Source organism: Antechinus flavipes, chromosome 2, assembly GCF_016432865.1.
Source record: "Antechinus flavipes isolate AdamAnt ecotype Samford, QLD, Australia chromosome 2, AdamAnt_v2, whole genome shotgun sequence".
Classification (NCBI taxonomy): domain Eukaryota; kingdom Metazoa; phylum Chordata; class Mammalia; order Dasyuromorphia; family Dasyuridae; genus Antechinus; species Antechinus flavipes.
Genome location: NC_067399.1, coordinates 651,401,122 through 651,510,944, shown reverse-complemented (window position 1 = coordinate 651,510,944; position 109,823 = coordinate 651,401,122). Strand labels below are relative to the sequence as shown.

The window sequence follows — 109,823 nt, the reverse complement described above, 5'->3', positions numbered from 1 at the left end:
TATCCATGCCTATGTTTTGAAAATAAAAAGCTTTAATAAAAATTTTTCAAAAAGAAAGAAAAGAAAGTCAAAACCCTGGTAACAAATATGTATAGTCGAGCAAAACCAATTCCCACAGTGGCCATGTCTAAAACCGTCTGCCTCGGTCTGCAGCTTGAGTCCATCTGCTCTGCGTCAGAGGTTGGGTAACAGGTTGGGTATCGGTCCTCTGGAATCACACCAATCCCCACCTCATTTTACTGAGAAGGAAACTGAGGGCTCTGGAGGCTTGGGCCACACAAACAGGGAGTAGTGACTCAGTCAACAAACATTTGGAAATGTGAAAAGGGGAGAAGGTTCTCGTCAATCTGTCCTCCGGTCAAGGGGACAGAAGGCACTGGTGACTCCAAGGCTGAGGAGATCTTGCAGATGGATGGTGTCCTGACAAAGTAGCACATCGAAATCCCACGTTCTTAACCCTGAGATTCACCGTCACCGCTCTCCCGCACCCTAATTGTCGGCTTCGTGAGTTATGACCACGAGGAAGCGTACTGAGCGGCTTTCATGGCCAACCTTTGGGTGGAAAGTCCTTACTTGGATTGGTGGCTGTACGACTGACTCAGCCTTGGATCTGAACTCAGAGACCTCCCCTCAATGGTTCTTTCCCTGCCTTTCTATCTATCCCACCTCTGTCTTTTCCATTGTTGGTGCTCTCTCTTCCCAAGTCCCCAACATGGACCGTCCCTCTGGGTCTGTTTTGCCCTTCTCTCCCATGTCATGATTGATGAGTGAATGAGCAAAAACTCCCTATCTGGCCTGTCCTCGATCATATCCAATTGCCTCCCCCCCCATCTTGCCAGTTGTCTTTCTATCACAATTTCCTCCCTCTGTTCCCACCTCTCCCTGCCCACTCCCGTTGCCCACCCTTGCTACTGGAAAGGACATCAATAAACAAGTAACCGATATTCAAGATACTCTACATCCATACACCTGAAACTATAGCTGACAAGACCCCACTAGTGTATTTGCTTTTACACTATTTATGCAGAAGATACAATTAACTCAAAGCAAAGACATTTACTGAAAAAACAAAATAAGTAAGAACAGTAGCAGCACAGGATCCCCCTCATAAATTGGGAAGTGGGGAGGAAACTTCCATAAATACATATGCATCAGTGGGAAGAGCAGATACCCATATACTTTACAAGCATGAAGGCACCCATGTGGCAAAAAATATATGGCCTCAAAATACGAGAATAGGGAAAATTCATGTCTCTTGGAGGGCCGTTGATATCCTTGCACTGATCAAGCTGAGCAAGGTCTCTTAGTCTCTGCAGAATACTGTTTTATTACTTGGTTGTAGTCATTAATTCCCCTGACTTCAATCCTAGCAGACATCGTGGCCAAACATACTGCTTCTTTTTCAGGAAGAATGGGATCCCACACGCTAGGACCAGTGGGAATCTTGGTTCCGGGGTCTGCTGCCTCTTCATCAGGCAAGAATTCATCTAGAAGTCTACCAACTGCACATATGCTTAGTAAGTATCTATTACACTGACTTGGATCTATAAAGAATACCTCTTCTTTTTGTTCGATTGAAATAAAAAGTTTGAATCCTGCTTCAAGTATTTATTGTATGACCCTGGACTCTGTGACTCTGGTCATTTCATTTCTGTATCCTTCAGTTTTCTTACCTGTAAAACTGGGGTAGCACCTACTTCACAGGATTGTGAAGATCAAATGTAAAGTGTTTTGCAAACTCTAAAATGCTATATAAATAATAATAAATATAATAATAATAATAATAATAATTATTATTATTATTATTATTATTATTATTATAGGTTATCTCATCTAGCCCCTTCATTTACAGAAAAAGAACAGATTTAAGTGACCTGTTCACTGTCCCAGGTAAGTATGTAACAATTGTAGGATTTGAACGTTAGTGTTTTCATTCTGATTTTCACATACACAAAATTGTTCCTTTTTTGATAAACTACGTCTTAATTGCTTAAATAAATCAACTTGTTCCTTTTTCTGCGACCTACTCTATGCCTTAATTGTTAAGTAAAGCATGGCTGGAGATGGGTAGAATCCACGTCTCTTCAGATGATACTACTTGTGGTCTGAATATCAGGTTTACTGCTAAGGTTCCTTTGATTATCCAGAGCCAGAACTAGAGAAGGAGCAACCGGGATTTTTTCTCCATGGCACTGAAATTTCTGAGGGGTACTGACTACTTTCAGTTTTTCAGTAATAGAAATAGCTGAGCTCAACACAGAGGTTATTGTTTGTTTGGGTTTTTTTAGGGAGAGTGTTTGTTTATACCTATGATTTTAATGGTCTAGTTCCCAGTTTCTTAAAACTGTGGTTTGAGATCCCATATGGAATCTCTTAACTGAATGTAGGGGGGGTCACAAAATTATGATTTATTATCAGTAAATGTCTGATTTGCATACCTCTTTTAAATGTTTATATATCCAAGATTATGTAAAAATTTGTTGGGTGAGAAGGGATCATGGGTAGAAAAAGTTTAAAGAAGCTCTGGTCTAGTTAACTCCCTCTACCAATGTAGATTGGTTACTCATGGGTTGATTAGAGTCTTAGAAAGTCACCTAGGACTTTGACAGGTTGAGATATAAACTCCCAGCCAGCATATGAAGGGGGCAGGGTGTGTGACGTGAATCCCAGCTGTCCCAGTTCTGAGCCCAGCCCTCCATCCATCATACACAGTACTTCTCAGCATCACTTAGCAAAAAATGATGGGTTAAAATAGAATGCAACTGAACAGCAGCTTCCTCCGGCCCTCCCCCTCCAGGGAAATGAAGTGAAGTCCCATTTATGTTTCTTGCTTAGGGCTAAAAAAAATTGGCTGATTATGGTTTTGCTGCTGAAGAATGTATGATAGTAAGGGGAAAAACAGTCCTAAAGTAAAGGTGTTCCCCACTTAAAAAACAATTTTCTCATCTGCAAAACGATCATAATAAGGATGACCTCTGCTTTGCAGAGCTGTTATAGGGAAAGTGTTTTAAAACCTTGCAGCCTTCTAGAAATGTGAGATTGTTTCAAACCCTGGGCAAATAAATCCAAGCTCTTCATGCCTTCGGTTCCTCAAAAAGGAGTGAGTTGTTCTAGCAGGTCTCTGAAATTCCTTCAGTTTCTGAAAAGATGCCCCCATGATCGTTGAGAAAGGTGATGTCCACCAGCCACACTTTCCAGTACATGATTGGTCTGAGTGCAGGCAGGGAGGACCTGCAGCCTCTGCCTCCTTTCTAAGGGGAAGGAGCAGGGAAGAATGAACAAAGGACCCTCAGGTCTCTCTTTGTTAAACGTGCATTTGGGGAAATTCTGGCTGTGGATTCTCTCCAGAGAGGAAAGTTTTGATAGTCCAAGGGAGGAGGACAGCCTCTTGTTTGATTCTTATGTCTTCCATAACCCAGTACCCGCCCTGTTATTAAAGTTTTTAGTTTCTCCTTTAGAGGCCGCGTTTGGCTTTATTCCCAGTCATTACTCCTCAAATCATAGGATTTAGAGCTGGGAGGGGAATGGAGAGATCAGATGTTCCAATCCCTTCATTTTATGGATGAAGAAACTGATAGTCCATAGGACTTAAGTGGCTTATCCAAGGTCACACAGTCAGTAGTAAAATCAGAACTGTTCTTTCTTGTGCCTGTCTTCCATTCAGAGACAGAACTAGGGTGAAGCCAGCAGGGCTGGGTCCCAGGGGGCTGCCATGGGGGAGGGCAAGATGATCAGTATTACTGCATCTTTTAAGTGCTCTTTCTTCCACCCCCTTTTCCAGAGTCCTCTCCCATGGCAACTTTCTTCCAAGGAGGGTCGGACTTAGGCAGGACCACTGGTGTGACTGAATTATCCACCAGACTGTTCTTTGTCTTCACCTGGGCTGACCCCATTACTACCACCATTTCCTCTGCCATTGCATTGTCTTTTGTGTTGTCGTCTCTGACTGTTTTTGCTCCCAAATGAAAGGATTCCTATTTATGGTTCTGCTCCTAGAATTCACATAATGAGAACCAGAAGCTAAGATCATGGATCTCATACTTAACAGACCTCAGAAATCTGAAGTAGGGTGTCAGAAGACTGGACTTTGACAGAGGACCTAGGATCAAATTCCAGCTCAGCTCACCCTTGTGGTTCTGGGTCAGTCATCTAACCTCTATAAGAGGAGGGGGTTAGGCTGCTGTTGTTTGGTCATTAAATCATCCCCAACTCTTCATGACTCTATATGGGGTTTTCTTTGCAAAGATGCTGAAGTGGTTTGCTATTTCCCTCTCCAGCTCATTTTACAGATGAGATAACTGAGGCAAAGAGGGTTAAGCGACTTGTCCAGGGACACACAGCTGGTAAGGGTCTCAAGCTGGATCTGAACTCAGAGCTTCCTGATTTCAGAACTAGGACTTTAGCCAATGAGTCACCAGAGTTTAGACTGTTTGTCCTCCAAAGTCTCTGAATCCATGATCATTCTAACCTTAACTCTTTGTTCCTTTGAGGAGTACAGCGGAAAAAACCTGAGATTGGATTCAAATCTTACCCTTGATGTCCCCTACCTGGGTGATGCTGGGCAAATTATTTAACTTTTCTGAGCTGCAATTTCCTCCTGCCTAATGAAAAGATTGGATTCAATGGCTTTTAGAGTTCCTTCCAGCTAGATCAAGACTTCAGAATCTTGTTATCTTACATCTGGCAAAGACCTTAGCTTTGTCGTGCGGGGGACTGTCCCCCTCTGAGCCCCTGGCTCAGCTTTCTGGAGGGTCTCAGTCAGGAAAGAAGGCTAAATAAACAGCGAGTGTAGACATAAACAAACTCTAGTGGGCCCTTCCTGAATTGATGTACATCAGCCATTTTACTAGGTTGGTGTTAAGATGGTTCAGATTAAGACCCACCTTTTATTTGGTGGTTCAGTCTTGGACCCCATTAACCTGGAGGCAAGCCAGCTCTGCTTCCCCAATGCCTTTCGACCTCCCCCATCATTGTCCCCTCCAGCGGTCCTAGCCTTCCTGGAATTGTTTTATTTACCTGAATTCCCTAAGGCAGAGCTCTTCTTGCAGATGGACCTAATTAATCTTCCCAAAAGTGCCCCAAAGACAAAAGCGAATAATATATGTGCAGATGGGGCCAGGGTACTCCATCATCCATCCAAATAAGTGACCACTAATGTGACTAGAACTATTCCCTTGTGCCTATTGATTGGCCACTGGGAAGTTGCAAAGGTCTCCCTGGAAACAATAAAATTGTATTTCCGAAGGTGGCACCGGAAACAAAAGAAAAAAGCAAAAGCAAAAGCATCACTAAGAGTGAGCACTCGGCAAAAGAATCCAATAAATTATTTCTGACGTGAATAAATTATACATCTGGAAGGCAAATTGCAGCAGTAAATTTAGCTGCCAAATTAATTTACAGTGGACCCACAGAGTGAGGATAAGTGAAATGTGAAACAAATGGATTTAGTGCAAATCCCAATGTGTCCTCTCTGAAACCCTTCAAAGGCTGTGGCTTTCTCCAATTCTGAGAGAACAGAATGGTTCCTTCCAAAATCAGCGGCTCCCATTTCTCTTGGGCTCAGAGATGACTTCACTGATACCTAAGTAGAAGTACCATTAAAGAGTTTGGTCTTATGCCTCGAAAACAATGTTTTGTTTTTTCCTTTTTTATAGGAAGGCTCTGGAGAACTATCAAATGTGTTTTTAAGGTTAAAACACATGAACTCAATCACTGACAGTCTTTATGTGTCAACTCTGTTCTATGACGGTAGAGACATTTGATGGTGGTTGGTGAACTCCCTTACCAAGAGATTTGGAAGAGGGAGGGGGCATTGTGTAAATCCAAAACACGTATAAAAAAATAACTCTGTGGAAATATTCAATGATTTGTCTTGGACTGGGATGGAGGAGGAGAAGGAAGAAGAGGAGGAGGAGAGGAAATGGAAGGAGGAAGAAGAGGAGCAGGAAAGGGAGAAGAAAAAGGAGGACAGGATAGAGAAGGAGAAGAGGAGGAAGAAGAGAAGGAAAAAGAAGAGAAGGATGTGGGATAAAGGGGTGGAGGAGAAGGAGGAAGAGAAAGAAGGGGAGGAAGAAGAGGAGCTTGTATTATGTAGAATGTACATTCTGTCTACTAGCTTATTAGATCCTGAATTAGATTCAACGTTATCCTGGCTCTCTATATAAGGAAATTGAGTCTCATTTTGCTCAGAACCAAGTCTCTCTGTCACTTCCCAAACATCTTCATTCCTTTTCTGCTTTGTTTCCCCATCATGTCAGCTTCTTAAGGACAGGGACTGCTTGCTGATATTTTTATCCTAGGCTTATAACACAATGCCTGCATACAGTAAGTATTTAATAAACTCTTTACCTATTTTTCTGTCTATGACTGTATTACCAGAGGCAGGTAGGCAACTGAACCTGGAGTCAGGAAAATCTGAGTTCGACTCCAGCCTCAGACACTTACTAGCTGTGTGACCTTGAATGGGTCACTTTACCCCGTTTGCTTTCGTCCACTGGAGAAGGAAATGGCCCTCCAGTATCTTTGCTCCATTTGGACGTAGCTGAATAAGAATGTAGCTCTAGTAGGCTTTTGCAAAAGACTTTAAAACTTGCTAAGCTCTTTGGCAGAATTACTTTATTTGATCCTCAGTATTGAACCCTATATTATCATCTCTATTTTATAGATAAGGAAACTGAGGCTTAGAGAGAGTCAGTGACCTCCCCATGGTCCCTCAGTTGGTGAGCCTCAGAGGCAGGATCCACAGCTCCGTCACCTCCTACTATGAAGCTTTCCTCTTTTTCTCCATTCCGCCCCAGGCTGTGTCTCGGACGCCATTCTATGTCCAGCGCCCAACTCTGGATCTCACTCGCAGTTGGAATTCGGCACATGAGGGAAAATGAACAAGCGTGGGGTAAAGGCAGAGGGCTGGGGTTTGGACTTGAATTCAAATCCTGCTTCTGCCACTTGCCAGCTGTGTGACCATGTTCAGAATTATTGACTGGGTGACCCTCCCTCGCCTCTCAGCACCCCATTGTTCTATAACCAATGATGGAGTTAGACTCATTGCCCTTGAGGGACCTTCCAGTTCTAAAAAACTATAATCCTGTTATGCTGCATGTATGAATTCATGTTACTTAACAGAACTGAGTCTCTGTTTATTCATCTATAAATTGAGATTAATAAGATGGGAACTGTGAGCAGAACAGGAGACATGTTACATGACAACATGATAAGATACATGACAACAACAAAATTATATCATGATCAATTTGGATGGACGGAGCTCTTTTCAACAGCGAGGTGATTCAGGCCAGTTCCATGGTCTTGTGATGGAGAGAGCCATCCACACCCAGAGAGGACTGTGGGGGCTGAATATGGATCATTTTTTGTTGTTTGTTTGCATTTTGTTTTTTTTTTCCTTTTTTCTTTCTCTCCCCCCCCCTTTTTGATCTGGTTTTTCTTGTGCAGCATAATAATTGTGGAAATGTGTATAGAAGAACTGCCCATGTTTAACCTATATTAGGTTACTTGCTGTCTAGAGGAGGGGAAAGAGACAAAGGGAGGGAGAAGTGGAATACAAGGTTTTGCAAGGGTGAATGTTGAAAACATGTTTTGAAAATAAGAAGTTTTGAAAAAATAAAAAAATAAAATGGGAACTATTGCTGTTGTTGTTGGTCCTTCTTCATTTCCTCCTCTTCCTCCTTCTCCTCCTTTTCCCTTTGTTCTTGTTCTCTTGCTCCTTCTCTTCCTCTTCCTCCTCTAGAGTCATTAAAAAGGCCACAAGATGGCCTAGAGTCAGAAAGCCTCTTCTCTTCAGACACTAGCTGGGTGACCCTAGACAAATCACTTAACCCTGTGTGCCTCAGTTTCCTCATCTATAAAATGGGCTGCAGAAGTTAATGGCAAACCGCTTCAATCTCTCTGCCAAGAAAACCCCAAATGGGCTCATGAAGAGTCAGACACGACTGGAAAAAACTGAACAACAAAAGAATCATCAATGATAAAAGAAATTTGAAGAAGTATAAATTAAGATATTTAAAAACTTTTAAAATCAGGCAGGTGGCCCAGTGGACAGACTACTGGGCCTAGAGTCAGGAAGACTTCTGATCCTTACTGACTAGGTGATCCTAAACGGTTATCAGTTACCCTCTGCTTGCCTCAGTTATATCAACTGTAAACTGGGGATAATTGTACAGGTTCATGTGCAATCCCCTTTTTTATATCATGTTATAGAAATGCTTGTTTAATTTCATTAACTAAAAAAATAACAAGTATCCATCTCCCAAAGTTGTTATGAGGACTGTGAGATCATATTTGCAAAGCACTTAATCCAGTGTCTGGCACACAGTAGGTGCTCAATAAATGCTTGTTTCCTTTCTTCCTCCCTCCTTTTTTTCTTCCCGCCTGGGCTGTCTGGACTGCCTGATTCTGTCTGAGTCAAATGACTCAGCTCACGCTCTCATTTCCAACCCAGTTGGCACACTTGCTATTTCTATTACAGGACAGTCCATTTCACTCACTTAAGCTTTTTTTGAGTGATTAACTCCCTGATTTCATTTCCTGTCTTTGTGCAAGCTGTCTCCTCTGCCTGGAATGTTCTCTTTCCTCATTTCCATCTCCCAAAATCACTCACTCCTTTCAGAGCTTTGAAAGGCTTCCTTGATTACGGTGTCAAAGATTGCCTTTAGTTAATTTTGTTTCCTTGTCTCTGCACATATTGCTTTCCTCCTATAGAATGAAAACTCCTCGATAGTTAGGAATATTTTCTTTTTGTCTTTGCAGATTCAGGACCTAGCATAGGGCCTGGCACACAATTCACTAATAAACTCTTTTGGATTAAATTGTCTTTATTTGGATTGATTTTAATTGAATTAAGGAGGGGAGAGATCAGTAAGGGTCAAGACTAGAAAAGGAGGAAGAGAGACTTGAGCTGAAGAGAGGGAATAAACTTCTCTTCAGGAAGGAATAAATCTAAAACAAATCTGGCAGCAAGAGGAAGCCCACTTTAGGAAGTGAAGGAACCTAAGACAGGGAAGGATAATTGGGGTTAGATTAAGGATGGCCTTGGATAGAAGTTTGAGTAGTTTAGACTTTATACTGTAAATAAAGGGAAGTCATCCACATAGAACAGTGATGGAGGGGTCAGGATGCTTGGGTTCAGGCTGAGTTGGGAATAAAGATTGTGGGGTTCTTGCCAGCAAGGAGAGATCGTATTTTTTAAAAAACTAAATATCAAAGAAAACTTCTCTCCAGAAAAAGAATGGTGATCCTTGGGGAACTCCACTGAACTGAGGCTAAAGCATATGGATCCTGGAAACCCCAGAGGCTGCTGAGCAGCTTTAGTACCATGTTCTCTTGGATTCACCCCCAACCTTTCCACTTTCTCCCCACTCCCATGCCCTGGCCACTGGTACATTCATATGACCTCTTGTTTCACTTACTGTATTGGAGAAGAGGGTGAGAGAAGGAATCCATTTAAAGTCTTATCAGTTCTTCTAGAAACCCAGACTCCTAGGGGGTGGAGAATAATGGCAGAATGATGGAGAATAAAGATGGGCTCACAATATAGCAGAACCTCATGTTCTTTCCCATAATATTTCATCCTTCTTTAAATGAGAGGTTCTGAGCCTGGATTCTGAGCTGATGTTCTGAGTGGCTTATTTATTTTTAAGAGTTGGATAACTTTCAGTATAATTGTCTTCCTTTGTAATCCCATCCATTATATTTTATGTGTTTATAAACATTGTCTGAGAATGAATCCACAGTTTTCACCAGCTTGTCCCAAGAGTCCAGGACACGCAAAAGGGGACGATTCTGAGACAGGTTCTGCTGGCTGATCTTGTGCCCATCAGCTGTGACCTTCGAGGAGGACCACAGGCTGGGGGCCAACACTTGCATCGGATGCACTGAAGGTGCCTGATTTATCATTCCTAAAATTCTCATGAAAGTATGTCCACCCATTTATTGTTGTTCAGTCATTTCGGTCGTGTTCACCCTAGTGACCCCATTTGGGTTTTTCTTGGCAAAGAGAGTGGCGTGGTTTGCCATTTCCTTCTCCAGCTCATTTTACAGAAGAGGAATCTGAGGGAAACAGGACTAAGTGACTTGCCCAGAGTCACCCAGCTAGTGTCTGAGACTAGATTTGAACTCAGGTGTGTATTCATGTATACTTATCTCTTGATAACTATATTTGAATTTTATTGGGTTTTTTATAATTCTATGTAGCTTAATTTATGCATTTAAAAATTTGTGGAAAGTGTATAAGACTGCTAAGGAAATATGGGTAAGAATCCTGGTAAAAACACAAAGTATTGCCCCCTCTGGTGTTAAGAACTATATATAACAGTTGAGAGGGATGAGTTTTAATGAAACATACATACCTAGGACTTTCTTCCTCTTTCTTCTCTTTTCCTCCCTCCCTCCCTCCCTCTCTTCCTCCCTTTCTCCCTCCCTTCCTTCCTCCCTCTCTTCCTCCCTCTCTCTCTCCATTCCTTCCTCCCTTCCTCCCTCACTCCCTTCCTTCCTTCTTTCCTTCCTCCCTCCCTTCCTTCCTTCTTCCCTTCCTCCCTTCCTTCTTTCCTTCCTCCCTCACTCCCTTCCTTCATTCCTTCCTCCCTTCCTCCCTTCCTTCCTCCTTCCCTCCCTCCCTCCCTCCTTCCTTCCTTCCTTCCTTCCTTCCTTCCTTCCTTCCTTCCTTCCTTCCTTCCTTCTTTCTTTCCTTCCTTCCTAACTTCCTAACTTCCTTCCTTGAAAGTATCTGGAACATTTTTTTGAAACTATTTCCCTATTTCAATCAGGCTATATTTGCCACAGTTACTTATGGATTTCATCCATGAATTCTACCTAACCAGCCAGCTGATAGTTAACTTTTCAGTGTGAATGTCTACAATCACTACAAATCAGGGCTTAGTTTGTTGTTTTGTTGATTGCTCAGATTTAAGGAACTGTAGTAATACAACAGATTAAACTTTAAAATGTGTATGTGTGCATTTCTTCACTGATAAGCGTGTTTGAGTAAAGGCTAAGAATTCTTAAAGCAGGGAAAGATGGAAAATTAGGACATACTATCAGTTGATAGGATTGCTTCTGGAGAGCAATTTGGAACTATTCCCTAAGTGCTAGAAGATTGTGCATACCCTTTGATCCAAAAGCATCTCTACTGAGTCTGTATCTCAGAGATCATAAAAGAGGGAAATGGACCCACATGTGCAGAAATGTTTGTAGCAGCCCTTTTGGTACTGGGAAGGAACTGGAAATTGAGTGGATTCTCCCATCAGTGGGAGAATGGCTGAATAAGTTATGGTATATGAATGTAATGGAATATTATTGTTCTATAAAAATATGATAAGCAGATTGATTTCAGTAAAGCCGGGGGAAATTTTATATGAACTGATGCTGAGTGAAATGAGCAAAGCCAAAAGAACACTACACAGCAACAACATGAGTTGTTGGCACTGTAAAAGTGTTTTTCTTCATGCTGATTTTTTGGGTTTTGCTTCTTATGAGCATTATGAGACAAAGTGATCAAGTATTCCAGTAAATTTTGTGTATTATCTTTGAGATACTGACTTCATTGTGCCTTCATTTGTTCATCAAGGAGAACGTAGGTATTGCAACTTCATACTTTCCAGCTTAATTTATAATCAGACTGTCATTATTGACATGGCTAATTTCCCTAGGATCACATCAAACACTTTGGAAACAGAAATTTCACATTGAGATCACCATCAATTAATGTTTGTAGATAATCTAGCAGTCATTACTTCATTTGACCCTCACAATACTTCTGGTCCAATATCACAACTGATCCACATGGAGCTTGAAGACTGACTTGCTCAATTTCTGACAGTGGTCCATTCACCCTTCCTTGAGCTCCCCTGAAGCTTACCTTATTGGTGTTGATTTTGGTGTAATAACCCAATGGGCTTAGTTCAGTACAGCTTAGAACTCTCCATGGACCAATCTCAGCCATCTTGGAAACAGATTACAGGTGTTCCCCCACGCCAGAAGTGCCTCCCTCTTACTGATGACTAAAGTCAGGGTGATGTGCCATCTGACTTGCACCAGACTAGGGGAACTGTGATGTGAGAGTACAAATCACAATGGATTCACTATCATGAAGAAGAAAAGTTCCTTTGCTAAAACTCATAAGGAAGTGAGGCTGTCCAACAATGGTAATAAAGATACCAAAAAAGGGGATTTTTTTAAAATTTGAAAATAAGAGAATAATACAACAAAGTATGAGAGCTACTAGGAGTGAATTGGATAGTGCAACTACTCAGTTCTTATTTTGTTTCTATTTTCTTATATCTCGTTTCTCAAATGAAGGAGAGAAGATAGAACTAATGATTTTTTTATCTTGATCCCATTTTCTCTGCCAATAGGAATGATCTTTACACTAGGGAGAATAGATCACAAATGGTTATTAGTTCATTGAAAGCCTATAGAAAGAGTAAGCAAGCACCTAGTAGCCCTTCACTAACTCAATGGGGACTGAAATTTGCTATTTCAGTTTGCAATGAATCAACAATGTTTGAAAGATGGGCAGAATGAGTGAGGAGCAGTTGGAATAGAGGTGAGAAAATGTTTAGATTTTTTTAATAGGATGCAAAGTCTTAAAATTTTATGTTTATTATTATTTATTATAAAATTTGTTTATGTACATTTATGTTTACTAAAATTTATGTTTAAATTATTGTGTTTATTACTATCATAATAATTGGCAATATTCAATTCCTGGCAAAATTTTAGACTATATTATTAAAAGGATGGTTACTGAACTTTTAGAAATGAATCCAGAGTCACAAAAGCCTACATAGCTTCAACAAGAACAGAAAATTCCAGACTAACCTTGCTTCTTTTTTTATTATTTTTTGGTCCATCAATATACTATTAGATCAGGAGAATGCCGTAGACATAGTAAACCTGAATTTCAAGCAAGGCATTTGCTGAGTCTGTTAGGCCACTATTGAGTACTATAGGCCAGGATGTTCAGTGGTTAAAGGGTAAGTAGATTCAGAGCTAGTTGAATGGTCATTAAGGGATCTTGTGGGGAAATCTCTAGTTGCGTGTCCCAGAGATCTATACTTGGTTTTGTGCTATTTAAGACTTTCATCAATGGCTTAATAAAATCATATAAATCATGTCCATCAGATGGAGAAACTGTGTCTGTAACATAATATAAAATATAGACCTTCCTATTGATGAATGTTCTTCCTATTGGATCACCATCTCTTCAGGAATTCTCAGTCAACCTCTGGATCCCCAAAGCCCATAAGCAGATGTTAGGTCGGCCAGTCCAACTGAGGCTGAGAGGAGAGTTCTTGCAATCCTCATCACTTGTTCTGTTTCCTAAGGAATGCCCTGTATCCCATAACCCCTGTGCTGCATTGGTAGTGTGCGTGTGTGTGTGTGTGTGTGTGTGTGTGTGTGTTGTTATATGTTGTTATATGCTGTTTTAGGTTTCAGTTTAGTCTATTTTGGGGAGGAGTGATAAGCAAAATAAAATTCCATTCATTCATTTGTGTGTGCATACATAAATCAGATCTTTAATAACCACCTATTTTGTGTTCAATTCCATTTTAGAAATAGCAGAGGAAAAGGGGAAAAAAGAAATGATTCCTGGTTCCAGAGAAAGACCAATTGACTTGAAGTGAGAAAATTTGTGTTCAAATCTCTGCTCTGCCACATACTCCCTGTATGACAAAGGCCAAGTCACTTTACTGCCTCAGTTTCCTGATTTGTAAAATGAACGTATTAGACTAGCTGACCTCTATGGCCCCTTCCAATTAAAAATCTATGGTACTGTGATCTTAAGGAGGCTGGGAAGACAGGACACACACAAGAGTGGGATTTGATAACAAAATGTGGAGGGAAGATAAAAAAATTAATGGATTATAATTGGATAAAGAGATTTCAGATTTCCTGAACACGGAGGTGATACATTAGAGGGCGTTAGGAAAATCCATAAACTTTTGTTGACTAACTGGAAAATCATCTTTGATCACCCTGTTAATGAATCCTTCAGGACACCATAAAGGTTATTCCTGTTTTAGATAGAAGAGTTTTAGAGACACATATAGCCTTTTGGGCTTTGAAAGTCAGGGTGGTGAGCTACTAGAAGCTCAGGAACTAAATGTCAGTTGGGTTTTATGGAAAGCCTAGAAAATGAGTAATTCAGTCTTCAGTGACCTATTTGATTAATCATAATCGAAGGGAGCCAAGAGTGAATTACAGATACTCATTTTTGAAAACAAACTTTCTGGTGTGAATGCTAGACAGGAAGCCTACTCATCTCGAGATCAAGGTTTTAGAGGGCAGAGGGCAAATATTATATTGCTATTCTTAATTTATCTTTGACATAAAAACTAAGTGATATCAATTAGTTAAATGGAATTGAGGTGATCATCACTAGCAGTTTTGAATGGCAAGAGCTAACAGCAGGAGAAAATCACCCCTGCCTTCTCAGAGGTACTTCTAGAACTCTGAAGGACGCATGGAGCCTTGGACTGAGATCTGAGACTTATCTGTTGAACGTGCGGTTGGGATAAGGATCTTTGGAGCCCATAAAAGCTCTAAGACAAACAAAAATGCAAAAGAACCCTCCGTCCCGGATGGTCCCTTTCAGCTTTCTATGATCTAGGGTCCCTTGATGGTGGAGGGAGGGTTGAAGAAGAAGACAGTGCCAAGAATCACGTAATTTTGAGACAAGTTTTTTCACGATCCATCTGTGAAACTGGTATTGTGAACATTATCATCTCCATTTAACAGATGGAGAAAGTGAGGCTCAGAGAAGTGCTTTATCAAGGTCATACTGCGAGTGAATGTCTGGGCCGTCTAAAACGTGAGATCTCTGTTTTACACCCAATAAATCACATCCTGATGGAAGGACTGAAACACAGCCACAGTGATGTTCCCAAACTAAATGAAACCAGAAGACAAAAGGAAAGGATGGTTTATAGGTTCTCCCTGCAGAAATAGACGAGGAGGCTGATGGAGTTCATTTCATCCTGTGCCCAAAGGATGGGAGAAGCATTATTTCGTGGGATACGTGGTTATTTGCTCCTACAGCGCTCGATGATGAGCATGAGCAAAACATCCCAATAAAGATAATTGCAGTTTATGTGCTAACATCTGTTGCAGAGAATGGAGCGGGGAATCACGTTCCAGGAGGAATTTAATAAGATCTGGGATCCCAGATCTGCAGAGACTGTTACAAGACCTTGTGCTTTTATCAGGGAACTCAGCAGAGTTCCCCAAGTTTCCAAGGTGTTTGAACTTTGGAAGGAGCTTCTTTCTGCCAAGATGTCCCCGGATTTCGATGCAGAGAAGCTGCTGAGGAGGGGGTTCTTGCATCAGCTTGGGCTGGGCCGATCCCCTTGCTTCTCAGGCTGTGGCTGCAGGAAATGGAGGAGCTGGACAACGTCTCTGTCACAGAGAGGAAGGGAGAGGGAGAGGGGAGGAGAGGAGAAAAAAGGCCAGAAGAGGAGCAAGGAGAGGAGATGCGTGCAAATAGGTCAGCAGAACAAGGGGAATGAGACTTCTGCAATTCTTCCCTTGGTTTCCTAGGATGTTGTCCAGGAAACTGCCCTCTGCTTATCCCACTATTTAGTTCCTATTCCTTCCCCCTGCCATGCAGGAACACAGATTCAAACCTGGTCCCTTGTAGCCATCACAGCCATAAGGGCAAGCTTATTCCTCTAAGTGCTCATTGGAATCATGTTAATAATAATAATAACAGGAATGACAATAGCTAGCATTAATATAGCGAGCTCTAAGGTTTGCCAAGTGCACCACGTATATTATCTCTTTTGAGCTTCATAACAACCGTGTGAGGTTTGTTATAGCGGTCATGGAGGTTGTTATTCTTGAGCTCTTTCAGTTGAGTCTTCGTGACCCCGTTTGGGATTTTCTTGGTAAAAATACTAGAGTGGTTTACCATTTCCTTCTTCAGCTCATTTTACAGATGAAAAAACTGAGGTAGCAGGGTTAAGTCCAATTCTTCATGACCCCATTTGGGGTTTTCTTGCCATTTCCTTCTTCAGATCATTTTACAGGTAATATAACTGAGACTGAGAGGTTAAATGACTTCCTATAAGGCAACAGGGTTAAGTCCAACTCTTCATGACCCCATTTGGGATTTTCTTGGCAAAGATAATGGAGTGGTTTGCCATTTTCTTCTTTAGCCATTTTACAGATGAGGAAACTGAGGCAACAGGATTAAACATAAAGGGATTCTATAATTTTAAAAATATTCAACTCTTTTCTTAGACAAGGGGTTCTTCTTTGTATCATGGACCAATTTGTTGGTCTGGTGAAGCCCATGGACCCTTCCCAGAATAATATTTTATGTGGCTAAAATAAGTACATAGTATTATAAAGACAATTAATTATAGCGAAAGAAAGATGTGGGGGTTTTTTGTCTTCCAAATTAAGAACCTTGGCATAGATTGCCTTTTGGCCTTAGAGGGAAAGCTAACCAAGGCTCAAATGCAAACCTTTGCAAAAACCCTTGTTATTGGAGATAAATTGTCCTATGTCCTCTCCAATCCAGAAGCCAGAAGAACAATCTTTCCTCAGGTTCTTAACAATTCCATGAAGTCTCTGTGCCTGCAAGAGAGGTGGAATTGATGAGAACTTGGGGGAAGGACAATAAACAGATAAAAATAGACCAGATTTGCCAACATTTTTACAACCATTTATTTTCATTATGTAGAACCACCACAGTAGACCTCAACCCCTCTGCCCTTAATGTGCTCTATATGTAAATAGAAATGAGATTTAGGAATATGACATGAGAAAAAAGCAGCGGGACTGCGATAAATACACACTGTAGGAATCTCTGCTGGATTATATTTTGTTTCTCAATATAGCACATGGAGAAAAAGATATAAGGAACCCAATGAAGTCATCTTAGTGATTTTCAGTGTCCAAAAATAACAAATCACTCTGTAAGTGACTTGATGATGAGTCTCCCCACAACCTTAGGTAGGCTGATGCTTAGAAAACTTAAAGCTTTTCCAGTTTGGGAGGGGCTGCAAGAGCTTACGTTCTTTGGGAAACCAGGGTCACCTCTAAGCCAAGATGAAGCATCCGAGCAGGGCATAAATATAAAAGCAGCATAAAGGAACCCTAAAGATATATCAGAAGGCCCTAAATGGGTGGAACAGACCAGTCAGAAGAGGGAAAGGTTAATCCCTTGAAGTCTTCATGGAAGAAATGGGATTTGAAATCAGGTGAAGATGAATTCATTGGTATTCTAAACAGTCAAGCTTTATTGGAAGAGGATTGTGTTGGGTTTAGTTAAGGGAGGTTGGAGAGTGGGATGGGATACTGCTGACAAGGAGGAGGGAAGTTTCAAACCTATTTTTGAAACTGATCTTGGCTTTATTAACTTTGCACTTAAGAAAAAGTCAGGTTTCTTTCTCCGTTAATTAGTTACCTAGCCAATAAATCAATATTGATAAAATGTATTTGTTGTTGTTGAGCTGTGTCTGACTCTTTTTGATCCCACTTGCCATTTTCCTGGCAATGATACTGCAGCTGATGCCATTTCCATCTCCAGCTCATTTTATAGATCAGAAAAGTGAGTCAAATGGAGTTTACTGCCTTGCCCAGGGTCACACAACTAGGAAAGGTTTGAGCTGGATTTGACATTAGGTCTTCCTCATGCCAGGCCTGGCACTTTATCCACTGTACCACCTAGCTGCCCTAATAAAATATCTATTCTTAGCTTTAAAATAGGGGAATGGTTGGGCAAGAAAAAGATTTCCTTAGTGATATTAGAGACATCCCTCTTTTCTCATTGGGCCTTGGTGTCTTCCTTTATAAAAATGAAAGGAATTTAATAGTGTACTTAGAAAACTCGGTAAATTAGGAAAAAATGGAGAAAATTACTTCAGTAAAGAACAAAATAGAACCATAGAAATTATTATCATTATGTAGTAATATCAAAACCAATACACAAAGAAGGAAAAAAATTCCATTCAGTACAACTAAAAATAAAAAAAATAATAATAACTGGGAATTAACCTTAACAAGACACACTCAGGTGTTATATAGTTATAAGCAGGGGTCCTCAAACTACGGCCCGGGCCAGATGCGGCACCTGAGGATGATTATCTCCCTCACCCAGGGCTATGAAGTTTCTTTATTTAAAGGCCCACAAAACCAAGTTTTTGTTTTTACTATAGTCCGGCCCTCCAACATTCTGAGGGACAGTGAACTGGCCCCCTATTTAAAAAGTTTGAGGACCCCTGGAAGTATAAAACAAAAATAAAAGAAGCTTTAAGTCATTGGAGAGATTTGGTGTTCGTGGCTAGGTGGCATCAATATAATATAAATTAATATATTACCTAAAATAACTTAGAAAATATCAACTAAACTGCTAAATATTATATAGAACTAAATAAGATTAGAGCAAAATTTGCTTGAAGGAACAAAGAACAAAGGCTTATAGAACAAATGCTCTAGAATTCCTAGGAAATTAATTTTAAAAAGCAGGATTAAGGGGCAGCTAAGTGGCACAGTAGATAGAACACCAGCCCTGAAGAAAGGAGGACCTGAGTTCAAATCTGACCTCAGACACTTAACATTGCCTAGCTGTGTGACCCTGGGCAAGTCACTTAATCACAATTGCCTCACCAAAACAAAACAAAAAAGCAGGATTAAAAGAGTATGGCATTATTGGATTACAAACTATATTTTAATATGACACCACTTAAAAAGTAAAAAAGAAGGTTGATAAAAAAGACTAGGTTGGCAAGTCCCCAAAGTAATTAAATAAAATAGGCCAATATTTATTAAACTCAAGAACCTAAACTTCTTTGATAAGGACCCTCTATTTCTCAAGAACTGGAAAAGGCAAAGGCAGTTTGACAGAAATCAGATTTAGCCCAAATTTGCATATCATGTGGCACAAGATACTGAAGATGAATATGTAACCTACACATAAGAAAATCCCTTATCAGTAAAAAAAAATAATAATAATTAAAGAATAGAAGAAATTGCCTTTAATGACCGACTGGGGGAAAGTACAACTATACAGTGTCAATAAAAGCATTCAAAAGTCAAACAATAGATGGTAAAACTTGTGAAATACAAAAGTGGAAAACTTTGATGATGTAAAATTAAAGTTTTTGCACAAACAAAATCAATGCACCTAAAATAAGAATAGAAACTGTCAAACAGGGGCACCTGTGAGGGGAGTTTGAAAATCAAGATATATAGGAAATAGGCACAAATATATGATTAAGATTTATTACTGAACTGATAAATGATCAAAGAATTTCAAAAGAATTATTGGAAATTATCCAACACCATAATAAAGTTTACTCCAGATCACTAATCATAAGGTACACATTATCATGAGTTTTCATTTACATACCCATCAAATCAAAGGTAATAAAAGATAGAAAAAGTAGATATTAGAAAAGCCATGGGAAGATACAAGTGTTAATACATTGGTAGAGATATCTATCTCTCTCTGTATGTCTGTCTCTCTCTCTTTCTCTCTCTGTATTATACTATTAATTTCAATGTTTAATCCTGATCTTGGAGAACTGAGATGGGAGGTAAGGATTATGTCTTTTAGATGGGAGGTAAGAATTATAAAGAATAGGGTATGTGCTATTAAACTCAGTAATTGATTTGTTTAGATGCATATGTGTGTGTGAGAGAGAGAGAGAAAGAGAGAGAGACAGAGAGATAGAGATACAGAGAGAGAGAGAGAGGGAGAGAGAGAGAGAGACGAGAGAGAGACAGAGAGATAGAGATACAGAGAGAGAGAGAGAGAGAGAGAGAGAGAGAGAGAGAGAGAGAGAGAGAGAGAGAGAGAGAGAGAAGGGAGAAAGAATAGTTCACTTGGGGATTAATAAAAAAATATTTTGGCCTAAAAATTAAACTCAATAATAAATTTTTTTGAAAATTCTATTAAAAATAAAACTAGGGGATTAATCTAAGTGAGCTCAATTGTCCCTTTCTACTGCTAATAATCTATGTTCTTTGTTCAAATGCTCTAGATCTCTTTCAGCTTTAACATCCTATGATTCCTTTTGTTCCCTCTTGAAAGGGTCCTTATCCAATTCATGTCTTACCTTCACACCAAGTGTGATCTCAGCATTCCATATACAATTACACAGACATCTGTTCTTTGTGCTCACTGGGACCTCCAGGTCCTTAGAGATAGTAACAGTTGGGTATGAAGAAGAAACCAAATGATTAGTTATCAACATGACTGGCTAGAAGGCATTAGTGGCGGTAACACCTGTTTGATTTTCTCTCCCAACCTCTCTCCCAAAACAAAACAAAACCCTAAAACAAATTCTTTGATGAACAGTAATGAACTTCTCTATCCTTTATCTGGTCCTCAGGCTAAAGTCTTGTCTTCTCGCAGAAACTCACTCTCTTGCAGCTCCCTTTCCCTGCTAGATCTTCAGAAGATCTGGCATTTAGTTCAAATTTGGTTATGAGCTTGCTCTGTGATCCTTACTCTGTGACTCTGAAGTCAGGAGGATTTGAATTCAGATTCTGCCTCTAACACATAGTAGCTGTGTGACCCTGGGCAAATCACTTAACCCTGCGTGCCTCAGTTTCCTCATATGTAAAATAAGCTGGAGAAGAAAGTGGCCAACCCCTCCAATATCTTTGTCAAGAAAACCCCAAGTGGGGTCATGAAGAATTAGACACAACTGAAGAACACAACACTATATCTACACGAACATTAAAAAGTCATTTGACTATATGAGGATCAACACTGGTTGATTGAAATCAGATGTTAAAACAGATCTTTGATGTCACCTGGACCACCTGCCCCTTGTCAGGACAAAAGGAAGGGATTATCCAACTTCACACCCAATCCCAAGGGGCCAATATGGACCTTGAGAAAGCCAGGCATTATGAAAACTGAATATAAACAGAATTATCATAAATCAGCCTTCCCTTCTCAATTAATCCAACGAAATTGATGGAATATTGGAAGGTCAAGCCCAGGCATTTTAGTCTGGCATTCAAGGCCCTCCACAAAATTATTCATTGCTTCTTTTCCATCCTATTGTTTCTAGACCTGGGACTCAAATCTTTCTTATACCAGAGCCCAGAATTCTTTCCTTGCACTATTGGGCCAGAGCTGTTCTTTACTATTAGGTCAAAGAGTCCTGACATTGTCCCCAGGAATCCCTCACCCAGGCCTTCGTGGGTCCTTCTAATCTCTGGGGTCCCTCTCTTGGATCCTTGAGTGTTCCAGGAACTCCAGCTACTTTCTGTGCTATGCTTTGGCCACGGGATCCTAGGGGATTGGGAGGAGGAAGGACCATGCTGAATTATAGGGGAAAACTGGGCAAACTTTCCTGTGGCCTTGAGCTGGGATTTGTTTTGTTTGGTTAATTTAGTAACATCTGCCTTTTCCTGACCCACTTTGGGGTTTTCTTGATCAAGATACTAAAGTGGTTTGCCATTTCCTTCTCCAGCTCATTTTACAGATGAGAAAACTGAGGTAAACATTGTGAATTAACTTGCCTCTAGTCACATAGCTAGTAGTCTGGAGATCAAATTTGAACTTAGGCAGATGAGTCCTCCTGACTACAAGTTCAACGCTCTAACCACTGAGAAACCTAGTTGTCCTAAATCTTACTAGTTATGTGATTCAGGGCAAATCACTTAAAATCTCTCTGAGCCTCAAGTAATTTCTTAAAAATCTGGGCAGAGAGGAGGGAGTTTCCATGGTGGGAGTTCTCTACAGGATCAAACCACAGATTTTTGTATGTCGTGTTTCATCTCTCTCAGAATTGTATCTGAGAGGATTCCTTCCTAGATTTGGGGGGATTCAGCTTTGAGAGGAACTGTACTGCTCTGTAAAGGGTTCCATTGCTACTCATTTCCCCTCAAGGAGTTGAAGGGCTTCTTACTCGATGCTTCCAGTAACTTGATAGTCTTTTTTGGGTTGTTATTGTTATTCTCCATGGTGTTGTGTAAACAGCAGCAAAATCCCCTCATCTTCCAGACAGAGGTTGCAGCTGGAGTCCCCACCCCCGAAGCCCATCAGCATCTGTCCAGATTTATGACCACTCCCTCCTATCCCACAGCTGCATGGCTTGTCACATCCACTTGTATTACCGGACCAAGAGGCGGGTGTGACTCAGTTCCTCAGCATGAGGTGACCCCATTCCAAATCCTAAGCCCTCGATCTGCTCCACAGATGTTCTCCAGGATTCACACAAGAGTTCTGAGGGGGGCAGAGAGCAAGGGAAAGCAATGAATCATCCCTTAGATTAGCTTAAATTATTTTTCAAAGAGCATATGCAACATAGAAATGGCTTGGACTCTAACTCTCCAGAGAGATGGCATGAGATTCTTATAATAAGAACCAACATTTACACAGAACTTGAAAGTTTGGAAGACATTTTACATCTCTGATTTCATTTGAGTCCCAACAGGGCTGTATAAGGTAGATAGTACAGCTGTAATTATTCCCATTTACAGAAGAGGAAACTCAGTTTCAGAGAGGTCAAGCAACTTGTCCATTCTCCAAATGGGGAAACCGAGGCAAGCAGAGATTTTTTTTTTAAGTAACTTACCTAGGGTCACATGGCCAGAAAATATTTATGGTTGGATTTGAATTATTGTCCATAAAATAGGAACGATGAGATTCAGACTGCCTTCCTCACAATATTGTTGTGAAGAGAGCTTTTTATGAATTGTAAAGTATCACAAAGAGAAGAATTGAATGACTCAGTGCTTCCCATTTCCCACTTCTAGGGAAAACAATGGAAAGCACTCATCCGGCCAGCTAGGAGTTTGGGAGTCATCATTGTAGGACTCTTAGCCATTTCTGGGCAGAATCTTTGAAAAGCTACAGGAAAATATCTCTAATGATGCAGCATGAAGTATTGGAGACAAGTTGGCGAAGGGAGGGGTGACCCTCACAAAACTATTGCCATTTAAAAGATATTGAAAGGTGAGAATGGAGAAGACCCACTCCAGACCATACAGAGCAGGACCAAGACTAGGAGCCAGGTGTCCTGACTCCCAGTTCAGAAGGTATGTCTGTGGGTCTTACTCTCTGCCCAGACCTTCTCCCACCTCTGTAGATCAGCATATTATCTGTAAATAAAATGGCTCATCAGGTATTAGGGACGAGACTCAGAATTTGAACTCGGACCCACCTGCTTTCAGGTCTTATCCTCAATAGCACTTCTTTTCTCAGCATCCTTTCTGCTCTGCCTTCTCCCCATTCGGTTCAGAGCTACAGCTGCCAAAACAGATGTGAATGCACGGAAGAAAACAGGAGAAAGTTGAGAAGGAAGCACAGACAAGTGGGTAAGTTTTGAAAGTAATCGCACTTATAACATACTCGTGAATATATTATATATTATATACTTAAGTGTTGGATTTACTATATACTTAAAATTTTTATAGATGTATTGATTTTACATGATCTAAATTTCTCCATGCTCTCCCTTGCCCATCCCCCTGACAGAAAGACATTCTGTTCTAAAGATGTAAGAAACCAAATTGTGGTTCATCCTTCATTCTCAAAGGGGACCAGTGATATCCCCAGGGTGATGACTTAAGTGTGAATTTAAGTGAGGCAGTCGTCAGCCTCACCTTGCTCTCTCCTCCAGAATCATTCAAGTCCAGTGGCAAAATGAAGGCTAAGACAACTGGCAATGACCCCAAAAATCAGTGTATGAAAAGGAGATTCACCGTTCATGCAATTTCTTCTTGTATTTTATAAAAATCCTCTTTTTCTGGTGTTTAGTCAAACATTGTAAATTATATACATTTTACTAAATATTTATAAATGAGATGTTATATTTATAAATTATATACAACAGAATAACCCTCCCAAAGTCTGAAGCTAGGTTTGCTTTTTCTTTGCAAGTTTTTTTTTTGTTTTCATGAAATGCTTGAGCCTGTGAGGGTGAAGTTTGGGTCCGAGTGAGGTGTGAGATGTGAGAAGGAGAAGGAGGGATGGTAGAGGAGCAGATACATCCTTGGCTGCATTTCGGTGGGTTTTGAGGTGCTGAGCCCGGTCCATTGCCTGGAGCAGACTGCCTCCCCCTGGGCAGCTGGTGGAAGTTCCTCCCGAGCCTACTGTCTTAGGAGCAGATGCTCAGGCTCCAGACTCCAGGAGCCTGGCTTGCTGGGATGCTTGTCTGGGAACCCTTTTTCTCATGAAGGCGAGGATGTTTGAACTTCATTCTAGGAAATATAGTGGAGGAGACAAGAAAACAAGAAAGGAATGAGAATGTGAAGGAGCAAAGAGGGGACGGGAGCGGCGTATAAGCTTTTTAGTGTCTTTGGCTATTGGGAAAACTTGGCTAAGCTGAATGACTTATTCGTTCCCTGAAGGTTCGGGCGGGGAGAGGTTTTATTTTTACATCGTGACAAGCCTTTTCTGCCTTTCACAGGAGCTGCTGCCCAGGACAGATAATAGAACTCTTCCCTAATGTGACTTATTATTATTGGACAAAGATTTCTTAAATCTCTGGTACCAAAGGAGAGTCCTGGGCTCAGTCCTGGCTTTACATGTCAGTTTTACTGACTGGATTATTGACTTTAGGCACACCACTTAACTCCTCAGATTCCCTTCTGTCAAAAGAGGAGGAGGGACAAAATTACCTCTAGGGTTTCTTCCCACTCCAAGGATCTGTGAATTTATACGGCAGCTGTGTCAGAAACTAATAGTACCTTGTACATAGTAGGTGCTTAAGTAAAAGTCTATTATTTGTCCTGCGCCACATCCTCCTCCCTAACCGCTGTTCTCAGCCAGTTTCCAAGAAGGGCCAGTTCTACTTCTGCAGTACCTCTTATCCATCTGTCCAACTCCACTGACACGACTTTAATTCGGGGCCTCCTCCCCTATTTTAATAGTCTTCTAACTTGTTTCCTTTCCTTTTCCAAATTCATTCCTCATCAATCTTGGCTCAATATTTTCTCCAAGGCACAGTTAAAACAATGTCATTCTTGTTGGGAAAAAAATCCCTCAGTGCCTACCTCTCCTTGGCTTGGCATTCAGTCCTCTCCACAATCGGAGTTCCAAAAGAGCTCTCACCTTATTTCCACATTATTTCTGCTGGCCAACAGGATCATTTCAGGGATATTTTATCCACATATGGGAGTGATCTTCCCAGAACAGTACCTCCTGATACTGTAAGTGGCTGAAAATTGTCCGACTCCGGTAAGATTCCTTCCAGCTGGGAGATTCTGTGATTTGGGGGTCATAAATCATCGATTCAGAGTTGGAAGGGGTCTTTAATGTTACCTAGTCCACTCACTTTATTTTACAGATAAGGAAACCGAGGCCCAGACATATAAGGGGATGTCTCAAGATCAGCTATAGAGATAAGTAGCAGTCAGGATTAGAATCCAGAGCTTCTGTCTTCAAATCCATGACTCTTTCCACTATAGAATGCAGTTCCTAGACAGTTCCTAGAAGCTATCCAGGAAGACTTCTTTACTATATAGAAGAGGAAAACAAGGTCTAGAGAGGAAAATAAAATTAATTTCGAGCTTTAAACTTTACAAAGTCATTTACATATATTAAACACGTTTTGTTCTTGAAATCCTATGAAATAGTCGATTATATTATCATCCCCACTTTATAGATGGGGAAACTGAGGCTGATTCAGGGGAGTTCCCCAGAGTCACAGAACTGTTAGATGTGCAAGACCAGATTATAAATTCTTCTTGACTCTGTCCAGATCTAGGTCTATTGTGCCACCTAGCTTCTCATTCAGGAAATGCCTAAAGCAGCCTTAAAACCTGCCAAGCTCCTCACTACCATTTTGGGGTCTTTCTATCAAGTCAAGTTAAACCAAAAAAAAGGCATTTATTAAGCACCTATTGTGTGCCAGCACTGTGCAAAGTGTTGGGGATAGAGAGAAAGGCAAAGACAGTCCTGCTCTCCAGGAGCTCACAGGATAAGGGGGGAGAAAACAACCAACAATATGATAATAGTACACACAAATACACATGTATGTATGTGAGCATTATATAGTGCCTCTAGGTCAAGCCCAATGCTTAATTTATATATATATATAAATGGTCACGGTCACCCTGCTAGTCAGTATCCGAGCCTCTAAGGGTCACCCTCCAACCACCGAACCCCGTCGATGCTCCACGCAGGCTGCCTGCTAGTGTGCAAACAAGATGAATGAAGGATGGTGTGGGGATAATGGGGAGCGGGGAGGTGCTAGAATAAAGGGGGCCTTTATTAGTCACCCCCTGCCAGATCTTGGATCCCTCTCCCTAGCCAGGAGAACCTTCTCATGGGGTGGGGAGGGGTGTTGGGGTCGGGGAGGGGGTGTGAAATGGACTTTTCTTTAATCACAACTAAAAACGGGCCCACAGGATTCCCTCTTCTCTGCCTTCGGGTCCCGCGAGAAACATTTCCTGTAGAAAACGGGACCTGAAGGAAGCCAGGAGGCAGAGGCCGGGGGAGAGCGTGTCATCGGTGAGAGGGAGAGATGGGCTCTCTTGTTGGGGGAACAGCAAAGCCAGGGTTGCTGATCACCTGGAACAGGATGTGAGGAGCAGAAGGCGGGAAAGGTGGACGGAGCGGGTCTCGGAGGGCTTTGAATGTCAAACAGAATTTGTAATTGCTTCCGCAGGCAGTCGGGAGCCACGGGGGTTTATGGAGTAGGAGAGTGACAGAGACAGGCTAACGCACTGATGCGGGTGAGAGGCGAGGAGAGGTTGGTTCGAGGAGAGACGGGGGCGGGTACAAGGGAAGCTGCAAAGGTGAAACTGATATCAAGAAGGTGAAATTGACCGAAATGGAAGTAGCGGAGGTGAAATGGACAACTCTGCTTGGGGACACTAAACCTTGCCGCCGGAGCCGGACGCCTCGCGGGGGCTGAAGCCCCTCCCACCGGGAGGCAGCCCCGTGCCCATTGGTCGCGCTCGGTGGGGAATTCTCAGCGTAGAAGCTTCCTGCACACATGCGGACACTCGGCTGCTTCAGTCGGACGTCACGGCCTAGGGCTCCCAGAAGCTGAGTCGACCGCCCGGTGCGTGGGGAGAAGTCAGGGCCTTGCCCACCCTTTTTCAGGTGGAACCCGAGAGCAGACCCCGGGACTCTTACCCGGCCGCCCCGCACTTCGCGGTGATTGTTGTGGCTGTGTTCACGCTCTCGCCCCTCCCATTGCCCCAGCTGGGTTTGTTTCCCCACTTCCATGTGGTTTGGAGAGAGGGGCGGGGCCCTAAAAGTGGGGGCGGAGTCAGGACAAATGGGCGCGGCCTGAAAGCCGTTCCAGCCTTTCCTTCCCTTTCGCTAGCTCTTCGCCTCTTGAGTCCAAAGAAAGAGGCGGGGCCTGGCCGCAGTGGGTGGGGCCTGGGCCGCTCCCTCTTTGACTCTTTTACTTTAGAGCCCCGGGGCAGGGGGGGCGGGGAGGAGGGCGGGCACTTCTCCTTAATCTAAGAGGCGTGGCCTGAGGGCGTCTCATCTTTGTTTCCTTTCCTCCAGAGCCCATTCCGGAGCGAACGGACTCCACAGTGCCGCGTGGCGCGCATTCGGAAGCTTGTCGTCATCTCTGCGCGCGCGCCGCCGTCCTCAGGTCGACGTCATAAACCGGCGCCGCTGTCGCTAAGGAAGAGGTTGAACCGAGCACCACTGCAAGAAATCCCGGAGCTGGTGAGTCAGGGGTCGGGGGAGCCTGGGGGGCGCGATGGAGGGGCGACTTGCTCCCCTTGGGGGGGGCGTCTGCCAGGGAAAGGGTAGAGCGGGAAGTCCGCCTCGGACCCTACTCCCCGCCCGCCGGAGGGTGCTCCATGCCCAGGGAATGGGGGGGTAGAACCAAGGAAGGGGTTTGGCCGGGGGATAGAGGGGCAGCTTCTGGGCGCGGGCTCCCTTCCACCGAGGCTGCCCCTAAAACGCCTCCTTTTCACAGAACATTCCACCCTGTGCTGATTCTCCTGGCCTGAAGAAATGAGCGTCCAGGTAAGGGGATGTGTGACCCCGCACCCGAAGCCCGGCCCCCTCCTCAGCTGCAGTGACACCCCCGCTCCCCGGGAGGCTCCATGTGTGCAAAGTAATCTTGGCCGTGGGGGTCGGAGTCAGGACAAATGGGCGCTTGAGTGCCGGGCAAGGCACTCAACTCAGTTTGCCCGCTCTGTAAAGTGGCTTGGAGGAGGAAGTAGCAGCTCCTTTCAGGACCTCCGCCAGGAAGGCCCCAAAGGGGGTCGCGGAGTTGGACCCGAAAAGGCTGAACGAGTCCTGCAAAGGCCCTTTCCAGGCCAGTAACAGGTGACATAAGGGTGGCCCTAGAAGTTACGTCCCTGAGATATAAACATGCCCGAAGATGCTCTCTTCCCTTCTGGCACCACCTTGTATTGGGGGCATCCTCTTCGGACTTCCCAAACTGGGCTTCAGGACCCCAACTTAGGATTTACTGTCAGGAAATGTTTGCTTTGTATATCTGTCATATATTCCTGCATACCCTGGGTTTCTTAAAAATTTCTTGGGCAAAAGGGGAGTAAGCGGAAAAAAAATTGAAGAAGCCCTGTCCCGCTGGCCTCTGAGGTTCCTCTCGGTCCAGAGCTTTGTTCCTTTGGCCCCAGAAAGCCTAAACAGGGGTCCTCAAACTTCTTAAATAGGGGCCAGTTCACTGTCCCTCATACTGTTGGAGGCCGGACTACAGTAAAAACAAAACCTTTGTTCTGTGGGCCTTTAAATAAAGAAGCTTCGTAGCCCTGGGTGAGGGGGATAATCGTCCTCAGCTGCCGCATTTGGCCCGCGGCCGTAGTTTAAGGACCCCTGCTAAAATATTGTTAGGAGAGTGTTGGCTGGATAAGGAACAGGTGAGGAGAGTTTTGTCTTTGGCCTCTGGTTCTCTGTGTAATGGCATTCCTCTTCTTTTTTCAGTACAGCATCCTCTTCAAGCAAGAACAAGGTATGAAAGCTCTGTTCCAACCTTCATTTCTCACCAGAAAGCAGCATAATGTAGATATGCAGTGGTAAAAGAAATTCTTCACTAGATCCTCTCTATAATACTGAAATCACAGGATTGGTCTGAAAAGATAGCTCTGGGCAGATAGTATTTTAATCCACCAAGGATCTGTAATATGACTTTGGGCCAGTGGACTGCATTTCATGGTTCTTCGGAAACTTTCCAGCTACCACCTCCTTTTTAAAAACCGTGTTCTCTTGTACAGTTTATAGCTATTTTAATCTTTTGGGCTTTGTTTGAATAGAAAGGTAATATATCTGCTCCAAACTCCTCCATTAATGGAGGCATGGAACTAGATAGGTAAATTTTATAAATACATGATTGAAACAGATTTCAATATCTCAAGGACCTCCAATTTCATTATTGTGGAAATTCATTCCGTCTGCAAACTCCCTGCCATAGCATGCATTTTTTGAGTTCTTGTGCTTGAAATATTTTATCACCTAGTAACTAACTCTTATGAATAATCATTTTTCCTTATCCTAGCTCATGATGATGCCATCTGGTCAGTTGCTTGGGGGTTGAATCAAAAAGATAACTCTGAAATGATTGTCTCTGGATCCCTGGATGATCTAGTCAAAGTGTGGAAATGGTGAGTTGATTTTTCTGAGAATAATAGACTTAAATAAAGTTTCTGAATTTTCATCAGGTTACACCATCTTTTTTTTTTTTTTTTTTTTTTGGCTTCAACAGTGGTGAATTTAAATTGTAAAGAGATATAACATTTTTTGACATGGCTAATGTGGGACATTGTTTTTACCAAACTACTTAAATAGAAAAAATATCATCAAATTAAAAAAAAAAAACCCTCAAATATAAAAAGTTACCTTGGAAATCAAAGAAAAAGCAAAATTGCAAACAAAAAATGACTAGAGTTGATTTTTTAAAAAATGATCTATTTTTCTAAAATGATTAATAGAGAAGAGTAAATTACCAAAATCAAGAATAAAAAAAAGGAATTCACAATAAATGAAGAAGAAATCAAGGAAATTGCCAATGCTAAATATATATATTAATTTGTAAAGGACAAAGCTGGGGGGAAGGAAGCCAAGATAGGCTCATAGGCGAATTCTATCAAATATTAGTTTCTTTATTACATATGCTGTTTGAAAAGATAACATTGCATCTTACTAAATTCCTTCTGTGAAACAAATGTGAGCCTGATACCCAAAGTGGAGAGAGATAAAATTATAAAATAATAGTTCTCAGTCTAATGAATATTGATACAAAAATATTAAGTAAATTGTTTCTAAGGGTTGGATCTATTCCAGAAATGTAAAGAAGGTTCAACATTTGAAAGACTTTAGTCATAAAATACTATGTTAAAAACAAAAATCATCTTTAGATGAGGAAAAGACCTTTGATGAGATTATGTTAAAAACAACAACAAAAAATCATAGGAATAACTGAACCTTTTCTTAATATGATAGATATTAAATGTTTAAAACCAAGAGCTAGTATTATTTGCAAGTGGAAGCTTTTCTAGTAAGATGACCAGTAAAGTAGAGGATCTTTGTCACTTTTACTCTTTGACTTAGTTTTAGAAATGCTTGCTATATCAGTAAATCAAGGAAAACAAATTAAAGGAATAAGCAGAAGAAAATTATCTCGTGTCACCAAAGAGCACCAGAGGTGAAATCAGGAAAGCATGAATTCAGATCTCATCTTGAGAAACTTATTGTGACCTTATGCGAATCACTTAACCTCTGTCTGCCTCATCTTCCCCACCTGAAAAGGGATAATAGTAGCACCTACCTCCCAGGGTTATTTTCAGGACAAAAATCAGATGATATTGGTAAAAAAAATTTTGCCAAACTTAAAAAGCTCCCAAAATGACACCTGTCATTGTTAGTGAGAGGATAGACTAGTTAAAGAAGCTTAGACATTGAAAGAAAAAATGGAAACATTTGTAATTTGAATCAAGTAAGACATAAGCAAGATCCAAAGTAATCAAGTCTTATAGTCTCATTTTCTGTATATCCAAGGAGAGTAACTGCTAAAAACAGGACATTCTGTTCATGATAAACTGTTTAAAAAACTGGAAAGCAATTGGACAGAATTGAGGCTTCTGCTACTTAGCTTATACCGTTTACCCTGAAAACCTTTGAATAGATAAATAACCTAAATATAAAGGGTGACTTTATTTAAAAAAAAAAAATAGGGAATAATAGAGAAAGGTACCTTGTAAAACTAGGTAGGGAGAGGATTCTTTAACTAAACCAGGGAGAGTGGTACTAAATACTAAAGTACTATTTTAATGCCCACTAGCTAATACTAAAGAAAATCAAACAATTTTGATTATATAAAATAGCAAAGCCTTTGCATGAACAAAATAACCTAGCTAGACTTAGAAGCAGTTTGTTCAAAAAAAAAAAAAAAGTCTTGAAATATATGTGCTTTGACGCCTATATCACAGACTTGGTTTACGTTACCTATAAAGTGAAGAGGTTGCACTCTGGTTTCTGACCCTTTTGGCAGCACAGTGAGGATGTGCTGGAGTGGCTCTTGTTCTTGTGAAAGTCCAGTGCTTCAGTTACTGCGAAAATTTGATACACACAAAGAACAAGAGGCCTATGACGCTGCTGCTCTTTACATAATTTCATGTTACTGCTTGTCCAACTTAGCTTCTTCCTGTAATTGATTGTGTCTCATAGAAATGATTAGCAATGCAAAACAGCATCCAAAATTTTTGTGTTCTGTCAGTGTAATTCAGGAGAAGTAATAAATGATCATTTTACTTTGTTGCTTTCCCCTTGTTAAAGGAAAAGTGAGAAGCTAGAGTTACAGTGGAGTTTGGAGGGCCATCAGTTGGGTGTGGTTTCTGTGGACATCAGTCAGTCTGGTGCCATTGCCGCATCTAGTTCACTTGATGCCCACATTCGTCTGTGGGATTTGGAGAATGGCAAACAGATGAAGTCTATCGACGCTGGCCCCGGTAAGACACTTCATTTTTTGTCTTGCACAAGATAGAGTAAGGCTGTTGCCTTTACTTGCTGAAGAGAGTTTCATAGAAACTCTGATAGGGCAAATCTATGGCCTTATATAGCAGATGTTTTATGTGATTTTTTTTTTTTAACTCTCTGCAATATTTTCTTTAGTTACATATACGTGTGTCACATAATAGATGACTCATTAGAGAGGACACCAAAAGTGCACCAAAGTAATCTATTTTTTAATGTATTTTAATTTTCCAAATCCATGTACAGATAGTCTCCAACATTAACCTTTGTAAAACCCCAGGTTCCACATTTTTTCCTCCTTCCTTCCTTGTTACCTCTCCTCTCCCCAAGCTAGGTTAAACATGTGTAGTTCTTCTACACATATTAAAATATTTGTCATGCTGTGCCAGAAAAATCATATCATAGGGAAAAAAAAAATCAAGAAGGGAAAAAAGCAAACAAGAAGAAAAAGATGAAAATACCGTACTTTGATCCACATTCAGTCTTCATAGTTCTCTTTCTGGAGTCTATTGTCATCGTCTTGAATCAGCTCATTGTTGAACAGAGCCGCATCCATTACAGTTGACATCACATAATCTTGTTGCTGTGTACAGTATTCTCTTGGTTCTACTCACTTCATTTAGCATCAGTTCATGTAAGTCTGGAAAGATTTAGACCTGGAGAGGTTTTTCTGAAATCAGCCTGCTGATCATTTCTTATGGAACAATAATATTCCATGACATTCATATGTTGTATCTTATTCAGCTATTTCCCAAATAATGAGCATCCACTCAGCTTCCTGCCACTTCAAAAAGAGCTGCTACAAACATTTTTGCACATGTGATCCTTTTCCCTTTTTTATGATCTTTTTGGGATACAGACCTAGTAGAGACATTTCTAGATGAAAGGGTATGCACAGTTTGATAGTCCTTTGGACAGAATTCCAAACTGCTTTCCAGAAGTAATCTATTTTGTGTATAGACTGACAGTGTCCTAATCTCCCATCTTTATCTACTTTAGGATTCTTAGCCCTTGCTCAGACACTTCAGTCAGTGAAGTTTTGAGTGACCATCTGTGTTTCACACAAAAAAAGCAGACTTTGTTCAGTCACTAATACCACTGCTACTTGAGTCCCTTGTGTGCATAGAGTAGGCACATCAATGCTTGTTGAGCCAAATAGCCCCCCCCCCCTTTTGTGGTTTTTATTTGATAAAACAGTAAGATAAAAAAGGAAAACAAAAAAAAAGAAATACAAAACAAACGAGAATGTTGTATGCCCAGCAGAATATTAGGAAGGATTCAAAATATATGATAATGAATTACCAGATAAAAAAAGTATATATATTAGTAGCAGAAATTATATTCATGAATGACCTTTACATCTTTGTAAATTGTCCTTTGGTTCTCTGCTGCTCATCTTATTTACTTAATTCTTTTTTCCCCCTTTTCACCGCCTCCCCCCACCTCTCCCAAGCAAGCTAGTTAGGAAAAGGTATATTGGTGTGTGTGACACACACACACACACACACACACACACACACACACATACACACACACGTACGTCTTTCCTATCCTTGTTGCCTCGTTAAATTAATTCTGCTCCCTAATTTGCCTTGCTATTGCTTAACTTCCCCCCACCCAAGGATCCCTTCCTTGTCTTCTTCCCTCACCCTTTGCATCTCCATCTGCCTACCTTTCTGTCCTTATTTCTTTGTAGATTTTGGCGGGTGCTATATTCTTCATGTTATATGTAGTGTTACCTATTGAACCCATTCCCAATGTGAGTAGGTTTTCAGAACTATGAGCCTGCCACCTCCCCCCTCTAATGCCTCTGTTTATTCTTCCTCTGCATCTCATTTGTATAACATGATTGTTATTTTTACCTTAACGCTGCCTTTTTTTTTTTTTTTTTTTGAGCTACCCTATTGTTAAATTTTCTGTTAAGTTCAGGTTTGCTTAATAGAAAATCTGAAAATCTGCAGGTTCATTCAGTGTCTATTTTTTTTTTCTTATTCAGGATTATAATTTTGCTAAATATAATATTTTTGGCTGCAGACCTAGTTCTTTTGATTGTCAGTAGATATGATTCCAGGACCTGTGGTCTTTTATTGTGGCTGCTGATAAGTCTAGTACAATTCTAATTGTAGCTCCAGCATATTTGAAATTTAATAATTAAGTTTCATATTTAATAATTCAAATATTTTTTTCTTGTTTCTTGCAAAATTTTCTCTGATCTGGGGATTTCGAAATATGGCAATGATGTTCTTGTGTGTTTTCTACACAGAATCTCTTTGTAATGGTGATTGTTGGATTTTTTCTAATTCTACTTTCTCCCGCATGTTCTGTCACTCCACGGCAATTTTCTTGGATTATTTCTTGCTTTATTGTGTCAAGGTTTTCTTTGTGCCAGAACTAATTATGTCAGTCTAATTATTCTTATAATTTAAGTTCTTGGTCTGTTGTCAAGATCTGTCATTTTTCTTGTTTCATATTCTGTTCTATTTTCGCATTCTTTATCATCTGTTTTGTTATTTCATGATCTCTCATAGCTTCACTAGCTTCCCCTTGCCCAATTTTAATTTTCAAAGCATTATTTTTATCTTTGAGACTCTTTTTCTGGTTGGTTAATTTTTTTTTTTTAAATAAGTTTGTTTTTCTTGGATGGTTTTAATTTTTTTTCTTTAGTTTTTCCTCAATGTCTCTCATTTGATTTTTGAATTCTTTTTTTTTTTTTTTTTTTTTTTTTTTTAGTTCTTCTATAAATTCTCCTGGGCAGGAAGCCATTTCACATTATTCTTTGGAGTAGAAGCTTTTTTTTTTTTTTTCTCACAAAAGTGTCCTCTGAAGATGAACTCTGGTCTTCCCTGTTCCCATGGTATTTTTCAGTGATGGGGTTCTTTTTTATTTATTTTTTAAAGAAGAGGTATTAGTGTAAACACCTCTAATCATGAGATGGGGGGATGGTGCCTCTGGCTTCCCTTCAGCTCTCCCCTCTGACCAGGAACCCCAAACCGAAAGCTCTCCGTTCCTGCAAATGCCCGCAGCCGCCAATGTCCCTGCCCTGCTGCTCCTGCACTCCCGGTTTGCTGGCTCCTCTCACCCAGGGCTGCCTCTCAGCAGCACAGCCAGGCCTGGCGTTCCCAATAAGCCAGGTTTCTCTCGGTCTTCCTGGACTCAAACCTTGATTCCACAAACAGTCCAGGAGGTGGGTGAAAGTGTCTGTGATTCCTGCTGAGGCTCCAACCCCACCCAGGCAGCCCCAGGGATCCCCACTTGGTGTTTCTGGGGAGCTGGCCCGGAGCTGTTTGCACTTCAGGCAAGTTTATCCCCAGCCCAGGGTTGTCTTTTGATCTTCTTGCATCAAGGTGCATCAGGAGGATCCCTGTTCTGCCCCAAACCTTATGGATTTTTCCCCAGTCTGTGCTCTCCCTGAGGCACAAATTTGTTCTATTTGTGGAGGAAATCGGGAGAGCTTGAAATTTACTGACCTCCGCCATCTTCCCAGAATCCTCCTCCTCTCAAATAAGCTTTTAAAAAGTTGACCAAGCAAATCTGCCCTGGGGAGTGGACAGTATAAAGCATGACCATTATGGGACAGTGAGATTGGAGTGTGAAATTCTCTGCTACTTAATAACTTTCATTTAGAGTTTTTACAAAAGCAGATGGGTTAGTTTTGCCTTTGTTAGCCTTTTTATTAGGAAATTTGCTGGCATCTTGGGCACAGCTGCCTAGGGCTGTTCCTGTGGCCTTGTCTTTTCAAAGAGATTCTTTGAGTATTCTGGTGACTTAGCTCCTTGAAGACAGAGACGTTGGAATTTCAGTGCTCAGCACGGGATCTGCATAAGGTGGGCCTGTGATAAATGTTCTGAGTTCCATTAAGAGCTCCAGCAGACTGGTCTTGTGGACTGTAGACTCTGTTGAGTAATGTTATGAGGTATGAAAGTTTGCTTAAACTCGAAGCAGTAATACCATTCCAAGTCCCAAGCCAAAAGCTGGAGAAGTCAGTGTTTTTATCCAGACTACGCCGAGGTTTAGGATTGTTAAATTGTATCCACAGTTAAATTTGTGAGGTACATGGAAAGAAAAGATGATGAGAATTGAAAGCTCAACTGTGGAATTTATAAAATGCATCCAACAGTGACTTCTATTAAACAACAAATGGGTGGACAGTCTGTTAAATTTTATAATGCAAAAATGTCTAATTTAGTGGGGGGAAAAAAAGAAAAAACTAGTAAAAGAACAGGCTGGATGACCATGGAGCGATCCCAGTAATTGTTGTCTTTTCCCTTTCCAGTGGATGCCTGGTCCTTGGCTTTCTCACCCGATTCCCAGTTTTTGGCTACAGGAAGCCATGTAGGGAAAGTAAACATTTTTGGTGTTGAGACTGGCAAGAAGGAATACTCTCTGGATACAAGAGGAAAATTCATCCTTAGCATTGCCTATGTAAGTGATCCTTTCAATGCTGTGCTCTCACCTCATCTTGGCTGTTTTTCTTCCAGCTTTCTCATCTTCCTTTTTTCTGTAACACAGCAGCATATACAGTGGATGAGATTTGTTCTCTGGGTCTATTTAGGTGCAGATCTAGCCACACCACATCAGACCCGGGCCAAAAGTCAGCAAGAGGTCTGAAAGGACAGTGTGGTTGGTAGTAGGTCTGTAGGGTGGCCCTCTTTGAATGACCAATATTTATTTTGTTTTTCTGCTACTTTCACTAACATTTTTCATTCTTGTGGATTGCTTTATTTTCATTCTTCCCTTTTTGAGGCAGAATTTGAACCTTCCCTTAATTCCACTGATATATATTCTATCATTTTGGGTGCCTATTAAGCTTGTGTTTCTGTATTTAATTTTGTTTCTTGGTTCCTTTCTTATTGCAGAATTTTTTTTTAAATCAAAGTTTTGGTTTTTTTTACTTGTTATATCAGGTAAGTTTGTGCCATTTACTGTTTTTTTTAATGGACTTTTTCCTTTTAATACAGAATCAGATAGTTCTAAATTTAAAATGAGTCATCCTCACTCCACTCCCCCTCCCCGTCCAAGTTCACTGATTTATATTCTTCTGGTTTTGTTAGGGGGTGGATTTGTAGTAGTGATTGTTATCAGATGCTCCTAGCTTCTTAACTAGGAGAGTGTAGTAGGAATAAAGCTTTAGTGATTTTTTTTTCTTGCTGTTTGGAGCTTTTATTTCAGAGTATCTACAGATTTCCTCCAACTGTCCCTACCTCCTTGCTAATTCTCTTAAAATTCAGGACAGGTGGGGCAGTAACAATAAGCATCAGTTCTCTCTTCCCTTTTGGTTCCAGGGTTGGGGATAAGATGGCTGTAACTCCTCAGCTCTGGTAATATCTGGAGCAGCTCAAACCTCCTTCCCTCCTCTCCCCTCTCTCCAGCTTGCATAGTGCTGGATAGGTGCTGGCTGCTTTTGGATCTGTCCCTGCCCTTTCTTCCCTTTCTCCCACTGACCTTTCCCCTTGCTTTCTGCTCCCCTGCTTTTTCCCTTCACTGTTCCTCTACCAACTTATTCTAATTTTGTTTTGAAAATGTTTGGGAATTGCCGTTATTTACTAATTGAAGCTATAGAGTATTTAACTTTTTTCATTTTAGGTTCAGTAAAAGACCGTTCCAGCAATGTTCAGATGAAATTTTATATGTATATCCATATGCTTGTGTCTGTGTATATGCCCCTGCATATCTATCTCTGTATCCATATATCTATATATATCTGTATGTTGCGTGCCTCTGCCTCTCTCATGTTCCCACAAGTCAGCTGTTGTTACTGTGTCCATGTCCTCTTGCAGAGTCCTGATGGGAAATATCTGGCCAGTGGAGCCATAGATGGAATCATTAATATTTTTGATATTGCAACTGGAAAACTTCTCCACACGCTCGAAGGTACGTGTCTTCTTCGCACATTCACACAAGACGCACCGGGTGATCGAGACATCTTTTTAGCCACTGGTCTCATTAAATGGTAAATGAGTTTTGCCTTTGGAGACTCAGGAGATCATGATCCCAGTGATCTCCAGATGAAGTCCGGTGGCGTGTCATGTCTGATCACTGATTGTCTTGGCTTAAACATGGCAGTGCTCATATAAAAGTGAGAATAAGCCATTGAGGCAGAAGAGGTTGGGGTGAAAAGGGCTCGTGAATCAAAGGTCCTGTGTGTCGCATGGCCCTTGGAGGACCCTCCCAAGCAGCAGTAGGGTCTAGGTCAGTGGACTCGTTCCCCCCAGATTAATAGTATCTCTTCTGAATTTCAGGCCATGCAATGCCCATCCGCTCTTTGACCTTCTCCCCAGATTCCCAGCTACTTGTCACGGCTTCAGATGATGGCTACATTAAGATTTATGATGTGTAAGTTGCCGTTTCCAATGAAAGCGTTATGGTGAACACTTGTAGTGCCCGGGCCAGTCAGCCAGGTTTTGGACTGTTGGGGTCACCTCACGCTGTCTGTCTGAGCAGGACGGCTTCTGAATCCCGACCTGGCCTCAGGCTTTGGGGATAGGCTCTGTGGGCAGGGTTAATTCATAAGCAGCGTCCTTCTCCTTCTTTTAAAGTAAATACCCAGACAGCTCTGGGAACTTCTTGACAGGGATGTTCTCACGTGTCTGCCCATGGTGTGCCGTTCTTGGCCTTCAGCACTCACATGAGAGATGAGACCTTCCTTCTTTTTCGATATGGCAGAGATTTCCTTGAAATAGTTTCCTTTTGCTCTCAACATATGAGTAACTCATCTTTTTCATTTACACATTTCTTTTTAAAAACTCTTTCACTCTGGTCCCTACATAATTCCTTGTTAGTAATTTGTTGCAGCTTCTCACGCTCACTCTCCACTGCATTCCTCTGGTGTAGGAGGCAGTATTAATAAAGGCTAACATTATAGGACTCTTTAGGATTTGCAGAGCTTTTAACAAATCTTGTCTCATTTTGCCCTCAAAACAACTCTGGGAGTTAAGTTTTATCATCCCTATTATCCCTTGCATAGGATCATACAGCTAGTAAGTATCTGGTTGAATTTAAACTCAGATATTCTGTATTCCCAGTCCAGCATTTCACCCACTATGCCTTTTAGCTGCTTTCAAATGGATTTATTTTTATAAATATTTGTTATTATTGTTTTTATTTTTCTTCTTAGTTGTGATTAGCCAGGTAAATCAAAAATGACTCCCATGTTGGTGATAGTAAGTTGTATCAGACTTTGAAATGAATAGAATGTAGAGTCAGAATGTGAAGATTCAAAGAATCTTCAGCCAGCCAGTAACAGATAGTAGGATTATTCAGTGCTTTTACATCTGATATTGAAGCCATTTCCGAAAAGCCCCCCTTTTTTTCCTCCTTTGAGGAATAGCAATTTTCTCATCCCATTCTGAAAATGTCCCAGAGTCTCAGGAGTCCTGTCGTCCACCTGGCCCGCACAGAAGTCTCCTTAACTAGCCCCTCATAGACGTTTTGGATTGTGTGGATGGTAAGAAATTAAGTTCAGTTTACCAAGAAGTCGTGGACTTCAGAGATCTCTGAACACAGATCTTTTTATCGACAGTTAAGCAAATTGAGGTTAAGGTCCAGAGAGGAAATGTGATGTGCCCTGGAGCCAGGGCTGTAACCCAGATCTCCTTGTTCTTGTCCTGAGCTCTTTCTGTCACACCACACTGCCTCTAGCTGCAAAGTGAGAAGGTTGGAATAAAGGGCCAACCAGAGCCATTGCCACTTTGAGCCATGGGGGCGTCGGGTTTCCCCATGATGATTCAGCTGGCACCAAAAGGGCCGGAAGCCTGACACTGTACTCATGCTTCCCTCAAAACTTGTTTCTTTCTGTTGACTGTAGCACAGCCTTCCTAGACCCAGAGTCTTCCTTCAGAGCCTTCTTTTCTTCTCTCATGGTCTGTGCCATAGCTCATTCTTCCCCAACCAGTCAGTGATCAAGTCCTTGCCAGATGAAGTCCCCACACAAGGAGTGAAGCATTCCTCCCTGACACTGGTGCATTGTCATGGCAGGGAGCCAGGGGAGGCCCACAGATGGACGGAAGCAGCCCCAGAATTTCAGTGTCTTTGGGTCATTGTCCTGAACTAAGCTCCCAGCTTTAGCCGAGACAGGCCCAGGCCATTGTACCACGCTAATGTCCTCTGTCCTGCCCTCAGCTCTGGCCAAAGGGAGCTTTTTCTCTCGCATTTTTCCTGCTCTTTTGTCTGGATCTGGCTTTGGATCCTGCTTACCTTGTTTCAGATTTACTTCCAGCCCTCCTTCCCCCATTTGATTAAAAGCTACTTGAAAGCAGGGTGATACATGTCATCCCCAGTGTGACCTTGGTGCTTTGCACACAGTGGGTGAGTGAATGTTCTGTTGCCAGGCCAAGGTGGATGTGGAAGCCAAATCAGAAAAATGAGTTGGTATTGACTGGTTCATGTTGTATATTTGGGCTCTTGCCTTTTTATCACCAATTCCTTTTCTTTGATGCTTAAAAAAGCAGTGATGGTAGCCTTCATTTTACAGTTAAAACAGTCGCCTAACTTGTCTTGTTCAAAATTGAATACAATATCCTTCCACATGTGCTTTTTTGGCACATTCCCATTCAGATATGAATCGGACTGGGAGGAATAGAAAGGGCCTCAGACTTAGAATCCAGTCCTGGCTTAGTTACCACTTGCTGGCAGCAAGTCACATCCCTAGGCTCTAGTTTTCTCACTGGCACAGTTCTAGATCATTGGGATTAAATCATCTCTAAAGTCCTTTCCAGCTCTTATGTTTTGTAATTATAACAACTGACAATTCACATAGTGCTTTACTATTTACAAAACCCCCAAGCTACTATTGCCCTTTTATAGAGGTCAGACAAGCTAGTGAGTGTTGCAGGTAGTATTTGAACTCAGTTCTTTCGGATTACAAGTTCAACACTTATCTACTCTCCTGATGTAAGAGCTCTCATTTTTTACCTATGGTTTTATGTACTATTTCACTAGCTTTATGGCCTGATTCATGTGGATATTCCCTCCCCCAGTACAGAGTAGAGCCCATCCACCACCCATGCCATGCTTGTCGGTGTCATTGCACAAACACTCATAGATGAACTGTGCACATTGGAGACCTCTGAATGTTCTGGAGGTCTCAGGATGACCAGCTGTTTCCCCTCTCACTGCATGGCATCTCCTCTGTTTTCTAGCCATCCCCTTTCCTGACGAACATCTCTAGACCACATCATTGCTCAAGTTACATCAACCTGCTCTCCTGTCTTTGCCCTTCAGATAATCTTCTCTTTGGATTCTTTGGAGTCTGTTCCATGACTCACAGCCAGCTATTATCACTGGAAGAATATAGATCTTAAGACTTTTTACATCATAGATATTCCCTACCTCCTCATCCTTCTCAATTGAATTTTATTCCTCCCCTCTTCCCTTCCTTGAAAGGATAAGAATTGAAGGCATCCTTATTGTGTCCCAGTTCCAGGTCATTGAGTCTCATCTAGAGCCAGCAGTGGTTTGTTCATTACTCTTCTTTTCCTGTTTCCTTCTGTGTTTGTCATAGAAATCTTCTCAATGCCTCATCTTTGTCATTTTCTGCAGCATAGTAAGATTCCATCATATTCATGTTCTGGGGTTCTTCAGCCATAACCCAGTTAATACCAACTTGTTTCTCATTTTGTTTTGTTTTGTCTTGTTTCACTCTAAAAAGCACCACCATGTCAATTTTGTTACATGTTGAATCTTTGTGTTTTTTATTTCCTCAGGGTAGATACCTAGAAGTAAGAATTCTGGGAGTTCAGTCACTTTCTTGAATAATGACAACTTGACATCTAGAATGGGTTACACCACATTGCAACTCATTCATGTTTCATGAATCCAGCTTCCAAAGTTCCTTGAACACATACTGTTTCCATCTTTAGTTCATCTTTACCAGTTTATATGCAGCAAACTGAAACTTCAGAGTAATTTTAACTTTAAATTTTGCTTAATATTGATGATTTTTGGAGTAGACTTTCATGTGGATATGGATCAATTTGAAAATCTTTTAAGAAAGATCTTCATTCCTATCTTTTGACCACTTGGGAAATATTTCTTGTGGTTTTATGTTTTGTTATTTTAGATGTCAGATTTACATTGGTGATAATCTGATGCAAATATTTTCTCACTTCTATTTCTATTTTAATCTTTTATGATCTTCTTTGCTCCTTATTTGGTTGGGAATTGTCCCTAACTTGTAGTACTTAGTTGTCTAAGGATCACTAGAATCATTGGAAACAGAGTGCAGTTTAACTTAGTGCCTTTCTGCACTGTTTCTTGAAGATCTATGTACTGATAGAAAAACTCTTCGGGCTATCCTCCAGTTACACCTCCATGTCTGTGCAATAGACATTCTGCATCTCTTTGGTTTTCCCTGTGTAGATTGTCGGCCTTGTCTCTTTGGAATCTCTCTGGATCTTCCCGAAAAGGCCCTGTTGTATTCTGGTCCTTGATGCAATTATAGCATGATGTCATATACAAACAGGAGCAGCTGGATTACCTTACTTTGGAGAGAGGCCCCTTCCTCTGTTATGTGCCATAGACCCCCTTGGCAGACTGTGAAGCCTATGGACTCCTTTTCAGAAAAACTTTTAAAAATTCATAATTGAAAGAAATGTTAAATTAAATTTAGTTAGAGGTTAATGAAATTAAAGATGTGATTTTCTCCCCCACCCCCATCCAAATTCACTTGACATACCTGAAACCTGTTCTAGATCTAAGGTTAAGAACTCTAGCTCTCTAGGAAATTCTTCTTCCATATCTTTCATGACAGTGAAGAACACCATGAGGGACCATAGAGAGAACTACAGTTTATTTTTCATTTGATGTTTATCTTCAAGATTACTGAACAGATTTTTTTGTTGTTCGGTATCATGGAGTCACATAATTTTAACATCTTCATGAGAAATATCTTTTGGGAGAATTTTGTAAGCCTTCTTCCTTCCTCTCTCCACTCCCCCATGTCAAATGTGTTCTATAATCTATAAGTAAACACAGTGGGATCATGTATTCTCTATAGCTTTTAGTCATTTGTATGATATCTACTATCAAAATTCATAATGCTTTTATAAAGCTTTTGAATATATGTAAAAATAAATATGTTTTGGTAGTAATGTTCTTTCAGGTACATTTTTTGAAATAATGCCATTTATGTTTTTTTCTCTACTTCTTGGATATCTTTTCCATTCAACTATGTTGGAAATCAATCCCTCCAGTGTTCCCACAATTTTGTTAACTCTTAAAAGATTTTTTTTTTCCTGGGTTTGTTTAGTCTGGCCAATCTCTTCCCATCTTCATCTCCTTTGGTGTGACGACTCTTTTTCTAGAACATATTAGGAAGTGTGAGCCCGGATGTGGAAATTCTAGTATCATCAATGACAAAAGGTTTGTTACAGCAAACAGTGTTAGCAGATCTCTTTTTGTCTCTTTTTCATCTTTCCAATTTTACCTATAAGTGGTTTTCTGCTTGCTCTGGGCTCAGTTGAGGCCTTTTCTCCTCACTCTCCTTTGCTGTTTTGGGAACAATATTATTTGTAATCTTCTAAGATTGTTATCCTTTCACTGTTGTGAAGGAAGTTATTTCTAAGCCAGTGACTACCATCTTTTCCCAATCACTTACCAAGGAAATCAAGTGTTTGTTAGTTAAAAAGGTTTCTATTCTTGGCTTCCTCGTTGTGAGAATTGCACTTTGATTTTTGTATAAAATTTCTATACCTCTTGGGCTTTTGCAACATGATTGTTGGCATTGTAAAAGTATTTATCTTCATGCTGATCTTTTGTTTTTTGCTTATTATGAGCATTATGAGACAAGATGATCAAGTATTCCAGTAAATTTTGTATATTGCCTTTGAAATACTGACTTCACTGTGCCTTTATTTATTCATCAAGGAGAACCTACGTATTACAACTTCCTCATATTTTCCAGTTTAATTTATAATCAGACTCCTTATTAATATGGTTAATTTCCCCTAGTATTACGTCAAACACTTTGGACACAGAGATTTCACATTGAGATTATCATCAATTCATGTTTGTAGATAATCCAGCCACAGTGGTCACCTTATTTTCTATGATGCTGCCACAGTTATTCCAGAGGCAGGAGGGACCTGCATGAGACCAGATAACTCATGGCTTGTGATGGGACCCCAAATTACCCAAGTGATCCCCAGCGTATTGATGAGGAATTTCCCCATAAGGAGGATGGTCCTTGGTTGTCAGGACTGTATTTGAAGCCCTTCCAGCTTGGCAGACCCTGCCTCTGGTTGCCTCAGAAACCAAGAGTTACCGTCCCACTAACCAGAGGCACCTGAGCAGCAGGGTTTCCACAGTGTACCATGTGGGCAGTGTTTTATCTGATCCTTAACCAGCCCTGTAAAGCAGAGAGCGCTCGTATTATCTGGTAAATGAGAGAAGAGACGCCCAGAGAGGTGCAAGTACATTTCCTGAATAGCTCTCTGGGTCTTAGATGGCTCCGGCAGAACCAGAGAGGGACCACACAAGCGGAGATGGTCCTCGCGTACTCTCTTATCATGGAAAGGAGAAAGCAGAGCCCCAGAGTGACCTCACAAGGAGCGGCTCTGGACTATGTCAGTGTGTAATTGACCTTGCACTTGAACTTGGGGGCTTCTGGCTCAATTCCAACATGTCCTCCCATACACCATCCAGATTGTTTAATCTGGGAGAATCTTAGGTGCTGTGGGGTCGCAAGTATTGATTTTTTTTTTTTTTTTTGGCTATAGTGTAATAGTTTTATAGAAAAGTTAATTTGGGTAGTTTCCAAAGTCTTTTTAAGGTTGTCAGGTCAATCAATTGTACTTACAGTCTTTACTTGAAACAAATATATTTTCATTTTCTTTCAATTTGTTTCCCTTCTAACAGGCAGCATGCAAATTTGGCAGGTACACTGAGCGGCCACGCATCCTGGGTGTTGAATGTTGCATTTTGTCCGGATGACATTCACTTTGTATCCAGGTATGAAGAGTTCTTTTTAGTTTTATCTTCAGGTGTGTTTGCCTCTTCGTAAGCCCATTTGAAGTGGTTGGTGGTTTTGTTTTTTTTTTTTTTACACAAAGACACTGAAGTGGTTGCCACTCTCTTCTCCAACTCATTTTAGAGATGAGAAACTGAAATAAACCGGTTAAGTGATTTGTCCAGGGTAACACAGCTAGTGTCTCAGGCTGGATTTGAACTCAAGTCCTCCTGACTTCAGTGCTGTAATTACTGTGCAATTTAGATGCCTGTCAGAATTCTTAATTCTTCCTGGAAATGAAGATTAATTATCTCCACCTACTTTTCCGTAAATGTGATTCTTACTCATGAGGTGTGGTGTTTTATTGCAAAACACTGTGTTTATATTCTTGAAAACTTTTGTGGTTTAAACACATTTTTAATGCTGTTTATAAAGATCATTTCCTGGGCTCTTTGGAGTTATTGTTCCCTCCTTTATCTTTAGGGTCGCTTAGTCTCAGAATTAGATAACCTTGTTTCAATGTCAAGCCTTCTTGGTTAAGCATTTTAAACAGTGCTTTCTTATTGAAGTGGAATGTAGTTCACTAAATATCACTTTGTTGTTTTCTAGTTCATCAGATAAAAGTGTCAAAGTTTGGGATGCCGGAACAAGAACTTGTGTCCATACGTTTTTTGACCACCAGGATCAGGTATTGTGCATGTTCTTGGGTCTTGAGGTTCTGTTTTGCTTTTTCTTCTCACTGAATAGTATTTTATTTTTTCCAGTCATATGGAAAAAAGTCTTCAACATTCACCCTTTTAAGATTTGGAGTTCCAAATTTTTTTCTCCTTTCCCCCTCCCCAAGACAGCAAGCCATCTGATATAGGCTATGCATGTACAGTCACAAACACACCTCCACATGAGTCATGTTGTGAAAGAAGAATCAGAACAAAAGGGAAAAAGCCCAGATAGAAAAGACAAAACAAAAAGTGAAAATAGTTTTACTTCTGTGTCTGCATTCAGACTCAGTAGACTTTGTGGATCGCATCTTTCATCATTAAATCTTTTGGAATTGCATTACTGAGAAGAGCTAAGACTCCTAAAGTCTTACATCAAAGCTGACCATCTCACTGTGTGGTGTTCTGTGTGCCATGTTCTCTTGCTTCTGCTCACTTCACCCAGCACTGGATCTTGTTTCATGTGCCTGTGCATTTTTGGAGCCCTAAGGGCCCCATGGTCCCTTGGCCTTCCCCAGCTGGCCATGAATCGACCTGATTCAGTCTTGTCTATACTTTTTGATCATGGAACAGCAGATAAAACAGCCATGCCTTCTCGAAGCATTCATGTACATCTTTCATCTCTATTTTCTTTACTGGCATTTCTACCACCCTAATCTGGGCCTTTGCCCCTGATTGCCCAGCCCTTTTCAAAAGCTTCTAGCCTGTCCTCTAAGCTGTCTTTAACACACCAGCCCAACAGCAGTCCTCTTCTGCTCACAATTCTTCACCTAGCACTGTCTTATGTAAAGTCCAGTCTCTGTCTGGTATTCTCCAACAGCCTCTTCTGGCACCTGGAACCACAGCTCTCTCTGCTTTCTCCCATGTACATCACACTCAAGGCAAACTGGACCCTGCAGATTTCCTAGAACAAGCCCTGGATGCCTTTGTGAAGGTCTTCCCTTTTTCCCTGAAACGTGGGCTCTGGCTTTTCTTCCCTCCCCTCCCCAAATCCCTGCCGGCTGCCCTTTCTCAGAGTCTTCTCCTTTGAATGCTGGGTAGCCCTGCTTTTGTTGCTGCCCCAGGGTTTTCCTTTCTGATCATTTCTGCAACGTGTTTTTCCCCTTGCTGCATCTTGTGCAGTGAGGATGTGCTTAATAAATGAGAATAGAATTGGGTGAGTTTTGAGGTCCACTGCCAGCTGTGGCCCCTGTTCACCCGGAGGGCCCCATGAGTTCAAAGGCTGGGATCCATCTGCCGTTCATTTCACACGGGCTTACTGAGCGTGCATTATGTTCAGGCTTTTTTTTTTCACTCCAAGGAAGATACAGAAATAAAGACACAGTGTCTGCCTGCCCTTGGAGAACCTAGGGTCCAAGGGGAAGGACAAGGCTATTCCTAAAATGGTTAGTGGGGCTGATTATCTGAAGGGGTATCCTTGGAGGCTGTGTCTTGCCTCACCAGTTCTGTGGCTGGAGACGGGTTCCGTCAATCCCTAGGGCTTCCACTTCTCATCTCTGCAGCGGGCTTGATGAGGCATCCCGGAAACCAGTTCCATAAACTCTGCCAACGGGTCAGAATGTGGTTAGGCCCTGAGAGAGGGAGCAGATGCTCAGGACTGCCATCATCACTGGGGGAGCCCTCTGAAGCAGGCCCAGATGGGAGCAAGGTGGAAGTCCAGAAATTACAGAAAGAGGGTCAGAGATTATAGGGCAGTTTTCCTGAAGAAAGTGTGAGAAGTACGGGCCAGAGCAAAGAAGTCCTTCAGAGCTGACTAGACTTTGGCTGTAGCTTAGTGGGCAAGAACATGTGTGAAGCAGGAGGGAGGGGACTAGAGCTTGGCAGTAGGAAGCCAGAGGGACATTGGGTCAATGTAGATGAGGAAAATTACCTCCTCACAAAAAGGAAATCCCTCATCAATTCCCTAGGACGTGTCTGATGGTCCACATCTGGGTAGTACAGGACTTGCAGATAGCCACATTTGACCATAGTCAAGCTGTGAGAGAGTTCAACTCTCCTGAACATATGTGGCTAATAAGCAAACACCTAGGAGTTTTGCTACATTTTGGACATGAAGTGATATAATTTCTCTTAGTGGTTCCTAGTTTTATTTCATTTAACCCAGTTAAAATGGAGCTAGGAATACTTTCACTGACAATTTCTCTGCTTACCTCTTAAACTGGTGGAGAAGTGAAACCCTTATATATCCATTCATTTGCTGGCTGGTAAAGTGCTTTCAATTCAAAGTATGGTATAAATATGAAGTTTTAAATTTTCTTAGTAAACATTAAATTAAAAAAGATTCTATTATGGAACTACTTTTAATAAACCATCTCTTTATGAGAAAATGATTTTATGGGTTTTTCTCATTTTGATAAAGATTGAAAATATTTCTCTCACCTTTTCCTTCCCCCCTCCCCCCCAACTCCCCACTTAGGGACAGCTGTAAGTATATATATTTGGGTTTGAATTTTAATCTTCAGTTAAGTTGTTCCTAACAGTATGACCCAGATCTTAGTTTTGACAAAAGTATGAAAACTACTGAACATGCATATTTTATTTGAGAGTTATAAATCATGTAGACAGCTGCTCATATCGTATTACCTGTCAGAGGTCGCTGCTCTTCGATCGGGTGCTGTGTTTCATTCCAAACAGCTTGGCTTGGAGTAGACCCTTGAATGGGCCATGTTGCTTAATGGGACCATAATCCAGCTTGCTTAAACTCATTCACAAAAGCATGAAAGTGATGGCTAGAACTTTTGGAGGACTTTCATCATTTTCTTCTCTGGTGACTGACTCCACTTTAGGTGGAATTCTTGTTCCTGGACAATTGGCTCTCTTTCCATCCAGATAGAAAAAGTTATTCCCTGGAAGAAGAAAGAAATTCCTCATTTGGGGACTGGGAAGAGGTGAAGAAAATGCATTTGATCCCTCTGTAGGGGAAGAACTTCCACTTATTGGCCTTTTCCCCAATTAGCTTAATGAATGTGGGGTTCCAGTGACTGCCAGCTGATTGGAGTAACTGGAGGGAAACTTATTTTTAGAACAGTCTCAAAGTTCCCAGAGTCCTTTGAGGATTCATTCCCCTCCTAGAATTAAGCTTGGGATTTGAGAGATCTCTGAGTGTAAATCTTGAGCTCTCCCATCTCAAGGCCATGGCTGAATCTTGTGCTGGCCACACGAGCAGCTGGAGACGGAGCTCCCTCGCTTTAGATCTGCAGGGAGGCTGCTTGCCAATGACCCTGGTCATAACAGGGGTGAAGCTGGGATGTGAACTTGGTTTCTCTGACTGAAAATCTAGTCTTTTGTTCAATACCTTCAGTCTTGGTGTGTGGGTAGCCTAGTCTACCACAGATCCTGGCTCCTCTGGGCTTCATCCGTCAGAGATTTAAGATTTGGAAAAGCCCCTAGAGACACCCAGGTAGCAGGGGCAGGATCTGAACCAAGATTTCCTGATCTCAAATTTGGTGCTTTCCCTCTTGCCAAACATGCCCTTTGACCTTTGCTGTGGGTGAGGGAGGGACTGAGACAGACACATGTGTCCTGAAGTGCTAGTAAATTATAGAAATGCTCAGGAAGAGCATTCTTTGTATAGCCATCGGCCATGTGCCAGACAGCACTATAGGAACACCCAAGTTCCAGTCTGGCCTCAGACCCTTATCTAGTGGAGTCATCCTAGGCAAGTCAATTAACCTGTGTCTACCTGAGTTCTCATCTACAAAATGGAGATGATAAAGTTACCTACCTCCCATAGTTGTGAGGAATCAGTGAGATGACATTTGTTCACATGCTTTGCTAATCTTAAAACCTTGAGCTGCTGCTGACTGCCTGGTTCATTCTTGTTCTGGAATGAGAAATGAAGGTTGTCACGTGCTGCTTCATGAACATTTTCTTCCATCTTCACAGTTCTGATGACATTCTCTATCCAGTATAATGGAAAGTTTAGAAATATCACCAAATGTAGTAAAGGCATTAATGGGTGTGACCTTTCTTTCCTTTTGTTTGCAGGTCTGGGGAGTGAAATACAATGCAACTGGCTCCAAAATTGTGTCCGTTGGGGATGATCAAGAAATTCATATCTATGACTGTCCAACTTAATCACACTCCAAACCGGGTAGGCTATTACTGGGTTGGGGGGAAATGGAATAGAGAGAGGGATGGACCACACACCATTCCCCACCTTTGTAAATGTTAAGAGAAGGACCTGTGGAACACTGCATTGTGCAGAAATTTTGATATTTTTGAATACTCTTGATATGTACACACAAATTTATATATAGCTGTCATTTTCATTCTTTTAATAAAGAATGCTGTGTTCTCTTCATAGATAATTAGCTATAGTATGAAATGTCTTTTAAATACTCTTATTCCCTTTGCTTTTTCACACAGTATTTTTTCTAGTGGACAGGCCAAATAAGTCTGAACAAATTCACTTGGACAAAGAACCTCAAGCCACTTAATGAATGTCTTTTGAAATGAAATGTTAACATTGTCGAGAGGAGACAAGTTTTGCTTCCAAGGAGCTATTTAGTTCTATAATCTTTTCTCCTTTTATTTTACTGCTTCAAACAGAGCTTATGTACCACTTAATTCTAGGCATTTAATTCTTTGTTTCCCAGTGATTTGATTACAGACAAGACTTAGCAACTTTTCATTAAGTAAGTTACACAAAAGTTCTTTTGTATAACTACTTGGAAGTTTTAGTTATTGAAACATTGCTATGAAAAACAAACAAACATTTAATGTAGCTAGAAGGGGAAGAGAAATTGGACCTATAAGAAAAAAATGGGGGAAAAAGCTAGAAGAAGAGTTAGAGAAATTGGACCTATAAGAAAAAACTATATTGACAAAAAGACAGAGGGATTTATATTTGTTAAATTTTGTAGTTCTGAAATATCAAATGATGTCTTTGGTTCTGGAGCATCAACAGCTTTCAGGGAACTATTTCAGAACTAATAATTGCTTGGTCACCTAAACACCTCAGTTTTCTTCTTTGCAAAGTAGGGACATTATATTCAGCTACTTACCTCTTTGGAATGGTAGCGTGGAAAGCCCTCCACTTAATGTACTGTAGAAAGGATACGACACAGAAACTGACTTGAAGTGGAGTGATAGTCCATGTGAAGTAGAATTTGATGTCCTTAGGATGAATAAGGGGTTGTTAGAAAAATTTCATAGGAAACGTGGGCTGGCCCAAGATGCACACAATCTCCCCTTTCTAAGTATGATCTTTGATCCAGTTCCCTTTGGAATCTTCAGATGAAGTCACATTTTAATTCCCTTTTCCTTTTCAGTTCCCTTCTCTGTAGTAATTAGAGAATTACTCTTAGACTAGCATAGAATGGGTGAGAACTCAAGTGTCGACCTCATCCTGCCTCACGTCTAGCATGGTTTAATCAAGGATGAGTGATGCGAGTCAGAAGACACGGATTCAGGCCCAAGCTGGGACTCGATGAACCTCGGAGCCTTCTGATAATTTTTCTTAATAAAATGGGGATAAATATTATCCACATGTCTGTATAACAAGGTGATTGTATGGGAGTTGCTTTGTCAATGATCAGGTGCCTTTTAATGTGGTTGCATTATCTTTATAAAGTGGGTTTTTTTAAAGGGTGCTCAACTTTTCCTGTTAACACAGACTTAGTTCAAATGTACGTCATCACGATATTAGCTGATGCAGGTTTTTAGCAGCTAGTGTAGCTCTGAGAAGCCGTGGCCTGATACATGACTGCCTTCAACTGGGCCGGCATCTCCACCCCAGCCTAAGTGTTTTCCTTCCAGTTTCAGTTTCACAGATAGGAATCTCTGCCATCTCTGGTGGCTCTGCCATCTTTTGCAGCAATTCCATGACTTAAAGTGGAGTGATATTCCATTTCCCTGTTCCCTGGGTGGACAAGCCTCAAACTTTGAAATTAGCAATGCTTTCAAAAGGAATAAAAGTCACTTATCTTTCAAATAACCAGCTCAATTTTATTTTCAGAATGACTTGAAAATACAGGTGAAAAAATTATTTAAAGTAACTCCCCCCTTCCCCCCATGGTCCCCATCTAGACAGTCTATTTAATCAACAGAAGAATGTAGAAAAATAAATTAAATTGATAGAACTAACAGTGCTAAGTACTAATCATTTTGTTAGGACAACACAAAATGGCAAGGGTGGGGTAGCAGAAGCCTTGATTCAGTTTAAATGTGAAACTCCATTTGTGCACAAGAGAAAGAAGTTCATTGCATTGCTCTGTTCTATGCACATCATGTCGACCAGGCATTTTCTTCCCCCAAGTACAAAGTCCCACAAGTACTAGGAGCACTTTTGGTCCTAACCTGTATGGTACCAGTGTCACTGGGAAAGGAACCGTTAACACTACAAAAATAAGACATATTTCTGGGTCTCAGTCCAGCACATTATATATTATATAATATATATATATATTACCTGGACCTGACTGTGTATCTACAGTGCCTTAGAGATAGGTCAGAAATGCTTTTAGCCACTGTAGCTAAGAATATTATAGCTAAATCAGGTCTGTTTCTATAGGATTATCTTGTGTTTGGCATTTTTAAATTTACTATGAGATTGGAAAGACTTTGATGATTCCTGTTTTTAATGTCAGCTTTAACACCTCAGTTGTGCGTGCTCATCCACTGAAACAAATGCTAGTCAGCCTGTCCCTTTTTCAAGCTGGCTGCATTTTATCCCTTTTAAAGGAAATTCAGTAGAATTTGGTGGGTAGTGCAAGATTAGAGAGAGGTGATGGATTGGTAATAAAGCTGGGAGATGACCCCTTAACGGCCGGTGAAAACTTTGTCAGAGAATTGTGGGGGGGAAGCCCTAGAGTGTAGGGTGGGCCCACTGCCCTGCTCTCTGCCACGCAGGAAAAGCAGAACAGAAAGAGATGCCTTCGTGTGAGTACAGAAGCAAACTTACTCGCCTTTTCTTTTTTAAAAAGTTAAAATTTTATAGCACAGGTTAAGTGAAAAAAGTGACAAACATCAACTTGCTGAACAGAAGTACTATTGATTTACAGAACTTGACAGATTGTCCTGAAGCCCCTCAGGCAAGGAAATCTCTCCACTGGTTTTCTAGACACCCCAAGCCTCAAAGAGGGTCCTCCCCCCGTTTGTTGCCGGAAAAAGAGCAACCAGACGGCCGTAGGGATGCAGAGAGGCGTTCTCTCCAGGGAAGCGCCTTGGTGTGGCCGGTGTTAGGGGGTGTCAGTGCAGGATGGGCCCCAGGCAGCCTGAAGGCTGTGGGCATATGTACTTGCCCCTACCACCTCCAAACGGACAGGCTTGGCTTTTTGCTTCTACCAACTAATATGTTGGAAGAGTTACTGGTGGTATAAGAATCCAATCCCAAAGTGCCTGGTCCCCCATGAAGGTGGGCCTGGGGCTCCCATCCCATCCCAGCGAGGCAAGGGGGAATTCAGGGGGCGCACGGCGGTGGGGGGGACATGGCGGCAGCGCTGGCCACCCTGGGCGGGGGTGGGGGCGTAATCGCCCTTGGGCTCCAGCTGTGCTCTGGGGACGGGACTGATATCTGAGAACCTCCACTTTCAATCAGGGGCTTCTTATGGCTACAACCTGGAAGTGTAAATGAAAAGATTCCATATGCAGACTAGATGTGATTTACACTTAAAAACATTTAAATATAAATTAAGCTATAACTTAAGATACAACCAAAAAAGGGGACACTCAGCAGCAGTTCCTTGTGCTGAACACATACATACATACTATACATACACACACAGGACACCCCAAACACGAGGCCATTAAAGCGATGCCATTTTCATTGTGCCAACTTTACATTCATCAGTTTGCTAGTCCGCACACGCCACGTCACGCTGTCTGGCACTGCACTCCCGCCCTGGGGCCCTCGTCGTCTTCTTCATACGCTTCCGCGCTGTGGCGCCAGTTTTGTTCGCTGGGGTTAAATTCCTTGAGTTCTACTTGATCCATGTCATCCGTGATTCTTATTTTTTGTCGCGGCGGAAGTAAAGCTTCTAACTGAGGCAATTTTTCTTGGGGGAGCCAGTGTTTTTCAGGAAAGATAACCTACATGTTGAGGGGGAAAGTCCATATAAATGGAGGGGAAAAGGATGTCACTGGAACAAATTTCTTGTCATAAGAGGAAACACTTACCAAGAACTGTATGATGAGAGAGCCTTTCTCTAATGGTGCTTTATAGATGGGCATGCCTTCATTACGTACACATTTCAAGTCACCATGCTTTATCACTTCACCTGCCCATGAGAGGTTGCTTTTATTAGGAACGATTAACTCACAATCCATCTGAACACAACCTCCATAATCAGATGTCAGTGATGGGAAAGGGGAGGTGGGCTTACAGCCTCGCGCAATATGGTATACCAGAAAATCTGCGAGATTGGGAAACTTTAGCTACACCCACACCTTTCACGAACATTCAGAGACAAAGCTTTAAAACTTTGCCCATTAGAGTGGCGCGAGGTTGAGAACAGGGTCAGCCGTCTGAGAAGGGCTGGATATAGAAGCTGCCGAGATAACCCTAAGTATTATCTCACAGTTAATGGGGGCCCTTCCAAAAAACCGTTTCTTTGCATAATACATCTCATGGACACATTTTTGTGTTTTCCCCTGTGCATCTGGCCTTCCAAAAGTCTAGCCACATATTTCATCCACGTGCTCGGGGGACGGGTTAAGCCTCCGAATTCAGCCTAGGGTAATAGTGATAGTCACTAAGTGTTACCACAAGCATACAAGAGGAAAGAAACAATAGGGCCCCTAACAAAGTAACGCAAGAGGATCAGTCTCCTTGTTAGATGAGCAAAGGTGATTGTGCTGTAAATACTAGTATACACACCAGCAGTGAAGCCTCATGTGGATGGATAAAATTCAGTCTAAAAACACTTTGGAAAATAACTACTGTGGATATGATTTTTTAAAAAAATCTCAATTTCTAGTAGTTTGATTCTATGAATTGGCGGTACCTTTGGGATGTTTTCTACCTCTCATCCCGGTGGAAAAGCCTTTGACAAGATCCCCATCACCAAGGAGCCATCTGATGTGAGGCAAGAGGGACTATTAGCCCTTAAATAAGCAAATTATTCTTTCTAGAGCCAAAAGCTGCTACCCCATCCGTAACTATAGGCTACAACTAGAGGGTTTCCAGTAAGATTCAGAGCATTCTTAGTTTGAGCAAAATAAGATTTAAAAAAAAAATTTACCCACAAATATAGGACAAGAAACCTACTCCCTGACAGTATTTACACAGAAAAAAAGCTAGAAGTTTTAACTGATCTCAAGCTTGAGTTAATTATATATGCCATGTTGGGGTTTTTGTTTGTAGTTTATTTTTTAATGTCAGTGTACTTTTTAAAAGGCTCTGATCAAGATGCACAGGATTCTGGTTGTTGGTTTAACTTAGCTTGACACACTGGGTTGTGCTTTTTAGAGAAAGCAAGCAGGGGCCCGCCAACTCTCTCCTGCTGTTTCTGTCCAGCCATTTTGCTAATAAGGTGTTTGTTTTTTAAAAGTATCAAGAGTACAGTTTACTTAAAGTCTGCTTAAACTTCTAGATATTTCTTCCACATAAATACTGTCAAAGTCAGGTTTGCCCCAAATCATTTCCTTGTACAAATATACTGCTCTGGGATTTACTTTTACTTACAAAACTATTGTGTCAAAAATTTTAATTTAAAAAACCCAACTCCAAAAAACTAATGCCCATATATGAATTGAGGAATAAAACCAAATATGAGCATGGAAACAACATGGTTTCCTATAGAGTAGAAGCTGGATATCTTATAGAGTAGGAATCATCACAGAAATCCTGCCTTAACTATTGTTAGAATACCTGTGACATGTTCCCAGAAAATGATTCCTTACTTAAGAGACTTGTGCTGGGAATGGGAACATTATATAGAAAGCCACTCTAGAAATGGCACCAGGTATTCTTGCTGTCTGAGTAAAGAGTAAAAAATGTTAAGAATTAAATTTCTGTCCTACCATCATTTTGTTTTCCAACCCTAAAATACCTCCAAAGTTGTCATTTTGTGTGAGACAAGCTTTGTCCTCTTTTATTATGGCTTGTGTAGTTTTGGAGAATATGGGATGAGAAGAATGGGCCTGTTACTGTAAGGTGGGCATTACTATAATAATGAACACGGATAATTTAACGAGAAATATAGGAAAGAAAGGAGGAAAGATGAATGTGGTCTCCAGGAAACACAAGATTTCCATGCAGGTAGATTTCCAAACTTTTAATAGCTTATTTCTTTAAATATTGAAACCTGATTTTTAGCATTTCTGATGGAAATATTTTTTTTAAACGGTCATTCTTTTTAAAAATTTCTTTACTTTCTTTAAGGAACATTGAATACAACCCTTTATGACTTGAGATCCCATTAAGAGACAAATACAGTAATATGCCTTTTAGGCTTCATTGAGACACATTGAGCCAAGTGTAGACTAACCCCAAGATTATTGTGGGTTTTGAGTTCTTGTATCTGTTTAACTTTTCCATCTGTATTCAGTGTCTCTGTTAACTTCTTACTGCTAATATTGTGATTACTTCTAGCAGTGTGCCCTTCTCTCTTTTCCGATTTACTCTGAATTTAAGAACTAGATAGCTGGAACTTGCTAGAATTAAGTCTTGGTTCTTTACTGTGTCAGTCTGGGAAGCTGATCTTTCTAGATGGATACAATCTGAGTGCAAATGAAGTCTTACTATAGAAGGAAAGGAGAGAGATGTGAGGATCTGGAGAAATACAAGAAAGAAATGGAAGAGAAAATGGAGAAAAGGAGGAAGAAAAGGATGAGAGAATTCTGGTAAGCAGTTGTCTGTCTCTGTGGGCTCAAGTCTAGACATTTTTTCTGCTCTTCTACCTGCCTCCATCAGTCTAATCAGCAGCAGCAGTTTCACTAAGTTCTCCTGGCATTGCTCCTGGGCCTGCTGGGGAGGGACCTCTTGGACCCAGCCTCCTCACTTGAGGGTTCAGTGCCCCTGAGCCAGGGACCACAGGGCATCTGGCTCCTGGAGGGAGTGGGTCAGACCCGCCCACCGCTTGGAAGCCTAGGATCACCCACATTGTGTTTGGGGGAGAACCGATAACAGAACACCGGAGAAGAGATGAGAGGCTCCCTGGAGAGGGACCTGTCGGTTCTGATCATCCCATCCGTCATCACTCTCGGTTCTGAGCTGCAAGATGGCCTTACCCAGTTGGGACTCTGACTGCCATTTCACTCGTCCTCCTCTTTCTCTAACCCTTGATCCTTAACATGAAGACTGATCTAAATGGTACGGACCCATTAACTAACCGAGGGGAAAATCATCACGACCAAGGCAACACCGGACAGAAAACCTGTTTAAAAAGGACTCCAGAACCTCTCCTCTGAACCCTTCGCACTAAGCCTTGTGACCCATTTGCATAGGAAGGCTTGGGCTCAGCAGGGTATGGAAGCCAGTTCAAGATAAACTAAAATGTACGCTCGGAACCTGGGGGAGGTGAGAGCGTGTGGAAGGATCGGTCTTACCCAGGGCTGTTGGAAACAAAAACGTGGCCTGATGTCAGTAGTGAGTCTTCTTGTAGGGAAGACCAAAAAAGGGTGGGGGGAGGGCAGCAAGGGAGCTGTTGGCTGAAGCTGAAGGGGACCCTGGCAGGTGAACATACTGAGCACAAAAGAGCAACATTTACCTACCGCCAAGCTCACCTGACTTAGAAGTTATTACAAGAGTTCGATTATCCAGAGTTTTTATCGTCTTTTTGAAACCACACAAAGCTTCAGTGAGCTGAATTTTCATTTTCATTATCAAGTCATGGCCTCTTCTCTGAAAGACACCATGATCCTTCTGATCAAGCACAATGATGACATCACCAGGCTCCAGCTCAGGCTCCTGATCTCCTTCTCCATGAAACATAATCTTTTGTCCATCTTTCATACCTAGGAAACATCATCCCTCATTAACCATTTTCTCAAATACCCTATTTTTTGTAAGACTTTCTTCAAGGAGGGGTGGAAGGGGATAAACATTTGTATCGCCCCTACTGTTACCTGCTGCTCACTGTGCTGAACACTTAAATACCATTTCATCTCCTTGGGAGGGAGTGCTATTATCCCCATTTTACAGTTGAGGAAACCAAAGCAGACAGAAGTGACTTGACAGCTAGTAAGTGTCTGAGTAAGTGTCTGATTTGACCTCGAGGCCTCCCTCTTTCTAGGCTCAGGTCTATCCACGGGGCTTCCCTGACTCCAGGCCCAGGTCTGTCCACTGAGCCCTCAGGGACGTCTGTTTAGCACACCACCCTCCACAGAAGGGCACTGGGATTGTCACTACCTCTTTTCAGATGAAGTTTTGCCATAAAGCATGGCCGTGCGGCCCCGTCAGCCCTGTCGTGGGTAAGCCTAATGTGTGCATCTGCCATTTGGGTCTGTTCGCAGGGCTCACTTCCAGTCCTCGTTTTGGGATATGTGTAGGTGTGCCTGACACTAATGGGGGTTAAGCGCCTTGCTCAGGGTCCCTCAGCTGTCCGGGTCCAGTGTCTGAGGTCAGATTTGGGGTCGGTCCTCCCGCCTCCGGGGCCGTGCTGGAGCCACCTAACTGCCCTGACACTATTACTCCCCAGCACAGTAGTGCCGACGTGCAGGCAGAGGTCATCTATCTTTAAGGGCAGCACTGGACTTCCTGTTCCTGAGTTTTCTACTTTCTTCAGTATTTGGCTTCGGTAGGATTGCTTTTTATAGAAGGTATTCTTACATCGAGTGAGCCGTTCTTTTGTGGTTTGAAAGAGTGGTGATGTTGCCCGAAAGACATCAAGAAAGGCACTGGGACGAGCGGAGGGAACAGGAAGGGGCTAAGGGAGGCGGCTTCCGGGAGCCGAGGGAAAGAAATCTAAGATCGCTCCCCAGGCGCTTGGAGGCAGAAGAGGGAGAAATGCTACAGGAAGTCAGCTCCGGAGCGGGGAGGGTTCTGGTCACCTGGACTTGTCTAAGCTCGTCAGAAAAGCGGGAGGACAGACCGATTGCTGCTATTCACAAAAAAGGCCTGGTGTCTGAGAGCTACAAGAAGCATTCATGGCACTGCAAGGAAAACCTGACAAAATCTCCACCAGACTTTATTTCTCCATCTCGTGTTTAACTGGCTCAGGGCAGAACCTTCCGTGACGACGGGGGTTTGAGTCCTCGGATCCTCGGAGCCGACTTGGACGGCCGGACGATCAGTGGGGAAAGAAAGTCGGGAGTGGGGTTGGGAGGCAGATGGCCTCTTGGGGGCCTCACCTTTTTCTATGTGAACTTCTATAATTTTTTTCTCTCTTACAACTTTACAGCCATTACAGTTCTCACACCGGTCCTTGGGGTTGATGCGTTCACCTTGGCCTTTACATTCTAGACACACTGTTTGAATCTGCTGGACCATTCCTGGCCCAATCTGCTGGATGTGAATTTGCATTCCTCTCCCTTTGCAGATGGGACACTTTTCAACGGATCCCTTTTTCCCACCAATTCCTAGGGAAAGCAAAATAAAAATGAAATTTATGATCTCCTCAGAGTTAATCAGAGCAAAAAAATCTGAGTTACGGGGAGTGGTCACAGTTATATTTTGACTGTTCCTTTGAAAATATTGCATGCAGAATGAAATGGAAGACCCAAGTTAAAGAAACAACTGCCTAAAATAGCTATATAAAGCTAAACAAAATACTTTCTTTTGGTCTGACATAGCTTGAAAACCACCCTAGAAATTAGGTTTTTTTGGGTGTTGTTCAGTCAGTTTTCCATCATGTCCATTTCTTCCTGACTTTTTTTTTGGGGGGGGTGGGAGTGGAGATGGGGGTAAATTTCTTGGGAGAGGTAATGGAATTGTCTGTCATTTCCTTCTCAATTTACAAGGTTTACAGAGCCAGTAAGTGTCTGACTGCCAGATTTGAACTTTGGAAGATGAGTAGTCTTGACTCTGGGGTGCAGCTCTTATTTGTTGTTCCCCACCCTCCAGTTTAAAAAGTTTAAAAAAAACCTGAGGGACATTTTTTAAATTTGTATAAATAAACACAAACTTTAGCATAAAATTTCAGTTTGGCAGTAGTAAATTTAAATGCAAGTGAGTGTGAGTGTGGTGTTTCACTTTATTACATTACAACATATATATAACATTTGACTAAATACTGGGAAGTATTCCTCTCCTCCCCCCTCCCCTAATTCATTACCTTCACATTTTTCACAAATTACATTTTTCTGGAGTGCTAGTTTCCTTGTAACTCCATTATATATGTCTTCAAGCGTTACAGACAACTGATGCACGACATTTTTGCCTTTCAAGAAAAAGTACATAAATGTAAGGGCAAATGCATTAGGAAGCCTCATCACTCAAGCTTAATATGGATCGCCCTAAAAAAGGCCAATATTTTTATCTCATCTCATGTCTTTCTTCAGCCAACCATGGGAATAAACTCAGAGAATTTTTCCATCTCTATATTTCTGTGAATTAAGCTCTTCTAGTCACTTTTTTGAATTCCACATCTTAGTTTTAGCTAAAAATTAAACTACATTGTAAGTTAATTTTCTTAGAGCAAATCTGAGTGAGGTCATCCTGTAGAATATTAAATCGACATAAACAGCATTTAAATAAGGAGTCCACAAAATCCTGATAAACACTTAGTTGCAGTTTATTTCAGGAAAGTAAAAACCAGACCTAAACACTAAACCAGATTTCCTAAATCACTAAACAAGAATTTTTTTAGCATATGAAATATATAAGTTAAGTCTTAATGAATCTATCATTTATTGTTTACTTCTCAGTCACATTTTTATAAATTTTTAAAAGCTTAATAGTTTTGTAAGAAGCAAAGAACTATCACAGGTTAAAGGAAATGTACCCTAACATTGTTTGGGATGTAGTACATTACAATAATTCTAATTTAAAAGATATATTTTAATTTTTAGCATTCTTTGCAACTGATAATCTTCAATTCTGTTAGTAAATGAACAAGTGAAAATAAATACACTTATAAATGTATAACTTATTGAAGGTCAAATATTCAAGGCCACAATCAAAGTTAAAAAGGTTTCTGAGCAGTTTTTTTAAAAAAAGAATAATTATAATTGCTAAATATTCTAATGAATTGGTAATTTGTTTTTCCTTGCTGTAAATTAGATTATAAATGGATTAATTGAAGGCTAGAAGGGGAGTGGAATAAGGGGATATGGTACACTGAGAAATAGCAGACACACCATTCAGAAACAAATTACTATGAAAAGCTTTAGTCTGGGGCCCACTTAGTGTACCCCCAACAACGTATTTCCATAACTACTGAAGGCATACTACTGAATTATCCCACCCTATAATCAAGCTCATAAACTGGTTTACTTCTTCCATCAGAAGTAAAGGTGGAGGGGTGGGAGGTAGGAGAAGCTTCAGTTAGAATATTCACCTTGCAGAATACCTTATTCCCCCATAAAAGATCAATGAGACTATTTTCCACCCTGAACACAAGGTGGGCAGAGCTCAGCAACGAGGAAAGCTGACTGAAGTAAAGCAGCATTTATTTTAAGCAACAGATAGGTACCAGGAATTATGCTAAGCAACTGATTGTGTTGTTATATGGGCAAGACTTTTTAAAACAGCCACCACCACAATAAATTCCTAGTGCAGGGGAGGGCTATCTGGTTTCTAAGCAATTCTTTGCTAACAGAGGTTTAACCTTTTTTGGGGGGAAGGGCACTGACACTGGCAAGCTGGTGACAACCTATGGGGCTGATTTTTTCAAAATAATGTTTGTTGTTTACATTTGGAATTGAAGAAAATGTTAAATCTCATTTGTTAATGAAAATAAAAAATATACTTCTTGTCTCATCCAAGTTCACAGCTCCCCACCAAAATCTATTCTTGTACTCCCACAATCCTTGTTCTAAAAGGAGTATATTAATCTCCAAGTTAGTAAACCAAAGAATACCTAATAATCTAAATATGAAACATCCTATTTCTTATATTCAGTATTATCCACAATAAAGTAATCAGAAGATATCAGATACCATCTACTTTGTTATAATTCATATAATATATGGATACTATATTATAATTTATAATTATATACTATTATATAAAAATACATAGAAGTTCAGTCTCTAATATCATTTATTACCAACTCAAATTGAGTGGTATAGGAAAGGGCCCTTGTATGTATAATTCTGGCCAATTTAAGACTTTTAACCTTGAGGGGAAAAACCCAGAAACCATTTACCTCTTCTCTCTCTGGTCATCCGCCCTCCACCGCCAAAGAACATGTCAAAAATGTCCATGGGTGATGAGAAGTTGCCGCTTGTGGTGCCTCCTTCTTTAATAGCCTGCTCCCCACCCTGGTCATAAATTTCCCTTTTCTTTACATCTGAAAGTACTTCATAAGCCTGGGAGATGAGTTTAAACTTGGAAATAAAAACAATAAAAATAAGCAGAGACTGAGTTGAACAGCTGAGTAAAAGCAGTTTTGCTATTCCAAAAACAGTAGCTTGTTTGTGACCAATTTTTCAAGCATCAGATTACATAAATTTGGTGTCACATTATACAATATTTAAATATACTTGTGAGTTTTGTACCTTCAAAAATGTTGTACATTATTTCTTTAAGGAAGTAGCTATTATCGGCCCCCTTTTGCATTTAGGTGATCCTCGTAGCACCTTAAGGAACCTAAAGAGAATCAGGACTATGGAACTGAAACTCAGGTCAAGATGCCCTCAAAAACTGGTGAGTCTCATGTTCACAGTGGCAAAGTTCATCATAAAAATCATAATGAAAAACATTAAATGACTCCTGGTAAGAAGGAGGCTGAGGCTTACAGCTTGGATAGTTCTAGTACCTTAACTCCCTTTTTTTCCACTTTACTTAACAGTTAAGTGCCTTGATAAGTTTGCCCTTCAAACCACTAGTAATTTGTCATTTAAAGGCAAAAGTATCAAGAAGTTCACACTTTTAAAACTTCTTGTTTAGTGTGAACTTTAAAACAAGCCCAAACATGTTAAAGTCTACAAAGACAGAAAAGAGGGCTGTGCAAGAAATGGAATTTTTTACACATTTTCAAAGTATTTTAAATTGAGCACTAAAGAGTAACAACTTTCCTGCTTATCTATCTTCTAGCACTACAGAGTCTAAATCTCATGGCCAAAGAGACAGACAGTAAAACTGGCCCCAGCAGCATCAGTGTTGAGCCCCACCCAGTAACAGGTCTGAAAGCCTAGAAAAGCTGACTATTGCATCACAGGTACTATATATTCTGATCCCCCCAGCTAGGCTGCCAGGTCTGGGTGCTTGTAAAGTCTGTACAAAGGGCTTGACCACCAAGCACAGCTTCTAAGCAATGTGGACGCTTAGCAACGGCCCACAACAAGACACAATGAGAAGACCCAAGGCTCCCCTGCCTGGGAGAGGGAAGTGCGGAGGGCTTATTCTTATTGAACTGTCACCAATAAAAACAAAAACCCAAAGAAACCCAATTGGGGACACCTGCGGGCTTCACAATTATTCCTCACCATTTCCTCCCATGAGAACTTTGGGACACAGTATTCTCCCTTGTGGAAACCCCCATCTCCTCCTTTTTGGACTTTTCTATTCCCTACAAGTGCTAGTCTGCTACTCACTTTTCCCTTCTTTCATGACATGAGGGGTCTGGACTAGGACCTTCTCTAACACGTAATGTTCTTGCCTGTTTCCTCCGCTAAGATACAGCAGCAGCATCGTTTTATGCTTTCCACTTAAGCTTTTAAAACTTAGAAAAGGGACATTGGTTGTGGAATGTGAGGACTTTGTGTACCAATTCCAGCTCTGATTTTATTACTACCTGCATTATCTATCTTTTAGGCAAATTCCCTGTATCATCTGTAAAAAAAAATTTTTTTTCCTAAGGTTTGGCAGACCAGTCTTTTTCAACTCAATCAATGATTCTCTTCCCTACTCTTAAGAGTAGGATAAAGCGGAAAGGACATGCTAGTCCCTTCTTCCTTGCCGCCTCCACCCCCCAAGTCAGAACCATATTTAAACCTAACCCAGGTAAGATAAATTTGGGTAAATTAGCCCATAGATCAGCTTGGGGTGGGATGGGGGTGTATGCACAATGTCTTATAGTTAAACAAAATTGATTTTTAAGGTCCTAAGCCTACTGGTATATAGATTGCAACATTCAATTACGAAAATATTCTAGTAGAGCCAAATTATCATATAAACATAAAACAACCTGCACAAATGTTTCCTTAGCAACCCAAGTACCCATAGTTAACCCATAAAGCAATGATCAGCACTGCCCTTAAGAAATTTGCTTTTCATTAAGCAGGGATAGGTATAACTCCAAAGAGGTGGGAATATCCATTCACGGTATTAAGAATTAACATAGGGACTTGCTTTTCATTAGCAGGGATAAGTATAATTCAACAGAGGTGAGACCTCTGAGATATCTATTCGCAGTAATGAGAATTAATTTAGTGAATGGGCAAAGCTCAAGGGAAAGAACACATTCTCTTTGGTGGGAGGGAGAAGAAGGGGCTAATATGGAGCTGTACACGTGGGAAAGATTTCTTTAAGAGGAAGGGTTTTAAGCTGAAGATGAATTTATAAGGTATGAGAGAATTGGAAAGAGTAAATGAGCCCAGGGAATGGAAGAACTGAAACCAGCAAGAAAGGCTTAATATATGTAAGGAGGCTGGAGCCAGCTTGCACTGATGACCTGAAATGCCAGGCAGGTTAAGGATTCTATTTTTTAATCTTGTAGGCAATGAGATTTTTGATCTGAGGATTGATAAGGACTAAATTATGTGTTGTGGAAAAAGCAATCTAATTTAAGACGACCATTTTGGAAAATTACAACTCGGTTTGCTTATAAAGCCTTTAAGAATCTTGAATCACATTTTCCAAGAACAAGAAATAAGATCATCGGGGATGCTGACAGCATCTAGAGAGCTGACTAGCAAGCAGCAAACGAGACTTAAAATGGCCCACGTAAGACAAGAGAAAATTAGATGTCCCCTAAATTTAGATGAGAATGAACATAAGTGGACAAGGGACAAGTGGCCTAACAGCAAGTATTTTAAACTTGTGACGATGGCTGCCGTTCACATAAAACACATGCAGCTAAATATAAATACTCGATGATCACTGCCCCGGCAAATGCTCTGAAGCAGCTCCCACTCTGAAATGAATAAGGCAACAGGTATTTTGATACCAGGGTTGTTTCCATAGGTACTAAACAGAAGCCCATGGTTAACCACGTCCAGTTAGCCTGCTTAAAAGTGTCCTCCTGAGCCATCCAGGGCACAGGGCTCCAGACCAAAGGAGAGGGAAAAGTTCCAGGGCTCCAAGTGACAAAGCATAAAAGATAAACTTTGTCTCTAGAGGGAAGGAGCCTGACTATGGTGTCTTTCTCCAGGAATTCTGGGTTTAATTACTATCTGTTTTCCTTCAAGGGACAGTAAGAGCATTTAAAAGTGTGAAATCCGGTCCTGCTACAAAAAGGGTTCCTCTTCAGCTCATTTGTTTCAGAAGAGAGGTCTCTGGATCACCCAGGTGGAAAGCGAAGGGAAGCAGCCCCATCCTGAGTTTGGCAGAAAACTTTTGCCCCGGGTCAGCTGCCTCTCAGACAACATCACCGGCTCCACCTCCTCAACCTAATCGGTGCTAGTGAGAGCACCCATTTCTAGCTTTAATCCGACTACAAAGGGGTCACCCTAAGCCAGTTCTGGGACCCAAAAGGGTCACCAAGCCAGCCCCGGGTCCCAAACAGATCACTAATCCAGTCCTGGGACCTAAACAGGTCCCAAAGCCGACTCTGGGACCCAAAAGAATAATTAGCAAAGCCCCGGGACTCAAACGGAACCCAAACGCGTCACTAACCGAGCCCCGGGACCCAAACGGGTCACTAAGCCAGCCCCGGGGCCCAATCGAGTCATTAAATCAGTCCCGGGACCCAAACGGATCATCACTAGGCCAGTCCCGGGACCTAAACGGGTCCCAAAGCCAGCCCCGAGACCTAAACGGGTCCCAAAGCCAGCCCCGAAAACCAAACGTGTGTCACACTAAGCCAGCCTCGGGCCGTAAACGGGTCACTAAACCAGCCTCGGCATCTCCCTCTCCCCCCTCCGGGAGCAGGAATTCAATGTAACAGGCGTGCAACTCTGGGATTTCTGGTTCTCATTTTTACACCTGGCAAAATGGGGGGTAGGGTGGGTACTGCCAGGTCCCTCCTGGGTGAGCAGAGAGAACCTAATTAGTACATTTTTCCGGGCTTAATTACTCGCCGAGCCCTGTGCCGAGCATTAACGTATCCTAAACATGAGGTTACTGTTAGACTTGGAAGGTTTTCTTGGCTACTCTATCCGTTTATAAACGTTTATGAAAAGTTGCATTTCTGCTGCTTTGATGAGCCATCAACAAGGAGGCCGGCCCCTGTCCACTCATCCTCTCGGTTTTGCCAAGGTGACAGCTCTGACCCCGACAGAGCCAGCGCGTCTACTCCCGTGGAGAAAAAAAAAGATCGTTGGCCCCAGCAGTTCTGCACCTTCAGAAATGCTTGCTAGGGCTGACAGTTACCGGTTGTCCGGGGCCGTCCCGGCGCCCACAGACCACGATTAAACGCTGCCTGCTTCTGAGAAAAGTTCCTTCCCTCTCCCCTTGGCGGGTCTGGGCCTCCGGCGCCCAGTGCCCACCGCTCCGGCGGGGCTCCCGTTTCTGGGGTCTCAATAACTAAATATTCTTCCCCGTCAACTTTCAACGCCCAGGGCCGGGGCGCGGGACGCCGGCGGAGGCCGGGTCCTCTCCAGCCCTCTCCTTGGTCCTCCTCCTCCACCCGGCCGGGGGCAGGACCCCCGAGGTGGGGGGCATCGCACCTCCCCACCTCACCCCTCACCTTCTCGCCTTCGTCCGGGTTCTTATCCGGGTGGTACTTAAGCGCCAGCTTCCGATATGCTTTCTTGATCTCCTCCTGGGGGGCGCTGGGCTTCACCCCCAAGATGTCATAATACTCAGTCTCCTTGACCATCTTGGGGCTGCGGGAAGGGGCGGGGGGTCAGGCGGGCGAAGGAGCCCCGAGGGGCCGGGGAGGGACGGGCCGGACGGCTGAGGAGGAGGAGGCGGCGGCGGCGGCAGCGGCGGCGGCTGCCCTCGGGGCACGGACAGCGACCGCCCTCGGACCCCGAGTCGGTCTGTCCGCAGCCCCAGCTAGCTCGGGCCCCGGCCCCGGCCCGCAGCCGCAGATCCCCGGGCTCCTGGCAGCGGCCGCGGCCCCCCGCCCGAGGACGGCCCCAGCTGTCGCGGTCGCCTCCCCACCCGCCCCTGTCCCGTGCCTGTACACACACGGCCCCGGGGCTCCTCCGCGGCGGCTTTTATGGGTCGCCGGCGGAAGGTTCCTCCGCGCTCCGGTGACGCCACAGTGCCCTAGAACGTTCGCGGAGGTTCCCGCGGGCGGAGGAGCTTCGGCCAGGGTTGGGGAGAGATTCCCTCCCCTTCCCCGGCAAGGATTTCCCTCCTCCCCCCGTATCCCTCCTCCCCCAGGACTCCCCCTCCCCCGGGCACGCCTTCCTCCGGGGAATCTCCCTCCCCGGGACACTCCCCCCTTCCATTGGGGGACCCCTGTTCCCGCTGAGGACCCCTCTCCCTCTTGGGACTCCCTGGGACCCTCGTTCCTTCTAGAGACCCCTTCCCCTCCTTGGAGTCCCCGAGTCCCCCTCCTTCCTCCCCTTTCCCCCCCATAGACCTCCCTTTCCCTCCGGGCCGTACTTCCCCCTCCCCGGCTTCCCGCCCTCCTCACTCAGGTTCCTCGGGGGTTTCCGTTCGTCCTTCCGCCTCCCCCGAGGTCCAGTTCTGCCCGCCGCCCCGGGCCATATCTGCGGCCTCGGGCGGCTTGGCTGCGGTGTCGGCGATAGCGGAGAGCGGGCAGGGGCCCGGGGCCTCAGGTCGGCGGGGCCGGGAGCCACGAGGAGGTGGGGACGGAGCGGAAGGCGACGGCTGCTCGGGCGGCGGCTGGGTGCCGCGGGCCGGGCGGGCCGGGCGGGTGCGGGAGACAGGGCGGCGGGTGGCAGGGCGGCGGGGCAGCGGGCGTGGAGCCGGCCCCGGCGGGCGGCCGGGCGCGCTCACTCTGGCGGCGGGGTGGGTGCGCGGAGCTCCCTCCGGGCAGGTCTTAGGCGGAGAGAGGGAATACCAGGTGGGGCGAGGTGGGCGGCCCGGGGGCGACTGACCCCCGGCCGGTCTGGTTAGTCGATCCAGCCTGGCCGCCCACCTGGGTGTGGTCCTGCGCGCACCTCTGTGCGGTAGATGGGGCAGGGGTGGGGCACTGATGATGTTGGGGCGGGGGCAGTGACCTAGGGGCCGGCGGGCCCTCGGGCAGCCCGTAGAAGGCAGGGCACGAATGCCCAAGGGTCACATTTGTTCGAAGAGACCCCGAGGCCTCCGGGCAGCCCCCTTCCTTTCCTGGGCAGGAACCTGAGGCCCGGGGAGGGAGCCCAGAGGTCATAAAGTCAGTGGTCCAGGATCCCCGGATGCCACCCATGAGCGCTTTGCGCAAGACCCCTCACCCTGCCTCACCCCTCACCCTGCCTCTGAAAATGGGGGAGGGGTCTCTCTGGGGTTTGGTAACGAGGCGGTGGGAGTGATGAGAGAGGAAGCGGTGAGAGGAGGAGGTTGGCCCGGAGGAGCAGGGGCTGAGGGGGCGAGAAGTGATGGTTGGAGAGAAGAGGCTATGGAGACAGGTAATGGCTGGGAGGGAGGATGGGAAAGGGGGAATGTCGGGGAGGAGAAGGTGATGGAAAGGAAAGGGGATTTGGGTTGCGGAGGGAGGGCCGGTGGTGGATAAGGAGGTGGTGATGGGGCCGGAGGGTGGGTCAAGTATTTAGTGGTGATAAGGAAGGTTGCTGCCCCTCTTTGGAAGAGGCGATCTCTTGGAAGAAGCAGAATGAGATTGGAATGGTGAGTAGAGAGCTTGACTGGCAGGGGTGTCTCTGATTGGGGAGGGGAAGAGGAGGTCAGGAATAGAAAAGAAGAGGGGGAAGAAGTAGGAGTTTGAGGATGATGGGAAAGTGAGGATTATGGTAAGAAGCAAGGATGGTGTCAGAGGGTCATTATGGGAGCAGGTGGATTTCATGTCTAGTCTTCTAGGTCGTGGAGGCTCAGTGCTTAGATTACAGCAGGAGACTGAAGCAGATTGTTTTCACTTCTGTATCAGAAAAATAATCCACACACCCTAGAGCCTAGGTGGATAAAGGAAAGATCCAAGAATTCTGGTTTCCAGGCCCAGGAGAAGAGGTATCATTAGTAGCTGGTCATCCCTGAGCAGTTCACATCTATTTGCTTCCAGAATAGAGACAAAGTAGTTGATAATTTGTTTAGAGCAAAATGTAGGTTTTTTTTTTTTAATATAGACAGTTCCATCATGGTCCAAACTTATCTAGAAGAATTTGAGAGATTGCAGCTCCGGAACATCTGGAGCCTTCTGAATTTTGCCTTTGTCCTGAAGAGTTCAGAATCTGAGAAAACTGACCACAGCAAGACTACCCCAGGTTTGGGAAGTGAAATATGGGGTTAAAAGGGCGGATGGAAAGTGGCCCCTAAACTGTTATCAAAAAGAAACAGAATAGCAACAGTTTAACTCCCAGCTCAGCCCCAGGCTGATCTGAAACCAAAAACTGGTTTCCTTGGGCGAGTGATGGTAGTTGTTGACACCCACTTAACATTCTAGGAGAAAGTATGCCGTTCTCCTTTTGTGCATTTCTGATTTAGAGCTAGTCGCCTTAGTTTTTCCTTTGAGTTTGTGTGTGTGTGTTGTGTGTCCATAAGAGTTAACTGGTTAGGATCCCCTCCACACACACCCCCCTTGGTTCCCATGATCTTGTAGTGGAATCTGGAGGAGGGTGACAGAGTGGAATGGGGGTTGATTTGGCCAGCTGGTTGAAAGGGCCTACAGAGAGAACACTGTGGGATTTGGAGGACATTATCTACTTGTCTTAAGGGGAGGCAGCATGGTGTAGTGGATAGAGCTGGCCTCTGAGCCGGGAGGATACAGCCTGCTAGGGAAACGATCGCTTAATCTCTCCATGAGCCAGCCAACTTTTAAGTCTCAGCTGTAGAGAAAGTGCCTATATCGATATTGGTAGAAAAGGGGCATTCCTGGGGAGCTCTACACACTGACAGATCTAGAGAGAAAAAAATTCAAAATAACAAAAAAATGTTCCTTCGGTTTTCTATTGGGAAGTCAGAGAAGCCTTTAGGTTCTGGTTTCTGCCCGTTGCTCTGGACTTGGGGACTGTGTCACAGGTGGGTTACCTCTGGTACTGAGCCTTTTTTGCTGTCAGATGGGGGAGGGAGGGTTCATTACCCTGATTCCTGCCCCTTCTCCTACCAAAGATCCCAAAGATCTCCTTGTCTGAGGTTGAGCAGCACATGCTCCTGTAACCATCCTTTCCCCCCAATGCACCAAAACTTGGAAAGGAGGTAGGATGGATAGATTGCCAGGCTTATTGGACGAAGGAATCTAAAAGGCCCAGCAATTTCCTCTAGTTATTTCACCTCAAGTGTGGGAGAAGTGGGCCTAGAATTTTGGGAAAGAATTTTGAAAAGTAGCCTTTAAAGACTGATAATGTTGCTGAGCCACAGGCCTGTTAGGGTGCTGGAGGTGGGGGTAGAGGAACAATCAGCCAGTTAATCATTTATTAAGCACTTGCTGTGTGTCAGATTTTCACCGTGAGGGATGAAGGGTACACAGGAAGCCAGTGTGGTATTTGTTAATGGGGAGACCACAGGGAAACAGCTGTGTACATAGAAGATTTACATATAGAGTCAATGTAAGAAAATCTTAGAGGAAACAGTTTGGTGTAGAGGGGTCAAACTCATAGCCAGCAAAAAATCCTGATTGCTTGGTGAGCCAGAATAAAACATAATTGGGAAATGCTTAGCAAAATTAAAATTTATTAAAACAAAGAAAATGTTAATTTGTGATTTTTTGTCAACTTGTGGTATTGTTTCTTGAATTTGACTCCCTTGGCCCAAATGATAATTAGGTTGGAGTTCTAAAGTAGGCCTAAGCTTTGTTGTTTAATAGCAAACAGCCTAGAATTCCTGGGCAAGTTTCTTAATTCTATTTGCCTCAGTTTTCTCATCTGTAAAATGAGTCAAAGAAGAAAATGGCAAGCCATTCCAGAATCTCTGCCAAAAAAACTCCAAATGGGACTGGGACTGAATCAACAGAACCCCCCCAAGGCCAGACTGGAGCTGTTAGGATTGTACGCAGCGGCTATTCTCTCATAGTCACCATTTCTTCTAATTTGGTATTGGCTTTGACCTCTGCTTTCTGGAAATAGATGATCTGACTGCACAAACTGGTCGATTCTAAAATGAGTCCCAGTCTCGACTGAAAAAAGACCGAGTAAAAAAATTTATTTTCTGAGGTGACTTTTAGTGCTTGCCACACACAGTCCCTTGTCCAGTTCTTTTTGTGATCTGGAGTCACTGAGCATCACTGGGAGAACAGCAGTGTTAAACAGATGTGGACTTGGATGAAGACAGTAGCTTGGAAGCATCCTACTGTACAAACGAGTAAATATGTTCCCACCCACTGTCCCTCTGTTCGGTTTGTCTCGGTTCTTTGCCCATCTGTAGTGTCTGTCCACACTGATGGGGCTGGCCACCCATTTGCATAGAGTAACCTGGACATGCATTTTTCACCTGCTTGGTTTTTCTTCTGTGTGAGTTACTAGGCTGATCTCTTTTTAAGGGACCATTTGTCAGTTGGAGGAGGTCCTGGTGCTCGATGAAAACATTAAAAGCAGCATCAGAGAATCTCATTCTGTACAGGCAACCTTTTGTTCATGTGGACTCATTATGTGACGTCTTCCTCATCAGCAAACAAGTTTGGGGAATTACGCTTTGTTTTATGCTTTGATATTGATCATAGACTCACAGAACCAAGTTATCTCTGCTTTTATCAAGAAATCTTTTAGTGCATTCATGGGAAAGATCTTCATGGGAAGATTACGGTTCCACTGAAGCAGATGCTTGTTTGAAATCAAACAATACAGCTAGATCTTAGATTATATTTATGTGACTGTGAAGATGTTTTCAGCAACAGAAAAGCTACTGAAAACCCTGTTTTTTTTTTCATTTTTTCCCAAGGATATCTTGCATTTGAAACACCTTTTTCCTTTCAGTAGAGACTGAAGGCACTGAGGATGGGGGAACTGCAGATGTGGAATTTGGGATACACATTATCAGATGCCATTATAGAAGTTATCTTTGCTTTAAATGTTTTGTTTCAAGGAAAGATGTGAGAGCAAGGTCTGGGTGGGGAACGTTAAGGGGGAAAAGTGGCGTTAAAACAAAAACGTAATAAAGCATTTTCTTGAAAGGATGTCCTTAATACATGGATTGGTTTATTGGCCATTCTTATCAAGATTTCATTGAGATAAAACAGATACATGGATAGATTCTTACTGAGTTAACTTTTTTTTAAAAAGATTCAACAAACATGAAATATCAGTTGTTTGAAACCTTGTTCTAGGCCCTGAGAACATGAAGACAGAGAAAATCTAATCCCCTGACCTCTAGGACTGCATGTTATATAAAGACAGGGCTGGGTTGTGTATGTGAGACCTTTCTAATTTTTCTAGAATCTTCTCATCCTGGATTTTTAAAATTGATTTCTGAGTGCCTTTAAAATCATATTGCCTCCAGGACAATTCAGTCTGCATTTCAGGCCCAGCTGGACTCCCAGATTCCCATACCTAGAGGGATATTTGTTCTGCTTTTATTTCTGGTACAGCAGCTGTAGAAATGCTCAAGATAGTAGATTGAACACCAGACGGAGTCAGGAAATTCATTTCCAGCCTCAGACACGTAATATCTATGTGACCCTGTTTGCCTCGGTTTCCTTCTATGTAAAATGCTTTGGAGAAGGAAATAATGAAGCACTCCAGGATTTTTCCCCGAAAAGACCCCAAATGGGATCACTAAGAGTCAGACACAATTCAACCACAACAAAGAAATTCTAACAAATATTTCTTTTTTTTTTTTTTTGTCATCCCATTGTCATCTGTAGATTCTCTTAAAATTCTCTTGGGTCTCACATCAAATGTTTTCATTTTCCTTCCTCCTACTAATCACCTCTTAGAAAAGCTGTCGGTACTTTCTATAATCTTGAAAAGCTGTCCTTTTTCCATGCTGTTGTATACAAGTTGGATTTGAAACCAGAATTGCTCTCGGCTCTCCTGTCTCTGCTTGCAAGGAAGTCCCATTTGTTGGCCAGGAAGGTTTGGAGCCTCCTTGCTTCCTCACTGTGACTACTTTATTTCAGATAAATTTAACTCATGATAATTGGACTCTCTATTTTTTTATTCCTTACCCATCTTATTTAAATAGATCAGGTGGAACTGTTAGGATTGGGGGTTGATGCGATGTCCTCTCATCTTGATCATTTAAATAGTGGATGATCTGACTGTATACAGTTGGTTGGTTGGTTGTGAAACGATTCCCAGTAAGCGGCCAGTTTTCTGTCCTCTGGAATAGTTTTTTTGGCAGATGTTTTTGTGCCAGACACATGTGCTGCCTTCCAGTTCCTCCTTCCTATCATTCATAATGTATTTGTCAGATCACTGAGTACTCTTCCACTCTGTGTTTATTTCTTAATCCTGAGCCATGATTTTTTTTTGTAAATAGTGTTTATCATTTTTTTTCCAGCCTGTTTCATTCACTGGCTTGGCCACAGAATCACCCAGTAGCTACTTTCTGATGTGGGGCTTTTGATTAGTCAATCAATACACATTTATTAAGCGCTTAGCATGTTCAAGGCTGCACTGGGCCATGCTGGAAGCCCTCCAGGGCCTCATGTCAGAGATACAAAGTCTTGAGGCCATAAGATGAGCCAAATTTTACATTGAGGGAGTATGGTTGTCAGAGAGCCTTTGTAGCTGGAAAGGACCTGACAGGACATCAAAGCCAATTCATTTTGCGGATGGGGAGCCAGAGGCTCGGGAGTAGATGGCGAATGTCTCCGTCTCACACAGGTAATGGTTAAAGTGAGACAGGAGCCTCAGTGGCCTGGATCCAGATTCCAGCTCAGCCACATGCTTAAGCTGGGTGACCCTGGACAAATCCCTTCCCCACTCGGGGCTGCCATTTCCCTTCCAGAAAGAAGGGGTTGGATGAAACCTCCAAGGTCCCTTTCCAGATCTCTGACTCTGCTCCTGTATTCGGATTCCCAATTTGGAATAGGACAAGGATGTGATCAGAGCTGGGTTATAAAAAGCTGCATCTTGGGGCTTGTTCTGGAATATTAAAACAAGGGTTCCCTCAGGTCAGTGACTAGATTTCAAGGGGTCCGTGAATTTAAATAGATAAAAAATTCATTATTTCTAACTGAAAAATAACATTCCTTCATTTATCAAAAAAGAATCCATTATTTTCAGGTGTTCATAGTCTTCTCCAGATTGGCAGAGGATCGGGTCTATGACCCAAAGCTGAAAACCCCTGGAGTTGAGGGATTGAAAGTGTCCTGGTGCAAAGGGTGGTGATGTCATTGAGGCTGCTCTCTGGGGAGCCCTCATCCACACCTTGACTCATTCTGAGCTCACCATTCACTGGCAAGTCCCTTGACTTCCAACAGGGGAAAAGACACTGAGCTGCATCATGCAAGATGATTTGGGGCTCAGGGAAGGGAATTGCTCAGAGGCAAAGTCTCCAGCCGTGGTGGAAGACTCCAAAACTTTGGTCTGACAGTGATGGGAGAGGTCAGCTACTTCCCAGTAATCCATCCTTAGAACATCGCGTCCTTATTAGCTGCTTCCTATGTGCTCAGCCCTGGGCCAAAAACCCCCAGTGACACAAAAAAGTAGGCTCGGGAGACATCTTGGCTATTGCCAACTAGGAAGACCAAGAAAAGCTGAGGGGAGCAGGAAGTATTTTGAACGTTTTATTCAACATTTTGCCTTTGCAACTCCCAATCCTCCCTATTTGTCTTCATTGTGACTTCCACTTCCTTGACCCCTTCTTTATTGGGCCATCACCTCTGCCCTGGCTGCATTATTTTCCTTTCTTCATCTTGTCTCCCCACCCCCACGAGCCAGTTTAACTCTCTACTGCCTTCACGTCCCATACACCTTTAGCCTATCACCAATTCCGTCCCACCTAGCCCCTGCTTGGCTGACTCCCACTATTTGCTACTGTTGCTCTTATTCGGATGCTGCCCAAGGAATCTGGAGAAAATCACAAAACCATGTTGAGAGGATCCACTGTAAGTTTCCCAACTGGGCAATTTTTACATTTCCCTAATAAGTGCATTACTCTCCTTACCACAGCAGCTTTCCAAACCTTTTCCTCTTTAAATCTCTTATAGTTTCTCCTCCATCACCCTCTCAGTTAAAAATCTTGCCTGATTTTGAGGACATTTGCTGAGAGGTTCCTTTCCTGCTCTCTTCTCCCATCTCCCATGTACTTTCTGCCACTATTTCACGTCTTAACAGGATGACGTGGCCCTTCTCCTTGCCAAGGCATTGGAACTTTAAAAAAAAAAAATGGCAAATGTTAAAAACAGAGATTGTTGATAACTTTGGAGAGAGCAGGTTCGGTTGAATAATGAAGTCAAAAGCCAGATGGTAGAGTTAAAAAAGGGGATCCCATTCCAGCGTATTGCTTCCCATCTTGTCCCATCTCTCCGGCCTTTCTTTTCTCTTCCATTGGCTGCGTCCCTACCGATTCCAAACATGCTAATTTCTGCCCCATGCTCAAAAACTCCCTTCTCTTGATCTTCCCCTCCTGGCTTGCTCGCTGTTGTCCCACACTACTCTTTTGTGGCAAAACTCTTGAACACGATATCTACAATTAAGTGTGGCCACTCCCTTTTGCTTTTTAAACTCTCTACTGTCTGGTTTTTGACCTCGTTATTCAATCTAACCTACTCTTTCCAAAGTTAACAATGTTCTCTCTATTTTTAACATTTGCAAATTTTTTGAGTTCCAAATATTCTCTCTCATTCCTTCTAATTTGAGAAAGCAAGCAAAATATCAGTTATCCATATGAAGTCAAGTAAAAAAATTTCCATTAGCCATGCTGCAGAAAACAATGTCACCACAACAAGAAGAAACACAAAGTGAAAAAAGTTTGCTTCAATCTGCACTCAAGTTCCTCAGTTGTCCCTTTCGTGGAGGATGGCATTTTTCGTCATGGGTTTTTTGGAACTGTATTGATGTTGCATTGAATGGTTGCCGGGGATGGGGCAGCTAGGTGGTAAAGAGATAGTGCCAGGTCTGGAGTCAGGAGGATTACTCCTGAGTTCAAATCTGGCCTCAGACACTTTTTAGCAGTGTGACCCTGGGCAAGTCGTCACTCCTTCTTTGCCTCAGTTTCCTCATCTGTACAATGAGCTGGAGAAGGAATGGGCAGTGTCTTTGCCAAGAAAACCCCAAATGGGATCACAGAGTCTGTCACAAATGAACAATTGTCAGTGACTGCTTGGCTGTCGGATCTGATGGCCTTTCCCCAATCTTCAGCCTTTGTGACCTCTCTGCAGCCTCCTCCTCTGCTCTCTCCTCCTCTTGGGCTCTTGACTGCTCTGCTTCCTTTACTGGATCTTTGTCCACGTCACACCTGCTCTCCATGGGTGTCCCTTCAGCTTCTGTCCTGAGACCCCTTTCACCTCAATAGGACTTCACTTAGACTTGGATTTCATGACCATCTCTAGGCTGATTCTCCTCCAATCTACTTCTCCAACCCTAATCTCTCTGCTGATCTCAACTCGCTTCTCCCCTTAGACACCCCAAAGTGTCCCAGGCTCTCAACTCTTATCTACTCATACTCCACCCACCCCAATATCCGGTCATTTGCCAAACCCTCCCACAATGGTGCATTACCTTCAACGTTCCATGTGCATCCCCCTTCTCTTCTCAGACCTGACCCCATCCAAGTGCATCCTCATCGGACCGTACCCAGTCATGTGCAGAAATCTGTTCCTAGGTCTGCCTGCCATTAGTCTCTCCCTAGTAAAGCCCTTTCTCCACTCCATTATCAGATCTGATCTTGTCAAACCCCCATTCCCAAGCCTGCTGGCTCCCGAAACCTTGAGGATAAAACATGATTGTTTGGAATTCAAAACCCTTCCTCCCATGATTCTCCCTCCCTCTCCTTCACATAATTCTCCCTCCCTCTCCCTCCCATGATTCTCCCTCTCTCTCCCTCCCATGATTCTCCCTCTCTCTCCCTCCCATGATTCTCCCTCTCTCTCCCTCCCATGATTCTCCCTCCCTTCTCCCTTTCCTTCCCATGATTCTCCCTCCCTCTCCCTCCCATGATTCTCCCTCTCTCCCTCCCATGATTCTCTCTCCCTCTCCCTCTCTCCCTGCCATGATTCTCCCTCCCTCTCCCTCCCATGATTCTCCCTCTCTCCCTCCCATGATTCTCCCTCCTTCTCCCTTTCCTTCCCATGATTCTCCCTCCCTCTCCCTCCCATGATTCTCCCTCTCTCTCCCTCACATAATTCTCCCTCTCTCTCCCTCCCATGATTCTCCCTCCCTCTCCCTCCCATGATTCTCCCTCCCTCTCCCTCCCATGATTCTCCCTCCCTCCTATGAGTCTCCCTCCCTCTCCCTCTCTCCCTCCCATGATTCTTCCTCCCTCTCCCTTTCTCTCTCCCATGATTCTCCCTCCCTCTCCCTCTCTCCCTCCCATGATCTTCCCTCTCTCTCCCTCTCTCCCTCCCATGATCTTCCCTCTCTCTCCCTCGCATGATTCTCCTTCCCTCTCCCTCCCATGATCTTCCCTCTCCCTCGCATGATTCTCCTTCCCTCTCCTTCCCATGATCCTCCCTCCCTCTCCCTCCCATGATTCTCCCTCCCTCTCCCTCCCATGATTCTCCCTCCCTCTCCCTCCCATGATCCTCCCTCCCTCTCCCTCACATGATCCTCCCTCCCTCTCCCTCACATGATTCTCCCTCCTTCTCCCTCCCATGATTCTCCCTCCCTCTCCCTCCCATGATCCTCCCTCCCTCCCTCTCCCTCCCATGATCCTCCCACTCCCTCACATGATTCTTCATCTCCCTCCCATGATCCTCCCTCTCCCTTACATGATTCTCCCTCCTTCTCCCTCACATGATTTTCCCTCTTTCTCCCTCACATGATTCTCCCTCCCTCTTTCTCACATGATTATCCCTCCTTCTCCCTCACATGATTCTCCCTCCCTCTTCCTCACATGATTATCCCTCCTTCTCCCTCCCATGATTCTCCCTCCTTCTCCCTCCCATGATTCTCCCTCCCTCTCCCTCCCATGATTCTCCCTCCCTCTCCCTCCCATGATTCTCCCTCCTCTCCCTCCCATGATTCTCCCTCCTTCTCCCTCCCATGATTATCCCTCCTTCTCCCTCCTCCCTCTCATGATTCTCCTTCTCCCTCCCATGATTCTCCCTCCTCCCTCCCATGATCCTCCCTCCCTCTCCCTCACATGATCCTCCCTCCCTCTCCCTCACATGATTCTCCCTCCTTCTCCCTCCCATGATTCTCCCTCCCTCTCCCTCCCATGATCCTCCCTCCTCCCTCTCCCTCCCATGATCCTCCCACTCCCTCACATGATTCTTCATCTCCCTCCCATGATCCTCCCTCTCCCTTACATGATTCTCCCTCCTTCTCCCTCACATGATTTTCCCTCTTTCTCCCTCACATGATTCTCCCTCCCTCTTTCTCACATGATTATCCCTCCTTCTCCCTCACATGATTCTCCCTCCCTCTTCCTCACATGATTATCCCTCCTTCTCCCTCCCATGATTCTCCCTCCTTCTCCCTCCCATGATTCTCCCTCCCTCTCCCTCCCATGATTCTCCCTCCCTCTCCCTCCCATGATTCTCCCTCCCTCTCCCTCCCATGATTCTCCCTCCTTCTCCCTCCCATGATTATCCCTCCTTCTCCCTCCTCCCTCTCATGATTCTCCTTCTCCCTCCATGATTCTCCCTCCTCCCTCCCATGATTCTCCCTCCTTCTCCCTCATATGATTCTCCCTCCTTCTCCCTCATATGATTCTCCCTCCTTCTCCCTCCCATGATTCTCCCTCCTTCTCCCTCATATGATTCTCCCTCCTTCTCCCTCCCATGATTCTCCCTCCCTCTCCCTCCCATGATTCTCCCTCCCATGATTCTCCCTCCTTCTCCCTCCCATGATTCTCCCTCCTCCCTCTCATGATTCTCCTCCTTCCCATGATTCTCCCTCCTCCCTCCCATGATTCTCCCTCCTTCTCCCTCATATGATTCTCCCTCCTTCTCCCTCCCATGATTCTCCCTCCTTCTCCCTCATATGATTCTCCCTCCTTCTCCCCACCATCTCTCTGGTGTCCTTAAACCTTAATAATTTCCCGGTACTCGGCACTCCAGGGACAGTAACCTTTTTACACTGAAGACACAGTGAGTGTCCCCCATGTCTGGAATGCTTTCCTCCTGGCTTCCCTGGATTTCTCCCAAGGACGGTTAAACCTCATCTTCTCCAGGAGCCTTTGCAGATTCCAGTTAATATTAATGCCTTCTCTCTGTTGATCATCTCCCATTTATCCCGCCTCCCATTTGTCGGCCCATAGCCATTGGCATGTTGCCCCCACTAGTCTAGGAACTCTTTCGTGAGCAGAGGTTGTCTTTTGTTTTTCTCTGTGTCCCCCATACTTGGCACATAGTAGGCTCTTAATAAATGTTTTTGACTGTTTGACCTATTCTGTAAAGAGCACTATTTTCTGTCCCCAGAAATACAAAGATAAACATAAATCAGCTGCTGTCTTTTGGAGATCTTGTGATCTCTTTTTTGCACCATTGTGAGCAATGTTCTCTTGTGAAAGCAAGATTTAGAGTTGGAAGAAGCCTTCTCTGATTGAGGGATGTCTCTCTCACACATGGCTAGTAGCCACTAACACAAATTAAAATATAATTATGAATAATTCAGTGAAAAAAATAAAAGCATAATAAATAGTTAACATCACATTTAAAACACACACACACACACACACACACACACACACACACAAACCTCCTGGGGATCCTGTTTAGTGGCCATCAGTTCTATTTGATTTTGACACTGCTCTAATCCACCTTCCTACCCCCATTCCTCCACCCCACCCTCTTGGGAGGAAACTGGGTTAGACTTTAAAGAAGGGGTAAGAAGGGTCCAGTGCATGAAGGCGAGGAGCAAAAGTACATCTGTGCAGTGCATCTAGCAAACTAGTAATAGAATTAGTAGTAGTAATAATGGTGGTGATTGTAATAGTAGTAATAATAGTGACAGTAATAATAGTAGTAGAAATAGTAGTAGTGGTAGTAATATTAATGATGGTGGTAGTAATGGTTGTGATGGTAATGGTGGTAGTAGTAGTAGTAGCAACAGCAAGAGTAGTAGTAGTAATAGTAGTAGTAGTGGTAGTGGTAGTAGTAATTACGTTTGTAGTGATGATGATGTTAGTAGTAATAGTAGTAGTGATAGTAGTACTACTAATAATAGTAATAGTAGTAGTAGTAGTGATAGTAGTAGTAAGGGTAGTGGTGATAATGGTAGTAGAGTAGTGATAGCAGCAGCAGTAGTAGTAGAAGTAGTGAGAGTAGTTGTGGTGGTAGTAGTAGTAGTAGTAGTAGTAGTAGTAGTAGTAGTAGTAGTAGAAGTAATTACAGTTGTAGTGGTGATGATGATGTTGGTAGTAATAGTAGTAGTGGTAGTAGTAGTAATAATAATAGTAATAGTAGTAGTGATAGTAGTAGTAGTAAGGGTAGTGGTGATAATGGTAGTAGAGTAGAGATAGCAGCAGCAGTAGTATTAGTAGAAGTAATGAGAGTAGTTGTGGTAGGAGGAGGGGGGGAAGAGGAGGAGTAATAGTAGAAGTAGTAGTAGTAGTAGTAGTAGTAGCAGTAGCAGTAGCAGTAAATGATAGCTGGCATTCTTACAGTACTTAAGGTTTGCCGAGTTCCCTGCTACATTAGGTCATTTGACCCTCACAACACCCTACGAAGGAAGGGAAAGCCCCATTATCCCCAGATGAGGAAACTCAGACAGCAGAGAGACTTGCCCAGACTGATAAAGTGTCTATGTTAGGACTTAAATTCGGCTCTTCCAGACTACAGGTACAAAGGTCTGGTCCTTGCTCTGCCAACCGCTTCCTGGTAACCAGGAGTCTTCGATGGCCATCACCCCCCACAGAATGAAGTATGATAAATGTAGCTCTGATTTGAGTGACAACGACGAACACCTATTGAGAATCAAAATTTTGGAATTATCCAAGCAGGATTCATGTTCACTAATTTCAGGGACCTCTTTTAGATCTTCTAATTCTTTGGAAACTGGCGGTCTATGGATGGTATACAAGAAAGTGGCCAGAAGCCTTATTTCATGAGAGTTCAGCAGGCTAGCACTTATTAAATGCTTACTATGTGCCAAGTAGTATGAAAAGATGAAAACAAAATAGCTTCTGCTCTTGAAGAATGAGTAATCTATTGGGAGACTCCACAGACCCCCCCCCCCAGTAATTACAAATTAATTGTAGAGTTTGGGAATACCAGACTACCCTCAGTACCTAGCACAGAATTTTGCACGTGCTGGATGTTTAAGAGATGGTTTTGGAATGGATGAATAAATTCAGCAACCAGGATATCAGATTAACTAGTACTCGGAAGAGTCTTGGATTGGAGACAGAGAGTCTGGATATGAATCCTAAGTCCCCTCGTTACTGACTCCAGCCCTTGCTGTCCCTTTTCTGGTGTTCCTGGGAAGAGCAATTTTCTACCTGTGTCCTCGTAATTACTCCTAACTCTGGGAGCTCCAGAACTTACAGACAGTTGGGTAAGAGGGACGGAATAATCAATGAGAATGTCTGTGATTTGTTCCCCTGAGCTCACATCCTTTGCTAGCTTGCTCGATGCCATCTGTCCTTTTGCCCTCCAAAAAACAATTTTAAAAGCAATAAGCATTTCTTTTCATCTCTCCTCCTCTCTCCAGGGCACTTCCCTTCCTCAGTTTGTGTCTAATTTGATTCATAAAATCACCATAATGATAAAATGTCCTAGAAAATCGATGGCCTGGCCAGTATCGGTGTCATACCTCCTGAGGTCAAGGACTGCTGCGCAGAATGGGGGCTTCCGAGTTGCTGTTGCCCAAGGCTCCTTTGGTTGCCAGGGTAACAAAGGCCAACACTGGCAAGTTCTAGAGTGAAGCCCGTTTGGGAGAACCGGGGGCTCCTGCAGTTGGCAACATACCCCCCTTTCCATGGGCAGTGACTCTTGTCCAGGCTTGCCTTTGGGCTGCCACTGCATTGATTTCCCTTGTGTGAGGGTCCCCAGGGGGAGGGGGAAGAGAGGACTTATCCCCTTGACAAGGGAAGTCCTGGGCTCTCTCAGGCAGGGGTGAGGGGGGCTGGGACCCTCCTCTGATGTGGCTGCTCGAGGCCCAACACGGCCTTCCCCGCCTCGGATAATCAGCTGGGTCACATGTTCGGCTACAGCCAGATTGCTCCATGACAACAGAGGCAAATGAAGGTAAACAGACGGACCAGTCTGGGAAGGCTCTCCTCCCACAAACCCAGGAGCCAGGATTCTTTCCTGCAGGAGGAGGTGAGAGAACATCCACTTAAAGTTCTTGGGCCTGGAAAAAACTCCTCGCCTAGCAGTGGACAATTCCCTGATCCTACAGCGGAAGAAACGGGCTTGGCGAGGGGACAGCGCTTGTTCGGGGTCAGGGAATGATCAAGAAGGGACTGGGTCTCAGTCTAAGACTTAACTTGTGCTTCCATTGTGGTGTTTCTAGGAACTGATTCACAGCGATGGGACGATAGCCAATAGATCAATGAAAAAAGATGTTGTCACCAGCCAAGAGATTGCCATTTACATGGGATCTGCTATTATGGGTATCTAATAAATATGATTATTGTAAATTAATGACTGTTTATTATAATTTAATTAATTCTGATTATCGTAATTTAATGTCTGATTGTTGCACCGGGTCCTCCCCTAGATGGTGATAAGCAATACATAGTAATGCTCATTCAGTAAAAATAGATTGATCCAGGGGCTGTACAAAGATCTGGAATTAGATACTGATCCCGGGGAGAGAATTTCTTCATAAGGAAGATAGAAGGACAGTGACTGACCTTCATTCACTGACTTCAATTACAATGACAAAATGGCTTCCTTTGGCCCTTTTCTCACAATGATCTTGTGTGTAAAAGTAATATTAGACCCATTTTACCGATAAGATAATAAGCAAAGTGATTTGCTCATGATTTCACAGCCAGTAAGAGTCAAACTTGGGCCCTAAAGCCAGATCTTCTACATCTAGGTCAGGGCTGGGGTCGGGTCTAGAACTAGAAGGGACCTCCTTAGGGACCATCTGGTCCAAACTCTTCATGGAAAGGACGCTGAGACCCGGAGAAGAAATAAATCCCAGGGTACTCAGAGAGTGAGAGGCGGAAGCAGGTTCCAGCTTCTCCCTCTTCCACTAAATGCGTTTTTTTCCTGCCAGCCAGAATGCCCCCCCATCCATCATCCCCCCTACTCCCAAGCTGCGTGGCTTCCCTCAAGTGTCGGCTTACATCGCTTCTCAGGAAGCCCGTCCTGATGTCCCTTAATGCTGCTGCCTGCCATCTGTCATCTCCAATTTACCCTGACTGATGGAGGGCCTGTTTGTGCCCAGTTGTTTGTTTACCTGCCCCTTCCCCAGGGACACTGAGCTCCTCAGGGTCCACCCTTTGCCTTTCTTTATATCCCTGGTGCTTAGCACAGGTCCTGACACATAGTAGGAGCTTAATAAATGCTTTCCCACTGTTTCTTGACAATTAACTCTCTTCAAAAATCTTCAGAGATCCCCCCTATTTCTCCAGTTTCCAGCCTGGCCCACTCGGTTTTTGACAAGCTGCCTTCAGGCCACGTTTCCAGTCTCGTTTCATGTGGTTTCTACTTGTGAACTTCCCAATCTGCCCAGAGGGAACCCACCCCTGGCCTCCGTCCATTTGTCCACTTAGGTGGTGAGTGGCTGAGGTGGGATTTGAACTCAGGCGTCAGCCTTGATCGTGTTCCTCTCTCTGGTGGCCTTTCTGGGTGTTCTGGCGGAAGAAATTCTCCATTTTTGGACTAGGCTCCCTCCTGAACGTTGCCTCTGATCCTAGTCTGTCTCCAAGGCCCTTCTCAAGGGCCCTCTCATTCATCGATCCTTTCCCAATCCTCCCCCAGCCCTTGTTATTGCTGTCTCCTCAAATGGCCTTGGGTTTACTGGTATAGGAGATGCTTCTCCTCCTCTCCTGGCAGTAAGATGCAGGCTTACGGGGGCTGGGGGATGATTCTGTGTCCATATCCCAGGCTCCTCACACAAGGCCCAGCCTTAGTGGTCACAGTTGAACTAAATTATAATTTTACTGCTTCATGCTGCCATGCGAGGTAGATGATTTCTATTATATTTGTCTCCTCAGTGGTTTGCACATAGTAAGGTCTAATAAATGTATTTGTTCGTTTAGTCGATTGGGAGGGAAGAAAAGAGGAGAAGGGAAAATGAAGAGGGAAGGTAAGAAAAAAGAAGCAGAGGGGAAGAGAGAGAGAAAGGGAGAAAGCAAGGGGGAGGAAGAAAAGATAGTGAGACAGAAGTGAGATAGACAGAAAGGGAGAAAAAGAAAGGGAAACAGGAAAAGGGGAGAAAAAGGAGAAAAGGAGAGAGTGAAGAGAGAAAAAGAGAATATGAGAGTACTCGGAGCTGGCTGGATTAATGGTCAGTTCCAGGTTACTACCTGAGGACTGGATGTAGGCAGAGCTTTTAAAAAGCAGGAAGCAGGAGTAATTTGAGCAAAAGATCAAGGAATAATCATGTGGCAGCAGCTGAGGAGGGCTCATTAAGCCCCTAAAAGGTAAGTTGAGGGCAGATCATGGTGGGCTTTGAATGCTATGCCAAGAAGCATTTATTCAAGGGAACTTAAGTTTTCTAATAAGAGCATGGCATTCATGCCCTGTGCATCAAGAATTGACAGGAGGAGACTGACAGCGAGACATTTACAACTAGATCACGTGTAGTACCTAAACCAGAGTGGGTGATAGAACAGGGAACAGACATTTGAGATTTTAGGATTCCCAGCACCGGGCCCACTACATTTAACAAGTACTCAATTTGTTCACTGAATAGTTGATTGTAGGATTGACAAGACTTGGTGATTGTTGGGTGGAGAGAAATAGAAAAATTCCAAAGACAATTTTAGTTTCTTCCCTGAGCACTTGGCAGAATGGCATTGCCATAAAGAGAAATTCAGATTAAAAAATCAACAACAATCAAAAACACTTAATAGGGATATTTGGAAGAATTCGAGATTTCAGGGTATGTGTGATAAGTTTGGCTTGGAGAGGGGTTTGAGGTTCTGGTGGAGATATCTGATAGTTGCACAAAAACTCCTGGATTAAGAGCAAGTCCAGAAAACAAATATCAGGAAAAAAAAGTGAACATAGCATGCTTTGATTTACATTCAGTCTCCATGGTTCTTTTTCTGGATGCAGATGGTGTTTTCTGTCCAAAGTCTATTGGGATTGTTTTGCATCACTGAACCACTGACAAGAACCAAGCTTTTCATAGTTGATCATTGCACATTCTTGCTGTTATTGTGTACAATGTATTCCTGGTTCTGCTTGTTTCACTCAGCATCAGTTCATGTGAATCTTTTTTAAACCAGCTTGTTCATCATTTTTTATAGAATAACATTCTATTATCTTCATATACCACAATTTATTCAGTCATTCCTGAATTGATGGACAGCTACTCATTTTCTAGTTTTTTGCTTCCACAAAAAGAGCCACTACAAACATTTTTGGACATGTGAATCCTTTTTCTCTTCTTTGATCTCTTTGGTGTACAGACCTAATAGGATTATATTAGATCAGAGGGGGTACACAGTTTAATGACTTGCCCCCCCAGAATAAGGGTACCAACTCACAGATCCACCAACTGCCTCTCAATATGCTTATTTTAATGAGTCCCCTCCAATATTTGTCATTTATCTTTTGTCATCTTTGCCAATGTGATTGGCATGAGATAAAATCTCAATATTTTAATTTGCTCTCCTTTTTATTAGGGACTTGAAGCATTTTATTGGCTGCTGATAGCTTGATTACTACCTTTAAAACTCCTTCCTCATATTCTTTGACCATTTATGAATTGGGGAATGGTTTTTTGTTTTATAAATTTGAATTGAAACATTATATTGCTTGGAAATAAGATTTTTTAAAAAAAGAGAATCTTGCCTCAAATAGATTCTTTCTAGCTCTACAGTATTATTATCTCTCCTGATCTATGAACCTTGTCTCTTTAAAGCAAAAATGCTGGATTTTAGCGTTAGAGAACCTACAATTGAATCCTAGTTCTGCGACTTGCTAACCATGTGACATTTTTCTTTTCTGGGCCTCAGTTTTCCTCCTCTGTAAAATGAGAACATTGCACCAGATGACTTTATCTCCTTTTCTCTGCTCCTTAGAATCTCCAAAGAAAATCTCCTGTGCCCTTTTTATGTGAGACCTTGCCTGATACCTCTCCCCCAACCAGTCACTTAGTGCCCTCTTCTCAAAACTTGTTCTAGGTTTATTTTGTCACATATTGTATGTGTATATATTGTCTGCATGGGAGATTATAAGTTTTGGGGGAGAAGAGCTGTTGAACTTTTGTCTTTGCCCCCCCAGTATCTATACTATGCACTATATACTACCCTATGTAATATATATAGAAGGCTACTTAAGAAATACTTGGTGGTTTGATCCACTTCATCAGGTTCTTTTTACCTCTCGGGTCCTCATCCTGGGATCTTTCATGAATTTCTGGTGATTCTGCTTTGTCCCTAATTCTTTTTAGACTTATGAGCTGTGAGTGCACATATGGTCCCAAGTTCCCTCTCCACAAACATGGCAGGAAAAACAATCAATCTTACTGAAAACTTTGAGGTCAAGTTTCAGTAACTAAACAGCACTTATCAGTGCTTTTACTTAATGTGTTTTTGTCTCCCGGTCATTTTTAAGCTATATCATTTTTTTTTCTGTGAAAGATCTCTCTGAGATCTTGGTATTACCATTTAGAAGCTGGCTCTTCTCCAGCTTTGAATTAGTGATTAATTTATCATAAATACTTAATCATGTTTATTCAGTCCCTTCTAGATGTGGACTATTAAATGACATCTGTGATGACAAAGCAGCAGGTGGTGTAGCTGGAAGGGGGGGCAGGGAAGAATGTCTTTGCCACTTAAATCTTTAAATTAAGAGCTTCTCCCCATTGGAAAATTCCCAGGATCCCCTTTGTACTAGGGAAGGACAAGCTGGCTGTGAACTTGAGTTTGTGCTTTCAATAATTCTCCATCTATTGCCATCTCTCATCATTCCTCCCTTTCATTTCTCCCCTCTCTCTGCCATGGTCCCAGTGCAGACCCTCATCACCTTCTGCCTAGATCATTGCAAAAAAAATCTGGGAGCTCCCCTTGCCTCAAGTCTCCCACTTCTGTCTGTCCTCCACGCAGAGCCAGTGTGTTCTTCTTTAGCACAGGTCCGACTGTTGCTCCATCAGTGAGCCCAGAGCTCCCTTTAGGATCCAACATAAAATGCTCCCTGGCTTCTAAAGCTCTCCACAGATTGGCGCCTCCCTCTCTTTCAATCTTCTTACACCCGTGAGACCCACTGCAACCCAGCGGCCTCTCTCACTTTCTGTACCTCAAATCTGCTCCCTGGCTTCCTTCCTCCTAAACCAGCCCTGGGCTGAAAGCCTCTCCCAGCCCTTCTTAAAGTTAACGCCTTAGCCCAGAGATTCCCTGCATCAGTCCAGAGGATGCACGTCATCCCCTGATAGAGAGCGAGCTCCTTCAGGGCACACCTTGCCTTTCCCAGCCCTGGATCCGGTACCTAGTAGGTGCCTCCATCATCCACGGTGGTCGTCCTTAATGACATCGCTGAGTTAGAGTCAAGGTAGAGTGGGTCTGACTATGACCGATCAGAATGATCTGAGCTTCCTGTGTCATACAATCAATTCCAAAGTTAAGAGACCCCTTGAGAGCGCCTTTGTAGCTCTTTCTGAGCACCTCGTGAGCGCTGGCTTTGCATGAGTTCTCCATAAAATAGTTTTTAGGCATTGGAACACGTGGCCGGCCCGTTGGAGTTGTGTCTGCAGTCCTTGGAGGGCTTGGCGGTTTAGTTCGAGAAAGAACCTCCTTTTCTGGTTTCTTGTCCAGCCGGGTGAGCTTCAGAGTCTTCCTAAGACAATTCACATGGAGGTGACTCGGCTTGCTGGCGAGACACTGGTAAACTATCGGGGTTTCACACAACAATGAGGCAGACAATGGCTCATTGTGTGCGGAGTTCAGTTCTGCTCTTGGCAGTTCTCCTGGAGTAGTCAGGCAGCCCTTTTTGAAGCCATCCTGGCTCTCAGGTAAATGACCGTCTTCCAGAGGAAGGATCACTCTAGCAAGGAGGACTCTGAGAAGAGTCTTGCCAGCAGTGACTAAGAGAGAGACACCCCCAACCTCCACCCCTGCCATCCTATGATTGTCACAGGGCAATCTGTTTCCTTTATCCTTGGAGAGATGGGCAAGGGAGGCATCCTTAAACTCTGGGGGATGACCGTCTCTTGCCATATAACTAGGAAATTTCAGTCAGATTTTATATGAACAATAGACCCCTCAGTTTGTAAATCTCAGCTGAAATAGAATCAGTACTAGGTGCTTTGTCACAAGAAAGGAATCTAATAGCATTAAAAATCTCCTTTTCAGTTGGAAATGTGTCTAGAGAGGGATTGACTTCAACCTGAGAAAGTCAATGGCTTCAACATGGATTGCTGATGATCCATTGAAAACATTACGAAAATGTTCAGCCCATCTCTCTAAGATCATGTCTAATTAATGTGAACTGAGTAGTTCAAGATGCACCACATATCTGGCCCATAAACAGCCTTCAGGGCATCATAAAAGCACTTTAGATGCTTACTATCAGCATAAAACTGAATTCAGCTGCCTTCTACCTGAACCAGAATCCTGCATCTCCCTGTTTCATTTGTACTTTATTTCTGATGGAGTTCAATGCTACCTTCTTAAAGAGGGTAAACCACGTGGAGTTCTCATTTTTTATTTAGCAACTTCTGAATTTCCCCATCATCTTTGTCAAGACACCAGTCTTGATGTCTACAAATGTTCTGGCCCAGATGAACAAATGCAGTGCTGTATATCAAAGCTCTGAAGACACTTGCTCCTTTTCTGCTCCGCTGTTGTCAATTGTGTTTTGGCTCAACTTTGCGTCTGAGTTACAACAAACTGTTCCGGGTCAGAGAAATCTATTGACATTAAGTCTTCTGGTGGTCTTTATGCATCGGGGCCACCACTTTTGTTGAATGTGACTATTTAGATAGGAGAGGATACCTCTATGATCAGTCCAGCACTCTGCACCAGACATTGCCTCCATCACTCTCACATCCTCTCTGTCTCTGCTCCTTATACCAACATACTCACTAAGTGCCATTTCCTATGAGGGTGCCCCCATGAAGTTTTAGGGAATACAGTGATGAGAAAATCATGATCAGGAGTAAGTGACCGTTGCTATTGCTGTTTCCGATTCCATTCCTCCCAGGGACTCCCTGCCGGGTTTGGCAGTCCGAACTACTCCAGCATTAAAAGGTCATCCAGAATTATAAGTTTATCCTCTTTGGGCGCACTAATGATAAGGGTCTTCAGATCTTCATAAATTGTTTGTTTGACGTCACCAGGGTTCATCATGGAGGGAGCTTGGGCACTATTGATGGTGCCGTGGTATTTTCCCGAAAGCGGCAATCACATTGTGACGAGTCTGTAGTTCATTCCTTTTGGTAGCTTGTGGAATGGCTTAATTTTCATTTCAAAACCGCCTCCAGTTTCATGCACTCCCCTTCACCACGACCACTTCAGAAAAACGTGTATCCAGCCCCGACTTCTGTAAGCTAACCTTCATTTGCCAGCCTTGTTGCACTCAGGGCTGCAATCTGGATGCGATGCCCATTGAACTCTTTTCAATAAGAGCCATTTGTCTCTCATGTCTGCTGGATTTTGTTTTGTTTATAAGAGCACATACACTCCATGTACCTATGGGGAATGGAATCAACTTTGCAGAAATTTTTGTACTCTGCGTGTGTGTGTGTGTGTGTGTGTGTGTGTGTGTGTGTGTGTGATAGTGTGTGTGAGTGTGTGTGTGTCTGTGTGAGTGTGATAGTGAGTGTGAGTGTGTCTGTGTGTATATGAGAGTGTGTGTGTGTCTGTGTATATGAGTGTGTGTGATAGTGAGTGTGAGTGTGATAGTGTGTGTGAGTGTGTCTGTGTGTATATGAGTGTGTGTGTCTGTGTGTATATGAGTGTGTGTGATAGTGAGTGTGTGTGATAGTGTGTGTGAGTGTGTCTGTGTGTATATGAGAGTGTGTGTGTCTGTGTGTATATGAGTGTGTGTGATAGTGAGTGTGTGTGATAGTGTGTGTGAGTGTGTCTGTGTGTATATGAGAGTGTGTGTGTGTCTGTGTGATAGTGAGTGTGAGTGTGTCTGTGTGTATATGAGTGTGTGTGATAGTAAGTGTGTGTGAGTGTGTCTGTGTATATGAGTGTGTGTGTGTCTGTGTGTATATGAGTGTGTGTGATAGTGAGTGTGTGTGATAGTGTGTGTGAGTGTGTGTGTATATATGAGTGTGTGTGTGTGTGATAGTGAGTGAGTGTGATAGTGTGTGTGAGTGTGTCTGTGTATATGAGAGTGTGTGTGTCTGTGTGTATATGAGTGTGTGTGATAGTGAGTGTGTGTGAGTGTGTCTGTGTGTATATGAGTGTGTGTGTGATAGTGAGTGTGAGTGTGATAGTGTGTGTGAGTGTGTCTGTGTGTATATGAGAGTGTGTGTGTGTCTGTGTGTATATGAGTGTGTGTGATAGTGAGTGTGTGTGAGTGTGTCTGTGTGTATATGAGTGTGTGTGTGTGATAGTGAGTGTGAGTGTGATAGTGTGTGTGAGTGTGTCTGTATATGAGAGTGTGTGTGTGTCTGTGTGTATATGAGTGTGTGTGATAGTGAGTGTGTGTGAGTGTGTCTGTGTGTGATAGTGTGTGTGTGTATATGTGTGTGTGTGTGATAGTGAGTGAGTGTGATAGTGTGTGTGAGTGTGTCTGTGTGTATATGAGAGTGTGTGTGTGTCTGTGTGTATATGAGTGTGTATGATAGTGAGTGTGTGATAGTGTGTGTGAGTGTGTCTGTGTGTATATGAGAGTGTGTGTGTCTGTGTGTATATGAGTGTGTGTGATAGTGAGTGTGTGTGTGATAGTGTGTGTGAGTGTGTCTGTGTGTATATGAGTGTGTGTGTGTCTGTGTGTGTGATAGTGAGTGTGTGATAGTGTGTGTGAGTGTGTCTGTGTGTATATGAGAGTGTGTGTGTCTGTGTGTATATGAGTGTGTGTGATAGTGAGTGTGTGTGTGAGTGTGTCTGTGTGTGATAGTGTGTGTGTGTCTGTGTGTATATGAGTGTGTGTAAGTGTGTCTGTGTGTGTATGAGTGTGTGTGATAGTGAGTGTGAGTGTGATAGTGTGTGTGAGTGTGTCTGTGTGTATATGAGAGTGTGTATGTCTGTGTGTATATGAGTGTGTGTGATAGTGAGTGTGTGTGTGAGTGTGTCTGTGTGTATATGAGTGTGTATGAGTGTGTCTGTGTGTATATGAGTGTGTATGAGTGTGTCTGTGTGTGATAGTGTGTGTGTATATGAGTGTGTGTAAGTGTGTCTGTGTGTATGAGTGTGTGTGAGTGTGTCTGTGTATGTGTGATAGTGAGTGTGTCTGTGTATGTGTGATAGTGTGTATGAGTGTGTGTGTGTGAGTATGTGAATGTGTGTGTGTGTCCGTGTGTCTGTGAATGTGTTTTAACCACAGAGTGGGGTCCCCACCTGCAGTGGTAATCAGGCCAGAATTGGGCAAGCAGACAGCATTTAGACTCCCCCTTCCTCGCACTAGGAGGTGAGCCGTAGTAAAAGGCCGCTCAGAGAGAAGACGACCTTGTAGCTGGGTTGTAGCTACAGTTCCCAGAGTATCCACCATTTACCCACCGCCACGGGACCTCGAGGTAAGGAGAAATGCTAGACTGGTAAGGCCGATGTCTTTTGTTTCCTGTGTCAGTTGGATCTGAGTGAGGCAGAATTGCACGGAGCCATCAGCTCGCTCGCGCTTCCGGAGCCATCACCGTCTGGTGGCAGGAGGAAGCCAAGGGGGCCGGTGACGATTCCAGATGCAGCCGATGACCTTTGGAGTCTTTGATGTCTAACCCAGCTCCAAGGACTCCACAAGCCACCTGCCTTCGTGGCCACTGGGGCACGTGGTTCTCGTCTGTCCATTCCTCCAAGCACCGACATGCCGAGCATACAAAGCCTGCTAGCTCCCTGGAGGGTCTGAGACCCCTGGGTTAACCTCTACCTGGTTTAGCCCGTCTGCCGAAAAGGTTTCCCAGGTTGTGGCTTCTTGGAGCCGTAGGTGAGAGCCAGGAGAATGGGGCGGACTCGGAAGGTGGAGAGCAGCCTTCACACCTTAGGTACCAGCCCCCCCCAACACGCCCTCCCCATCATCATTTACATATATGTAAATGCTCACTGGGTGGCTGACTGATGAATAAATGAGATGGATATGGTGGTTTGAAATGTGCAAAGTGAGCCCTGGGATACAGGAGGTATTAGCCTTACTTTACAGGTGAAGAAACTGAGGATCATGCGGTGTGCCCGTGGTCAGACAGCGAGAGAACGTGGGAGGCGGTTTGGATCTACTGCTGCCCCCAGGACCAGTTAGCCCAGTGTGTAAGACCCAGAGGCCTCCCCTTACTTAAATCTGGAGCACAGTGGAGGCGCTCGGGCGGGGCGGGGGACAGAGCTCAGGGTCTGGAGTCCGGACCACTCGAGTTCAAATCTTGTCTCAGACGCTGCTGTGGAACCCTGGGTAACTCATTTGTCTGCCCTGGTTTTCTCATCTGTTAAATAATAGCAACGCTAACCTCCCAGGCTTGTAAACTAAAAGGAGATGATATTTTATTGTTCTGTAAGGAATGACCAGCAGGATGAATACAGAGAAGCTTGGAGAGACTTATAGGAACTGATGCTGAGTGAAATGAGCAGGACCAGGAGATCATTATATACCTCAACAATGATACTGTTTGAGGATGTATTCTGATGGAAGTGGATCTCTTCGATAAAGAGAAGATCTAATTCAGTTCCGATTGGCAAGGGCTACAGACACAGCATTTGTTAGTGTTAGGAGAAGAGAGGCAGCACAAGGGCAGTGGCTCGAGCCCTAAGCTCGGAACAAAAAAGATCTGTCTTTGAATCCTGCCTCTGAGACTTAGTCTTGTGACCCTGAGCAAGTCACTCAGCCTTGCAGGCGTCTCTCTGAGAGGTCCTGGAGAACTGGATTTCCTAGAGAACAGAAGATATCATTGGGCCAGAAAGGGAGACAGCTGGTCCTGGAGAAAGGAGTGGCGACGGTGTCCTCTCCATCAGAACTCTTGCACTGGAGGGGAAGGTCCCCAGCACGGGTGGCCATTCACACTTGGGTACCCGAGCCCGCCCTTGTCCAGCAGGGCCAGCTGATCCCTGGGACTGTATTCAGACCGGTTCCAAATTGTTCCAACTGGCCAAGACCAGTCTCCAGCTGTCCTGGGAGAGGGCCCAGTGGATAGAACACGGAGCCTCAAGCCAAGAAGGGGGAGTTCAAACCCACTTCCTAGTTACAGACACGTACTAGCCAGGTGACCCTGGGCAAGGGACTTAATTTCTGTTGCCTCAATTTCCTTAAATATAAAATGAGGACAATAATAGCACGCACCTTCCAGGATCGTTGGGAGGAGATAAGAGTCCTGGCTGTAGCTATATCATCATCGTCGTCATCGTAGCCTTCAAAAACCCAAACCATTTTCAGAGGCAAAGGGGGGCTTTTGTAGCACGATGCAGGATGCTAAGTTAGGAATTAAAGTCGGAAGGAACCTGGGACACTGAGGAGCCTGGAAGAGACTTGCCCAAGTTCACACATTGGCGACCAGTTCCTCCGGTTCTGAAGTTTGAGTGTTGTAACTTCTGAAGCCTGGAAACACGAGTCGATGATAACTTTGTGACGGTCACTGCATTGCCAATGACCCATCCTCGTATGTGCAGGCCGGTGGTGTGGCTTGTGGGTATTTGAGACTTAAGCTGTTGACTCAAACCCTAGTGTATTAAGAAGAGTTTACCTTAGAAAGCAGTTGGTGAGTTGGCAGAAGGAAGGACCCAATGCCCAAGAGGGAACTTCTTGGTGTTTGTTAGGAAGGAAGTTACTTCTAATTGTCTGAAAAAACAAGTTAGGCTGGATCGTGCTTGCCCAGGTTCCCTTAAGGCTTTGTCTCTGTGCTGCTTCGTGGGATTTAAGCAGTGGGGAATGTCCACGTTTGATCGCTTGTCTCCCAGCCCCGGCCACAACATGCAGCTTCCAGGCCACGTTTCTGGAGGTTTCCAAGTGCTCTGGACCTTCTCTGCTCATTGAGAGAGAGCCGGCCAGAACCGGGGTGGCCAAAGCTCCAGGATGAGACACTGACACAAATCTGTGTCCCGAGGGAAGGTTTTCCTGTCTCATCTTCTCATCATGTGGCAAGTTCGCCACATGGTGACATTGTTAGAATCGGGAAGGATGTCATCATGACAATCCCATAATCCCGCACGTTCTGCCAGTATTTCAGGCCTATAAAGCCTTTTCCTGCCAATATTAATTGTGAGCTGGGCAGAGACACTCTTCCTATTTGGGTTTTGCGGAGAAGAAAATTCAGACACAGAGAGGTTTTGACTTGTGCTGTGTCACACAGCTAAAGGGCTTGGGTGGGGACTCCAACTCGAATCTTTGGCTCTTGCCACTCTACAGTGAGGTCCCGCCTGGTGGGAATGGTCCGTCCCCGTGAGCCCTCCCATCTTTTGAATTCCCACTCCATATTTCCTTTGGTTGGAAGCAGCGACCATGTTTTACATGCAATTATGTCCAAATGGTGGGAATTCAAATGATGCAGCCACTTTGGAAGATACATCATTTATAATAATTCATTATTGGCACTAATTGGGACCTGCCTATAGTGTGTGGCTTTTGACTTGATAAAGGACCTATTATGTGCAAGGCTCTCTGTTAGAGTCCTGGATATAGAAAGAAATAATCTTTCCCTCAAGAAGCTTCTGTTCTACTGGGATCACAGATAGCTCAGTCGACTTTTTGGAGCTGGGAGAGACCTTAAAGACCATTCAGTCCAGTATCCTCACTTTACAGAGGAGATGATGGAGGTTCAGGTAGGTGAAGGACTAGTCCAGGATCCCATAGCTGAAGGGAGGATTTGAACCCAAGACTTCCTGCCTGCTTGTCTGGAGAGTCTCTGTCCATCACAGCTCACCGGCTCTTTGTAGGGAATGCTCTTCCCAGTGAGTTGTTCACAAAGTACATTTCCAAGGAACCTCACTGGCTCCTTGTCACCATACTGGTATATGAGGTGCCCCTTGCTCAGAACTGGGCACCCAGTAGGTGCCCAAACTGTTTGTTGACTGAATGAATGAATTTCACTTCAACAGGCATTTATGTCATTTTTTATTATGTGTAAAGTATGTGTGTGTGAGAGACAGAGACAGAGACAGAGATAGAGGGAGAGAGAGTGTGTGAGAGAGAGACAGAAAGAGGAAGGGAGAAATAGAAAAAAAGAGAGAGAGACAGAAACAAAGACACACAGAGAAATACAGAGCAAGAAAGAGTACAGAAGGGAGAGAGAGAGAGAGAGAGAGAGAGAGAGAGAGAGAGAGAGAGAGAGAGAGAGAGAGAAAGAGGACAAAGGAGAGAGAGAGGAGAGAGAGAGACACAGAGAGAAAAAGAGACAGAGAAAGAGACAGAGACACAGAGAGAGAAAGAGAGAGAGAAAGAAAGAGAGAAACAAAGAAAGAGAGAGAGACAGAGAGAATGAGAGACAGAGACAGAGAGAGAGAGAGAGAGAGACAGAGAGAGAAGAAGAAGAAGAAGAAGAAGAAGAAGAAGAAGAAGAAGAAGAAGAAGAAGAAGAAAGAGAGAGAGAGAGAGAGAGAGAGAGAGAAGAGAGAGAGAGAGAGAGAGAGAGAGAGAGAGAGAGAGATTGAGAGTTAGTGTTACAGGTAAGGGAAACATACACACAAGAAATGAAATAATACCAACTCTGAATACAGAATCTGCATAGATCAGTAAATGCAAAGTAGATATAACTGCAGGAATCTCGAAAGATCACTAACCAGCCTAGGGGATCCCTAAAGGCATTATGGAGCCGAGGGTCTCTGGGCCTTTGAAGGAAACCGGGGGATGCCATGAGACAGAGACAAGGTGGGAGAGCCTTCCAGGTTCAGAAAACCCAGAGGCAGCAGACGTTCTAGCATGTGGCAGGATTGGGCAGTAAGGCTGGCCCAGATGCAGACTGTCGGGGGAGTTGCATGAAGCAGGATTGGGAAGGTGAGCAGCAGGGGGGGGGGCATTGAGGCAGCAGGCAGAGGGGGGTATTGAGGCAGCAGTCGGTGGGGGGGTCATTGAGAGCCTGGCCCCGGGGGCTGCACCTGTCAGGGTTGGGCCTTGCTCCCCCTGCCGACCTTCTCCCTCCCTCCTCTGGGCATCGGGGTCCCCTGCCAAAGGGCAGGCTGTGGCTCAGTCTCTACTTTGCGCAGTGTCTCGGGCCGGAAGCTTTCTTGGTCCCAGGTGTGGCACCTGGGAAAGGTCCCGAGAAGCCCCCGCAGGGAGCGAGGGCGGCCGGGCTGCAGAGCGGGCTCTCCGAGGCCGAGGAGTCCCAGGAAGGGGGCGGGCGTTGTCACGCCCGACTGTGTGCTCAGTATACCTGGCAGCGGCTCAGGCCTTTGGCTCGGCAGAGGGGGAAATACCCGGGGATTGTTGTTTAACTAAGTCCAGAGCTTCAAAGAGCCGGGGCGGGGGGAGGGCAGGGGGACAGGGCCCATCCCCTCCGCTTGGGAGGCTCAGGGGCTGCTCACGCCTGGCAGTCTCTGCCCCCACCTCGCCGGCCCCCCAATCCCAGCACCCACGAAGAGACCCCCCAGTGACGTGGCTGTCTGTCTGTGGGCCCTTTGTTTGAAGGGAGGACAGGTGCCTCACCTTTACTTACTTGGTTCCAGCCTTGCCCATTGTCTCTGACCCGAGGCTTGTCCCTTTGTGTGTGGCCTTTGTTTGCACTGTCACAGTCACAGGCCCACATTGTGCGGCTGTTCCCTGGGCCCCTTCCCCTGCAGCACCTCCTTCCAGCCTTCCCGCAGTCCCGAATTTCCCACCTTCATCCTTTCTCCTCGCCCCCAGTTCTCACCCCCAACGTCCTCGGCGCTGATGTTCAGCATCAGAAAGAGATGGGGTCTCCATGGGAGTGTCACAGAACAAGCTGCCCCGCTATACCTGGCGCTCACCCTAGGGATGGACCGGGGGCCTTGCCCCGCACCCGCTGCTGCCCCATCCCACCGCCCGTGGGAGGTCCCTGAGAGCCGGAGCCGTCCGCCTGCCTGCCTGTGTCCTCCACGCTTAACACAGCGCTTTGTGCATCGTTAATAATAAATAGTCCGTCACTTTCATGCCCCATTTTGGCCACTCCACGATCACTGCCCACATTTTGTTTCCAGATTTTTGCCATCACAAATTATATTTTTATATGATTCACAAAGTATGTGCATCTTTTCTTTCTGTTATTTGCTTCCTTAAGTGTCTAAAACCCAAGAATGGGATGGTGGGATCAAAGGGAATGAGCAATCTTTACATAATTATAAACTGATTAAAAATATCAAACCAGTTCCCAGCTCCACAATAGCTCCCCAACATTCAGCTTTATCGTTTTTAAGCATCTTTGACAATTTGACAGAGGTGAGGAGATTGGGTTGGTTCTTGGATGATGGACACAGTCCATTTAGAGGGCCGTACCTGAAGGCTTTCCGGTCTGTTGGACACGTTACAGTAATATTTAAAAAAAAAAAAAGTATTTTAAAAGTAAAAAAAAAAAGTGTACTTTGGGCATAAACCTTAGGACTATCCCCAGGCCATGATAGGGCATCCATTGGAAAAAGCCTTTAGAGAGTCATTGTCTAAACATTTGTAAAAATGATTTGTCTTTTAAGAAAAGAAAATGAGTTTAACATTTTTAAAAGTCATTACTGAATGTATATCAAAGTATAGGATCTTCATCTTTGCTTGTTGCTTTTTTCTTGTTTTTTTTTCCTTTTTGCTCTGATTTTTTCCTCTCACAGCACGATGAATATGGAAATGTGTTTAGAAGATTTGCCCATGTTTAACCTATATTGGATTGCTTGCTGTCTATGAAAGGGGGAGGGGAAAGGGAGGGAAAAAACTTAAAACACAAGGTTTTGCAGAGATGAATGTTGAAAATTATCCTTGTATATATTTGGAAAAATAAAAAGCTATTAAAATTTAAGTCATAAAGCAATACTTCTAAAGCTCTTAGACCATCTTTGTGGAATACTCCTTCCTGACTTCAGCCTCTTAGAATCTGGCCCCCCAGTCTGCTTCCTCCATGCTGTCTCCCCTTTAGAATTTAAGCTCCCTGAAGTCAGTTTTTTTTAAAATTTTCTTTGTATATGTAGCCCCTAGCTGACAGCTAGTAGGCACTTAATAAACATTTGTTGAATGTGGATTAAATCCTTTAAATGCCCATCCCCTCATCTTGTTCATGAAGTAACTAAGACCGAAGGGGAAATGCTACCCCCAAAGGCACATGGTAACCTGGGGCAGCTTCACCTTCTGGGGCTGCAAACCACAGCCTGATTTTGTAGGGGAAAGAGCACCAGAGTGGGGTTTGCCGGGTGGGGTGATCCCAGACAATTCACCCATTTGTAAAAATGGGGGTGCAATGCAGAAGTGTCTGGGGGATCAGAGTTTTGAACCACAAGGAACCTTGGAAGTCTCATTTTTAAAAAAACTAGGAAATCAAAGCCTACCGAAGTTGGGGTTTGCTCAGGATTGTAAGGAGTAGAGCCGTGTGTGATTGGAAGCTAAGCTTTCTTTAATGTATTGTGTAGATGAGAACTATAGCCATTGTTACTAGAATTATAATGAGAAGGGAACAATGAAAAGTTCTTTGATCTCTAGGTTTGCTCTTCAGAAATGGGTGATGGAGTCAATGAGCCATCCAGATGTTCTTCCATCCCAATGCCTCGGACTAAGTCGCTTTCTGGACCTTCACAGGCCTCCCCAAAACCTGGCTGTCGTCGTGATGCATCTTTACCTGCCCTTCCTCAGACAGCCGGGACCTTAAACTGAAGGGCTGGTTTTATGGTAATGAAATAAATGCGAGGGCTCAGGAGGCACTTCTAAAAGCTGACACCAGGGGACGCCCCGACCTGCTGCTAGCCCAAACTTTCCCAATGGTCCCCTGTCCCTGAGGCAAAAACACAGCACAACCCACTCATGTTCCTTAAGAAAATCCCAGGGTGGAAAGGGACCTCAGAACTGTTCTCATTCACCTCGTTCCTGATCAGGAATCTCCTCTCCAGCGTCTCTGGCAAGTGCTCTGCAGCCTGGGCTTGAAGACCTTCAGGAAAGCTCTCGTTCTCTCCAGGGGCAGCCCCCTCCTCCCCTTGTGTTAGGAAGTGGGTTTGGTGGGTGGTTATGGGTGAAAACTGGCCTTCCAGCAGCCTTGTGTCCCCTCTGGCCCTCTGGCCAGAATTCAGTTTCCCATGAGGCAACGCTTCTGCCCTCCTACTTTTTCTTCACTCCATCTCCTTGGACACCATCTTTAAACCCCTGGTCTCCTGGTGGCCCATCTCCGGGCCAATAACACCCGGCTGAAGGATGCTGAGCATCTATGAGCCAGTCTGGGAAGCGGAAAGGGAAATGAAGCGGGAAAGAAGCTGCTGCCTGCTTTGGGATCACAGCGTCCGGGGCTCTCAGCTCCCTGCGGGGAGACCTGCCTTGTCAAGGTTCCTCCTGGAATTCTCAGGGCGCAGGCTTGGGCCTTCCACAAACGGCCACAAGTCTTTAAGCCGAATCCTTTACCTCATACTTACTGTTCTTTGCTTTTTCTCATCCTTTTCATGGTTTGTGAGGCTCTCTCTGCTCAGGGTGGATGAGAGAAAGTGGGAAGACGGTGTCTGCTCAGGACCTCCCCACTCGGGGCATTTTCTCCCCCTTTCCCTTCTCTGCAGACCCACAAGGGTCCGAGTTTTAGGCCACTGATCACTCCGTGTTTGACGTTATCCAGGTCACCCACCAGACCAACACTCACAATGACTTTTCCCCTGGATTCCCCCCTAGGAGCCGCACAAAAAGAGCAGGTGAGGGAGGAACCGGGGTTGGGACCTCGGCCTCCCAGCGGTAACTCGCTTAAAGGAGGGACGCTTACCCATCATTTGGGAGGTAGACTGAGGCTCAGTAACCTGTCTAGGGGCGCACGGTTCGGGCCGGCACAGTCGGCCCTAGGATGTCGCAATGTCCTCAGTTTCCCCCCATCCTGGGAGCGTCCATACTGAGAAGGCAGCGCTGGAGACATCCCTGCCTTCTCTTAGTGATCCCTTTGAGAGACCTAGTGTCCTCTGGGTGGGAGCCATCCAGAGAGGTTGTTTGGGTCCAATATTTCAATCTGCCTGAAACTGAATTACAGTAAACATTCAGACTGATAGTGCTGTGGAAGGAGAACATCCTGCTCAACAGCTCTGCCCCAAAGTGGAATGAGCTACTTTGGGAGGTAGTGAGTTCCCCATCAGTGGGAGTATTCAAGCAGAGACGGATTATTATGAAAGGGATTCAAGAGTGAGTTAGACAAAATAAGCCCTGGAATTATTCCCCCTAGTCCCAAGGTTCTCGGCTTCTGTGAGAAAAGATGCCACCAAGCCGTGTAACTTGTCAGCAGCTAGGTGGTTCAGTGGGGAGACCTGGGCCTGGACCTGAATTCAAATCCAGGCTCAGATCCTCACTAGCTGTGTGCCCAACCCGCCTAATATCGATTTGCCTCTATTTTTCCAACCATAAAATGGGGATATACTAGCACCTCTTTTCTAGAGTGGTCATGAGGATCAAATGAAACAATCTTTGTAAAGTGCTACTAAATGCTGGGCAGCCCCAGCCCCTCCCCCAGGTGATGGAGGCAGGGCCACTATGTGGAGAGGAGGACAGCACCAAAGTGCCCCGCCTGGAGTCAGGAAGATGCATTGTTGCGAGTTCAAATTCAACCTCAAACACTTGTTCACTGTGTGACTCTGAGCAAGTCACCTAATAGCTACTTGCCTCAGTTTCCTCATCTGTAAAATGAGCTGGAGAAGGAAATGGCCAGAGGAAATGGCCAATGTTTCTGTGTCTTAGCAAAGAAAACTCAAATGGTGTCACAGAGACATGGAGAGCTGGATATGACTGAACAACAATGATATGCAAAGAGACCCTAGGCCGTGTGTGTGAGAGAGAGACAGACAGACAGAGACAGAGACAGACAGAAAGAGAGATAGAGAGAGAGATTGAGAGAGACATAGAGAGACAGAGAAACAGAAACTCCTCCCCTTGACAGTAAGTAATCCAATAGGTTAAGCATGAGCAGTTCTTCTGCACACATTTCCCCCTACATGGCGCTGCACAAGAAAAATCAGATCAAAAAGGAAAGAATGAGAACCCCACCCCCCCCAAAAAAATGCTGGTAATTCTCAAGTCTATTAATGCAATCCTAACCTCTCTTCCGATTTCCAGTCTTGCCTTCCCAACTGCCTCCTGAACATCTCTGACTGGATGTCCTGCAGACATCTCAAATTCAATATATCCACATTAAACTCATTATCTTCTCCCCCACCCCCCAGTCTACCCCCTTCCAGACTTCCTTATTACGGTTGAAGGCGCTGCCGTTCTCCCTTTTGGCCATATAACCTAAGTCTGTCATCCTCATTCCCTTGCCTTCTTTTACCTCTCCCCACATCTAATCTGTTGCCCAGATCCATTGATTTGAACTTCATAATATGTCTTGCACGCGCCCCTTTCCCTCCTGTGACATCCCTCATACTGGTGCAGCTGTGTTCATTACCTCTGAACTATCTGAACTAATCTGCCGGTTGCCCTGCCTGCTACAAGGTAGTCCCCATTCCAGTAAATTCTCCACGTAACTGTCAAAGGGTTTTTCTAAAGCTCAGGTCTGACTATGTCACACCTCTACTCAATAAACTCCCATGGCTCCCTATTGCCTCCAGTTTCAAATGTAAAACCCTCTGTTTGGTATTCAAGGCCTTCGTAACCTATTCTTTCTATCTATCTAGTCTTCTTTCCCTTTTTATGTTGTCCTTTCTGGTGATACTGGCCTCCTGGCTGTCCCTCTTACAAGACACCCCATCTCCCAAGTTCATCCATTTTCTCTGGCTTTCTCTCTTGATTCCTTCAGATCCCGGATAAGATCCTACTGAACCCCAGTGCTGTCGTTATTAGTTATTTTCAATTTATCTTGAAAAGAGTTTGCTTTGTACGTGTTTATTTGCATATAGTCTCTCTAGATTGTGAGCTCCTGAGAGCAGGATTATCATATGTTTGGCACTTAGTGCCTACCACATAATAAGTAATTAATAAATATTAATTGCCTAACTTTATCATTTTGTTACTCGTATGATCCCAGATCGCCTCTCTAAGCTTCAGTTTCTCTATCTGTGAAATGAATGAGTACGACTGGATGAAGGTCCCAGACTGCCTTAAATGCTACGACCCTAGGGGAATGAGATTAAACTTCAACTGGTTCCATTTCCCTCCATTTTTCTTGATTATCATACAGACTGACTCTCTGGGAGGAGGCTGAGGGAAGGAGGTATTGAAAAGGGTAAGTGTTATAAAGACAAAAGATGTCAATAAATTTTTAAAAAAAGAATCGGTTTCTATTTGAGGTGCTTTCAGGGGTCTGTAATCTCATTACCTGCGGTTCCTGTGCTTCTATGTTTTTGCCATAGGGAAGCCATCTTACATTGGGACTGGGGCTCAGAGAGCAAACTCTTTTTTTTTTTTTTTTTAAATTAAAGCTTGTTATTTACAAGGCATATGCATGGGTAATTTTTCCAACATTAACCCTTGCCTAACCTTTTGTTGCAAATTTTCCCCTTCTTCCCCCTACCCCCTCCCCTAGCTGGCAGGTAAGAGATCAAATTTTTTAGGATGGATAACGGTGGATATAAATGGATTTTTCTTCCTTACTTCCCTTTTTTTTTTTTTTTTCTTTTCATTTTCTTTTCCATTTCTTTTTCTCTCCATTGCCATTGAGGTAAGAGGAAGTTCCATTTAAATGGAAACTTGCTCATTTAACATATTTCCTGGGAAGTCCAAGTGAGGGGGGGACAAGTAAGAAAGGAAAAGAAAAAGTTTGGGGAGAGTTGGGGAGTCTCCTTCTTAACCGAGGGGGACAGAATGGGGAAGCCACTCTGGCCGGCAGAGGGCAGCAGAAGCTGGAGCTCTATTGCCACTGTTAGCAAATCCCGAGATCCCACAGTTCCAGGGGAAGGACGGCTGCATTACTTCTTTAGTCTGTGACCCGAGTGATAGCAAACAGGATAATAAGACGCCACCTGATCTTCTTGAGAGAGATCTGAAAAAGGTTCTGGGCATGGAAGAAATCGGGCTGTAAGAAACAGAAATTTTCAGAGAAGTGGAAAACATGTTTCTGTCTTTTACTTTATATGGGACGTACTAGAACCTGGATCATCATGCCCCCCATAGTCCTGTCAATCGATGGGGGGAAGAGACGGAGAATAACAGAGATTAAGGGGCTTATCCAAGTCCATGCAGTTAGCTACTATCAGTAGGAAACTTTTCTGTTTCCAAGGACGTTGGAAACCTCTTTCTTCAATGCTGCTGAGATAATTGCTGGTTTTGTTTCAGTTGGCTGAAAAATCACCGGGAATATACACTATGTCTTACCCAGCTGTAAAGTGTGAAACCTGAGAATGTCATCTCTTTTTTTTTTCTGTTTGGTCCCTTGTAAATGCCATGATATCCACTTCATTTGATTAGAAAAGTATTCTTCTCCATACATTTAATTTCTTCATCATTCTCTATATGATACCCAATTCATTTGAATGGAAAAGTGTTCTTCTCCATACATTCAATTTCTTCATCTCTTTCATTAACAGTGGCAGCCAAGGTATCTCTGCCCTGGTGCTCCCTCTAATGCCCTAGAGATCATTATTGTGCTCATTTCTAAGTCTTCTCCATGCTAACAATCCCCATTTCTTCATACTGATCCTCAGAAATGACATACTTTTTGGTCCCCTCAACCTCTTGGTTGTTTTTTTTGGAATAGAAATGGAGAGAAGGCCAGTTTGGCAACTCAGTTCCTTATCTGTCATGGTGGTGGAGGCAGGGACCCTCAGGAGTGCCCTCTAATCCTCACTAGAAATAAACTTCCAAGCTGGTAGTTTTTCCTCAAATTTTGTGGAAATTGGCTTCCCTACAATTTTCCCCACTGTTCTTTTGGAAGAACAGGTTCCTAGTAGATCATTATTGTGCTCATTTCTAAGTCTTCCCCATGCTAACAATCCCCATTTCTTCACACTGATCCTCAGAAATGACATGTTTTTTGGTCCCCTCAGCCTCTTGGTTGCTTTTCTCTGGACATGCCCCAGTTTATCAGTGTCCTTCCCTTTAAAAAAAAATAGCTCCTAGAACTAACTGAATACAATAATTACAATTTGCCTCTACCCCCACTCCAAGACTAAAAATATATATTTTGACTAGTACTGAGAGCCTTGAGATTATCTCTTCTTTCAGCACAGTAAATATGCTTATATTATTGGAATCTAAATCTGAATTAGCTTTTTGGGGGAGAGGGGGCAGGAGAAAGGTGATACCTCTTGAGTTTGCGGCATGCTAAAAGCCCCAGAATTGTTGCCTAGCCGGGTCACTGCTATATTGTACTTATTCAGTTAATTTTTATGGAAGTCAGGTAGGAGCATTTCTGTATACTACTGTTAAATTGTACCTTATTTGGGGCACATGGGGCCATTCTTTCAGCCTGCTGACACCTCTTTGGGTTTTAATTAAGCCATCCAACATACTGCACTTAGCACAGTGCCCAGTGTATAGTAGATATTTCTTAAATGCTAATTGACTGACTGACTAATGATCTCTCCCGGTTTCCAGTTATCTGCAAATTTAATGCCTTTGTCCTCTGGGTCTTTATCAACTCGATGATAAAAAATGTGGCAAAGTGCTAGATGATTATTTCATCCATGGCGGAAGGTAGGGAAGGACAGTGATGGCAATTGGGGCATTCAAAGCAATTCATCTTTATCTCTGGCTTTCCCATCTGTACACATCTCTCCCCAGCCCCACACACTTTCTACCCATTTCTACTCCTATGAATACTTGTTTTTCTTCAAGGCCAAATTCACTTTTTTTAAAAATAACTTTTTATTGACAGAACCCATGCCAGGGTAATTTTTTTACAGCATTATCCCTTGCACTCACTTCTGTTCCGATTTTTTTCCCCTCCCTCCCTCCACCCCCTCCCCCAGATGGCAAGCAGTCCTTTACATGTTGAATAGGTTACAGTATATCCTAGATACAATATATGTTTGCAGAACCGAACAATTCTCTTGTTGCACAGGGAGAATTGAATTCAGAAGGTAGAAATAACCCGGGAAGAAAAACAAAAATGCAAGCAGTTTATATTCATTTCCCAGTGTTCTTTCTTTGGGTGTAGCTGCTTCTGTCCATCTTTGATCAATTAAAGCTCTCCTTATCGAAGAGATCCACTTCCATCAGAATACATTCTCAAACAGTATCATTGTTGAAGTGTATAATGATCTCCTTGTTCTACTTATTTCACTTAGCATCAGTTCATGTAAGTCTCGCCAGTCCTCTCTGTATTCATCCCGCTGGTCATTCCTTACAGAACAATAATATTCCATAATGTTCATATACCCAGGTGTCACTTTTTTAGGGAAGCAAGAAGCTGCTTACATCTTTTTTTACTCCTGTCCATCCTTCATTAAGTCACCTAAAGCACAACTTCAACTATATCAAGCTCCCTCAAATCCAGAATCAATTATAACTATTCCTATTTATTCCAGGATCAATTATAAAATGCTCTGCTGGGTAACCAAAGTCCTTCATCACCTCATCCTCTCCTCTCTCTCCAATCTTGTTCAACCTCATTCCTTGCCCCATACTCTGTGGTCTGGAAGCACCGGCTTCCTGGCTGCTCCTTATATATTCCACTCACCCCAACTTTGGGTCTTTTTCCTGGCTTTCCCTCATTCTTGGAATGCTCTCTCATTTCAGTCCTTCCTCCTGTCCTCCCTGGTTTCCTTTAAATCCCAATTAAAGGCCCACCTTCTACAGGAAGCCTTTCCCAAACCCTCTTAGTTCCTGTGTTTTCCCTCTGTTAACTACTTTCTATTTAACCTGAATATACCTTGAATTGTATATATTTGTTTACACATCTCTTTCATGAGGTTTTGAGCTTCTTGAAAGAAAAGACTGTCTTTTGCCTCTTTTTGTATCTCTAGCTCTTAACACAGTGCCTGGCACATAGTAGACACTTAATAAATGCTTATTTATCCCTGAGTTCTCCAAGTTTACTTTTCCTGTATATTTATTGGTATTGTATACCTTGTAAGTTCCTTGAAGACAGAGATCTTTTCAGTTTTGTCTTTATCCTCCCTGAGAGAATATAAGCTCCCTGAGGGCTGGATCTGTTTCATTTTGGTCTGTGTCCCCAGCATCTTGCACAGGGCCTGCCCCATCATAGAAATATAATAAATACTTGCTTCATTAGCACTACAGTGTCTTGTATATAATCAGCATTTAATAAATGGTTGCCATTTTGAATTGCTCTAGCTCCCCCTCCCCTAAGATTGGCCCTGCTTTATTCCCTTCTATCCCACCCTAACCTAGGTAAGTACATGTTTATAAGGCTCAATACTTCTCTGGTGACCTTAGCTATCAGTGTAAGAGCATGGAAAATGGCGACATCCTTGGACGAACCATCTAACTGGGCTTACCATCTCTCATGGGGGCATGAGAGCCTTAAAGGAAGACCCCTGCTTTTGTTGAGTTTTCCAGGATTCAGAGAAGACCAAGTTCCCTTCTCACTCAGTCAGTGACACCTGAGCCTAGGCTCCTAATATGAAAGGGGAGAAAATGAAGGGATTTCCAATGGATTCTGGGAGCTGTGAGAGGAGGAGAATATTAAGAAGGGGCACAGTTCACAGATGGATAGAATGGGGGAAGAGGACAGAGGAATGGGGAGGTGGGAAAATGAACTGGGGTTGCTTTTCAACTTTTTCCCAGGGGCTCTTGGGGGTCCATCAACATCCTGACCTCAGCAGATGTGGCAGGGCTTACAGCAGGGGTTGGCAGGAAGGGTGGGCCTGTGTGGTGGTCAGCAGGGGATATTTGAAATAGGAGAAAGCACAGGAAGTGGAGTTGAGAGCCTCATGAGAGGGATCAGTGAAAATGGGGTTGGGTTTAGAGTCAAGGAATCATGGATTTAGAGGGAAATGGGCTCTTCTTAATATTGTCATTATTTACCATGGGATTTGTTACAGGACTATAGAATTCCAGAGTTGGAAGGGAATTTTGCATCCATCAAATCCATCATGTGCTAGAAGAAAGCATCCAAATGGGGGTCATCCAACCTTTGCTTGGAGATCTCCAAGGAAAGCGCATCTGTCTTAAAGCAGAATGTTTCCACTTTGGGCAACGTTAATTGTTCAGGGGTTTTTCATCCCCTTGTTTTGTAGAGGAGGGAATTAAGGTCTGGAAAGGTCAAATGACTTGTCCAAGATGACCTTGACAAGATCCAGGATTTGAACCCATCTTCTATGACTCTTATGCTTACACCAGGGCAACTGTCCCAGCCTAGAAGAACTCTGGTCAAACTTGGCTCTGATATTGATTACCATGTCATCCTGGGCAAGAACATTTAGAATTGAAAATACCTTTAGGGGTCATCTGGTCAAACCTTATCTTACAGATAAGGAAACTGAGTCCCAAAAACCACTTTGCCCAAGGTCACATCAATATAGTGCATAGCAGAGGTGAGATTGGAACCTCAGACTTTTTTATTCTTTCTTCTCCATCATACCAAATTCTCATTTAACTTCGATGAACCTTAGTTTCCTTAGCTGTAAAATGGGATTATGCTACTGCTTTATAAGGGACTTTGTGAGAAAAACTCTACATGAATTGGAGTGATTGTTATCAAGGGAATTCTCCAGGTAACCCCAGAGTCAGGTGCTGGGTCAGGTCACAATGAATTCAGCAGGATGAGCTAAGTCCTGGATAACTCTGGGTTCCTCTTCAGGATTGAGCCATTATTGGCAATGGGACTTGTCCAGGAAAATGAAAACTGGGTGTTTTTCGCAGTGGCCATTGGAGCATGCTACTTCTCAGAAGTGAATGTAGAGGATAGAGACTAAACATACTAGCCAGCACTTTTGGGAGGTTTGCAGAGAGTTCCACAGAGGTGGTCTCATTTGGATTCTACAGCTTCCCCTGGGACCTGGGAAAATGGCTCCATCGCTCCCCTTTCTTGTGCTTTGAACTCCAGCCCAGCTCACTGGCTTTCCACTTCTCCTCTTCACCCCGTCTCAAGATCTTGAACTTCCTTGAGGCTCAGCTCCAGGTTCAAGGCCTACAAGAGGCCTTTCTGGGTTGGGACTCTTAGAATTTCCTCTCCTCTCTGTGTATTGAGACCTTTCCTTGGCCACAGGAAGATTTTCTTTCGAAACCTGCTGCTGACTTGTACTATGTGACCCTGGGCAACAGCCCCAGCCACCTCTCTAAGACTAGCAGTGGCAGAGAAGTTGCTGAGCTACAGTGGTTGAAGGAATGTCCTCATCTCAATGAAATCACACCCTCTACTGTCCTTCCTTCCTTCCTTCTCTCTCTCTCTCTCCCTTTCTTCCTCCCTCCCTCCCTCCTTCCTTTTCTTCCTTCCTTCTTTCCTTCCTTCCTTCCTCCTTCCTTCCCTCATTTCTCCTCCTCCTCCTCCTCCTCCTCCTCCTCCTCCTCCTCTCCTCCTCCTCCTCCTCCTCCTCCTCTTCCTCCTCCTCCTCCTTCTTCTTCTTCTTCTTCTTCTTCTTCTTCTTCTTTCTTCTTCTTCTTCTTCTTCTTCTTCTTCTTCTTCTTCTTCTTCTTCTTCTTCTTCTTCTTCTTCTTCTTCTTCTCTCTCTCTCTCTCTCTCTCTCTCTCTCTCTCTCTCCTCTCTCTCTCTCTCTTTCTCCTTTTTCTTTCATCTCTCTCCCTCATGATCTTTTCTTCAAGTGTAATGTATCATGTAAGCTCCTTGAGGGTAGGGATTGCTTCATTTTATTGTCTTTGTACATTCAGTGCCTGGCACAATGACTGGCATATAGTAAGTGCTCAATCAATGTCTGTTAAATTTAACTAAACTGATGAGAAGTTTGTACAAAAGACTGCACCACAGACACACGTGCCTGGAAGAGAGGTTGGAGTGATCTATGGTCTATGCTCTAGAATTTTCTGGGCAGTTAGGAGGCACAGTGAGTGGAGCCCTAGCTCTGGAGCCAGGAAAATTTGAATTCAAATCCAGGCTCAAAGCACTTAATAGCTGTATGAACCTTGTCTCAGTTTCTTCATCTGTAAAAATAATGATAATAATTATAGCATCTACTTCTCTGGGTTTTGTGAGGATAAAATGAAGCAATATTTGTATTGCTTTTCGTATCTGTATTATATAAATAAAACATTGTTTAAATTGTGGTTATTATTTTATAGGATCATCAATTTAGATCCAGGAAGATACCTTAGAGGCCAGTGAGTCCTTTTCACAGATTTCACTGGTGAGGAAGAAGCCTGTGGGAGCAAATCCAAAGTCACACAGGGAATGAGCTTCTGAGGCAGATTTTGAACCCGGATATTCCTGAACCCCATGTCCAGAGCCCTCCTTGCTGTCTCCTTGGGTCTTATTTTCAAGAAATCTAGAAAGAATGATGCTCCTCAAGGGGCACTTTATAGAAGGAAATGGTCAAGAAGCACTCAGGGACCAGAAGGCCTGGATAGAGAATGCTAAACACCAATGGAAGAAGTGTCCCCACCAGTGAGATCCCGAGTTTGTGATAGTATCAGAGCAGCGCTCCTCTTGGGAGAGAGGCAGTGCAAGGAGTAGTGCAAGAATTACTTCCATTTTTCAATCATCTTTCTCTCAAAAAGTTTTGGTAATTCATTTTGTTTTCACATCATAATCACTTCTGGATGTATCTCTTCCACCATTGTCTTTCCTTGTAACAAAATCAAAACCACAAACAAACAAACACAAAATTAAGCAAAAGCCAAGTGACAATGTTACCATGACCGACAGCACTGGCAACATTCTTCATCCCTATCTGCTAAGAGGAAGGACAGATGTTTCCTTGTCT

General features: G+C 43.5%; 2 protein-coding genes and 2 long non-coding RNA genes across 9 annotated transcripts; 2 read left to right on the top strand and 2 right to left on the bottom strand.

Annotated features, from left to right (window-relative positions):
- Positions 1-26,874: 26,874 nt before the first annotated feature.
- Positions 26,875-51,052, top strand: SKIC8 (SKI8 subunit of superkiller complex). Of its 3 annotated transcripts, none has more exons than XM_051982419.1 (13): positions 26,875-26,990; positions 27,446-27,613; positions 27,870-27,919; positions 28,844-28,871; positions 29,415-29,520; positions 31,691-31,863; positions 36,162-36,310; positions 37,666-37,759; positions 38,128-38,221; positions 44,741-44,833; positions 45,441-45,519; positions 49,535-49,640; positions 50,821-51,052. In XM_051982419.1, exons 3-12 carry the CDS (start codon positions 27,908-27,910, stop codon positions 49,622-49,624), a joined length of 918 nt encoding a protein of 305 aa, XP_051838379.1. In that variant the 5' UTR covers positions 26,875-26,990; positions 27,446-27,613; positions 27,870-27,907; the 3' UTR covers positions 49,625-49,640; positions 50,821-51,052. The 3 variants fall into 3 exon arrangements, with proteins under 3 accessions (XP_051838379.1, XP_051838380.1, XP_051838381.1); XM_051982420.1 differs by lacking the exon at positions 26,875-26,990 and adding an exon at positions 27,012-27,031; XM_051982421.1 differs by lacking the exons at positions 26,875-26,990; positions 27,446-27,613 and having other exon boundaries at positions 28,849-28,871.
- LOC127552049 (uncharacterized) lies at positions 48,066-50,814 on the bottom strand. The gene is made up of 3 exons (XR_007951230.1): positions 50,554-50,814; positions 49,272-49,370; positions 48,066-48,393 (listed from the first exon to the last, which is right to left on the bottom strand). It is a non-coding gene; the product is annotated as an uncharacterized LOC127552049 (long non-coding RNA).
- Positions 51,053-51,470: 418 nt separating the features above from the next.
- DNAJA4 (DnaJ heat shock protein family (Hsp40) member A4) lies at positions 51,471-67,529 on the bottom strand. Of its 3 annotated transcripts, XM_051982416.1 has the most exons (8): positions 67,282-67,529; positions 66,382-66,520; positions 61,738-61,918; positions 59,704-59,808; positions 58,781-59,008; positions 57,215-57,445; positions 53,666-53,766; positions 51,471-53,578 (listed from the first exon to the last, which is right to left on the bottom strand). In XM_051982416.1, exons 1-8 carry the CDS (start codon positions 67,353-67,355, stop codon positions 53,363-53,365), a joined length of 1,275 nt encoding a protein of 424 aa, XP_051838376.1. In that variant the 5' UTR covers positions 67,356-67,529; the 3' UTR covers positions 51,471-53,362. The 3 variants fall into 3 exon arrangements, with proteins under 3 accessions (XP_051838376.1, XP_051838377.1, XP_051838378.1); XM_051982417.1 differs by lacking the exons at positions 66,382-66,520; positions 67,282-67,529 and adding an exon at positions 62,090-62,625; XM_051982418.1 differs by lacking the exons at positions 61,738-61,918; positions 67,282-67,529 and having other exon boundaries at positions 66,382-66,477.
- A 704-nt stretch (positions 67,530-68,233) lies between these two features.
- LOC127552048 (uncharacterized) lies at positions 68,234-82,389 on the top strand. Of its 2 annotated transcripts, XR_007951229.1 has the most exons (5): positions 68,234-68,435; positions 68,692-68,771; positions 68,888-69,025; positions 81,455-82,065; positions 82,259-82,389. It is a non-coding gene; the product is annotated as an uncharacterized LOC127552048 (long non-coding RNA). The 2 variants fall into 2 exon arrangements; XR_007951228.1 differs by having other exon boundaries at positions 68,234-68,771.
- The last annotated feature ends 27,434 nt before the right edge of the window (positions 82,390-109,823 follow it).

What these genes read in the sequence shown, in the direction of transcription:
- SKIC8 (XM_051982419.1), top strand. An exon ending in GTCTATCGACGCTGGCCCCG is followed by an intron (nt 31,864 to 36,161) that starts GTAAGACACTTC and finishes TTCCCTTTCCAG; the next exon opens with TGGATGCCTGGTCCTTGGCT. An exon ending in TCATCCTTAGCATTGCCTAT is followed by an intron (nt 36,311 to 37,665) that starts GTAAGTGATCCT and finishes GTCCTCTTGCAG; the next exon opens with AGTCCTGATGGGAAATATCT.
- DNAJA4 (XM_051982416.1), bottom strand. Translation starts at nt 67,355, where the DNA reads ATGGCCCGGGGCGGCGGGCAGAACTGGACCTCGGGGGAGGCGGAAGGA. An exon ending in GATGACCAGAGAGAGAAGAG is followed by an intron (nt 59,809 to 61,737) that starts GTAAATGGTTTC and finishes TTTTCTTGAAAG; the next exon opens with GCAAAAATGTCGTGCATCAG. An exon ending in TGTAATAACTTCTAAGTCAG is followed by an intron (nt 53,767 to 57,214) that starts GTGAGCTTGGCG and finishes TCTCATGGGCAG; the next exon opens with GTGAAGTGATAAAGCATGGT.